Source organism: Centroberyx affinis, unplaced genomic scaffold (assembly GCF_046629955.1).
Source record: "Centroberyx affinis isolate AG114_WGS23_722 - 3 ecotype Tasmania unplaced genomic scaffold, CSIRO-AGI_Caff_v1 ptg002093l_1, whole genome shotgun sequence".
NCBI classification, from domain to species: Eukaryota; Metazoa; Chordata; class Actinopteri; order Beryciformes; family Berycidae; genus Centroberyx; species Centroberyx affinis.
In genome coordinates this window covers 1-139,553 of record NW_027280419.1, presented here as the reverse complement: position 1 = coordinate 139,553, position 139,553 = coordinate 1, and the positions used below count along the sequence as shown (strand labels likewise).

Here is a 139,553-nt window from a genome sequence, read left to right as displayed (position 1 = left end):
CACATTAATGCATCAATAATTATAGTTCAATAACATGATATATATGATTCTGAAATGGGCCATTCTGCATAATGACTACTTTTACTTTTGCTACTGTATTTTGATGCTAATACTTTTGTATTGTGACTTCAGTAAGATTTTGAATGCAGGACTTTTACTTGTAACAAAGTATTTTTACACTGTGGTATTGCTACTTTTACTTAAGTCAAATATCTGAATACTTCTTCCACCACTGACTTTATTGAATTGTTAATTATTTTTGGAGGTTTATCACCCTGGGCGGTTTGGATGGTTAACCACACCTGCCATCATAGAGCTTGTCAGCCTATGGGTGTGCATGATGTATAAATATGGGTGTGGTTTCCATTTTTCAAACATTTTGACCTGACGAAGATCCAAGCAGGATCGAAACGTTGTCACTATTAAACCTTTGTGGCATGGAGCAAGTGTGCAGGCGTTACTCCTTCTGTCACTGACACAGTTTTCCGATAGACTTGCACCTACGTGATGTGTGTATAACTACTCTCCTTCAATTTTAAATGTTTCATCACACAAAAAAAAAACATCCCAGCTGGCAGAAAAAAGGGGGTAAATCAATATTCGGTTTAGTTCACACAGACGTAATCAGCGCATACGCGTAATAAATCCGACACACATGCGACATTTGCATCGGGACACGATGCACGATTATTTTGAGGTGAGATTTTCTACGCCGCCTGGAGTTTCTCAGATTAGTAATTTGCATTTCTTGTTTCTGTTTCTTTTTATATCAGTGTGTTTTATCACTGTGTTGTTGTTGTTTTTTTATGTTTTATCACTGCATGGAAAAACAAACAAATGAACCTCTGGCTGGTCTCCACCGTCACTGTCTTGACTTCACTGCTGCTGGGAATCAGTTTATTAACAGAAGACGTCGTTGTTTTTGGTTTAGGTTCAACAGACTGCATCTGCTTCGCAACTGTAGGTGCCAACGACCCCGTGACCTCTGCCCTGCACATCATAGTGGGTGAGTCACACACACACACACACACACACATACACACACTTTAAACACTTGCTGATACACTGTCCTTTAGAGATGAAAAAAGCATAGTGGCTCATGTGCAGATGGGATTAATATTACAGGACAACACAGCTGATGTCATCATTTGCATTGCATGCCACTGATTTTAATGAAATATAAATGAGATAAAAATTACACTATTTTTCCCCTAAATTACTGAGCGGGAATTGTATTTTCAGTCACACTCTAATACACACAGTACATCTGCCTACACAAAAAAATCAAAATGTGCAACTCACATGGAAGTTACCTTGTTGAGGAGTATGAAAAGGAGGTATTTATAAAAAAGAAAAAGTGTATATTTGTGATTTGCATCAAACACAGATTGTTATATAAAAAAAAATCTCACCTTTTTAAAGATATATTTATATAAAATAGCCAAGATGACAAGGGCAGAGAACTTGATGGAAACAAAATTCTTTTTTGCCTATGGTGAAAATAAATGGGATTTTTTTGGTTGTTTTGTTCTTAAAATGGGTGAAATAATGTTAGAAGAAATTACATATGACAAAGTTATTACACACATTACTGAATTTTAAAAAACTATTTTGCTAATCTAATAAAGAAATGCAGAACAGAGGAACCTGAAAGCAGAAATAGTCAATATTAGTGTTGGCTGCGTTTAAAGGCGTTAACATCATTTTACTCTTCTATTCATTTTCACATTAGACTGAAAGGGGGCGGGGCCAGAAAACCTTATTTGGGCTGAAGTATGATGTCACACGTAAGAGGATGATAAAACTCGACAAGGAGGAAATCAGTTTAACAACATGCATAAATAAAATCTCCATTGCTACAGCTTGGCAGGCCTCTCTCTCTCTCTCTCTCTCTCTCTCTCTCTCTCTCTCTCACTCTCTCTCTCTCTCACACACACACACTCACACTCACTCACACACACACACACACACACACACACACACACACACACACACACTGAATCCCTGGATCATCGCTGCCTTGTCTCGTCTCTGCAGGAGACTCCCAGCCGATGGACGTGTGCTCGGTTCACCACAACAACACCTTCCTGCGTTACTCCATCTCCCTGCTGGGATACGGTTTCTATGGCGACGTGCTGACTGACAGTGAGAGGAAGCGATGGATGGGCCCGGCCAGATACGACTTTTCAGGTAAATAAATGAACTGTCAGTTTACTTATGACCAAGTAAACAATGACAAAAAAAGCTAGTCGAAACATTGCAACTTTTTATTTAATTTAATTTCTTCTAAATTACATAGAATTTCTAGGCTATTGATGTTACTATTCAAGCATTCCCGACCATTATAATTATTTTTGGGTTTTTTTCTGTCCTACCACTAGTAGATTATAGGTTTAACATTTAAATACGATATCGCAATATTTCATGAATATCGCAATATTTGATGATATCGAATTTCGGCCCAAGCTTAGTGCTCAGCAGAATTACCTGCACAAATAAAGATTAAAGAACAAGCTCCTCTGTGTGGTAACGCGCTGCGACCCCCTTGCAGGTCTGAAGACCTTTCTGACCCATCACTACTATGAAGGGACGGTGTCCTACCTGCCGGCCAGCGGCGTCCTGGGAACCCCGAGGGACCGGACCAAGTGTAGAGCCGGGTAAGAGCTGCTGAACCAAACCCCCCCTCAGCCCCGAGTGTATCGTGTCTGAATAAAAGCGATTCTGAGTTGGTGCCGCACCATCAGGCCCAGCGCGGCACAGCACAGAGCTTGGAAGAACTCTTACATGATGTGACGATGTGTCGGTGTGTTGTCTTTTAAATTTAAAATAACATAAGTCCATCTGAAACTTCCAGCTGCTTGATATGCCAGCACAACGGACAGCTGTATCTGGAAGAGAAAGCTGAGAAGTACAAGACAGACGAGGCGTCAGACAGCGGTGAGTTCACCAGGTCTTCAGCCTCCCAGGATTCTCGTTCCTGAAGGTCTTTTTCTGTCCAGTGTTCCTCCAATCCCAGCTACTTGTCTCTCTCAACAGAAAGTTACATTGTTGAGTTCTCTTTTGACTACATTTCCCATCAAACCTCTGAAGACTCATGCAATCTGTCACTCAGTCAAACGCTGTAGCCCATCTCTTATCCGTACAACTGTTTTTTACAGAACTTTTCTTAAGGCGAGGCACCACAGGTGAATAAGACAAAAAAAATCCTTTCATCCTATCAGAATGAAACTTTACATTATGAATAAGAACACAAATACAAACACTTTTTGTATTATGACTTTTATATATTTTGTTATTACCATATGAAATTTTGACAATATTTCCTTTAAAAATGTGCAAATTTATACATTAGTTAAAACCGTTTATGGCGGCTAAAGTTTTTCACTTTGTAAAAACATGTGATGTCTATTAATGTGACAAATATTTAGATATAAATACATTTTCCTGTCATGAATAACATCTAAGAAAACACTTAATACAATGAATATCTTATTTACAGATGACAAAATATGATATTATCTCAAAATTTACCAATTCAGCTAGGGCTGGGCGATAATTCAATATTATCGTTTATCATCTTTCAGTGGAATCATATCGTGATGATATGAAGATATTTTAATATCGTGACACACATTTCTGCTGTCTAAATTGATGATGACAAGCAAATTTTACTTAAAAACTCTCATTAAATGAGGTATAGTAGGAATATTATTTGAATATTTCTGTTTTCTTTGACATCACACCTAACATTACCATTCGGTTCAATGAGATGAACATTAATTTGATTATTTAACGTGATTTTGCATACATGAACCATATTGTGATATATATTGATATTGAGAAAAATCCTTGATTATCGTGATATTGATTTCAACTATATTGCCCAGCCCTAAACTCGCCCTTTTCATATGTGGTGCCTGACCTTGCATTTTTCATGATTTAGGCTTAATGAACTTAGTGATGCTGAAGGCTCTTTTGAGCTTTGATGACTGTATGTCTGAAAGTGTCGCGGTACAGGAAGGGAAGACGAAGGTTTAGCGGAGACACGAACCTCTGACTGGTGCTCCGTCTTCCTCTCAGAGAGCGACGGTGAATGGAGGACGCTCCGGGGGAAGTTCCTGGCTATCAACGCTGCCAGTATGAGCTGCGCCTGTCCTCGCAGCCCCAAAGGTCTTTCCCCGGCCGCTCACCTGGCGGACGGCACCACCGACCTCATCCTGGTCCGCAAGTGCTCCCGCCTCGACTTCCTCAGACACCTGCTCCGCCACACCAGCAAAGACGACCAGGTACCCCAACGTTTTATTTATTTATTTATTTATTATCCAAACTTGTAGGTGAATAGTAATACTTGTAGTCAGGCCACCGCAGCCTTATATGTTCTGAAACCAGACAGTGTGAAGAGAGGGCAGAACACAAACTGTTACCAGGATCATTAAAATTAACTGGTAACACTTTACAATAAGGGTCACTAAGTTAAGGGTTAGTTAATGCTTAATAACCATTAACTAACTCTTAATTAACAGTTAACTAATGTGTCTGGTAATCATTTACTAATGGTGTTCATGTTAAATAAGGTATTCATTTATACATTATTTAATAGTCATCTTTATAAACCATTAAATAATGTATAAATTAATATTTTAGTTAACATGAACACCATTATTAAATTAGTTCGCTGTTAATTAATGGTTAGTTAGCATTAACTAACCCTTGTTAAGCATTAACTAACCCTTAACTAAGTGACCCTTATTGTAAAGTGTTACCAATTAACTTAATATAAATTTTTTTTTTTAAAAACAGTCATAAGAAGCTCATTCCACTAACTGGCATGCTTGGAATGTGGTTTTTGCACATTGGACTTGTTTCGTCTCTCACCTTGTTCCTCTGCACTACACTCCTCCGACATAGCTTCGTCTCACACACAGATCTGTTTGATCTGAAGCATTTTTAAGACATTTTTAAGAACATAAAGAATTTTTTAAGAACATAAAGAAATTTTGAGTCCAACCTACTGTCTACTGTTTTGTACTAACCCTCCTGCAACATGGTGGCGTGTCCCTCATAACTATTCTTAGCCACTTTCCAAATATTCAGCCCTCTATTAAGGTCGTTCCCTGAAGAAGAGATTTACCCTTTTTTTGGGGGGGGGGGGGCACTAGTGATACTTCAAATTTTGATACCTATTTTTTATTTTTTCTATACTTGTCTTTGTTTTTTGTTTATTTGTTTGTTTTTTTCTCCTTTCAAATATTTTTTTTTTGAGCCAAAGAATCTTATACATACAGTATATTATTGTGTCAATGCTCATTTTCATTTATATGAAAAAAATTATAAATTATATTTACGTATCTTCACAGATACAAAACATATGATACAAAAATATAGGATTGTTTCTTGAGATTTGGAACAATATCAAAAACAAACAAACCAAAAAGAGACAGGGAAAAGTACTTGTCTTTGTTGAATGAAGGTATGTATCAATAGAGTAAATACTTTTTTGTTAGAAAAGTAGATATCGTGCAAATGCTCTAACTGGAATCAGAAGATTTCTTCAGTAAAATGCCATTAGACGAGAGGAAAACCTGAGTTCTTATTGTATGAATCCAACACTCTGAATCTTTGATACCTTTTTGATGTCTTCAAATCGATGCAGATAACCAAAAGAATTGGTATGATAACAATGACGAAGAATTACTTTTCATAAATCGAGCCTCCCTCTGGCAGGCATCGTATTTCACTCTGTTCCCCTGTCGCACTTCCCTCACCCTCCTCCTCCTCCTCCTCCTTCGCTCTCCGACCAGTTCGACCTGACCTTCGTGGAGGTGCACCGGGTGCGGCGCTTCCGCTTCACGCCGCGCCACTGCCAGAGCGACTCGGACCTGCAGCTGGACCTGCGGGAGAACGGCAAGCGGCTCTTCAGCCAGATCTGCCGCGACCACCCGGCCTGCGGCTGCACGCCCGCCTACAGCAGCTGGAACTGTGACGGCGAGATCCTGACCCACACCGCCATCGAGGTCGGGTAGGTAGAGCGGAAGAAGACAGTTTGACAGTTTATTCAGTCTGCAGGTTGGGAGCCAAGGAACTCAAAATCCGGATGATTACACAGTTTATAGCATTGAATATTCATGATTATACCATGGTCTGGGTGAATACTCGATTCTGATTGGCTGCAGGGTGTCCATTAATTCCTGATAATGGACACCTACTAAGTAGATCTAGTGAAACTGTCTGTTCACCGTTCTAAATTAATGCGCTGGCTACATAGCATCAGCCTGTATCTAAAATGAGTAACCATAGCAACAGGGACGCAGTCAAAGCCTCTATTTACTCCGTTCATTTCTTCGTGAAAATCTTGATATTGATTTGGGGACAATGACATGGCTGATAGCTAGCTAGTCTTGTTGTTAAACATACTGTCAAATTATATTTACTGTTATGTTATTGACTTTGAATGTTGCTAGCATAACGTTAGCTTTCTGGCTCATAGCTGAGCCAAAGGGTTCTATGAGCTGAGCGGACTAGAAATATCTCCCGTTGCGGGTGATATCTCAACGTTTCCATTGCATAAGACTTTATGGGATGGTAATGATTGTTCCAGGTATTAGTCAAACCCTCAGGTGTTACCAGGGAAACTGAGTTATGGCTTGTGAAAAACTTTAGATTTTGATTACAAAACGCATGAAAATATAAATTAATTAATTGGTCTTCATTTTTTTTTCTTTGGCAAGTGACCATGGTATAAGCGGGATAATGCCCTTCGACGCGCAGTCCATTAATTCCTGATAATGGACACCTTGTCAGGCATTATCCCTTACTTAATGTTAATACAGATAGAATATATAAAGCTGTTGGTCAAAACAAGAACAAGACTGAACAACCAATGATAATTATCGTTGTAGCACTTTAAGGAGATGAAGAAGAGGTGACCGCCTTCTTCTACAAGACAAGTTATTATTTTGTCATTGTTTTCTATGAAATTTGGGCGTTTACACATTCCAGGCTCACAGTTCAGTGAGAAACACACAAGATGTTACTTTAGAGTTTAATTTTATATCTGTGAAGCAGATTCAGTATTCTGGAGTTTTAGGCTCTTAAGGTATAAATATGGGTCAAAAGTTACATATTAAGTGAGCAAATAGGAGGTACTTTTCCATTTCTTCCTCAACAGTAGCGATGAGTTGAACTTTGCACGTTTTCAAATCTATATTAGTCCATTCGCTTTGGTCCGAATTGTTATTTTCATGCATTTACGCATCGGTTCAGTTACGTTTCACACAATTTATCAGCGAAAGTCACATGAGAGTCGTCACTGGTTGGAAACTTGGTGCTTGGACTTCTTGGGTAAACAAACATGGAACAACATCAACATAAGCTTTGTTTGTTGGTCCTCTCAGCTTTTATTTCATTTTCTTGCACTTTTATCATATGTGATCATTCTAAAGTCATGAGAGTATATTTTGTTACATCTGCTGTGACGTTGACCCTTGACTTCCTTACAATTTTTTTTGTTTTTGCGATCTAGGAATTCAAGCGTATTTTACTATAAGTCAGTCTGGATAAAAGTGTCAGCTAAATGCCTAAAATTTTAATGTAAATTCACTTTGAATTTGTCTTTAAAAAGAGTCTCCTTTTGTTTTTTTTTATTTTCCCAGAGTGCACTGCCAGTTGATCAAGCTGTTTGCACGAGGGATTGAAGAGCCGGCGGTGTTCGAAGATCTCACCAACCCATGTGCAATATAGACCCCCCCGCCCCCCTCACCCCCTCACCCCCCCCCCCCCCCCCTGTCAGACACTGGAACCGTCTCACTGCATTTCCAAAGTCACCAGGAGACTCAACGTGACTTTGTGGGATCGTGTCCCATAGAGAAGACATGGGAGTTGAACAGTAACAGTATGCAGAGGAAAAGCCCCTCATTCCTTTTAACTTTTCTGTTTTGTGCCGAAGAGTTGGGTTTTGTTTTGACTGCCGTAGCTGATGTATTGGTTTGGTTGGTGAGGTTGAATGGCTGCCTGGTGTCTGGTATCCCACTTATTTTCAATACTGAATTAACAACTAAAACAAGCAAATAAAGAGTGTAGGACTTACACTCAGTGAATCCACAGATGTGGAACTTTATTTATGTAAAGGCTGGCTGTTGGTTTGCAGCTCCGCAGGTCAGGTAAAGCCAAACCTGCCTAGTTATGAAGAATATTGTGAATGCTGCTGAACAGGCTTGGGTCAGATAGGATTTGCAAATAATTTGTTTATTTTTAATCTGCTTGGGTACCAGGTGGGTGGAGTTAGGACAACACAGTGAGTACCTGAAAGTTGAGGCTATTTGTTTTGTTTTGTTTTTTTGACTGGCAGCTTATATGACACAATGTGATTTGCCCTGATGCAGTAAACTCCACCCATGTGGTACTCCAACTAGGGTAAAACAAACGCTAAATTATATTAAATACTATTTGACCAAGGTCTGGTGCTGAAAGCAGTAATAGTCTTCCTGCTTCCTTATTGCTTTTTTGTTATTTAGAAAGTAAATCCTGTTACAGTTGAGGTGTGTAGCTTGTTAGTATTTACTGCCATGTTAGCAGTTTAGCACGATGAGACTGAGCAGCTGCTCAGGTTTCTAGGTTTGTGGACCAGTCGCTTTGGCAGTCATCGTTCAGAGTCCAATTCTGAAAAATCACATTTCACTGGTTAAATAGTTAACCCAACAACTTCTGTGGATGGAAAAGTTGAATGCAACAACGTGGTCACAGTTGCCTGTCAGCGTTGCCCAAAACGTTGCCCTGTGTATCTCTGCCTGTAGACAAGAATAGGAGTATTTTATTTATTTAATATAGTAGATGAGTAGATTTTTAATAAATGTCATTAAAGGAATGTTGCTACAATAGTTTATTTGCACTTTTGTTAGAGAAATGTAGATTTTTTTTTTCTTGCATGCATTTGCAATGATCTGTTACATGTTTTAATGGACAAAACCAAACCTCTGATAAAGGGATACCAGACACCTGCCAATCATTCCATGGTCATGTGACCACAGCGGGGTCAGGGGTCACTTCACTTTCAGTTCGGTAACTCGAGCTCATTGGTCCTCTATGGAGAAGTGATTTCAGATTATTTAGTGGATATGACGACCTCACTCAGGTCAAAACACACTTCCTGTATTGGAACCTGATCTGATGCTGTCAGTCTTCCCAGAGGAGATTCACAGTGAAAGACCAGTACAGAAAATGGGACGTCTCTTACACAGCAGCGGACAACAAATTCACCAGTCAAATAGCCTGAAAAGAGGAAATAAAAATACATTTGGCCCCATTCTAAACAATGGGTCACATGTTTTTTTGGGGTTCTGACAGCTAAACTGACTGAAATGACTGAACTGGAAGTGAATCAGCCCACCTGCAGGGTGCAGACGGGTGGGAGCGGTGGCACATGTTAATCAACAAGAAGATGTATGGTCGTACTTTATTTGGACAGTCCAATGTTGATGCTCAACTTCCTATCAAGCGACTAAGAATGTGTCACTAAAACGTCTGCTGAGTGTCAAGTAAAGCTCATAATTCTGTGAAAAGTCTCTCTAGATATTCAATGTGTTTGGGGTTACAGTCTGTGGAGATGCAGCGAATAGGCAAGTGACTCTTTGTTGAACATCTACTCCCTGTCACCTGATAGTTGAACATCAACATTGGACTAACCAAAGTAAACCAGCTGTGTGCAGCCTGGACAGACTGACAGGTGGAAACGTAACCAGCCACTTCTCGCTCTAGTTTTGCTGCGATATCATTCCATAGTGATATTTTTATGTCTGAAGTAGCTGTCAAGAAGAAAAATAATAATAGCGGGGCAACGATTTACTTTACCACGGCCTTATTTATGCATGTGAACCCGCGTATCGACCTGTGGAAAAGTCATGCAAGTACACAATAATACTGTGTTAAGGATATTTCCGTTAAAGAGTAACTAAACCCCAAATCCAAATCTGTGTAAAGTCTGACATCTAAAGGTAAAAAGCATGCTACTAAAATTGCCATCTGCTATTGGCTGATCTTGGGTGCCAGGTGATGATGTCACCTTCTATAGAGTACAACAGGTTGTGACATCACCTTTAGATGTCAGGCTTTACACAGATTTGGGGTTTAGTTACTCTTTAAGTGTTAACATATATAATGTACTTACATGGGTGTGACAACTGTGTTTTTACTTTTCTGTTGTGTTGTTACACCCATTTAAAGTGCATTATGTATTCACTTCACACACAGCATTAGTGTGAACCTACAGTCACTTTTCCAGAGGTTAACGCTGTAAAAAAAAACATCCATGTTAACAAGTCATTTAGTCTCATATTCAGCCTTCACACATTATTTCTCTTAAAACGAGAAAAAGTCTGCCAATGAGGTGAGATAATGCAGTTTCACTCGTTTCAGGAATTTTCTAGAAATATCTTGAAACCAGTCAGAATAAGGCAGATCACTGCACTACTATCAAGAAAATGACACTTGATTCTACAAAATTCTTGAAAGAAAGTTGATTTGCATTGGAAACAAGTGAAATTATCAAACCCCACTGGCAGATTTCTTCACTTATTTTAAGAAAACGATAATAGACTAAATGACTTGTTAAGGAGATTGGAGACTTTTTGCGGTGAGCACACTGGAGTGAGGCCGCGGTGAAGGAAGCTGTTCCCACGTAGTTCTGTGTGTTTGTTGCACTATAGCGTTGCTCTGCATCGCTGTCGGTCCAAACCTTTTCACTCGCTGACCAGACTGAAGCCAGAGTTCCCCCCCCCCCCCGGTGTCGTCAGCTGGTCCTCACACACCGGAGGGAGCGGTAGCAGCTACACCAGATACCTGAGATCTGGATCTGATGCTGTTGCTGTGGCTCTGTGCTGATGTCCGAGTGCTGTACCTGTCTGTCTGTCTGCCTGTCTGTCTAACAAGTAAACTATAGCAGGTAGGCCAGCCAGGTAGCATTACACACCAAGACCCTATATATTGTGTGGCACCAGTATACAATCATTCAGAGTATGAATGTATGAATATAACTGTGTAGAAGCGTTTTGATGTTGAGCTATGAAGAAACGGAGGAGCAGAGAAACAGACCTGATAAAGAGAAGCATGATCTGTGCAGAGGTTGACTGATTATGGATTGGTTTAAAGGCCGATACCGGTATTTATTTAGGAGAGAATTAAATTGTATTTAATTAGATTTAGCCAGTGCTAATTAATGAAATGTATTTGTGTTTTAATACTGTCATAGGCTTACGGCAGCGCTGAGTGAAATGTAAAACATCCTAGTTGAAGAATGTGTGCTAAGTAAAGCCAAAATTAGGCCAAAATAATACAGATTATAATTGAATAGCTAGAATTACTAATAGACTTACCAGAATCATGATAGAGTATTTGTAGTTTTGTGTGAGATCAAGACAAACCTGCAGAGTAAGGCTTCCTTCCCAGTTTAAACCTCTGATACTGCAGACCCACTCCTGCTAACAGTGAATATTGTTATTATTTTCAACACCATAGTAATCTGCCATAATCTTCACTCACATCTGCAAATTACAGATCATGAAAACTAACCGGTCTAACCAATAAATCGGTCGACGTCTAGTTCTGTATTTAAGCTGTAATTTATCTTTACCTCTCTGCTGGAGCTGTACAACAGTTTAAATCAAGCGACAAAAACAATTCAACAACAAGACAATCAACAATTAGAAAATATTCAAATGGGCCTCATGAGCAAATCACTGCTTTATTGGGCAAAACAGGGCTGGCAGTTTATTTGTGCCATTTAAAATAAGCATAGATGATTTCACTGCAGCTTATAAATTTAAATGGGGTCGTAAGTGATTTATGGGTAACACTTTACAATAAGGGTCACTACGTTAAGGGTTAGTTAATGCTTAATAAGCATTAACTAACACTTAATTAACAGTTAACTAATGTGTAATTTACTAATGGTGTTCATGTTAACTAAGGTATTAATTTATACATTATTTAATATTTTATAAAGATAAATTAATACCTTAGTTAACATGAACACCATTAGTAAATGATTACCAGACACGTTAGTTAACTGTTAATTAATTAACTTAGTGACCCTTATTGTAAAGTGTTACCGATTTATGAATATGTAGTGCACAATATTAGCGGCCTTTAGACAAATTCTGACACCCATCTTGTCACAGTTTATAGTAAGAAGATCCAGTCCGGCTCATTGTGTTCAGAAAAGTGCAGTTGAGGGGTTTCATTTAAAAATGCTGTAGCTCCATTTTGGAAAACTGTCCTGAACAGCAACAGACTTCAGATAACGCAGAACTTCAGCAGTAACTCTTAATGTCCTTTTTACTTTCATGCCAGCAATCTTCCTGTAAGAGGTGTCAGTTTATTTTGTGGAATGCAATTTCAAAACTCAACCTCATCACGTCACGATGCATGCTGGGACATAAACGTGTCTCTGAAACAGCGTAGCTTCTCTAAGACTGAAGTGAACCGACAGTCTGAACCTTGTAGCAAAAACTCTCAAGTAACGCTTTAAAGTCAACATTTTAACCCAAAGCTTATAAATCCAGAGCATCCAGTCTGTTAAATTTTTGTCACTCGAGGACTTAGCTGCCTACTATCATTTAAAAATTGTTTCATTTGTTGTCATTTTGTAAGAGTCTGTGTCGCTTTTTTTTCAGACGGTATCTCAGGATATCTCATTAAGAAATGAAACTCTTGAAGGAAAAATCCACCCTGTGAAGTCTTATAATTTACTGTTTTGGTGAACCCGCTTTCCCTCAACCTGCCTCGTCTGCTTCTACTGCAGTTAGTGATTTCCTACATTTCCCAGAATGCCTTTCAACAACAACCCCCTGAGAAGGGGTGTGAACTGTGAGCTTTCAATCAAAGGTGGGCGTATGGGCAGATTAAATTTAGCTGGTCTCTCTCCTGCTCCTGTGGTTGGAGAAATTGGTCTCTCTCCTCTTCTACGATGGATGCATCTCTTGGTGCAAAATGGCGGCTCTAGAAAGAAGCCCTCGCTCTTTGATTCTGAGGGACTGACACCAAAATCTGACGTTTACCGCTGATGTTTTACATCCTGAAATATTTTCTCAAATCAAACTCCATTGTAGCTGCTGGAAATATCTGGACAATTGGCCAGAAGAAAAATACAGAAAACTACTAAATGGACCCAGGAATGCAAAGCACATCACCAATAGCTGTTTTTTAAACCGTGTTAAAGAGTTTTAGGGTGGATTTTTCCTTGAAGTTTTCAATCTGACCAGCAGTCCAGAGTCTTTGCCTGTAAATCAGGCCGATCCCCGTCTATCAATCACTTCTGAGCTGTTTTTCAATGCAATCTTTGGTCTTTGTGGGATACAGTGTATGATAACATTTGAGCAGTTCTGACACCAGTATCAGATCAGACGCCAAGAGAATCCTCTGCCTCCTCTGCTGGCTCCGGTCCAGGATGTGTGTCAGGAGGAGGCCGGAGGTTTCTCGGCTGCCCGTTCCTGTCGTTTCATCAGAAAACGGTGCGATCGAACTTTCATTCCCTCTGATTTGTTTCTGTAACGTTTGTCTGTCTGTATACTCAATATCTCAGAAATAAATTACAGAAATTATAAATGGGCATTACAGGAATCAATTTATTCTTTTTGTTTTCTATGGATTCTTTTCTTTCACATTATGAAAAACAAACTGGACCGCAGTTCATTCTGGATTGGGATTGATTCGCTGCGAGCCAGTCACTTCCTGGTTCTCTGGAAAAAGACTTTGTACCACACTTTGGTTTTATTTTGTACTAAATTTTTAAGTGTCTCTTTCTCCAAATGCTGAGCATCTACTGTAAGAGGAAACTTGATCGATGCCTGTGGGGACATTGGGCCGTTGCAGCTGCAAATGTTAATAGGATGCAGCAAAGAAAAACAGAATGTAAACAAGAAAATAATAAATGGACAATGTGGACACACATTTGGTTGAGAGAATGAAAAAAAGTATGGATTACAGCTTTGAGATACTGTGCAAAGTAGCAGCAGCAGTAGAACTTATTGGGACAAAAAGAATGTAAAATCTGTACGGTACCAAATATATTCAAATATAACAGCAGTGGTGGAAGAAGTACTGAGATCTTCTACTTAAGTAAAAGTAGCAATACAACAATGTAAAGATACTCCATTACAAGTAAAAGTCCTGCATTCAAAATCTTACTTAAGTAAAATTACATGTATTACAAGTATTGGCAGCAAAATAGAGTATCAAAGTAAACGTACTCATTATGCAAACTGTCCCCATTTAGAGAGTTATATTTTTCATAAATTATTGGAATATTAATACTGATTTATTGACATACATGTACATGTAAGCAGCATTTTAAAGTTGTCAACGTGAAGCTAATCTTAACAATTTAGCTATACTTTTGGGTAGTCTACCCAAAAGTATAGCTAAATTGTTAAGATTAGCTTCACGTTGACAACTTTAAAATATAACAATGCTATTTTATAGTTATTTTATAAAGATGATCAAATGTTTTAAATAGAAAATATTGATCTGAAAAGTAACTAGTAACTATAGCTGTGAAATAAATGTAATGGAGTAAAAAGTACAATATTTCCCTTTAAAATGTAGTGGAGTATAAGTACAAAGTAGCATAAAATGGAAATACTCAAGTAAAGTACAAGTACCTCAAAATTGTACTTAAGTACAGTACTTGAGTAAATGTACTTAGTTACTTTCCACCGCTGTATAACAGTAACAATGTTTCTCACTTTTGGAAAGACAAAGCTGCCATGCCTCTGTGTCGGTGTTGGCTGGTTGTGAGGATGAGTGTGAGCTCAGCTATAGAAATATGTTTTGTTTTATGAGGCAGCAGCTTCTTCCCAATGGAAACATACAGTAAGTTCAATAGAAAACCTCTCAGGTGAAAGAAGTTCTGTGTGTCCGTTACTTTTAGGCTTTGGGAGGCTGTTTGCTGTTGATGAAGTCTCAAGCTGGTAAACTACCAGTGAAAAGTTTGGACACACTACATTTTTCTTTATTTTTACTATTTTCCACATTTTAGAATAACAGTAAAGACATCAAAATTATGAAATAACACAAATGGAATTATACAGTGACCAAAGAATTGTTTCATCAAAACTATCTTATATTTTAGATTCTTGGAAAGAAATTCATACATAGGATCAACTTCACTATTTATATTTGTCTAAGACACTTATTTCAAGCATTTAAGCAGAAGCCTTAGAAACATAGAACATTCAGTCAGGTGGGTCCAAACTTTTGACTGGCAGTGTAACTATTTGAAAACTGAAATTGAATACCCAGAAATCCTGTAAGGTGACGTCAGTAAATAGCCACAGCCCCGGCCGGTCCGATCTGCAGTGTCTTCTCTGCTGCAGACACACTAACTTACGGAGCCCGGGAGTGGCCATTGGGAGAGAAAAAAAGTTATAACGATTTACTGTACGTGCGTCACGTTTGAGTTCATTCGTGCACACGAGATACAATTCGTTCCCTCGATTTCGTTGAACTGTGCAATTTAGGAAAAAATGCAACTTAAAAGGAACCTTTTAGGTATTGCAGATAGGCCTAGTAAGGATTTGGTATGTTAATATCCATTGTCTGTTTACACTGAATAGGCAAATCCCCCAAATATTGCAACATATTTAGCCACTTAACCTTCAGGCCATGTAAACACAATCAGGTGCTGCAACACACCCAGGACAGGCCACATTTAAACATAATCACCAATATGTGCACTGACTCTTTATAAACTCGTGAAGAGCGCGTGTATTATATATCCAGAGCACCATATCACTATTTTGAGGACATGTTTTGGCAATTTGTGCGCATGTAAAGAGGAAATCGAGGGAACGAATTGGATCTCGTGCGCACGTTACAGTAAATCGTGGCCACGACATAAATTATTTTTCTCCCGATGGCCACTCCCGGGCTCCGTACTAACTGCTTTAGAAGACGACTGCAGTAAAATCTGAACTACAGCAACTGTGAGAGTGTAGAGCTTCTGTGTGTGCTGCTTTAATAAGATCAGAACCGGGAACTCTATCTGAAAATACTCCCAACCAATGGCCAACAAGGGACAACACTGACCTCCTTGCTGGAGACACTCTGACAGCCTTCCTGCCTGTCTGCTGAATTAAAGTCTCTACTCCAGCATCCTCCGTTGCGAGACTCTTTGACAACATCTGTAATCCCCTCCAGCCCCGATGAACCTTCCATTACAGCTGGACCGGATTCTCCCATCCATCCCTAAGATGCAGAAACACACAGAAACACAACACCAGGCACCCGGCCCCGATTCCTGAAGTCGGAGTCGACGGCACAGTGTGATGCCAGGCAGTCAGCCGGTCAGCCGGGCCCGTCCCGTCTGAACCGGGAGGCGCTCATGCACTCGCTGCTGAGCTTTCTTTAAGCTGCGGGGGGGGGGGGGGTTTCCAGGCGCTGATGCCTCCCCGCTTTCTAGTGTGGGAGAGTTCAGATAAAGTTGCTGACGGCAGCAGAGGCAAAATGCTCCCCGATGGTTTCAGTGTGTTTTGTTTCTGTCAAAGGGGCAATTTTTCCAGAAGGAGAGGAGGAGGGGGTGGGGGGGGTGGGGTGAGGGGATGAGGGGGGGGGTTCTGCAGTCGCCCCCTGCGGAGTCGAGGGATGTGTGTTTTTCATGTGATGTTAGCGCAGTGTAAACCCCAGCCGCAGCATGGCGGTGCTTCACGGCTTAATGAGGCGTGATGCTGCACTGGTCAACATTCAGAGTGAAGTTCACAGTTTTGGTTCTCTGTGTGTGTTTTTCCCTCATTAGGTTGCGGCTCAACTTCTCCCGTGACATCACCGTTAACACCGGTTCCTAACACGCAGCGGAGCGGCAAGAAGAATGAAACGGCAGCCAGAAGTTTGAGTGAAGCTTCTGCGGGTCGTGGCCTCAGAAATCCTCTGTGTTGTTTCAGCGACATTTCCCAGGCGAACTCCGCCTCCAGATTGTGGCTCTTGGTGGAAAACTGGACTTTTTTCTTTCTGTATTTTGTTTGTACAGGGAGAGTTGTAAAGGGTTCACGGAAGAAGAAGAAGAAGAAGAAGAAGAAGAAGAAGAGGAAGTAGAAGACGACATGGACGAGAAAATAAAGCTTTACAAACAACCCAAAGTCTTACCATCACAACTCTGGGCATCCAGCAAGCAGAACATTTACTTTTGTATTTTCATGAGACTCAAACTGACAACCTCCCTTCATCTGGCCAGATTCAAGAAGCTCATAACTTCATAACTCATAACTGCAATAGTAACATAATGTGCTTGATATTCATGCCGGCCATCAGTGTCAGTTTTACAAATAGATATATCTCATTTTGGAAATTAAACTCTTCATTAATATAACATAATATGGTTTCAGTCCATAATCCCTGTAAGCCACGTCAGGAGGAAACATCAGTACAGAGGAAAAGGACGCAGCGTTATGACAGTGAGCACGTTTACATGGACTGCAATATTCCGATATTAACCCGATTAAGACAATACTCTGAATAAGACACTGCCATGTAAACAGCATGTTCTGATTACCTTAACCTGAATAAGGTCATAGTCGGAGTAAGCAATAGTCGAATTAAGACATGTGGAGTATTCTGATCTTAGTCTCATTATTGAAGTGCGTTGTAGACATGTAAACACCTTAATCCCTCTGTGACGTCCTATTGGAGTTTTATTCCAGTGAGTGTTGCGCAACTTGTTTACAGAGGAAAAGACGACTGCCACCGGTAAAAACAAGTCCCGACATTTTGTCCCGACCACGGCAGCAACATGACAGAAAGGGTGTCAGGTTCAATTCCGGAGGGAAACTCGGACGTAATGTGGGCGTCATTAATGGGACTATGCTCTCTAGCATGTAAACGGGAATATGAATGGAATATTCTAGCAACTCATTTAGCAACTCATGTAAACACCTTAATTGAAATATTGTCTTATTTACAATATGGTCAACAGTCGGATTATTGCAGTCCATGTAAACCTAGTCTGTGTCTAAACCTGCTGAAGTCCAGGTCAGCTGGACTGCAGTCCTGTAGCAGCTGAGGTGTCTCTTTTCTTTAGCTAGCTGTCGTTCCTTGTGGATTAAGCGTCCGTGCGGTCAGTCAGCCGAGAGGGTTGAGGACCCCGAGGCCTCGCCGGGGGCAGGGTCCTGCGACCGGGACGTCCCGTCGGACTGGAAATTGAATTCGGCCTCGGTGGAGAAGTGCCTTATGTGCAAGATCGGCACACATCTTGCGCCGCATGTACTGAGTCAGGGCTTCACTTTAATGCAATCTACAGAAAAGTCTGAAGGAAAATGTTGGACCAACAGTCATCAGTGGTTCAGAGTTTGAAGAGTTGAAATTAATGTTCGACAGCACAGCGGTCTATCAATAAGAGGTTTTGATACTGAACTCCACAGACAGCAAAACTGCATCTGGTGCGTTTTGTTCCAACATGAAATACCCACAGTGTGAAAAAAGACTCACCTACTCTAACAGAATGACTGACAGCACAAGAGTAGAACTAATCAGTAGGCAGCTTAAGATGATATCACTCTGATATCATCTAAGAATAGGACAAAAAACAAATAGAAATGATGTCTGTAACACTTTACAATGAGGGTGCATTAATTAAGGGTTAGTTAATGTTTAATAAGCATTAACTAACCCTTAATTAACAGTTCACTTATGTGTCTGGTAATCATTTACTAATGGTTCATGTTAACTAAGGTATTAATTTATATATAATTTAATAGTTTATAAAGATGACTATTAAATAATGTATAAACTAATACCTTAGTTAACATGAACACCATTAACTAACAGCATTAACTAACCCTTAATTAATGTACTTTATTATTAATGTACCCTTATTGTAAAGTGTTACCATGATGTCTGTAACATTCATATTGCAGGTAATGACAGAAATTAGTTGCAGCTGTCAATCACAGAAAGCTTCAGAAGATGTCTTGATGTCATGAAGAAAATGTTTGTTTGTTTTTTAAATCACAACTCTGTCTTGGATTCGGCTGCAACCTCACAGTGTGTGTATGAACCTTCTATAATCAATACTGATATTATAACGGTGACATAAACCCACAGTGTACCACCTCTCATCTTAAAGGACCTTCAACGACACAAAATGGCGACACGTTGCCCCATTTTGTTGACAAACACGTTTGGCGAGGCGGCAGACAAATGAGACGCCACAGGTTTAATGGCCTCATTACATAAAAATGACAGTCGGGAGAAAAATAAAGCTGCGCAAACACTTTTATGCCCCTGCCTCTGGCATGGTGGTGAACCCCCCCCACCTAACACACACACACACACACACACACACACACACACACACACACACACACTCTCTCTCTCTCTTTGCTCACTGTTATAATATGGGCCATACATTACAGCGCTATCTGGACCAGCATGACAATGAAGCAGGGTCATTTTCACTGTCGCATCTGCAGAGTGTCCCATTTCACCTCACACACACACACACACACACACACACACACACACACACACACACACAGATATTTCATCATACTTGAATGTTATTTATTGACTTGTAAAGCAGTTTGCAGGTTATGAAGACAGCCATGAAGAGGCTTCTCAAGGACAGCAGCAGCAGCAGCGGACCATCAGCTCATCATCTGCACATTTAGCTTCTCAGATCGCTGCCTGCAGGGAGCTTCAGGGTCGACTTCAAGATCTCCAAACGGCCCGGCACCAAAATACATTTCTGTTTTCAATATATGAGCCGACTAGAACCTCCTTCCCACCTGCGTTCACCTGCGTTAACCTGGCTGAGCGGACTGTAATTGGATAGCAAAAACCACATCAAATCCAGGAGGGAACGCTCAAGACTCTGAAGATCCCGTCTTCCAAAGCAGCTCTGGAGGTCAGAGACAGCAACCAGCGCTGGGTAAGTCACTTTTGAAATGAACTAGTTACTTCACGTTATTACTTGCCCTAAATAGTAACTAGTTACTTTACTAATGCTGACCTCACACTAGACGATATTTGAAGCGATTTCACAGTTTTAGACACATTTTCAAAGTTGGAGTAAAATCACAGAGATCACTGGAGATAGGGCTGGACGATAATTCAATATTATCGTCTTTCAGTGGGATTATATTGTGATGATATGGTGATTTTGGGATATCGAGACGCACAATTCACACCAAATATTACCATTCGGTCCAATGTGATGAACATTCATTTGATTATTTAACGTGATTTCGCTTATGTGAGCCATATCGTCATATATATCGATATCGAAAAAAATCTTTATGATTATCGTGATATTGATTTCAACCATATCGGCCAGCCCTAACTGGAGATCTCTGAAACTTCCTGCTAGAGTCGTATAATGTGTGATGCTGCATGATTCTCAGTCTTAACAGAATCTTAAGATGTGAGAAACTTCCGGACTAAAAACTCAGACAGATTGTTGTTAAAGTGAGAGTTTGTCAGACTAAATGTCTTCTAATGTCTGGTAGGCAGGTAACTCAGAGTACTTTCAAGGGACCCATTTAAAAACATGCCTCTAAAGTCTGTCTACTGGTGATGTCATCACTCTTACTGTATAGAAATCATCACTGAGTTCACAATCTACTGTTATCTAAAGCAGGGGTTCTCAACGTGGGGTCCGGGGACCACCAGGGGTCCTTCAGAGGGTTCCAGGGGGTCCGCAGCAAATTTATGAATTTTTAAACTTCACCATTATTTCATTTACAATAAGTTAAGACACTTAGAAAATGTAGAAGAATGACTGTTTTGATCATAGTTTCTCTGTTATCTCTCTATCTACAATACAGATAGTCATGGAGTTCTGGACAAAATCATATCTAACAATAAAAGTATTCTCAGATTTGAGTTTGAGAGACAAAATCTCATCAAATGGGGGTCCACTGAGAGTCACTGATCTAAAGAAAACATTAAGGTAGTTTCATTTGTCTGGTTCCACTGATATACAGTGAACGAGTCAGGTCACAGAGTCTGAACTGATTCAGTCTACTCCCAAAACAAACAGCAGGTGGCGCTCACAACACAAGTGCTTTCAATTCAGCTAGGGATTGGGGGCAACCAGTCGCTCAACTGATGGCAGCCAAAAACCCACAGCAGGAGGCTCTGGGATCCAGTCCAGATGTCACAGACAGACTCCCTGATGGAAACAACACACACATCCTTCCACGATCTGTCACTGCCAACACACACATGAAAACACACACACACACACACACACACACACACACCCAATTGCGGCGGTGCTGAAATGTTCTCAGAGTTCGGCCAAATGACTGTTGAAGTCTCATGTCGGGGCGCCGCCGTGACATCACTAACCTGCTGTTTAGTCCCAGCCCACAGGAGGCGGGGCTCCAGCCTCCTGGAGGCCGTCAGCCCCCACATTAGCTGGCAAGCTAATTAGAAAACACCGGGTAAATTATGAAAGGCAATCATGACCATGGTGCCAACTGATCCCAGAACAGATCATTTGTTGCCTAATAATATTGAATGAAAACTAGTTTAACTCTGAGTCTTATAGCCTACTGTAAATAAATCTGCCCCCAGAACAAGCATGAGTCTCTACTGTGCTCGGGGCTGATAGGGATAGAGACTTCTTACACTAGAGAAAAGCAAGGTGAAGATGTTTCTTTCAACGTGATCTCACACAAATACATGCTGTGGACACGTATTATGGGAAAATAATGTTTATCTGCCACAAATTGAATTATGTCCCCAAGGTCGGTTAACGGTTAAATTCAGGCAAGTAAAAGGACTTTGTGACTTTGGGCATCGAAAGCAAACGTATACAGCCATCCACCACCCCGCCCACAACACCCTTACTGGCCACCATTTTATTTCAATGTCACCCTACTTCCTGTTTATAGTCGTGTCTCCTTCATGTAACCGTTTTGTGCTGGGAAAACGTAAATTTAACACTTTACGTTCCACCAACACGTAATTTGCTGTTAACAAGTCGTATGCATTTCACGTTTTTCTGTGAGATCAGTCTGGTTTATTTCTGCCTAAAACAAGTTCAATAAAACTAACTATGCTATGTAGCCAGCTAACATTAGCTAGCACACAAGCCGTGACCAAAGAATGTAGCTGGCTGTCTAACTGATCTCTACGGCTGTGACCATACCAGCTAACGTTAGCAACTACTAGCAAACAGCTAACCTGTTTACATAGCCAACATGTCTCTTTCTATTTAATAGGAATTGTGAATGAAATACCTACAAATAAAAAAACATTGTGTTAGCTAACCTCTGTTTCTGACAATACCAGCTCTGCCCGTCACGGTCCCGGTCCCGCTTGACATTTCAAATTGGCCCGCCTCTTCTCTTTTTTAATTGGTCGCCTGATTGAACCAATCACAACAGTTTCACTGCAGAGAGTTTCTGAATGAAGTCAAAACTGTTTTCAAACAATAGTGTAGGGCTGAACGATTTTGAAAAAATATCTAATTGCGATTATTTTGACTGATATTGCAATTGCGATATGATTTGCGATATTAGAGGGAATGATAATTTTTATATCATTATTCTCATTTTCATTGAAAAACTTTTTTTTTGCGGGGATCTGTACCAAACAAAGATGTTTTCTTAAGTCTGTAGAATATGATGTGTAGGCCAGGACATCTCTGCAGCACCACAATATTTCATTTAAAATGGTATTTTGACACATTTCACCTTTAACAAATATTGCGCCTCCTGCAATTTGAAAATTGTAGTAGGCCATATTGTGATTTTGATAAAACTTTGATTAATTGTTCAGCCCTACTATAGTGCAGCTGTAACTTTTTTCCCTTAAATCACAAGATATCAGTGCTACTATTTGCATGTATGTTTGTGGTTCTGGAAGTTTATGTGTTTATTATATTTTTACATTTTAGCTGACTCATCTAGAGTGACACACAGGTTCAGTGTCAAGGAACTGCTGCAGAGATCGAACCTGTGAGCCTCCAGTCACAGGACGGTCTCTCTCACCACTAGACCCCCCCCCCCATGCCCATGTCATGTGGTTAGATATATGAGCCTGGAAAAGAAGAGCTCTGATTCACCAACGCTGGAAAAGCCTCCATTTTCCAACACGGTTGGTAAATCTCAAAAGTGGAGCTAGCACAGAATTCCATAAAGAACAATTTGTCGCTGTCACTGACAAACTGCAGTAGAAACACAGTGCGCTCTTCTACAGTAAAAAAAGAAAAAAGTTTTAGTCCCTGTCACAAAAAAAAAATATTTGCCAACAATGCTTTGTGCCAAATTGTTTATTTTAATGAAAGTACATACCGCAGATAAAAATGGATCACGGCTTGAAACTGTGTAATCCGTTATAACCAGTTGGCTTACATATTCATTTAAGGGGAGAGCGTGTTGAAAATTAGGCCGGTGCTTAGTGTGAGTGCTCAAAAATATCTCTCTGCTGTCGGGGAAAAACACACGCCTGCGATCGTGGTGTTTTTCCTTTTTCTTACTTGCACACTGCTTGCTCACTTGGGCCCTCGAAACCTGTCAGACTCCCAGCGTATGATTTCACAAAATACTGAAGAAATATACTGAGAAACTAAAGGATGCTCAGATCCTCCTCCACTGACAGATCTTATCAGTTGTGATGTTCCCTCAGCCATGCCTCGCCTACTTCTACTTCAGTTAGGGATTTCCTACATTTCCCAGAATGCCTAATGATATTGTGGCATAGTGTTAGCCTTAGTAACGGCTAGAGAGCGAGAGAAAAAGTGAGAGTATCCCCTTATTTAAACCCCAACATGTGTTGTTGCTGCAGGGTTAGGTGTGGGGTTTGGGTTACCATCTAAAAGTGGGAGTATTTGTTGTGTTCTTTTACATCTTTATTTTTTACTTGATTTGATTCATTTAATGTAATGCAATTTTCTTGTTCTTTTATATGAATTTTATCTTTTTATCTTTTATCTGTCTTTTATTGATGTAAAGCACTTTGAGCTGCATGTTGTGTATGAAAGGTGCTACAAATAAAGGTTATTATTAATATTATTATTATTACCTAACCCTAACCCTAACCCTACATTCTATGCAGTATATTTCCTGCTACTGTGGGTGGAGAAATGAAGTATCTCTGCCTCTTCTATGATGGATTTCTTCATCGATCTAAAACATCAACAGTAAACATCAGGTTTTGGTGTCAGTCCCTCACAATCAAAGAGCGAGGGTTTCTTTCTAGAGCCGCCATTTTGCACCAAAAGGCGTTTTCTGCTATCAAACTGCATTGTAGCTGCTGGGAGTATCTGGACGTGACGTCACCTCGTCTACGATTGGCCAGTTATCCACGAAGAAGAAAAATACACCAAACTAAATGGACCCAGGAATGCAAAGTACATCACCAATAGTTGTTAAAGTGGTGGATTGATGATGATGAGGATTTAGCTTCATTGTTGAGATACTGTTCGCAAACATGTGGTTCTTGTCCAACAACAGAAATCTATAGTATCAATATACAACTCTGATTCTGAGCCACACACCTACAGAAAAATTGGTATCACCATCTGTTGGAGGCTTTTATCCAGAAAGCCTTATTACAGCACCATAGATTTACATCAAAGGGGAATTGAACCCCCACCCTGGCAGTATTAGTGCCTTGCTCCACCCACTGAGCTACAGATGAGCCAATACCTGTCAATCCATTTGATGAGCAGGAAGGTTCGTTCATGATTAATGCTGCTGCTGTCAGGTTTTTTTTATTCCAGGGAGAAAGAAAAAGATGCTAATTTCTAATTGACACCCACCTAAAGTGCAATCATCCAATATGTTTTTATCTGAGGGCCAAGAGCCTGACGGAAACTTCCAACTCACCTGAGAAAACACTGAGGCTGCAGTTATGTGTTTAGCAGATATCAACCAATGAAGAGTGAGTTTGTAGCCAAACCTTATCTAAAGACAGCAGTCACATAGAATCATACAGTAGTACAACAGTAACACTTATGTGCACTTTTGTTTTCTTGAAATGTATTCTCTTAAAATATAGTTAAACTATTGGTACAGCTTCTATATGTACTTATTTATAAAAAATAATGATAATGATGATGATGATGGTGATGATGATGATGATAATAATAATAATAATAATAATGATAATAAGCTAACCTGAGTAAACTCTTAACTGTTATACTAAATAGTTACACATCTATGAATGTTTCTATGCAACTAAAAACATTCCTAAATAGCTTTATTCGTATGTACCATATTTCTACTTTGGAAGGCAATTTTCAATTCATTCAGTTTTAGTGAAACTGGTCTGATAGTGTAGAGCAGTATTAACAAAGATAACTTACAGTTTGTTGTAACCTCTGTTGCACCAGATGGGAGGGGTTTCCAATACACAACAATAGGAGTAAAAGAAAGTTTAGGCAGTAAAATATCTGAATGTCAATTTACAAACACTTTTACTGACCCTGTTCGCGTTGTCCCTCCATCTCATCGTCTAAGCAGGTTCAGTAAGACAAGATGAGATGAACTTTATTGTTCCTACAGGGAAACTCATCTCTTTTTCACACTACAGGATTTCTCATTTTGGACCAAAACTCTTAAAATGCATCTTAGTGTTTGTTTGTCGCAGCACCAAGAACATAAAACCAGTAAAAGATGAAGCTTGCAGCAAACGGCAGCAGGAGACGGAGACATCACACACATCATCACCATGGGCTGAGATGTTTCTGTCCCGCAGGACGGATGCTGATGTTTTACTGCTTTTATGTCCTTGGTGCTGCGGCACACAAACACTAAGAAGTATTTTGAGTTGAGATGTCGTGTAGCGTGAAAAAGAGACATCTACTCTGACAAAATAAATAGGCCTATACACAGAATTAAAACACATCCTGGTACTTTTTAAAGGATAGCAAGTAAAAGCCTTGAAGTTTGACTGATAACATGATAACACATTTATAGACTAGAGTTTACAAATTACATCCGAGATATTAAATGAAGAACATCAGGTAATGATTTTTTTCTAGTAGCTTCATTTGTAAATACCGTTTGATCCAGGTCTGATAGTCTATCAATAGTATTTAGTATTTATCTGGCTCCTTGCCCTGCATCATGTGTATGTGTGTGTCAGACTCACTGAGTGTCCTACATGGTACTGAAGAGGTGAATATCACCTAAATGCAACACACCATTTGTATGATATCTAAATAGAAAGTTATGCAGCCTTGATTCATACGATACGGACACACGACCAGCAGCAGAACCTGTCGCTAAAACAACTCAGGTTAAGGTAAGGGTTAAAGGAATAGTTCACCCAAAAATGAAAATTCTGTCATCATCTCCTCCCCCTCATGCCAGTTGAAACACAGGTGAAGTTTGTCCATATAACACACAGGGAGGCTGCAGCTCAACTCCATAGCAGCCTTCTCCAAAACAACTGAAGTCAGTGGGGACCAGTTCTTCAGAGTTCCAAAAAGACCTACAGTATATTTACACCATCATTTAGTGCAAATCTTAACTACAGCTGATTGATCTGCAACAAATAATGGTGTATAGGTCTTTCTATTCACAGTGTGATTGTTTGGCTGTTTTTGTTTTGGAGCTCTAAAGAACAGGTCCCCATTGACTTCAGTTGTTTTGGAGAAGGCTGCTACCAAGTTGTGCTGCAACCTCCCTGTGTGTTATATGGACTAACACATTTCACCTGTGTTTCATTTGGCATGAGGGTGAGTAGATGATGACAGAATTTTCATTTTTGGGTGAACTATTCCTTTAAGATTAGGCAGCTAAAACAGTTTGGTTAAAGTTAGGTTCAGGTTTTGCTCATGGTTGAATAAATGAAAACGGGACTTCACCCTAACCCTAACATCATACTTTGGGTAATAATAGAAATAAGTGTCATCTTTTGATATGATATAAAAAGGCTGGCATCAAGATCTCTTTAAGTAAGTAAGTAAGTAAGTAACTTTATTTATATATCACCTTTCGAGAGCAGAGACGTCACAAAGCTTCACAGAGGAAATAAAGCATAAACACACATACAGACATAAGACACAATAAAAACAGACAAAAAAAAAAACCTATATCAACCTACATCACAACTTCTGCTTAGATTTGTGAGCTGAAACACTGTGCTTACTAACCTTTACAGACTGAGGTCCTAGTAGCTTTTCCAGGTGTTCATTCATGTGGACACACTGCCACCCAGTGGTCAGGTGATGTATGGTCACTCTGGTCACTCTGGATGTTTGACTCTGGGATGCAGATTCCAGTCCCTGTAATGTTACCTAAACATGATGGACTGGTCTGTCTCTTCTTCTCTGGTGTTCATACCAGTTAAGAACATGTGAAGAAATAGCTGAATATGAACATCAGTCCTGTGCTGCTGGGCCTTCATGAGGAACTGTTCCATCTGTCTCTTTCTACCCATAATCCCTTGCGTTTTTGGTTTCCTTTAGTTGGATTGCATTCTCGCTTCTAACGAACCACACCGCAGTTCTCTTATTAGAGGACTGAGACTCATTTTCAGGTGTCTCATGCCGTTATTTGGTGCCACCAGAGTTCAAATGGCATCGTTCTCACCTGGACAAACAAACAACCTCCTCATCATGTTCTGATCGGTTTATCTGAACTCTGCAGTCTTTCCTCCTTTAGTTAAACTGATCAGAACATGATGGGGGGGGGGGGGTGCGTGCATCCTAAATGTTTAACTTAATTCTAATAAAAGGAGGAGCAAATACATAAAGAAATATATTTAAATTCTCAGAGAAACAGCTCAAGTACAGGAACCGGTTAGTGTCAGGCTGTGGCGAGTGGCTGGGGAAGAAGTAAGACCAAGGGATGAATTAGAGAAGTGCGGCGCTGTGGATTGGCTAATGACGTCCCTCTGGAGCCCGGTGATTAATGGACAATTCGCTTCCCCTCCAGATGGCAAACCAGAGACAGTGACGCCAACAACATATAGTAAAGCTCCAACACAACAGCGCACCTCCATGTCAGCCACATGCTCACCGCTTCACATCGCGGCTTTTTAGCTTTTTGTCCCCGGCTCTTATTTCTTCACACAGCTGCTGTCTGGGTGCTGTGGCTGACTGTTGCTCTGGACACTATCGGTTGCTTGTAATATTGACCATCTAGGAATTTGGAGCAAAGGCCCTCACACATCTCTACGAGCCAGTAATCCCTTAAAATAACCTTACATTTACATTAATTCACGCCTTAATTCATGAAAAATGAGTTAAAGGATAAGGCCGGTGTTTTTTAATGCTTTGCTTACCGTCAACAAATCCTATGAAAATAACAAAATCAACAATGCGTTTGCTCTACTCCTGTTACTTTCCGACTTCCCACGTTCCCTTTTTAGCCTTCAAACTGTAAGTCATTGGCTCCAACTGTAAGCTAAAAACCTTGAAATACAGCTCACAAAGACATAGTTTCTATTTTAAAAATCGCTAACTGTTACCACGAAAAGTCAGGCTGTTGTGGTTATTACCAAATCAAATTCAAATGGGAACAAATTCTTCATTACGCCGGGGACTATTTTCTGTGCTATGGAACTACTTTCCTGAGATCGCAAAGTGTTTACAGCCGGCTTATTAAGTTGTTTGAGGAAAAAGTCGGCCGGCCCGGTGCATCGCGATGATGAAATATTTTAATCGTTTTTTTTAATACAATGGAGTTCTCTATGGCTGCACTGGGCACCGGCTACATGGACGAGACTTGTTGGCAAAACAAATTCATTGCTGATTTCGTTATTTTCATTTGTTGACGGTAAGCAATGCATTAAAAAACACCAGCCTTATCCTTTAAGGGAGTTATTAATGGAGGAGACCCCATCAAAAACACCTTAAACACCCCCTTCATATTTGACTCCTTACTTTCTAATTTAATGTAAAATTCAGGGAGCCAAGAACTTGCCATTAATAATCATTAATAACCCTGTAAACCTGCACAAAAGGGATAAAAAAAAGAATTCCCTTAATTACTAGTGTCTCCACGAATCAACCCATGAATAAATCCCTTATAAAGCCATGACAATAACCTTACTTTTTTAAAGCTATGTTATTTTTAATGGATAATTAATGTTTATGTAATGAGAAATTAAGGACAGTTCAGGGATAAAATTAAGGGGTTTGGCTTCGTATTGCATTGCTATTTAGAAAACAAAAGTCAAAAAACGAAAATCACGTCAGTCAAACATCGGAATACAAATCTAATTAGTAAATCTAAGCTCTTCTTGTGTTCAATGTTTAAGATTTGAGGCTTAAACCTTAATTATTAACTACTAACTAATATCTTAAACCTTCCAGAGCACTATGACTCTGACCCTTGCGCTCCTTCATTTTGGTTGCTTGTTACGTTGGTGACAGGAATTTAAGCTTGAGAAAAGCCATGAAAAACATGGGATAAAAAAATGGGATAGCAGCACTCCAAAAATCCCCCAAAACAGCAAGACCTGGTCTCAGTTTACCATTTTATTTTGGAGAGCCGCTGTCCAATGTTTTTCATGTCTTTTCTCATGTTTTAATTATAGCAGAGCACAAAGCCAGACGGGCTACAAGAGGAAGCACACCTGCCGTACATTTCAAGGAATTTAAGCTTATTCTACTTTTTCACCCATTGTGAGTCGCTCTGGATAAGAGCGTCATCTACAGTAAATGCTGAAAACGTAAAATCTAGACAAAATGACCCTAGGAATGGAGAAACTTAACTGAAAGATATTGGTAACACTTTACAATAAGGGTACATTAATTAAGGGTTAGTTAATGCTTAATAAGCATTAACTAACCCTTAATTAACAGTTAACTAATTGTCTTAATAGTCATCTTTACAAACTATTAAATAATGTATAAATTAATACCTTAGTTAACATGAACACCATTAGTAAATTACATTAGTTAACTGTTAATTAAGGGTTAGTTAATGCTTATTAAGCATTAACTAACCCTTATTAAGCATTAACTAACCCTTGACTTAGTGACCTTTATTGTAAAGTGTTACCAAGATATTTCAATCACAATTGAGAGCAAGGAAACTGTACCAAGACAGGAGAGCTGCAGTGAAATATTCTAACATGAAAAAGGTGATAATTAAATAGCTGTGCTTGGTCATAATTTAGTTTAACTTCTTCAGCTATCAGAGTTGCTCACATGTACAGAACAAATCTCAAATGGAGAAAGTGTTAGTTGTCAGAGGTTTTCAGACTCCTAACCCTAACAGGGCAGCATTATAACCACAAGAGACACTTGTGACATTATGTAACAATTTGCACATATACTGTACAACGTGCTGCTTTGCACATATATGTTGTACATACATAGTTTATTTTTGCATTGGTATTTATTCTTTATTTTTTATTCTCTTAATTATGTACCTGGATTTGTGCTTTTTTGTCTATGTGTGTCTTAAGTGTCTTGCTGCAGTAACAATTTGAGTTTCCCTCTGGGATTCTTATCTATCTGTCTATCTATCTATCTATCTATCTATCTCTCAAATCTATCTAGCAATTTCACACGGTGGCAGGAGGGAGGTTAGCTGAATAAATATAACATAAAACGTAAATCATCAAAACATCCACAGCCATTACTGGAGTGATTTCGAGGGAAAAAAAATACTGTGATGCTCCCTCCACAAGCTGTCAGAGATGAAAAAACATACATGCACACGGTACGTTTGTGTGATGTGGATGAATAGAAATCAGAGTCTGAAAGCAGCCGGCGCCTCCCTCCCCTGTGCTTTGATTAAAGCTGGCATTTCACTTGCAGGAAGTGATGTTCCACCTCCAGGAACTGACAGAGGGCACGCATTGTTTTGTTGTGCAGAGCAGCATGGAGAACCAAAGGGACCGGGGAGGAGCTGATGCATGCTGTGACGCCTGACAACACAGGCTGATAGGTGAGACAAATTTGCTATTCTGGAGCACCTAACTCAGACTGGGAGCTCATCAACGTTGAGGACGATCCCATGAGCCGAAATGGAGGCAAACGACACCTCAAGGACAGATGTGTTTGCACTATCAAGGGAGCGATGTTGACAGGAAGGGGTCTTTGGGGCAAAATGAAAAGTTTAAGCCAAAATGGGTCCCTTGGGAAGCAACAGAAGGATGTCCTGAAACAAGCAAGGAGAGGTGGCGGATGGGAAACAGCCTTTGGGCCAAAGGAAAAGTTTGAGGCTTAATGGCTCCCTGGCTGCACAGCTTAAATAAACTCCTCAGGGAGTTCCTCCGTGAAAAAGTTGGCAGGTTGTTTTGTGTTTGCAGGTTCTCTTGGGAAGACAAATGCTGGCGGTTGGCAGATTGAGTGAGAAATTGTTCCAGACAATATAAAAGAAAGGGAAAGAAAAAAAAATATCCCCTTAAACAATTCTTACCCACCGAAACCCTGCAGCAGAGACATTATTGTCTCACAAGGCAGAGCTTAAAACATGCAGAGGAAACAAAGGCAAACACTGAGCAGCATCTTAGTGTGTATACAACAACCAAAGTTGAACATGGCATTAAACCCAATTAGCCTTCCTCCAGACAGCCAGAGCCCTGATATTACCGGCCGGCTTTCTCCTCGGGTGAGAACACTGGACAGCTCTCAAAGTGACCTGAACTTTACGAATATATTACACTGCAATTAGCAGCAACAGCTGGCAAAGCAAGGAAGGATTCCAGGCGTAATTGGCTGAAAATGTCAGTTTCTAATGCCATAGGGATATTCCCTTAAGCCAAACTGCCTGTTGCAATTACACTGGCTGGGTAATGGTTGGTGCCACATTATGGTAGATGTGGCATTAATATCTGACCCACATCAAAGTGAAACTCAACAAAGACCTGAATAAATTCTGTTGAATGAGAGGAGTAAGTGAAATAGACACAATTTGAAATCATAACTGACATTACGGTGGGCCCAATGTATTATTGTGGTATCATAAATAGCGCACAGTTAGAAACCTCTCGTAGTTTCAAAGAGCCCCTTTGAATTCATGTGTTATGATGTCAGTGAACTTAGCAACACTTTTAAAACGGCAACACCAGTTCTGTAGTTTTACTTCCAGGATAATTAAAGCCTCATGAGACCGGAGTAGTTCAAAAGGCTGGAAGCTTCGTCTATCTAGGTTCAAGATAACAGGGTCTCTCCTACATTCTGGGCATTTAGCTGACACTCTTTTCCAGAACAACTTGTATTGAGTGAGCAGGTAGGGCTTCAGCATCTTGTTCAAGGACACTTTGACAGTATACATGCTGTTTGAGCTGTAGTTGGACTGAATCTGTGATCTTTTGGGTTATTTTGTTTATGTGACAGCCTCTCTAGGCCAACCTGCCATGCTGAAAGTTTCCTAAACCATTAACAGGGAAAAGTGCTCGCTTTCTCACAGGAACTTCTGCTGTAGATACACTGAGGTTTTAGCACCAAATCACTGGATAGATTTTACTCAGTGTCTTGGAAACCTTGAGGTAACCTTGGGAGTTTTTCTTTTTGAATGGTCAAAGATGGCTGAGGGGTTCAAGGGACGTGGGCTGGGGAAGTGAAATGGACGCATTGTGAGCAACTACACCAGTACCAATCTCTGAACCCATCGTCGAAGAGGAAGTCTTGGCCCGGATGTCCTCTGGCTACACCGGACGTCGTCAGACCAATAGACGATGGGTTCCGAGATTGCACCAGTACAGCTGCTCAGTGGCCACCAGTAGAAGACTGTGGTTGTACTGGGCAGCTCCCAGTCTGACTGTGTGTGACTGTATGAATATGATGCAGGGCGAAGCTGAGTGAACGTGGTAAAGGAGAACTCTGCGTATGAGGCTGGCTGCTCACCTTTCTAAGCAGCAACTGTTGGCTATCGATTCTCTGAGGTTGGTAACCCACTGAGGATTGGCAGTTTCTCAGCATCTCCAATCCAATCCAAACCTTTATTTAATCTCAGTGAACACTGAGGGGGAACCTCATTTACAATGCTGCCGAGAGCACATCAAATAAAAAGGGTTGTTACAATTCAAATGGTTATCTAAAACTAAAAAATAAGTAAACAGAGTCAAAAAACCCATATATATATACACCGCATGTATATAAACACATATACACATAAACTCAGATAAAAAGAGAAATACGAGAATAAGTAGAAATGTAAGAGAAAAGAAATTTCCAGTCACTAAAATCAATTAAAACTGCTCCCTGGAAACCTTCTCTGGGTGAAGAGAGGAAGCTGTGGCTGGACAGTCTGTGGTTTTCTACTGACACCAAGTGGCTGAACCAGCAACAGCAGAAAATACAAAGTGGAGGGGAAGAAAGGAACCATCAGTACTTTTAAATTTGTTTACTTAAATTAAAAAAAAATGTTTTACAACACATTTTACAATAGACAGTCATTCTCTTTAAAAACTTTACAGCAATTTGTACAATTACACAATTGTATAAAATCCGTGAGTAAGACACAGCAGGTCACAGAGAAATGTTCACAGCTATAATGTGAACGAGACAACACAGATCCGAAAACCACAAACGTACTGATTACCAAGTCTAATGGAAAAATACAACGACATGAACCTTCTGAGTGGAAAAGAAAGTCTGTTAGGACAGTGACAGGCAGTGCAGCGGCAGTCAGGAAACACAAATCCAATACAAAACCTTAGAAGAGGCAACATGTTTTCCAACAACTGGCATCAATTTGGCAGAAATGAGAGAGCAAAGCTAAGCTAGAGTCCCAGCCTGACAGTCTTACAGACAAATATACTGGCTGGGAAGTTTAATAGGAGTGAGCCTGGTTCAGATGACGTGACATCATTCAGTCCTGGATCAGCGAACCCTGAGGCAGCCATGTTGGACTGATGTGTGAGCATCTAGATCCTGAACACAACGTCCAGCTGTCACTCTCCACAAATAACTACATCATGAAATAAGGAACGCTCAAAACAAAAAACACAAATCGGTAACACTTGACAATAAGGTTACATTAATTAAGGGTTAGTTAATGCTTAATAAGCATTAACTAACCCTTAATTAACAGTTAACTAATTGTCTTAACAGTCATCTTTATAAACTATTAAATAATGTATAAATTAATACCTTAGTTAACATGAACACCATTAGTAAATGATTACCAGACACATTAGTTAACTGTTAATTAAGGGTTAGTTAATGCTTATTAAGCATTAACTAACCCTTAATTAATGTACCCTTATTGTAAAGTGTTACCCAAAAATCTGCAGTGAAATTGCATCAACCAAATTATATTTTTTTCCTCAATGTCTTTAAAGAAAAAGCCTTTAAGAATGAATAATAATGTTTGTTTATCATTAGTTTCTTCATTGTTGTTTGCGAAATGGAGCAGATTTTTGGTCTTTTTGTTCAGTTCACTGTTTAATTCACCTTGGGAGAACTGGGAGGTTGTAACAAAATTTGTTTAGTCCCACAGTGCAACGCAGTCCCAGTGTTTCCGGTGCGGTTGTCTTGTTCCAAACTGGGAACACTGGCTGCATGTTGGACTGGATGAACTGGGAGGACTGAATGATGTCGGTCCAGGAGGCTGAGCTGCTCTGAATACAAGGCCCGTTTCATGGCTTCCAATCCCCACATCCACAGAAATCCACTTTTTTTTGTTAAAAATTATAACATGAGATAAATATCAAATGAACATGCACAAAGACAAACCCAGGATCATGTTTAACTGGTAGGATAACACAAAAAAAAAAGGATTTTGTACATTTCTGCCAATCAAAGAAGATTCTGGGCAAATATGAAACTTGCATCTAAGGCCGAGGATGTGCTGAAACTGATGTCTGAAATCATGAGACATAACAGAATTTAGCAGGTTGTCAAAATCAGGAAAAATTCAGTCCTCAGGAGGAGACGGGCCACTTTTCATGCCCTAAACTGGCTTCAAACAGTAAACTTTAACCAGAGAAACTGTAATCACTACAGTTTTTAATAGGGAACAAAATGACAAACTGGACAAAAGGAAAAAGCTAAAGATTTGGCAATATAAGACTATCACACAGTTAGTACATTCTGCACCTCTGCCTCTGCATCAAATCAGCTTCAAATGGCAAATGAGAGTAATAGGCCAGCGTTAGTTGGCAGATTAAAAGTTAAAAGTACAGCTAGCTAACTAGCTAATTTACTTGTTTATCTCAGTCTGCATCCTAAAAAGTAGTTTCTCCATTTAGTGTCAAACTAAAAGAGAAGCTAAACCAAGATTAGACAAAACATCTCAGTGTTTCAGGTCGGTGTGTTGCTTCTGTTTGTGCCCCCACTTAAAATAAAATAAATGCGTACTTGGAGGGACGCAAAACCATTATATGACATTCATATAGAGTACAAACACAGCTAATACCACCACATAGAATGTAATTATAATCTGAGGAATCTGAGTAGTACCATAGCCTATAATGTCGAGTGTCGTAAAAAACAATGACATACTGTAATGTCCGCTGACTATAAGGCTTTGTGAGTCCTATGTAGCTGTTATGTCTTCTATGTAATTTATTATAACTCCTTTAAGACACAGTTAATGTAAATCAATGCAAGGTTTACACGTGTTCATGTACAAATAACACTGTAAAAAAAAATCTCCATTCAACCTAGTAATTTAATCCTGTATTAAGTGTTAAAGTCCTTTTCATCCCTCAAGACAAGTGAAAATATCTGCCAAGAATAGATAAGACAATTTCAGTTAATACAATTCAGGTTGTTTCATGATTTTTTTAAAAACAGGTTGCAAAATGTTGAATAATTTGAATAATTCCATGTTAAAAGATATTGTTGCTCGTTTCAAGAAAACTGTTGAAAAAGCACAATTGTGAAAAAGTGAAATTATCCAACACCACCGGAAGATATTTTGAACGCTTGTTTTAAAAGAATTAAGACTTTAAGACTTTAACAAGTTAAAATCACTTGTTACGATTTTCATTTCAGTGAAGAAATCACATGCAGATGACAGCTATAATCTTGGTGCAGTCTCCACATCTCCAATTCATGTTTGGCTCTGATCATTCATCGAGCCATTTGGCAAGAAATTCAGCTTCACTCAGCATGGTTATGGTACAGTACTGTCACTGCTAACTGCGTACTTATTAGTAAAATAGATTGGACTGGAGAGAAGGGTTCGTTCTAAAACACTATACAGCCATTTTGAAAAACAGCCAGATGTTCATTGGTCAATATTTAAAAACACAGATGATTACATCCTGTAAAAAGTTATTTTGTAAGTAATCATAGTTAATAATTTCAATAATATGCAACAATGAGTCATTTTGTCAGTAGTAGGTGTCACATTTTACAAACAGTGGAAAGTCGTTTTTTTCCGACAGCACGATTAGGTGGAATTTTATTAAAAATATCAGTATGAGTCATGTCCGTATCAATTTTGAGCTCAAACGCCTGATCAATCTATCAATCAATCAATGTATTTATGTTGCCACAAACTGACACAAAGTGCTACGCAAAGATTAGGTGGGAGAAAATTGTGCATTTTCACAAACAGGTATGTGAATTATTGAATTTGGCAGTAATCCCTCCTGTTACATTAGAATCTAATCTGCTTTTAAACCAATCTTTATACCCCCACAAAGCTTAAAAAACATGATAATTAATGGTGACAGAATGGCTGGAGGGTTTTCATGAATGCAAGTACAACGGCTCGGTGCCTGGTACATTTAAAGTTTAGGCCTTTAGCTGACTCTCTCCAGAGTGAGCAGGGATCATACCTGTGACCTTTCTGTTACGGGACAGTCTCACCCTTCCATCTGAGAGGAAACGAATCATATTCCTGGTAAATATAGTGACTCGAATACGCCGAAAAACAAAAAGCATCAGGCACACGACTGCATGACGGACACAGTGAGCAACAGGAGGCCAAGAGAGGAACGGAGAGCCAGCCTCCATCCTGAAAATACACCACAGTGTTGAAGATAACACCACTACCATCCTCTCCCAACACACACACACACACACACACACACACACACACACACACACACACACACACAAAACAACTGCTTTCCCCAGAGCAGATAAACATCAAACATGTTAACATCAAAAGTGTTGCTTCTACGTTCTTCTCTGTTGGAAAGCACTAAGGCCAGCGTCTGACCCTCCCTCACCGCCAGAGGAGAGAAGAATAAAAAAGCCTCCATGTTGCTCGTTGGGTGGGCTAGCTCTCTGTGTGAGGGGGAAGTCGATGGCGAAGACGGCCGCCGCTTCGGTGCACTGGAAGAGGTTATCGTTGAATAAAGCGACCGAACCGGTGCACTTGGGAAAGTCACAGATAAAAGGCAGTCATATAACGGTGCACTTCAAGTCTGTCGTGAAGGCAGCCACCTTGGCGGTACTAGGTCTCCGGCTTGGCGGCTGTAGCCACGGTGACAATCTTCATGTACTGTGTGAAGATGGCGTCAAAGGCCTCGTCTCTGTGGATCATGGCACCAAACACCAAAGGCTGAGAGGAGAGAGGAGGAGAACGAGAGGGGGAGAGAGACAACAGGAAAGAGAGAGAGAGAATAGAGAAAAGATAGGGACGTGAAAAAGAGGAAGCAGAGAAAAAGTGAGTAGGTATGTAGGAGACGACAGAAAGCAAACCAGAAAGAGGGAGGGAAGGAGAGGAACGGGGAGGAGGGTGTAGGATCTCTTTAGACCTGCCAATCAGTAGCTCCTGCTGATGCTGTGCAACTATTAACTATGACACTGTGTGGAGCGCAGTGCTGTTGTGCTGAAAGGCTGTCAGCCCTGTCTGAAGCATGGAGTACTGCGCTCTTCCAATTGAAAAAAGAAAAAGAAGAAGCCAGCACTGTAAAGAGAAGTTCCTGGTGGAGCAGCAACACTGATCTGTCAGAAAACAGACAGACTTTTTGATGGATAGATTTCTGTCTGTTGGGTTGTTTTGGACGAGAACATGGTGGGTGAGGCAGACAGTAAGTACAGTAAGGAGAAAACATGGCTGCCAAGAAGGCTTTGCTCATAGTGGTACTACTTCATACAACCAAGCACAGATCCTGTACAGACCCATGGCACATGTGGTCAGTTCATTTCAATTCTATGCATTGAAGCACTGCGACACAGTTATTTGTTAAATTACCAAATTCCACTAACATTACTTAATACCACAAGGTAATAATGGTACCTACCGTTAAAGTTTGTAGGGCAGCAGAAGACGAGTTATCGTTTACAAATTCTGTTACTAACACAGGCGAGTTTGGAGCAAATTGGGGAATGTTAAGTTTCTCTTCACACCGGGAGACTCTGTGGATTGAGTTCAATGCTGCTGGTCTGTTGCCTGTACATCTCCAAATTACAAACATGACGTGGTACGCACATCAGGCGCAACAGAGATCGATTTATATCAATTTCCATACATTGACCAACTTTAGATTTTGTGCCTCTGTATGAGATAGGGCAGTAATAGGCCTATAGCAGTAGATTTTTTTTCCTAAATTATAAAGTCAAAAGCTCTTGGAGTAATTTTATGGTAATTTTGCCCTCTTTGGAACTCTACAGAATAAAGCCCCGGCAGAAGGCTGGCACGGCGCTGAGTTAGCTAACTCACTGTGTGTTATGTGGACATACAAACGTCACCAGTGTTAACACTGACATGAGGGTGAGTAGATAATAAGCAAATGTAAATTTTTGGGTGAACTATTCCTCGATAATCCTCAATTCTAAATTATATCATTTTATTATTTTGGTTGTTTTGGGTTGGCGTCATTCATCGGTTCTCCTTATCGGCCTTTAGAAAGAAATATTGAGATTCTCCGATCTCATATTTAGAGTGAATATTGTCCGATTTAGATCGCAGGCCGATGATTGGTTGATGATTGGTTTCTGTCTGTCAAAACGGATGTAAATCTGACCGAGTCGTGTCATCAGACCTGTCCAGACAACGGGCTCCTCTCATTGAAAATAAATTGAAAATTACGTATATGGACAGACACAATGATCAGTGTGGCCGCCCCGTACAAAGTTAAATCTTTCTGGTTGAGCTCATACCTTCTGGGTGGATGGGGTGGCTATGGAGATGCCCATTCCAGATCCAGGCAACACCGATAAGACTTTGTACTGTGGCATTATGGGATGAAAAGAGAAGACATTGTTATGATGTGTAGTCAAGTAATTGGACAAAAAGAGAAGGGAATGAAAATTATGCTCTGTACCTTCTGGATATCGGTGATGTCGTCCAGTTTGATGACTTTGTTCTTCTTGGAGGAGCTAGATCTGGAGCTGGAGCTTTCAAAGCACAGGTAACTGAGGATGTAGAGGAAATGCAAAACACTTTGTTAGTACAGAGAATTTCCGTATAGCTCAATGAGTATGGCACCAACACTGCCATGGTGAGGGGTTCAATCCCCAATGAATCTCAGTGGGAACAGCATGGCAACGACCGTTCACAATTTGTGGTTCAACGTTGACCTCCATCGTTCAGCGATGCCATTACAACAACAAATCAAGGCTTGGCCCCTTCTCCACTGTCACAAAGGCTAACATTGAGCACAATAACAAAATAATGAATTAGAAATGAAAAAGCCTAGAAAAAGACATTTTTCTAGAGGAAAGACACAGCCAGCATCATGTGTCTGGAATGTTTTTTATGTAGAACTTAACAGGTGATCATCATAATTGAATCACTCCCAGCCCCACACCTCACACACCCTCTTTTAGCTTGAAAATGGAGCTAGAAGAGGTGTGAGCATCATGAGAGGGAAGTGAAACTGAAGGCTCGACAACCAGTAAGCACTGGTTCATCGCATTACGCCTGTCTTGACCACCACTGTCGACATGTAAGTATTAATTGTTTCACAAATTATTGCCTTCTTAATCTCCATTTACACTGCACAACATTTTTGTAAAATGAAAGTGAGAGGACAAGATGTTTTATACATCTTAAGGAGAAGGCTACTTACTTTTCAGTGACGTAGAGCACTCCGTTACGGATGTAGTCGGTTGGCATCTTCCTGTCTCGGTTGATCAAGCAACAGCGCCAGCCGTTCTCACAAACTGCATTAGAGCGATGCCAACAGATTAATAGACAACAAGACAAAAAAAAACCTGGTCAACATAAATTTTACACTGCCTATTGTTACACCTCATTATGGTAACTGTAATGTAGACTCGAAACTTGAAACTTGAGAAAACAGTGAAATTCAACCTTTTTTTTTCCAGACTTTTTTCTAAATGCTGCGTGCTCGGAAGTCCCATTCGGGTAAAATGAGTAAATCACAAGTGAAACAGGCAAAAAAGCAGCTGTTGCTTTTGAATCCCAACCCTGTACTTCCTCCCCTACCTGCTAGGGGTCGCTCATTCTCCGACAGGTTGAAGACTTCGTGAAAAGCCCCTTTCTTGGTGCTGTAGGCCCGTCCGCTGTCCTCTTCTCGACTGATGCCCATAGGCAAGCCCGTGGCGAAGCTACCGCGGGCCACGGCTGAAGGAACCTGCAGGAAATGGACACGAAACACAGGGGAGGCGGGGCATTAGGACTTTGGGACATTTGACCATGTTGGATTAGCCAATCAGCTGAAAGGGAGAGCTACTGCGGTGGTGAAGAAGCTGTGCGTCTTCAGTGTCACTCCTGGAGAAAAGCGAGTGGCTGGTGAGCGGTGCAGCGGGTTCAGCTGCTCGCTGGCTGCCAGTGGAGCTGGGCAGGTGTGCAAAGCGTGAAGTAACACTGCCAATCTTCTCAAGAACAACCCCCCATCTCTCAGTCTCTTATGGTTCAGACCTGGGTCAAAGACTATTTGCAAATCATTTATGTGCCGTTCTTTTAAAAGGAATAGTTCATCTAAAAATGGAAAATACGGTCATTATCTACTCACCCTCATGTCAGTCAAAACACGTTGTATGTCCACATAACACACAGCAAGTTAGCTAACACAGCTCCGTATCTGTATACTTGGTTTCTAAAATAGTCACCAAACACCTTTTATTTCAGGGTCCATCTTGTTATTTCTGACTAAAAAGTACTTGAATACACAATGAGCTCTGTAGGAGATAATGAGGTGAATATTGGACATTTGGACCCACAGTGCAATTGTTTGGCCTCAGAACACTCAAATTATGCTGTACGACCTGTTTGGATTTATTTTATGGTCATTTTTTGACCTTTTTGGAACTCCAAAGTATGAAAGCCCATTTCCGCCAGTGTGATGAAAAAAAAAAGATCCTTTAAGTCATTATAATGAGAAACTTTCTCAAAATAATGAGTTAGTATCTCAAAATAAATGAGTTAGTATCTCAAAATAATGACTTGGTATCTCAAAATAATGACTTAGTATCTCAAAATAATGAGAATACTAACTCATTATTTTGAGAAAGTTTCTCAATATTTTGAGAAAGTTTCTCATTATTTTGAGACACTAAGTCATTATTTTGAGAAAGTATCTCAAAATAATGAGTTAGTATCTCAAAATAATGAGAAACTAACTCATTATTTTGAGATTATCTCGTTATAATGACTTCCCAGACCGTTTTTTCATCACACTGGCAGAAATGGGCTTCCATACCAAAGAACCAGGACCGGGACACTTTAGCTCTTTTGGTTTCGACTGACATGAAGGTGAGTAGATAATGAGTAGTGAACTATTCCTTTAATTTAGTTGGAGCACCAAATGGGTGCGTTTTACCTACATATACACATAGAAATAGATGCAGCCTCTGTTCGTTTCCACAGCACAGCCTGAGGACAAGTCAATACTTCCACATTCTGTGCTCATTTTGGAACAAAACTACTGAGCCTGTTAGCACTAAATACATCATTTCAGCTGGAGCGTTTGTTGCCTAATGTGAATCTTAATGTCTAGCATTGTAAAGGCCAAGCTCACACCAAATTGGCCAATATAATATTGCATGTATTTTGAAACAGAATTGTAGCCACAGCTTATTATTACATATATTGAATTCAGTATCTGTTTAGTGAAGTTGGGGGGGCTTGACCGCTCCAATGTTATGCATGGCTCTGCTTTTAGGCCAAACTCACAACACTACATCACTAACTACACTACAAGCTACTGACTTTTAAATCACCTTCAGTAACTCCAACACACACAAGACACATTCAAACACACACACACACACACACACACCACAACAGCCGCGTGTCTCCATGAAAGTGGACCAAAACAATTGCCACACAAAACCAAGATGAGGCTGACTCTCATTGTGAATTATATTTTGAATATGCATGTCAAACTGAGTAAAATTTTGTTTGCAATGATGCAAAAATTTACAGGCAAATTTTGATCACTTTGATTCACAAAGACACTTGGTCATCACACCTTGCACATGCGCACTCACACACACACACACACACCCACCCACACACACACTGTCAAACCAAAGTGCACACCAGGAGGATCCTACCTTTTCATAGCCAGAGAGCTGAGAGAGAGAAACACAACAACTCAGATGACTGAAACCAGAGGAGAGACACCAGTCCAGCTGCTGGGACCAGTTTGTCTAACTGGAGTACAGAGTTCATTTCCGAAACGCTACGCTATCCATTTTCATCAACTCCGTGTTTACTTTCTATCTGTTGTTGGGTGCCGGACTGAAACGGAAGCAATACGTCAGAAACTTTCCGAAGCAAAAAATGTATGTCTATCTGGCCCGAGAGCTTCACCAGCAAGACGGCGTTGTTGAAAAAACCGAGATTGCGTGACTGGAGACCAATGAACTGGCCCAAGTGTCGGATGTTTGGCCACACTGTGTTCTTCTCCTTGTAAACTGGAACTTCCCAGGCGACAGTGAACGTTGCGGCGTGTGAACTCACCCGTCTGGACAGCGTGGCGTTCGCGCCGCGCTCCTTCAGCTGGGGGTCGGTGGGTAAGTTGGTCCAGACGATGTGCGGAGTGTCGTATTTGTCCCTCAGCTTGGGGCAGCTCTTGAAGATGAAGTCGATGATGAAGAACTTGATCCCCGCGTACAGACCTGAGGAGGAAGAGGAGGACTCAGAGAGGAAGGAACCAGCCCGTTTCTGACTGAACATAGATGATGAAAGTTGTGAAACAATAAATGGGCAGAATAAGAGAAAGGACAGCAGGAAAAATTAATAGTTAACTGTGTTTAGTGAAGCTGATGGGATGCAGAATGTACTACTAACCAGGGGCCGGATTCGCAAAACCCTCTTAAGAAAAAAAGTCTTCTCAAGTGCCATTTTTTTCTTAACTTTAGTCTTAAGAAAAAAAAATAGAAAAAATGTATATATTTTCTTAACTTTCTTCTTATGTTTCTTCCTAAGAAAAAACTTACGAATAAATGGTATTCTTGAAATGAAAGTTCTCAAATTTGTTCTTGATTTTTTTCTTAACTTTAAGACGGCCTGTCTTAAAACTCCTACAGTGAAAAGGTAAGCCTCTAATATCATATATTTAAACACATTTTAGACAAGTAGGTTATAGTTCAAAGTCTTCATAGGTTCCCCTACACCTAACATTAAGATGAACATTTATTGTAAAGCTTTATTTGGTGTAGGGCCAGGTAGGCCTCTGTCTCATGTCTGTTGACAATAAGCTGCAAATTTTACAGTTACCAACAGCAACCAATGTTTAAATCTTTGCTCTAGTTGCTCTAAATAGGTTTTTCCCCAATTGTTTTGTAGATGGAAGCACTTTGGGTTGCCTCCTAGCCTTGTCTCCTAGCCTCCTAGCCTTGTCTCCTAGCCTCAATGGCAGTAAGCCTAAAGTCTATTAACCAGAATTAATTCAGGCCCTATTTTGAGAAGTTCTTCAGTAGGAAAATTAAAGAAATTCATAAGAAATGAGACTGTTACTAAGAAAATATTGAGGAATTGCACTTAAGAGCCTTCTTAAGAACCTCCTAAGAATTTCCTAAAATTTCCTCTTATGTCATTTCTTAAGATCTATCTTAAGAACACATTGGTGAATCCGGCCCCTGTTCTGGATTCATTTAAGAAACCTGTCATTAAATGATGATAAAATAATGTGCTTTCCCCATACACACTAGCTGTTGGGACGGCTGAGCGGTCTGAGGCACCAGGGCTTCGTCGCAGGTTTGAACCCCACTAATAATTAGCAGTTTTGAAATTTGTTTAGTTTCCCTTTGATTTCAGACTTTACCGGACACCCTGTAGTGTGGAATCTAAAAATATTTCTCTTAAAATCTGCTATTGGGGTGAGATAATACTTTAATACTTTAACACCTGAGAGAGAGCATTATGGGTATGACGGTGATGCAATGGCGTCAGCAGCACTAAGCTACCTGTAGTCACAGTAAAAAACACTCCTCAATGGCTACTATGGGTTTTACACAAGGCTTACAAACACCTGTGAACTGACTGAGCAGCTCCCTTCAATGTAGTGTACATGCATAATAATAAACAAAGAGGAAAAAACAAGAAAGATTAAAAACTAGTGCTCTGGTGGAGAGCTGCTTTCAATGTAGTTTTACTTTTCAGAAATGAAAAGTAATGTCCATAAGCATTATGAAGCTCATGAGTATGTATGGTATAGAGTGGAGTGTATCTACCTATTATGAAGCCCAGTAGTTTGTATGGCAGCAGGCAGGAGGAGATGAAAGCCACCCACAGGCCGATGTAGAGCTTCTGGGTAATCTCTGGCTGCACCCACGTGAACAGGCTGGAGCACACACACACACACACACAAAAACACATACACACACACACACACACATCCACACACAACAGTATAAACACAAGAAAAGAGGCTAAACAGCAGGTCGGGACAAACGGAGTGTGAGTGGACTGGTGGTTTTTCCATCAGGCCTCCTGACTTTGGAAGGACCGGACTGAGGAGCTGAGACTGGATTCATCTGTTCCATCTTTTAAAGCACAGGTTCTCAACGTGGGGTCCGGGGACCACCAGGGGTCCTTGAGGGAGTTCCAGGGGGTCCCCAGAGAATTGATAAATTGTTAAACTTCACCATTGTTTCATTTACAAGAAGTTAACACAATTAGAGAATGTAGAAGAATGACTGTTTTGATCATAGTTTCTCTGTTATCTCTCTACCTACAATACAGATAGTCATGGAATTCTGTTCAGAATCATATCTGACAATACAAATATTCTCAGATTTGGGTCAGAGAGAAAAAATCTCATCAAATAGGGGTCCGTGGCTCTAATGTGGAATAAATTAGGGTCCTTGATATGAAAAAGGTTGAGAATCACAGTTTTAAAGCACTTCTTAAAATTCACTTTTATGTACTTACCTTTATGTAATCACCTTTAGTTAATTGTTTTTGACCTTCCATTTTTTTATTAACTTAAAAGCTTTCAATGCTTTTGCTGTAAATTTTATGTTTGTGGTTTTTTTTACTCCTTTGAAGAGCTCTTTGTAACTGTATTGTTTAAAGAGCTATTCAAAGATTATTATTATTGTTATTATTATTATTATTATTATTATTATTGTCATCAACACTATTATTAATTAGTATTAATGCAGGCATCCAACTACATATGGAGCAGATCCAGATGTTAATTTTAAAACAAACTTACATTGACTTCAATGGATCTCCAATCATGACAAAGTAGTGTGAACACATGCAGGCGCATGCATGTGCACACACACACACACACACACACACACACACACAGAAGAGGCTAAGTGTGTACACATTAATGCATGCACGGGCAAGTGCGCACACATATTTAATATCTAATCAACTATTGTACTGCACATTCAAAAAGGAAATCAGGACTCACTTCTTTATTTTCTCCAGGATGTCGGCCATCTTTCCAAACAGATTCTGTGAGAAGGAAACAACAGAAACTCAGCTGTGAAGACAGAGAAGAGCCAGCAGAACCATCATCACACACTCCTTCACATCTCACCTGGGCTTTCTGTGCGACATCCAGAACCAGCTGGAACTTCTCTGAAACAGTCAGGTCTTCTTTTGGAGGTTCCTGGTACAGGGAGGAAGTGCTATGACATCACAGCTGCCTGATGTCAGCTGGACAGCATCCTAAATCCAATACTGACTCACACTTAAGGCCCATTTACACCTGGCTTTATGATCAATATATAATGATCAATCCAATCATGCCCTTTGCATTTACACCTGGTATTAATTTGTGTTCTGGTTGTCTGCGTTCTGGCGCACTGTGATCAGATCTTAATTCTCGTGCCACAGTGCAGAGCAGGCAGCAGGTGGAGACGAGGCATCATCAACAAAAGCCAACATGGCGGGTGTGGGGTCATCAGAGTGATACTGTACAGCCTGGATTTACTTTCATTTGAGGAGGAAAGGCTCGTCTTTTACCACTCTTTAGTAGGAGGAAGCAGAAATGACTGTGAAGCTGCTAGCTGCTGACTTAGTAACTTGTTTGGACGACTACCGTATTACCTCTAATATTGGTCTGGGCCTTTATTTACCTCAACTGCAGAGGGTACCAGGCCTTTATTGGAAGCAGGCTTATATTAGAGACAGGCCTTTATTTCTAATTCCCTCTGTTTGATAAGTATATTTGCTCATATTTTAGTACGAAGCCTCCTTGTTTTCTGATCTGCTTCTGTTGGGGTTTGTTAGGTAGCCGTTTTTTTGTTACTGCAATGCATTACGATAATTACGGTAATCGACAACGGCACGCTCCAGAGACTTCCGCCGGCCGAGCCGTCTTGTGGCATACTGCCATCTTGTGGCGCTTGTACATTACTACAAACTACAGTTACATTATATAACAGGCACCAGGAGTTTACCGGTATCCACCGTTGTTTTTTCCTTTCCCCGGCCTGTATTTGGGGCCGGCCTTTATTTGCTCGTGTCGACCACGGCCCCCGGACATTATCGGAGATCCGGCTTTTAATTGACTACCGGCCACTATTAGAGGAAATACGGTAAGTATGTTTTCACCTTGCCTTTCAGCGCTTCCGTATGCAAGATATATTGCCAGGTAAAGAATAAATAGCCAGGGTAAAAAAGATAGCAGAAATTTGGCTCTCCAGGTTTCAGTAGAGCTAAAACAGGAATGTGTAGTCTTACCACCGGCTCTGAGACCTCCGGCACGATGCTCCACTGGATCCGCCACCCTCTGAGAAACAGCAGGAAGACAACGCCATGAAATCAACACCGGGAAAGCACAGCAACAGTGCATCATGGGAACATCCATGTATGTATTTTGTGCTGTCAATCATTATGTAAGAGCAGGTATCACTTTTTCAAATAGTCAATCTCTCATTTTGGGATGAAAAGTCTCCATATTGATGAAAATTGTACCAAAGCTTGTTTTTCAAAACCTGTTCATGTTCATATTCCACTGCAAACATTTGTACAGGAGACAAAATGTAGCATAACTGCACACAGTAATTGAATATTGAATGTATAAACTGGAGGTAGACTGATATGTTTAGTCTGCTGTGTGTCAGTATGGACTGTACTACTCTGTCAGTTGCCTGTCAGTCTGTCTGTCTACCACTGCCAACGATTAACATTCATTGACATGTATTGAACTTGGTGTGTATGATAATAAAGTGAATTCTGATGATTGGCTGATGCCGGCTGACCTCGCTATGAGGTAATTCAAGGAGAGCCTGAGGATGGCGAGGAACAGGAACATGGGGACGGCCCATCCATGCCAGGCCGCGTTCATATAGATCTGTGAAAAACAGAGAGGGTCAGCCACACACACACACACACACACACACACACACACACACACACACACACACACACACACACCAACAGTGTGACCTGTTTCTGAACTGAACTACATCTGTACATGTGATGAAGGGATGTCACTAGTAATGCTGTGATGAATACTGAATACCAACACTGGGTAGACTTGTCAATGCAACTCAGTCTAGGTCAATTCAATGCATTTTGCTTGTTCTTTTATATTAATTTTATCTTTTTATCTGTCTTTTATCTGCCTTCTATTGATGTAAAGCACTTTGAGCTGCATGTTGTGTATGAAAGGTGCTATACAAATAAAGGTTATCATTATTATTATTGTTAATCCTATTCTGAATGTCCCATAGGAGAAACACAGCGAACCAAAGACACACAGCTGATAAGACCAGAGAGGGAGTCAGCAGGTCAATACAGTGGAGTAATAAAAAAAAATAATAATAATAATTAATCAGTGCAAAATACAAAGTTCAAAAAGGCTACATAAGAATATTTGATCTTTTCTCATATTGCTGCTATCAGCAATATGAGGGAGTTACCTCATAGCGAGGTAATTCCAAGCAAAGTTTTATACATATATTATTTATTATTATATTTTTTAATTTTATAAGTTACTATAACTTATCAAATAAATGTTGCTATTTTTGTACTTTGTACTGTTTTATTGTAAACTAAACAGTTGCTCTGAGATTAAAAGTTTGAGGATCAGTTATCTAAAACTCTCTGAGCTCTAAGCATCATTCTGCTGACGGAAAATTAAAGCACCCTCTCTGATTTCAGATGCCACCTTTGTGTGTGTGTGTGTGTGTGTGTGTGTGTGTGTGTGTGCGTGTGTGTGTGTGTGTGCGTGTGTGTGTGTGTGTGTCTACTCACGATGAAGGCGATGGCAGACGTGTAAACAGAGTGCCAGCTGGATAAGGCAGAAAGGTTCCTCATGAAGTTGGTGACAGGTTTGGCGCCTCGTTCTGGACGGGGGACAGAGCTCATTCAGAATAAACCAACCACTTGTTTCTGTTTTATTTTATTCCATTTATCATGATGCAAATAAAATCCATCTGGACCAAACAACTCATTTGACAAAGTGCTGCTTTGTCAGGTTCCTTCAGGAAAAACAAGTGTGATAAATGAACTACAAATAATAAAGTTATGTTATATAGCACTTATCGAAAAGTGCTTTACAGGAAGAGATAAAAGCAAGGAGTGGTCAAATACATAAAAAGGAGATAAAAATTGGCAAATCCATTCAAAAGGAAAAATGTTTGAAAATAAAAAAAAAGGTACCTGTGACCCACAGTGGGTCTTGTGATCAAGTACAAGCTTTTCATTATTTTATACACTTTACTACTTTTCTACTTGTCACAGTAGAGTATATGATAAAACATTTTAACAGAGCATATAGATGGACAGTAGTGTTTCATGTCTCTGCACCAATGTCAATTACTGAATTAGCAGGCCAACTGACCTGGCCTTTTTATGTTCTTGTTGTTATGGTAAATTCAAAGTTTGAGGTGTGGGTTAAAATAAATGTGGATCAAGTGTCAATACTCACTGAGCCGTCGCATGTTTTCTGTCAACCTGTGGATGAGAGAGGAGATATTTAAATAACCGACAGAAATTCAGCACTCATCACCTTAAAGAATAAATCTGGTTATTTTTAGAGCTATTTTTAGAAGTGCCTAAAGCTCTATAGTGAAGTAAGTGATGGGATTTTGATTTCAGTGTCTTAACCCAACTCAATTAACCAAGTTCACACAATAAGTAAGGGATAATGCCCGACGAGGTGTCCATTAGCAGGAATTAATGGAAGACAGGGAGGCACCATAGAGCAAATCAGAGTTTCTGGCCCCGTCCACACTTAGAGCAGACAGACCCTTCAACCAAGTCACTTACAGTGCGAACTCGGGAAGACTCGACAGCAGACTGAATCACTTGTAAAAAGGGACTTGTCTTTGCACCGCGGCGCTGCCTCACCTCTTCGCACTTAGCGGCTCCTCTGTCTCTACTGTGTTCTCCTCCGGCTGGAAGCGGAAGTCCTCGATGTACGCCCCGAAGCGCTCGTAAAGCCACTTCTGCAACCTGCTGCACAGAGTCTCCTTCTGCTTCTCTGTGTGGACAAAGAGACAGGACGCCATGGAGTTAATTAACATACAGGTGTGATGATGTTTTCACATCAATTTACAAAGCTTGTAAATACAAGCTGCGGATTGGGTAAAAAAGTTCATGTGAGCCTCCTAGTGGTACTTACAAGTAAGACATGCTTAACTTTTTTTTAGGCTTAAACTTTCACATTATTAGCTCCATTTTGTATGCAGCAGCAGGACGGCCTAGTGGGTGGTGAGGCCGATCCCCCTGTCAAAGTATCTTTGAGCAGTTCACCTAGATTTTATGTGTTGTTGCTCAATTACAATCTGATCACCCAGGACACTGTTGATGCCAGGAGGAAAAGGCATTACCTTTACACACACTGACATGTGGGAGCTGACCAGTGCACCCACAGTCTGGTACTGGTGGCCACTGGGACCTGACCAGTACAACCACAGTCTTCTACTATTCTACAACTACTGGACAGTAAGTGCCTTGCTCGAGGGCACTTTGACTTCAATAAGTGTTATTCCTTACAGTACAATAAGTGTATACTTTATTAGTATGCATGGCAGCAGTGAGAACTGATCCCTAACACTGGCAGTGTTGGCAGTGCATGAGGTAAAGGGTGAGACAGCAGTCACCCCTCATGTCCTGTTGTCGACTGAAACCTCAGGTCGCTCTCCTGTCACTCAATGATTTCCTCTCTCTACTCAAACTTCTATCTCTCTCCTGAACTTCATTTCCTCTGCTGGCTCTTCACTCTTGGGCCTGGTACATAGCTACCACAAGGCAGACGTGCCCTCTGCTGACATAGTACAGGCACATCTACCGGCTTCTTTGAGCCTGTCTGAGGATATAAACCTCTCATCCACAAGGGGGCAGCAAAGCCACCGGTCTGTAGCCAGTGATCCTACGTATTTAAAACTGGCTACTGTGGAGGAATGTCTACTTTTATACATTCTCAGTCACTGCTAAAAGAAGTACAGATCCTGTACAGACCCACAGTGCGTGTGTTCAATTCAATTCAATGCACTGAAGCGTTACGTCACGGTTATCAGTTAAATAATTCCACTAATGTCACTTAGGTACTACAGGCAATAACGTCACCTGACGTTAAAGTTTATAGGGCAACGGAAGACGTGGAGCTGGGAGCTACAGCTGATGCTACCACACTGATGATGCTGACACGACCTGTGTGTGTGCAGTCGACCTCATCAGCAGCCTACCCTGCCAGGACCTGGTTACCATCTACACTGCTGTGGTCAGGCCGTGTCTGGAGTATGGCAGTGTCCTTCTGGTGTGGTGCAACAAAAGCCAGGCTGCACTACTGGAGAGGGTGCAAAAAAAAAAAGGGACCCTCAGGATCATCTCCAGAGGCTGCACCCCACCACCGCAACTCCCATCTCTTCTCTTCAGCTGGTCAAAGAGATGACACACGCACAACATCCACTCCATGACCTGCTCCCACAGACAAGAGCAGACAATACAAACAGACTGCTATGGAACAGCAACAGTTTTACACACGTCCAGTACAGAACAAACAGGCTGAAAGCAGCAACCCTGCCTACAGCAGTCAGACTGTACAATACAGAACTGAACGGAACAAAAGATGGATAGCTGAAGTCTTTGGGGTGTTTGTTTTGTGTTTTGTGTTGTATACTGTTGTTTTTTTATGGCATTTTAAAAGTGTATGGTTGTATTTTGTAAATGCGTATGTATGAGTATGAATGTATGGTTGCATGTGTGTGTATAGATATGTATAGTTTTACATTTTTATGATGTACAATCATGTATAGATATATTTCTATTTTTATTAATGTAAATTCTGCTTCTATTCGGTTGTTAACTGTGAGCATGAATACTAATAAACAGAAGTAAAAAGTGCAGAAGTAAAAGTGTGTAAGTGGGGTTTCCAGCTCACCTGTACCGTTGACAGGAGGAGGCGGAGCTTTGGGCGGCTGAGGAGGCGAGTCTTCAGGTCTGTAAGAGCAACAGAGACAGAGATGAAAACCATCAGTCCCGCTCTCTGTACATGAACTACAGCAGGAGAATTCATCTGTGCCTCACCAAAGATGGAGACTAGCTTTTCCTGTTGATCACTAACCCCTGTCCACTACTATAACATTCAAAACATTTTTACATCAGAGTTTTTGTCTCTGAGAAATCAACACCAGCCTCCTGTTAGCGTTTGTTAGCAATGCTAGTGCAAGTCAATAGCCCAAGTTTATACCCCATAACTAATAATAATAGGAGGTGGTTGCCGATTTCACAGAAACGCAAGCTCTAATGTAAAAACGTTTGGCCCGCTGCATGTAAGCCTTCACCGATATTTTTTCCATTATTGGTTCAGTTCGTATTATACACCAAAGTTTGCCGGCTGGGTGGTGTTTGGGCACAAATCAGGGGTAATCACAGTGCTTATTAAAAATGGAGAACTTAGAAGAACAAAACCCACCGCCAAGATCTGTTGCAGGACTGCCTGCCCCACACAAACCTCTACTTTGTTCTCCTGCACTAAAATGAAGTGAAACCAAGTGTGGAGAGAGATCTGTCTGATGCTTCTAACATCTAAACACTAGCAGATCCACCAGAATCACATTCAAACAAACCTGAACCACATTCAAACTAATGGAGTTCAGAGCTGGAGGAGGATCAGCTGTCTGAGTTCACACTAACAGATTCAGTGTTTCTCTTCTGTCAGGGACTGATGGCATAAACACACACACACACACACACACACACTGCAGATGGTCAGTTTTGAGGTTTCAGCAGGAGTCTCCAGAGTGGATGGAAAACTCCCAGCAGCCTCCTCTCCTACCTGGTTCTCAGGACTTCTCCCAGCCTCTGCTCCAGGTCGAGCCGTTTGGAGCGCTCCCGGTCCAGCTCCTGCCTCAGCGTGTCCACGTTCGACTCCTCACGAAGCTTCCTCAGCTCCTCCTCTGAAACAGATCGGTGGAGCAGGTTTATAGTGGAGGTATGTCACACAGGGGCTTGCATTTCATTTCAATTCCAATTTAATTCCTATTCAAATGCAGTTCTAATTCTAATTCATATCATTTCCAATGCCAAGTTCAAAGAGATTACATTCCTTTACATTCCAATTTGAAATCAGTGTTCAATTTATTCAATTCTTTGTTGTCCTGTAAGGGAAATTTAGTTTGCAAGTTTTAAAACACAGATCAAATTACCACATCACATACAATATAGATAAACACAGAGAATAGTGCAACTTGATAAGACCAGAGAGGCACTAAGAAGCTTGTCAGTGCAAAAAACACAAAGTTGAAAATCTCTGCCTACAGCAAAATGTCAGATTGTCCTTTACATAATGGAACAATATGCAACTGAAGGCCAAGTTTTGGCTATTTATTCTCTTGAATACTAGGGCTGAACAATTAATCGAAATCGCATTATCGCAATATGGCCTACTGCAATTTTCAAATCGCAGGAGGCGCAATATTTGTTAAAGGTGAAATGTGTGTCAAAATACCATTTTAAATGAAATATTGTGGTGCTGCAGAGATGTCCTGGCCTACACATCATATTCTACAGACTTAAGAAAACATCTTTGTTTGGTACAGATCCCTGCAAAAATCACACCATAATCATTTTAAAACGTTTTTCAATGAAAATTAGAATAATGATATAAAAATTATCATTCCCTCTAATATCGCAAATCATATCGCAATTGCAATATCAGTCAAAATAATCACAATTAGATATTTTTTCAAAATCGTTCAGCCCTATTGAATACTAATTTGAATTATAGTTTAAGGCTATTGACACCAGCCTTAACAGTGAATAACCTGCCGCTCTAAGTACTAAGTATCCATCTACAGTACTTCTATCAGAGGTCATTGATTATCATTCTATACAAGCACAGGGGGCAGAAAGTCTAACTTCCCCTGTAACTGCTGCTACACTAATAACCACAAACACAAATTGTTTACTGACAGGAAACTTTTGTAGAATTTGGAAATACACTAAATAACCCCTCAGTCACACATGCTCACATGTGCCTCTATAAATTTGACCCAACTTTGGTGTATTTGCTGAGATTTTAGAAACATTTCACCAACAGTGGCAAAATAATCCCATTGGATGGAAAGATACAGCTACAAGGAACGGAAAAATTACATTTCCTATAAAATTGCAAATTACAATTCCCATCAAAAGTCATATTTAACAGCTAGCTCCTGCTAAAGGCAACAGCCAGTACACTCATGTTTCTTAATGACCTTCTCTGTACTGCCGATGGAAGCGGAGAGAGAAAGAGGAGGACAAAGGGAAGATAAATCCGAGGCCTTCGAGCCTGTCTCGTTTAGCACCTGTTAGCGCTCATTAAAAATGAATGGCCTGGCATGGAACACCTCGACCTACTTCATCACTGTAATTGAACTTGGGCCAGAGAGGAGATGAAGAGGAGAAAAGGGACGACGTTTTCCTGAGAAATGAAACACCCTGCGCCCCGGGAATAAAGGCTGGAGAAGACTGAGAAACGACCTGCTAGTCTGAGTTTAGCTTATTCGCACATATAAATGATAAAGCAAAGAAAGAAGAGAAAAAATACAAACTGTGCAGGGGAGATAAAGAAACCCCACGGGGCACTAAAAAAAAAAAAAAAAAAAAAAAATTAAGATGACACACAAGGGTGAAACTAAATGAGAACACGATAAATCTGATCTGAAAATGTATGCTGCAAAAATGCCCAAAATATGAAATGTAATGTCATTTAATTTAGTAAAGACTATCTAAAATCTGCTCGTAGATGGGGTGAAATAATTATGCCTTCTGGTTTCACTATAAGGAATATTCCTGAAAACAAGTGACAACATTTTGAAATATGACAGATAAGGCTAATATCCCCCCCCCAAAAAAACAATTTAATTCTCAAGCCAAGTTGATTTGCCTTGGTGACAAGTTAAATTATCTCACCCCCTCAGCAGTTTTTTCACTCGTTTTAAAGGAAAATACTATATTAAGGCTCAGAAATTGATTAAATGACTTGATCGGATCATTTTTTACAGTGTACAATCCACAGAGGGAATCAAAGGGGTCGGCTGGGACAACCCTGCCCTCTCCCACCGAAACGTCTCACTCACAGAGCAGATTTGGGTCAGGGCAGCTGTGTGGCATGGGATTAGAGGCTAGACTGGTTTCCTTCCAGTTTGCCTCGGTACTGGCCAACGGTCCCACTAAACCCTAAGATTCAAAACGCCGACCAGAAGCCGATTCCGGAAAGCTCTGCAGCTCCTGACACAGTTGGCAGAAGACAAGAGAATTAGACGGGGGGGGAAATGTAGCTTGAAAAGGGAAAAAAAAGGAAGAAAGGAAAGGGAAAAAAAAAGGGAGAGGGAGAAAGAAGCATTGCAAAGGCGAGGAGGAGAGAGCAGAGGGAGAGACGCTGAGGAGAAATGAAGAAATGCAGGCTATATGAGAAAGAGAATGAATGGGAGGAGGGAGCAACAGGGATGTGATCAGGAACACAAAAAAGCAGGAATAAAACAGGAGGAAAAAAGCAGACTTCCATTTTGAAATTCAAGAGAGTTGAACTGTATGTTCAAAACGTCAACAAACCTTTAGGCATTTAGCTGCTGCTCTTATCCAGGGAGACTTACAACATCACCAGGGGAATAAGCTTAAATCCCCCAAACTACAAAATTACAAGCAACCACACACTCACTAAGGGAAAGGATAAACATAAAAAATAGATGTACTGTATATCTGTCAAATGGGCAAACTTGTGGAATAGTTGTGACAACGAATTCAAAATGTGTAGTTCAATTTGCAAATTTAAAAAAATGTTTAAAAATAAGGTGGTAAACAAATATAAAACTGAGGTATGATCATTATTGTGTATGAAACGTTTGGAACTTTTTGTTTTTGTTTGTTTTTGTTTTTGCTTCTGTTTTGTTTTGTCTTAGAATGTCAGATGTAAAAAGGGAAGGCATAATAAGCTAAAGCTTCAGCCTACACCTTTTCGGTCAATTTTTTTTGGTTTCCATTTCATTTAATGCCTTATTGTTATTTATTTATTTCTATGTACATACATTTTGGAAAATTGTTAAAAAGGACCAAAATAAATTACTACTACTACTCCTCTGTCCAAAATTCGACCACTAACATAATCTTAACACATGCAACCAAACTGTTTATTTGTGCTTGATATATAAGGTTATGTGTCCTTGGTTAATGTTAAGTGGTCATGACAAAGACATCCAGAACACAGTCAACTTTGCATTGAAAGTCACATTATCAACCGAATGGCACTTAATGACAGTTATAAATATTCATAAACATCAATTTATGTTCAGGTCAGATGTCATGTCATGGTTATGACAGTGTTATGTCAGTCTTTTGCACGCTCCACCAGTACACACTCATAGGCATGAGTGTGTTTGTGTAGTACGGTATATGATGTATGTATGTGTAAAATGATGTATGCATATGACGATGTATAGTATGATGTATAGTATGTATGTGAAGTAAGTAAGTAAGTAAGTAACCTATATGACATAGGATGTATATGATGTGTATATGTAGTATGTATATATGATGTAGTATGTACAGTATATGACATGTACTGTATATGATGCTATGTAAAAGCCCTTTGAGACATGCTTGTGATTAAGGGCTATAAAAATAAACAAGACTAGACTAGACTAGACTCCAAGGAGGCTGAAACAAATGCTAAGAATTATTTTCAAATACCATGTGACCCATGTCTGGGATGGTTTTAAATTAACAGTGAGCTTCCAGGTGCGGCATTTTACATGAGGAGAAAAGTAGATGGCCAAGGCCAAGTGTCCAGCAGACATGTATAATCTGCTGCTAATTAGACAGTTAGAGCTCAACTCTTAACAAAAACATGTCTTTTAAATTTTAAGAGTAATTTCTGCACAATCACCCTGAAGCAAATAAACTGCAGCTCATTTCAGGTCGGAGTTCCTTGGGAGCTGGCAAGGAAGAAAATTCAGTTTTGTTCCTAAATTAAATGTCCATCATTTGTAAAAAAAAAAAAAAAAAAAAAAGCAACACCTCCGCTGGTGAAATGATTGATAGCACAAAATGAGAAACACATTATGGCTCTTTTTCAATGCAGAGTTTGTACCCAGTCCTTGGGCTGACAACACTTTTACAGATTGGATCCTTTAGGTTTCAAAAATACTGAGGAATGAACTGGAGGTGTTTTCCCCCAAAAATTGATATATTACATTTTGAAATTAAGTCTTAAAGTGTACCAGCATTTTCCCCCTGAAGCATTTTCCTTGGCAGGGTGGAAAGAACTAAGAGGATTTGAATATGTGACACTCAAACACTCCATTGAAACCAACAGAGTCACTTCTTTGAGGTGGGATGGGTACTTTCTCAAGGCAGGGTGACACATCCCACCGTTTCAATCACAGAGAAGACACTGACATCTACCATTTATTTCAAATGAAGAAGTACATTGCATTTACATTTTAGGCATTTTAGTGACTCTAATCCAGATCGACTCACAGGTAGCGGTATTCTGGGGCCCAATCCCAGTGTCCCCCCCTAAGGACTGGGCCCTGAGCCCTCACAGACTTAATTGACGTCACCTGTGTGCTCAGCTGTAGAGCCTGAGTGTGAGAAGTCATGAGGCTCGAAATGGTCCAGGAGGAATAGGACGGCACTTTGTGGCATCACGTGTTGCCATGACGACGTCAGACATTACTATCTCCCGTCAATTAATCAATTTGTAATTTACTCTTTGTTTGCACTTTTGTCTAAACAGCATTATTAAGCTAAAATGAAAAAAATGTTGATGGATAATGTTAAATAGCCCTAGGTATATGTTTTGCAACATTGCAAAGTTTATACTGTGCTAATGGATACAGAAAATACTCTTAATTCTACTGTACATATTGTTTACATATTGTAATGATGCACTACAGCATTACAATATGTAAAATATGTTAATAAAAAGAAACAGTAGGAGGTACGTTGAAAGCAAACGGTACTTTTAATAAAGCTTAATGAGCACAAATAAGCACATAAGAAAGGCTATATTACATGCTGCTTATATTAGCAGCATCTAACATCCTTCTTAAACATTTAGGAAAACTTTCTTTTTTCTCAAATGAGCTGTTTATTCTGTTTTAATGTTGCAATGTTTTCTCTTTTAACTGTATCTTGCATGTAGTTTGATCCTTTCATGCCTGTTTCTCTCTAAGTTCTTGTTAATTGTTTTTTTGTGGTTATTTTTAACCACCTTAATTATGGGTTTTTTTTTCTTTTGTATCGGGTGTATTGGCAGAAAGTTTCCACATACATGAATATTAACGTCACAAACGCTATGAACTGTGGGTAATTCCCTCAAGCAAAGTCTACAGAAATGTGGACTTGCTGAAAGTCTGCATAAAGGGCTCATAAAGTCCGCCAGTGAGCCCTCGCTCACTTACCGATTTCACAGTGGGACGTCCTGAAGCCTCGCGGACTTGTCGGGAACGCGCCTCAAAGTCTGTGAGTCTGTGAGTGCGGACATTGGGATTGGGCCCATGTCTTGCTCCGGGACATTTCGACAGGACACTGGCTATCAAGGGGAATAAACCTGTGACCATTTGGTTGCTGGACGGTCTCACCTGCCACTAGTGTCCACTGTTGCCCTGCCAAGCTGGGCTGCAGCCTGGAGGGGGCGCTACGTTAGGAGCATCTAACAAATGGAAGGAAATGATCCCCCGCCCTGAACGTGGAGGTGACCGGACTGATTTAGCTGAGGCTGTACCAGGAGCTTTGTGTTACAGATTTACCACAAGGTTACCTGGGACAACAGCAGCCCGGTCGATAATTCAATACAGGTGGAACTTCCTGTGATGAGGTCCGCCAGCTGCACCGGTCTGGCTCAGTTTGGGAAACAATACAGCAGGAGGGGAAGGCTAACAAAATGGTGGCTCCTCTCTAGCACAGAACGTTGTGTAGCTGAAACGTCACAGGTTTGATCCCTGCAACTGCGTAGAGCTGAACAATGAATTGCGCAATATGAACTTTCCAATTTCCAAATGGCAGAGGCTGCAATTAATTGCTTAAGAGAGAGGAGCGTCCAAAACTGATTTCTGAACAAGGTGTTTTAGAGCTGCAGGTAATCTTTGGTCCATGAATCAATACAATATATTGGTGAAAACCTTTCATCAGACTCACTTCTTTAACAAAAGCACTTTTCTTTAAACAATTTAAAGTTAAAAAAAAAATTACAAGACAAGAAAAACTTGTGATGATATGAATCACAGTTTAAATCGCAATTGCAATATTCTGTCAAATAATCGCAATTAGATTTTTTTGTCATTATCTTTCAGCCTTACCAATCTGTCCTTTCAACATGACACCAACCTGCCTGAGTGTCCTTGAGCAAGACACTGGACCCCCCCTCCCCCCTGCCCCCTCCCCCCTCCCCCCTCCTCCCTCCCCCCTCCTCCCTCCTCCCTCAGTGTAAGCTTCTCTGGATGTTTGAGAAGTCAAAGATTTGCATTCCTCCCAGCAGTGCTAGCTCAGGCTAAAGCAAAGCAAAGTTATAACCTTTTAATGTTACTGCAATATTCATTATTCTGCATAATGTGAGGTCATCCTCTTAAGATTTAGGATTTTTAAAGCGCACTGACAGCAGATACTTCCCCTCATTAACCTTCTAATAAACAGATATGGAGTTACAACAGAACTCTTTAAATGACTTTCAAAGTGCATATCCATAATCTGGTCAGTTTGCTCCGCACAGGAAACAGGGCATCTGTGGCAATCACACACAAGGCCAGTAACATTGACCTAATTGGAAAGTGTATCGCCATGACAGCACACAACCTGTGACACCCCAGGCTGGATGTTAGCAGGTTATAAATATTCAACAAGGCCCCCAGTCCCAGAATCCCTCCTGACTCGCATAAATAATGAGGTATATGTCAGATTCTAGCAGAACCGTCTGCTCGCTTTTCTTTTCCTTTCTCTTTCTTTTTTTTTTTTTTATTCATGATGTCACTGCACCTCTTTCGACATGATGTCATTACCTTTGTAGTCACCATGGCGCCTTCACCGGTCCTGATCTGATACATTACTGCTAATGTTGGAACACATAAAAAGGCTGAGTACAACACACCGGATAATAACTGCTCACAGAGACATTTTATGACCATGTCTGCTCATGATACTAAAACAAGACAGAGAAGAAACTACCATTTCCCCCTATAATTAGTCTGTTTATGAGAGATTCTTGTTTCTAAGAAGCATTCTTGTCATGTTGAAAATGAATCCCCAATTAGGGAAGCCAAAAATCTATGAAAATAATATCCAACAACAAGAAACAGAGGCCCGACAGCAACATACAACAATATCATTATTAAGTCATAGTATTAGGGAGATTTGTGTATACTCTTCAACCGAAAACAACCAAAGTTTGCAGCAACTTCCACCTGTAAGCCAGTTCAAAGCATCAGCTACAGAAGCCTAGGAGGTCCAGACAGTGGGAGCTGGATCTCAGTTTCTCCAGCAGGACGGGGCGACTCATGATAAAGCAGCAAACGAGCGTTCAGTCATAACGTGTGTGGCGTGTGTTCGGCTGCCTCCTGTGCTTCCTGCAGGCTGGCGGGCTGTGAAGCCTGTGAAACCACATCCTGCCGTGCACACACTGCGCATTGCTGCTGTCACCTACATGCAACTGCAATTTTCTTCCTCGAATTGAAAGATGAAAGGGTGATTTATGGGCTGAGTGAGTATTATGACTCTTGAAACCGAGATCCCCACTGTGTAAATTCAAAAACGCAGGGAAAAAATTAATTCGGAAAAGCCTGCTTTTTCCAAAAACTATAATATCCTGCTTTAATGTACCAAAACACAAATAAAATGCCTAATAAAATGACAAATAAAAAATAAAAAAATGCCATGCCATAGAAATGTCTTGATATTGTCTTTATGGTGCAAAAAATTTGGTTATAGAATTTTCTTGCCAATGAGATCAATCTTCAACTATCATTTAAGTTTTGTACCAATTTAACACGTACAGATGCAGCCAACTGCCCCTTTATGATTTTATCCTGCATCTATCTGATGTAAGTCTTACACACAATTTGTTCTGTAATGTTACAAACTAGAAGCAAATCAGTATATTGCAATACAACACTGTAGTGTCTCTTAACTGACTGAGTAACAAGACCCTTGCTGGTCCCTGATAGCTGGAATTAGAGCAAAACTTACACTACCAGTCACAAGTTTGGACACGCCACATTTTTCTTTATTTTTACTATGTTCCACATTTTAGAATAACAGTAAAGACATCAAAACTATGAAATAACACAAATGGAATTATGCAGAGACCAAAAAAGTGTTAAACAAATCAAAACTATCTTATATTTTAGATTCTTTAAAGTAGCCACCCTTTGCTTTGATGGAAAGTCAAAGACTTTGGAAAGAAATTCATACATAGGATCAACTTCACTATTTATATTTGTCTAAGAAACACATTTCAAGCATTTAAGCAGAAGCCTTTAGATCAGAACGGCTTTAAGAGAATGAAAAACATAGAACACTCAGTCAGGTGGGTCCAGACTTTTGACTGGTAGTGTATATATACAAGTGGTAGTGTAATTGTTCCTACTCCTCTTAGGGATGGAGTGAAAGAGCAGCAGCAGTAGGAGAGCATCAAGTAAAACATGGGACTTCTACAATGGCTGGATTTTCTAGTGGGAAGATCTGAAGAAAGTAGGGATGAGGTCTGGACATCAGCATGCAGTATGTGTCTGAGAAATTGCTTGATGCATCGTCAACCTAGCCCCCAGACTGGACATATGATCTATAGCACTCGATCCCTGGGAGCCAAGAGCTCTTTGTTCAAAGCCTCCATTTCTAACCCAGAGAAACAGCTCCGGTCTCCACAGAGAAAGCCTCAGGAGCAGCGCCGTGGATTCTCGTATGACCGATTGCGTTTTCTGAATAGCCGACATGCCGCACTGTGTACTTTAACCTGCCGGACATCAGCCTCTAAAAAGAAGGATCGTGCGGGGAGCGCAGCACAACGTATGCCCCAGATACTTATGTAAGTGCATAGCATTTGCATAGAGGCCAGTATTTAACGGAGCATATTGCCCTCATCACACGCTTGGCTTCCCTAGCCTGTGGCCATGACAAGAGGATTGTGGGACAGTTGGCCTATTCAGTCCCTCTGTGGTAGAGTTCAGAGAGGCAGAGGAGCGCTGTGGCTGTCACACAAGTGAAGGCTTGTAATTGGTTTCTGTGTAGAGGAAACAAAAATAGCATTTGAAATTTGGCAAATTGGCAAAGTCTCAAGATGTTTGCATGCTTTCCAGGAAGTCTAATACCAGTTATCTGTGCTTTGCATTCATGCCTACATGGAGAGAAGTGGAGAGAGTCTCCTGCTTCACGTTCCTCGGTGTGTTCATCAGTGATGACCTCTCCTGGTCCAGGCAATCGGACGCGGTAGTAAAATCTGCCCAAATGGACTACCAGACTCACAAACAGTTTTTTCCCCCAGGGGTCCTTGAGGGGGTCCCAGGGGGTTCCAGGGGGTTCCAGGGGGTTCCAGGGGGTTCCAGGGGGTTCCAGGGGGTTCCAGGGGGTCCCCAGCGAAAAGGGGAATCATTTATTTTCACTATAATTCCATCCATAAGTAACATAATGACAGAATGTATGACTATTTTGGTCATGGGTTTCATATACTTTCTGTAAAAAAACATCTAAAAGCAAAAATCGTATCAGATGGGGGTCCGTGGTCTAATTTGTGTCAGTTTAGGGGTCCTTGATGTGAAAAAGTTTGAGAAGCATTGCTCTAGACACTTCCTATGTACATTAAATGTACAACACCATAAATTATTGTACATATCCATCGGCACTCCTATACTTTATATTCATAATATTTATTACTCTTATTCTTACTGTCCAGATTGTCCATCTTTATTGGCCCTGGAACTGCTGTTAATGTTCTACTACTATGTATATTTTTGCTATTCTTGCCCTTATTTGTGACTCTTTTTAACAATTTAATATTTGATATATATATATATATATATATATTTATGCCTACTACGTAGTTGTTGCTTGCCTTGTCCTAAGAATTTCACTGTTCAGAATGACCTCGTGTTATATTGTGCATTTGATAAATAAAAACACTTTGACTTTGACACTTCACATGTACCACGATGCTAAAGCTCGTCCTTTTCTGCTCACTGGAGTCAGATGGCTGATATTGTCGGCTCAGAGCGCCTGTAAACCTGTTATATTCCAAACTGAGATATCTGCCGTTTCAAGGAAGAATCCCCCTAAAACCCTTTAACTCTAGAAAAACAGCTATTGGGGATGTACTTTGTATTCCTGGGTTCATTTAGTTGTTCTTCTTCATGTGGGTAACTGGGAATTAACGTTGACAAGGCTACAATATTTGCATCCCGATTTCAGTGCAGCAGCTTGCAGAGCTAGCTGCACCCCTTCATTTGATTGACAGCCTAAGTTGCAGGCAGCTCAGTTCAATACATTGCGTCTCCTCCATGCTCGTACGTCCTCGTGCACATGCTTGAAAACCACCTGAGTGTTTTTTGTTGTTGTACGCTACTAGTGGCTGAAAACTCTGTTTTTCTTCTTTAAGCTCTCTTTACTCTGGTCACGTACAACCTACAACTAACACTCCTTTTCCACCATATTAGCTCTGGTTCTTGAAACGGTTCAGTTCAGGATTCTTGGAACCTTGGTGCTATCTAGCGAACCGGCCCACGTTTCCACCGGTTTTGAGCAGAGCCATTGTAATCAAGGATGCGTCATCAACAGAGGGCGTTGCACGATGCACACCGGAAGTAAACAGTAGTGGCAAGATGGCGGATCGCATTGATTACCTGCAAGCTTTTGTTCTGTTATTACAGATATTTGTTTTTATCCAAAAAACAAGCATGGACCAACTATTAATGATAAGCAGACGTAGACGACTATTTCCATCCTCTCTTTCCAACCTGTAGAATATGACACGCCCACTGATTGGCACTTGAAAACCTGCTATTTTTTGGTTCCAGCTGGGAACCAAGTTTTCAGGTTCCGAACCAATTTATTTTTGGTCGAAATGCTCCGAACGGTTCAAAATTAGATGCGCGAACCGCAACGGAACCCGTTCCATGTTGGTGGAAAAGGGGTTTATGTGGAACAAGTTGACACCCCTTCTGTGGGGATTATTGAAAGGCATTCTGGGAAATGTAGGAAACCACTAACTGAAGCATAAAGTAGACAAGGCAGGTTGAGGGAAAGTGGTGATAACAAAAAAGTAAAGACAACACTAGGGTTGGGGTGGTGTTGAGCAGTGGTGGAAGAAGTACTGAGATCTTTTACTTCAGTAAAAGTAGCAATACAACAATGTAAAGATACTCCATTACAAGTAAAAGTCCTGCATTCAAAATCTTACTTAAGTAAAAGTACATAAGTATTGGCAGCAAAATGTACTTAGAGTATCAAAGTAAATGTACTCATTATGCAAACTGTGCCCATTTAGAGAGTTATATTTTTCATAAATTATTGGAATATTAATACTGAATTATTGACATACATGTACATGTAAGCAGCATTTTAAAGTTGTCAACGTGAAGCTAATCTTAACAATTTAGCTATACTTTTGGGTAGTCTGATCTATAACAATGCTATTTTATAGTTATTTTATAAAGATGATCAAATGTTTTAAATATAAAATATTGATCTGAAAAGTAACTAGTAACTATAACTGTGAAATAAATGTAATGGAGTAAAAAGTACAATATTTCCCTCTAAAATGTAGTGGAGTATAGTATAAGTACAAAGTAGCATAAAATGGAAATACTCAAGTACAAGTACCTCAAAATTGTACGCAAGTACAGTACTTGAGTTAATGTACTTAGTTACTTTCCGCCATTGGTGTTGAGGAGGTGTGTGTGTGCGTGTGTGTGCGTGTGTGTGTGTGTGTGTGCAGGGTAAAAAATGTGACTCCTACACTTACAAGTACGATGATCTAGTCGGCTGCATTCTGTAATACTGAGCAGTGAGGATCAGGAGGAATGTGTTTCTTGGTATAAAACCTTTCATGTTGTGAATTCCAGGCGCTCAAACCCGGCCGGCGGAGCGGAGACGGAGCTCAGTCAGGCCTGCAGTGGGCGAGAGACGCCAACGCCCCGCTATACAGATTAATCACTTCTCTGTTCCGCTTCACATCATCTGAATGCATACAGCACACCAAGTTTGGAGAGGTTAGTTGGACTCTCTTACTCAAAGCACGTCACATCTTTTTGTCGTCTCTTTATCGGCTTTTTATCATCTTTTTATCGTCTTTCTATTGTCCTTTTACGTCTTTTATCTTTTATCTTAACTCTATCTTAATTTTATCTTACTTTTATTCTACTATTTTATTTATTTTGGTTTTCATCCTACAATTATACCACTATTTACTTGAACGTTTGCACTTTTCCACCTCTGTAATTTTGTGCAATAATTCAACTGTGCAATAATTATTTAACTATTTATTTACACTGTTGTATATATTGGAGTATGATGCACATATTTGTACATAATTCTTATTTCTCTTATTTCTATATTATTATTATTATTATTATCATTGTTATATATTGTTATATATTGTAGTATAATGCACATATTTTACATATTTCTTATTATTTCTATTTTCTTATAAGTTCTCTATGCTTATGTATATTTCTCTTCTAGAATGTGAGCAACTGCAACGTAACCCAATTTCCCCTCGGGGATCAATAAAGTATTTCTGATTCTGATTCTGTCCTCCTATGAATTTAATCCCTGTTTATTATTGTTTTATTGTCTTTTAAATTCAAAATGTGAGTATTCTGCTTTTATTTTGTCTGTCAAAGCAGTAAACTCTGTTTTTAAAAGGTGCTATTTAAATAAAGTTATTATTATTATTACTACATTACTATGTAACGTGCTTTGAGTAAGATCCTTGATTGTTCAATTTTCCACATTTAAAATGACTCTTTCCCCTGTGGAAGCCTCAGAGTAGACAGAAAAGGCCAGATGTTTTTGTTTTTTTCAGTTAATATTTTATCTTTTATATTTTGTTTTATCTCAGCGAGGCGTTGGTGCTCCACCGGCTCACCACCTCAGTGTGCGACTGTTAGAAATCCTGTTAGGAACGACTGCCAAGTAGGACAGGAGTTCACAGCCCCGGCCCGGTGTGTTTTAACCGGTCGGGTGTGTTTGTGTGTGTGTGTGTGTGTGTGTGTGTGTGTGTGTGTGTCGACCTCGCCTTACTGTCAGTATGAATGGGTGTGTGTGTGTGTGTGTGTGTCTGTCTGTCTGAACATGCATGTGTGTGTCTGTGTGCGTGCATTTATTTGTATGTGCATACAAGGAGCTAGTCTATATTTATCCACTGGGTGATGGTCGTGTGTGTGTGTGTGTGTGTGTGTGTGTAAGGGGGTTGGGGGTTATGTATGAAATGGGTGCTGTGACTGTGAATGTGTGTGTGTGTGTGTGTTTATTTGTGTCCAGAGGCGGCCTGGCTGGTCGGACAGGAAAGTCAGATGAGGACCTTCATCTGCTCTGAGCTCTAAATAACAACAGAGAGATTATTAATAGCCTGATATTACATAAAGCCTGCAGAGTGAGAAGGCAGCCAGGTATTGATGGAGCAGCAGGCCGCTCTGCTCTGGGACTCTCAACATCACAGCGGGACAGACAGGAGATGAAGCCCAGCGCAGGTTTAATCCACAATGCTGTCTATCCATTTGGGATAAAGGGGCTTAGAAAAAGTCATCTATCAGTCCATCTTCCAGTCCACAAAGGCTGTGTGAAGCACGCCGGTCAGTATAGCGTCCCTGGGCATCTGGATTATTATGATTCTTAATAAAAAAAATATATTGATTAATGGAGATGTTGCCCAGTGTCTCATATCAAAGCTTTGGATTAAGAAGTCCTGAAGTTTTATGTGGATTTTAGTGCTGTAACGATCTGTATTTTGTCACATTTTTATAAAGGTGCATATCTCAGTTTGGAACCAAACACCTTAATGTGAATACAGCTATAATTGAGATGGTTGAATAAATTCCAGTTTGTGTGTTTATGGTTGGCATCATGTACGATTCATTTAGCTTCATGAGAAGTTCTATTTTAACTAGGGTTGGGCGATAATTCAATATTATCGTTTATTGTCTTTCAGTGGAATCATATCGTGATGATATGAAGATATTTTAATATCGTGACACATTTCTGCTGTCTAAATTGATGATGACAAGCAAATTTTACTTAAACTCTGGTAAAATGAGGTATGGTAGGAATATTATTTGAAAATTTCAGTTTTGTTTGACACCACATCTAACATTACCATGCGGTTCAATGAGATGAACATTAATTTGATTAACGTGATTTTGCATACATGAACCATATCGTGATATATATTGATATCGAGAAAAATCCTTATGATTATCATGATATTGATTTCAACCATATCGCCCAGCCCTAATCTTAACTCTTAAAGGATAAGGCTGGTGTTTTTTAATGCATTGCTTACCATCAACAAATCCTATGAAAATATCAAAATCAGCAATGATTTTGTTTTGCCAACAAGTCTCGTCCATGTAGCCGGTGCCCAATGCAGCCATGTCCCAGCAGCCATAGAACTCCACTGTATTAAAAAAACGTTTAAAAACACGTCAAAGAGCCATGGCGTTTCTCTGGGCAGCATATTTCATCATCACGATGCACCGGGCCGGCCGACTTTTTCCTCAAACAACTTAATAAGCCGGCTGTAAGCACTTCCCGGCGTAATGAAGAATTTGTTCCCATTTGAATTTGATTTGGTAATAACTACAACAGCCTGACTTTTCATGGTAACAGTTAGCGATTTTTAAAATTGAAACTATGTCTTTGTGAGCTGAATTTAAAGGTTTTTAGCTTACAATTGGAGCCAATGACTTCCGGGTTGACGGCTAAAAAGGGAATGTGGGAAAGTCGGAAAGTAACGGGAGTAGAGCAAACGCATTGTTGATTTTGTTATTTTTATAGGATTTGTTGACGATAATTTATAATGTAATGATAATGTATTTAAAAACACCAGCCTTATCCTTTAACTCCCTGTGTCCTCGGGGCTAAATGAGGAGTCACCTGGACTCTCCTGTCCTGGATGTTGGGGTTTGGACAGGTTGAGGAATCTCCTCTACTGCTACACTAATCTCTGACAGTGTGTTCAGCCACTGAATTAGATGAAGTGAGCTCCATGGTCGCTTTCTCTCCCTTTGCAGACTCTCCCGTTTCATACTTTTTCGTTGAGGAGTTTATCACCACTGGCCATTTCAGGTCTCTCCCTCTCTCTCTCTCTCTCTCTCTCTCTCTCTCTCTCTCTCTCTCTCTCTGTGTTTCTGTGTCTCAGTGCATAAATTTGCTTGTTCACGATGATGGATTCACTCAAGCTATTAATTCTCGGTGTAATATTATCCCCTTGTGCCTCAAAGCTTGTTCTCTTCTCTCACATCCTCTGTCTTTCGGTTTCGTTTTTCTCTCCCACTCCACATTGAGCATATGAATGTATAATGGCTACATAATCATTTTAGGGATAATATTTTCCACTTGTTCCTCTCTCTCTCTCTCACTCTTTTTTCTGCTCTCTCTATCTCTTCCACTCCATCTCTCATTGCATGACTTCACATGCGTATACCAACAGCTTCACTTCAGAAAATGTACAGCCCTGCAGCAAACAACGCCATAACAAGGTACTTAACCATTAATCAGCAGCAGATTAATGGTTAAGTACCGATTAACAGGCTTGTAGTTCATGAAATAGTTTCTGCTTTCCAGTTCAGCTTTGCTTCTGGCATTGATTCTTTTTTATCTTTCACTGTTTTCTGTGTCCTTTCTATGTTTTATGATATGTGGAAACAAAGTCTAAGGGTTTAACGGCATTAACAGCCAGAGTAAGAGGCTCAATTCCCACTGGGGCTATTCATGTTAGAAATGTGTGCAGTCATGGTCTGTAGGGCATTATGAAACTGTCCAAATGGCAGATGTGATGCTGGATGGTTCTGGTTCATCATCATGGACTATCTGGGCTGATGAGGTCATAACATGGAGAGTGCAATCTGCTCAGCGAAGCCATCGATCGGAGCCGATCGACTGATATTGATCAGACAAACCGCACATAACTGTGTGGACAGAGGGACTTTTCTAACCCTTATTTATACAGGGAATGTTAGCTGCTCGCTCTTTTTGCACCACCATCCTCCATATAATACAGGTACACAGTTTCACACTGGGAGCTGACTAGTACAACCACAGTCTTCTACTGGGAGCCAAGCAGCAGCTGGGGTGAAGTTTTTGGTAGATTGTCCTGTCTGTTAACTTCCCTGTAATGAGAACACTAACACCAGAATACTCCATGCAGGGAACCAAAGCCAAATTCAAATGTCTCATATATCCACTTTCCAGTGTTTTATTTTGTGTCTTGAGGTCCATTCAAAGCTGTGTGTGTGGTGTCATGTAACAAAAACACTCTCAATCCATTTCTCCACGTTCATTTTCCAGCATCTCTCTGAGCTTTACCAAGAACAGGCTGTTTCTGTTGCTGTGTCTTTAAGGCTCATTAATATTAACGACCCCTCTGTTCCGATTGGCTAACCGTTTCAAGAGTGAAACGTGAGACGCCGCGGCCCGGCAGCTACAGGTAGGGAAAACTCTCCGGTAATAAAAAATAACAACCGCTCAACCGCTTTGAAAAAAACACTTTGTTAGTCAGAAGTCCAAACGGCTCGTTTAGAGGCTCGCTTTTCTAATATGGATTGTGTGAATTTAGTTGGCGACCGTGCATTTTGATACTTTTGATATTTTCATACTTTTTGAGACCATCCAACTCCTTTAGAATCAAAGAGGCAAGGGGAGTCCTGCTTTACACCAGATGGGACCTTTACGACCTTGTGCATGTTGCTCCTACATCTCAATCTGTATATGAAGAGTTTGGTATAAAAACTCAAAAACACATCATTCCCTGTGTGTCTGTCTCATTCGTATAGAACACATGGTCAACTTTCTGTTTTCACAGCGGAGAAATCTTTACTAAAGTCTGTTCTGACCATTGATATGAATGGGTTTCACAGTGAATCTTCTGGCAAAAACACACAGTGACTCAATACTGAATGTGTATTTGTATATATGTAAATATGTATGTGGTATGTACAGCCAATTGTATGTCCTGCACTGTTATGTGTTGTCCTGTCCCATGTGTGTCAGTCTGTACTACTGTGTTAGTTGCTGATAGATCTCTGAGCCAAACCTCAGTACATTTAACTACATGGTGAATAAATACATAAAGATTCTGATTCTACCATCTTTTCTCGCAGCAATTAAGAAAACTTTCAGTCATGAGATTTGCTCATGTAGAAAATCCCAGAATCTGTTCTGGTCCTGCACCGGTCCTGTGTGACTCAGCTGGTGCAGCAAGGCACCAACACTGCCGGTTTCATTCCCACTGGAGCTACTCATGCTACAAATGCATGCACTCATAGTGCTGCATGGCCAAATGCCAGATGTTATTTGGATGAAAATGGATCCATGATTTTGGATATCATGGGACTGCTGAACATGTATACAACCAAGTCAGCCACCATGTTACCCAGGGTGCTTTGAGTGTTTTTTGTTGTGCAGCACTTGCAGCACACTACAGGCTATGCTAAACTGATCTGAGGTCTGGTCACTTGGAGAAGCAGGTTTGCTTACACAGTGTAATGTAAAACCTCCATGCATCTCGCTGACTCATCAGTCCAGACTTTAAGGACAGAGGTCGCTTCTCCTTAACAGAGAAGACTGAATTAGGGCTGGGCGATATGGACCAAAAATCATATCTCGGTATTTTTAGGCTGAATGACGATACACGATATATATCTCGGTATTTTCTACAAAGTGGGCTAAATGTTCAGTTGTAAGTAGGGCTGGGCGATATGGACAAAATCAAATATCACAATATTTTTGACCAAATACCTTGATATCGATATTGCGACAATATTGTAGGGATGACTATTGGCGCTTTCACAAAATATTTACAGATTTACAGAGATTTTTGATAAATAATCATCAGTAATGTGGATATAATGACTAAGTGGGTAAAGGCAAATAATAGAACAGCTAGAGCAGTCTGGTAAATTCAGAAAATGACATCACTTTACTGTAATGCAGCCTTTAAAACCAGGAAGAGACACTTATGCCATATCACGATATTACAATATCCAAAATCTAAGACGATATCTAGTCTCATATCACAATATCGATATAATATCGATATATTGCCCAGCCCTAGACTGAATACTTTGCAATACTTCACATCAAACTATTTTTTGATACCTCTTCGTTGAATGAAAGCACATTTCATTATGATAGAAGAGTTAGAGGTTCACATGGATCACAACTCATTTTAAGAACTTTTTTGATACCATTTGATTTCCTTCACAAACAACTGAGAATCTTTTTTCTTTTCTCTGTTTCTTCTCTCTGTTCAAACTAACAGACTGATTTCAGGTTGTTTCGTTATCTTTCTGGTGGATAACCGGCTCTAGCAGGTGTTCATACTGAACATATGACCAGTATATCGACATCGCACTTCATCCATCATCGTCCTGACAGCGTGTTATCTCCGGTTGCGTGCTGATATGTCAGAAGATCATCCATGGTAGAAGTTCACCTTCAGACATTTGTTCTGCATCTATCCTGCAGCCTCTACACATTCACAGTCTGCATGATGAGATAACTAGTGCCCAGACGAACCTTTAACATCATTTCTTGCACAGAGAGATTTAACCGGTTAGGTAACAGCGAAGGCCTTCATGCCTCAGGACTATTAGACATCGAGTATCTGCCGACCCCAAGGACGGATCCGATAGTTTTGTAATTAACTGAAAAATGCAGCAGACATGACTACTACCCAGCTGCTTTCAAACCAGATGCCGCATAAGTGGATCGGATGGTGGAAACCAGCTAAAGAAATAAATGAATCAGAGGAAGGGAATTAAATAAAAAAAAATGGATCTGAGGTTGATGGAACAACCTGTAGCGAACACCGATCACCATCAAAATTCAGCAGGATCGGATCAGATTCCGATACTGATACGTGATCGATCGGTGCATCTCTACTCAGTTTATAGCAACATGGGAAAGCAGTCAGATCCGGACACTGCAGCCTCTGTGCACAGGAGCGAGCCACAGCTGATCTGATACTGCGGTCTGGACTGGACGCTCCACATCACCAGACGGGCCGAGGAGCCGGGCCAAATCTGATCTAATGTCTGAGCAAAGGCAGCAAGGCCCAACAAATTCAATTCTCACATCACAATGAGAAACGCTGGCAGAGGAGAACGACTTTCAACACACGAGGCTTTCACATTTATGAGCTTATTTCACTTTATGCTTTCAGGATGAAGATATGATTATCCAAATCCATCTGGAGCAAGTTTCTGGTGAAAACGAATGGCAAACTGAATCTGTGTGTAAAATACATTTTACAAGGATGTTTAAGGAAATATATCTGCAATCTGACAATAGTATCATTACATGAAACACTAAAAAAAATAGAGTACAGGGTCTGAAAACTCTAGTATAGCAATGTTTCAGTACAGCAGTATAACAGTGAGGTCAGGCTACTCACGCAAGAAGTGCTTCTCTAGTAAGGCAATTTCCAGGTGACCTTTGACCTCATTGAGGCGATCAGCCTCCGTCCTCTGGAAGTCTTGGATGGCTGCAGCCATAGCGAGCGACCCTGCACCAGCCTGAGAGACACACACACACACACACACACACACACACACACACACACATTACAAGTAAGTAAGGGAAATGAATGAAAATGTCTCTGATGTAGGTGATGAGGATGCTATAGGAAATATTAGAGTGTGGTAGGGTTAGGGAAGGTGTGTATGTTCATTAACACAAAATAATTTCACAATAGTCAAACTTTAAAAACACACATAGGTAATGCAAAGTGCAGAATGATGTAACGAATGCTCCCAAGACCCTTCGTCATGTATAGCAGAGGAACCAGAGAGAAAATGTTTTTAGGTTTTTATTCCTCACTCCAAATCTCAACTGTACAGCCCAAATTTACTAAAACCTTTAGCGGGACGAAGACCTGCAATGACCAAAGTCACCACTAACACACTGGTGTTACATGTGCTAAAGGTTTTTGTGTCCATGAATGAGTAAATCAGGGCCTATGAGTGCGTTTACACTCTCATATGAATATTCTGAATATGAGCCTTATCCCGGGTCTTAGTCAGGATCTGGTGTTTGTTCATCTACCTGTATACATGGAGACAGTCTGACACTCGGTACGTTTCCTGTTGCGTTCATCGTGTCTCCATGGAAACAGCACTGTGCTGTTCACCAAACCCAACAACAAACAGAATCTGGTGTTTACCTGCCAGAACACACCGGTTAATATCAGCGTATACCAGCTAGCATAGTCGGGTTTTTTCTTAGTCGGGATATGGTTTTCTCAAGGTCACTGTAAACAGGATATGGCATTTACATACATCAACTCATACACAAAATATTTGAATATTCCGAATATAAACAGGATATTGTCAGGTACAGTGTGTCTGTGCCAGTCTCTCTGCATTTTGAACTATCAAATAAAGGCGAAAATGCGAAAACATCCCATGACGCCAGTGTGTCGGGGCTCTATGGCTCTGACCCTTGACCTCCTTCCTGTTGGTTGTGTAAAATGTTGCTGATATAGGAATTTAAAGTTGCTCTGCATAGGGGCATCAGCAAAATGGTTAAAATATATAACTGTTACTTCCCCTTTAGTTCTGCACCAAGTGAAAGCGGCGTGCATCAGACAGCAGAGCAGAGCAGAGCTGCTCGACCTGCAGTGACCTCTGTGCATCAGAGGGGAAGAGGCAGATCACAAGCCAGGCTCACGGTCACAAAGTCTTCTTCCTAATCAGCAAACACTCGATCCGAGATGAGTCCAGTTCCTCCTGAGGCGCGATTATGATGATGCAAATTTTACTTAAACCATATTCTGCTCAATAAAGAACAGGAGTCGCCAACATGACTTTACCACACCGTGATGAAGTTTCATGGCACCACAGAGGAGTGACGTGCACTAGAGTTGAACAATTCATAAAAAAAAATCAAAATCAAAATCGCATTATCGCAATTTCCAAATCGCAGAAGTTGAAATGTATTGCTTAAGAGAGACTTTGGTCCAAACTGGATTTGTGTGGAGTTTTAGAGCTGCAGGTAATCTTTGACCCATCAGACTCAAACTCAGTAAATCCTGCACACTGACATCTAGTTTTTTGTTTTTGTTTTTTTCTTAACAAAATCATTTTCTTTAAACAAACAAAAAATGAATGACAAGAATGTCACTGTCTTTCAGCCCCAACATGCCCGCAGGCTTAGACTCCGCCCACAACATCCTGCAAGTGCAGCACTGTCTGGTAAATCCTAATGATGACAGGACTGTAAGACAGGTTCTGTAGACTGCATACACACTACATGCTTATCATTCCAAGACGAGACGATAACACGCGCACACACACACACACACTAACTGGTCCACACCCAACAGGCCCGGCTGTAGATTGACTCACACAACTACAGTACATTCCACTGTCTCATACACCGTGTTAACAAGCTGTAAGATTAAGATACTGTAACATAAAGTAAAGTAGTAATTGGTTATAACTCAACACAAGTGTTTTCAGCATAACCTGTTATCACTGGATTCAGAGCTCAAGTCCTTTAATAAGTCCAACTGCTAAGTAAACCCTAATAAGTCATACTTTTGCTTCTCATTCATACCTTTTACTATACACTTCTAGTCAAAAGTTTGGACACACAGCATTTTCTTTATTTTTACTATTTTCCACATTTTAGAATAACAGTAAAGACATCAAAATTATGAAATGACACAAATGGAATTATGCAGTGACCCAAAAAAAAGTGTTAAACAAATCAAAACTATCTTATATTTCAGATTCTTTAAAGTAGCCGCCCTTTGCCTTGATGGAAAGGCAAAGGCTTTGGAAAGAAATTCATACATAGGATCAACTTCACTATTTATATTTGTCTAAGAAACTCATTTCAAGCATTTAAGCAGAAGCCTTTAGATCAAAATGGCTTTAAGAGAATGAAAAACATGGAACATTGAATCAGGTGGGTCCAGACTGCTGACTGGTAGCGTATATATTTTCTATATTCTTGTTAATTTTCTATTTTCTTCTGTTTTTATTCCATTTTTCTTTGCTGCAGCCGATTACTATTTGCCACTGCAGTGACCCAGTTACCCCACAGGGATCATTACACTTTCTTTTTATCTAACAGGCTGGTGATGAAAGGAAATACTGATGTTTATCACACTGTCTAACTGTCTTCATCACTCCACTCTGTTATTCTTCATGAGCCATTTTGGGCCGAGTGTGTGGAACAGAGTCTGGTTAGAGTCTCTGGATGTCCGATGCCGAAATTTGAAGATGATGAGAAGTTAGTTTTTCACTTTGAACCAATCATAAAGAAATATCAAGTCGCCCACTCTTTGTCTTTTCTTTTAGTTTCACGCCACCAAACGTTTTCGGCTGCATGGCCTTCGTCAGGGTGATGAAGACATGTAGCCAAAAACGTTTGGCAGGATAAATAAAGCAAAAACTAACAGAAAAGAGAAGAGTGTGCGACTTGAAATTTCTTTATAAGTGGAAGTATTGCAAAAAAGCCTCATGTCTGCACCTCGCCGGGTGTGTGTTCATTTTACTCAACTCTGAACCAATCGCCAATCAGTTTGTTCCGAGCAGGGATGGATCATGTTGGTCATTACCATAATTGCGGTTCTGTATTCTGCAGAGATACAGGGTGTCATAATGATAAGTAACAGTAACAGCACATTTTTTTTCTGATGACATCTCCTAAAAGATGGGGCTTCCGGGGCGTCCTGACAGAAGAGGTTTATTATGTGAAGCCGGCAGCAGAATTACTGATATGCTTTCACACACACGGATCCACAGAAACATGGAATTTCAATTGGAAATGTGTCTGAAAGTTATCGGTAGGGATGCACTGATACCAATTCAATGCCATTACCAATTACGAGTATGAAAATTTAAGTATCGGCCGATATCCTTTACTGAACAGTGCAGGCTTACTTCCTTAGTTTGGGGTCAATGGACAAAATTATTGAGATAAAATCCTTGTTTTTCCACCATTTGAGAAATACAGGCTTCTATGTGCCACCAATGCATAAAATCAAGACAGTTTGCTTTCATTTCTTACATGTTACTCATGTCTTTGGGTATCGGATTTTTGTTTTCGGTAAAATCTCCGAAACTGATATTCCATTTTAGCCGGGTATCGGCACCGATACCGGTATCGGTATTGGAACATTCCTAGCTATCGGTGGTCAAGTTAAGCACTTTCTGCACAGGAGTACAAGTTCAAGTTCAATTTATTTATATAGCACACTTAAAAACCTTTTGGTTGACCAAGATGCTGCACAAATCTTAACAGAGCAGATCAAAGAAGAGACAGAACCAGCAAAACAAACACCAACATACACACACACACAGAGACGCAAACAAAATAAAGTAAAATAAATAAGAGAAAATAGATAAATAATCAAAAAAGTTTCATGCAGAATCAAAGGCTAAAGAGTAGAGATGGGAGTCAGCGATTTCCCATGATTCCAGTCTGTCTGGACTTCAGCTCTGATGCATCACGCAGAGAAAGGAAGGAAGTGATGTCAGTATTCAGCTAACGGACGGCCTGTGCCGTCCATCATGTGGCAAATCTCCCCATTAATCACCTATATTCATCACCTCTATAAATAACATTGCCCCATTACTTAAATTACATGTGATGATTAATTTCAGCATCAACAGGTAACACAGGACCAGCCGCACGGCGTCACCTGTCTCATTTCTATGGGAACGAGTGACCACCCCACCCCCCTCCCCCACCCCCCCCTCTCACCCCCTGGTCTAGATGTTTTAAATCTCTCTAATCTTCTGATCAAACAAGCAGCTTGATGAGGTAAGAAGTCAGCAAATAGTAAGTGGTAGTGGATTGGCTGCTGTATATCTGCTGAATAAATATGCCAACTCAACAAAACTCAAGCTGTCCTACTTTTACGTCCTGAGACAGACACTTTGGTAACTAAAGAGGGACATTAAGGGCGTTTTCACACCTATAGTTAGTTTGCTCTGGTCCGAATCAGTTGATGAGTTTGTAAACTTGGAGCGTTTTCCCCTTGGTTCGGTTTCTTTTCACACAGAGAAAAATCCAAGCGAACCAAAATGCATCACTACAAACCAGGTGAGAACGTTCACTCCGCTTATTGGTCAGATGTGTCTGGGGCGGGAGCAAGAAAGTAAATACAGGAAGAAGGTCCTGTGTTCTGGACTAGTGCACATTGCTACGTGACATGGAGCAACGGCAGAGTTGGCATTTGCTCATAACTGTTGTAATTATCTGGGCAATATACCAGGCAACACTGTACCAGCAGAATGCAGAATGCACTTCAAGGAAACGTCTTGAAAATGCTATACTGGCTACACCTGCTCTACCTGCTCTACCTGCTGTACCTGCTATACCTGTTATACCTGCTGTACCTGCTGTACCTGCTATACCTGCTGTACCTGCTATACCTGCTGTAAATTGAGTACACCTGGTAGTTGGGTGGGATCGAGGTCGGATCACGTTCCCACCACAAACGATCCGCTCCAGAGTTCGTTTGGGACCGGACCGAGACCGCCTCCTATAAAGGGTCTCGGGGCAGTTGTTTTGGTCCACACCCGAGTGCGATTACTGTGTTCACACCTGCCCAAACGAATCGCACCAAGGGGGAAAACGAACCAGAGTCCGATTTAACCGGACTAAAAGTGCAGGCATGAAAACACTGAACGTCTACTGAACGGCCCAAATACAGTTCAGTCAGATTTACATCTAAGTGGATCTAAGTGGAACTCCACATTTAGGCTACATGCAGGCGGCAACTGAATTATCTCTACATTTCCTGACTGAAACAGTCATTTGCATTAATCACGTATAATCATCACCTCTATAAATAGCATTGCCCCATTACTTACATTACGTGTACTAATTGATTTCAGCATATGTAAAATAAATTACAAAATCCCAAAGAAGAAGACAAAGATGGAGGTGGAGAAGAAGGAAAATTCATTGCTCCGTAGGAAAAATTATTTTCTCTTGCCCCCCCTACAGGGAGGTCAGAGGTCAGGGTCTGGTTGGGATTCAGTGTCTTGCTCAAGGACACTTCAGCAGGGTGGGGGGGGATTGAACCCGGGTCTTCTGGTTAAAAGGCAGAATGGGCCGACTGTAGTAGAACAAAGAACTCCCGCACACTGTCTACTTCACTTGCAATTAGAAAAGATTTATTGGGAACAACGTTTCAGTACACAGACCTTCATCAGGTTATTTTACAAGACAAAAGGAGAGACCATCTTTAATAGGTTGGTTGACCCACATGGACCAATCAGGTCATACTACAGACTGACATCACTCATTGAATAAAGCATCATACATAATCACATCATGGCACCATAGGCCGACAATATAAATAGACAGAAATATACAAAATGTACATTATACGTAGTTTAAAATGCACATATTCATTTTCTTTGATGTTTCTGACCGTCTATTTTAGACTCATTTTGAAGGACCCACTTTATTATAAGCTATGGTTTTTGTTTTTGCTGCATTTCATCTTCATTTGCTTCTTCATACTGTATATATACATGTTTTCTTTTTTTTTTTCTTGTCTGGGGACAGATTCTAGGAGACGGTTTTTTCAAGCTCCAACCAGATATTGAAAATATTGTTAATATTTATCTAGGTATGGTAGCTTTTCTTTATGAATATATGCATTTTAAACTACATATAATGTGCATTTTGTATATTTCTGTCTATTTATATTGTCGGCCTATGGTGCCATGATGTGATTATGTATGATGTCAGTCTGTAGTGTGACCTGATTGGTCCATGTGGGTCAACCAACCTATTTAAGATGGTCTCTCCTTTTGTCTCATAAAATAACCTGATGAAGGTCTGTGTACCGAAACGTTGTTCCCAATAAATCTTTTCTAATCGCAAGTGAAGTAGACAGTGTGCGAGAGTTCTTTGATCTACTACTAAACTGTTACTGACACCTACAACAGTGTTTCTCAGCCCAGTCCTCAAGTTCCCCCTGTCCTGCAATCAATGTGTCATGAGAAAATGTGGCCCTTAATTGAATCAGGTGTGTAAGAGTAGAGTTGCAGGACAGGGGGTCCTCGAGGACTGGGCTGAGAAACACTGATCTACATTTAAGGCAATTATCAACTTACAATGAGAGCAACAGTAGATCAAGTTTCACTTCCCAGATCACCAGCATTACAAGCAAAAAATAGTAATGAGGTCAATGGTCAGAGCCACACAGCGTCCTGAGAACATTCCTGTGAGTGAAATGCCAGAAAAAGAAAAAAAGAACTAAGGAGAGCAAATCAGAGTGAATCGGGGGGAAAGTATGGTGTAACCCGTGATTCAACATGATGACGATTAAAAGGTCATACAGCGACTCGGTGAAAGATTAGTGCAAAGTCACTCAATCTACCACCAAGCTGCATTTCAGGCTACTGCAGATTTAACTCTGGGACATTGGATCTTCCACTCGGGACACAAGAGAAATGCGGACAGACAGGCTTGGTCAGCTTGCAGCGACGGCACTAACAAGACTTATCACGACAAGGGAAAAGATCAAACAGCTGCAGCTTAAGTATTTTGTCTGGGGTTTAAACTTCAAACACCACCAAGCTGTTCGGACCCCCCACCCCCTCCACCCCCACACACTCGAACACAAGAACATCAAACAACAAAATGAGGAAAATGATAAAATCTGAATATTATCTGAGAGTAAATTAGTCTGGGAGTCTTGTAAGCATTGGTTATGGCCACCTGTAAGTTAGGTCCGCCAACTTAACGCAAGCCATGAAAAGAATTGCAACATTTGCATTTCATTCCATTCAATTTATTACGGTCAATACCAAATAAATCCCTGCAGAATGGAGAAAGTGTCAGTGACTGTGTTGTTGGCATGGGTCTGAGTCTTCAGTCGGTCTTTTGCTGGTGACGCAGACAGCAGCTGGAGGGCTTTCACTCCATCTGATCTTGTCAAAGGACAAGATCAACAGGAAAGGGACTGAATAAACAGGAACGCTGTGTCTCTGGAGGGGAAACCTCTTGGCCAAAGGGCCTCTAGAAAACTGCCGAGCTGCACCTCAACATGGAGAGTGAGTGGACTTAATGAGGCGGACTGCAAGAGTCCTCGCTCTGTTGGAAGGGAAATGTTCCTGAAGCATGACTGGGTTTGTTAGAAAACTGAAAGACGGCAAAGTGTTGAGGATTATCAGAGATATTACTACTAATCATCTCATTCTGAGGCCAAGGAGTGATTATTTAAGCATTCAGGATTATTTTCTTCTGAACATATTATTTATTCTTGTATAACTTGTTGAAAAAGGTTGAAAGACCAAAACATTGACACAATAAACTGGAGCTGAAGTAACTTTGTGTGCAGATTAGAATATTGTTTTTCATCTTTTGGGTGATCTGAAGTTAGGGTTCAGACTGTTAACAGCACCACTCTGAAGAAGAAAGCATATCGCCCTGATGCATGTCTTCTCTCTGTATAAGAGAACATGATGCCAAACTGCATGCCAACACTGGCCAGTAGGGCTGGGCGATATGGTTGAAATCAATATTATGATAATCATAAGGATTTTTCTTGATATCAATATAAATCACGATATGGTTAATGTATGCAAAATCACATTAAATAATCAAATTAATGTTCATCTCACTGAACCGAATGGTAATGTTAGGTGTGATGTCAAACAAAACTGAAATGTTCAAATAATATTCCTACCATACCTCATTTTATGAGAGTTTTTAAGTAAAATTTGCTTGTCATCATCAATTCAGACAGCAGAAATGTGTGTCACGATATTAAAATATCTTCATATCATCACGATATGATTCCACTGAAAGACGATAAACGATAATATTGAATTATGGCCCAGCCCTACTGGCAAGTGGAGCGTTTTCACCAATTGGTGAATTTGGTAGAAGAAGACCAAGGTGTAACAAGCAATTTTTTTTGTATTTTTTGCCATTTCTGCTTCACTGGATAGTTTGCAGAGAGACAGGAAAGATGTGAGACAGAGAGAGGTAAGACCTTGATGAATAAAGATTTCTTCAGCTATCTGCAGCTACGCCATTTTATCAGAGTCAACCACAAAGGCCGGTGGAATTTACCTACCATGACACCTGTGGAACAATTGTGCCATGCTGACCAACCATTATTTAAAACTATCTCTAGAGTGTATGATGCTCTTATGTCGAGTTTATTAATACCTGATCTGGACAGATCCAGACTTAGATGGGAGAAAGACCTGGGAATAAGTCTGGATGGGGAACTATGTGTGCAGAGATGGTGTCACCTCTACTTTAAACTCTAGATATAGACTGATACAATTTAACTTCCTGCATCAGCTCTATATCACCCCATATAAACTGCACAAATACAACTCCAATATATCGCCCCTTTGTTTTAGATGTGGCCTAGATGAGGGAACATTCCTACATTCCACTTGGCAATGCCTTAAACTTCAGAGGTTTTGGCAGGGGGTGTGTGACACCCTATCCAGTATTCATGGTGTTGTCTTTCCATTGGATCCGGAGATTTGTTTACTGGGTAACTTTACTAACTCCAACCTTAAAAATAGCCACGCTATAAGGCTCACAGAAATTTTCACACAAATGGCCATTGCTAAAAAATGTATTGCGTTAAAATGGAAATCAGATGCCCCCCCTCTCAATTGGAATGTGGCTCTCTGAAATCAATAGCTGTATACCCCTAGAGAAAATAACTTACTGGTTGAGGAATAAGAGTAAAATGTTTTACAAGATATGGCAACCCTTTGTGGATTATATGGAAAACCTCCCATCGCACCAGATTGATTGAGCCTCTGTATAATCTTCCTGTATTGAGGATGTGCTTGACCATATGATTCTTGAGGTGAGATGTTGCCCTGTGTCTCTCAATGTTTTGTTTATTTACATTATTTTGTTGTTATTGTGGAAGGTGTCTATTTGATTTTAACTTTGATTTGTTTATTGTTTGGTGTCTTCTTTGACTTTGTACTGTCATGTGTTGGTTATATGCTGTTTGTTATTGTGTTTGGCTTTGAAAAAGCAAAATAAAATATTCAAAAAAAAAAAAAAGAGAGAGGTAAGACATGCGACAAACTTAGGTCCAAGGCCGGTTTCAAATCGCAGATACACAGTATGCAGCTTAGTCTGACCAAGCTGCCAGGATGCCCTCAAAGCTCTTTGGATTAGTTCTTTTAAAGATTATTTTTTGGGGGCAGTTTCACTTTTATTTGACAGTTGAAAGTAGAGACAGACAGGAAAGATTGGGAGAAAGTGGGGGATGAAATGCAACAAAGGTCCCGGGTCGGACTCGAACCCAGGACGACACATTTACATGGTACACGCCTTAGACCTCTGACCCACCGGGACGCCCCTGGATTATCTCTATGCTGAGTTTGAATGGAACCCAACAGTTTGGATAAAGTGAGTCATGGTCTAGAGAGTTAAGTGATAAATAAACAACAATAAACAAGGCAATATTAGCCTGCAAAATTAATTCACTCTGATGTGACGTTCTCACCCATATGACTAGAGCCACAGAAAACAGCACATATTGGGGGGTAGAAAGTGTAGAGATGCACACATTATCCTTGTCAAGTACTTCTACCTTATCCGGGATCCTGTCTGCTCAATTAGAACTGATGAACCCCAAATCTAACCATGTTTCCACAGCAGCACATCAGCAGAGGAACACAGCATGCAACACAGACCATCACAACCATCTGAAGCAGAGAGGTCGGTTCCTACCTGAAGCTCCGTCTGGTCGCCCGCCGGGTCCCGCAGCTCCTCCAGGTCTTTGATGGAGGCCCGAGGCTTCATCAGGATCTCGTCGCTACATTCGTTGTCGGACGTGTTGGGCGACTCCGCCAGGTCCAGGAACTCGTCCCGTCTCTGGCCCCGAAAGCGGATCTTGTCCAGCCGCTTCAGCATGGTCAACACAGTGGACTCGGCCTTTATCTTAACATGGCATATGGCATTCCTGCAGAGAGAGGAGGAACAGAAAAATTAACCACACATCCACCACCTGAAAAACATCTACTCATCTGCTGTTACTAAAATGAAAGCTTGCATGAAGATATACTTCTTTTCTATAGTGAGCTTAAGTCAGTAACTGCCTTTAGACCAGTGGTTCTCAACGTGGGGTCCGGGGACCACCAGGGGTCCTTGAGGGGTGCCCCAGCAAATTGATGAATTGTTAAACTTCACCATTATTTAATTTACAAGAAGTTAGCACAAGTAGAGAATGTAGAAGAATGACTGTTCTGATCATAGTTTCTCTGTTATCTCTCTACCTACAATACAGATAGTCATGGAATTCTGGACAAAATCATATCTGACAATAAAAGTATTCTCAGATTTGGGTCCGAGAGACAAAATCTCATCAAATGGGGGTCCGTGGCCCTAATGTGGACTAAATTAGGGGTATGATATGAAAAAGGTTGAGAATCACTGCTTTAGACATTTGCTTACAACAAGAGAAATTTGGATTTGTGGCTGTTAGGAATGAAATCCTTTGAATGAAACGGTTTACAAATTATAGCCATTTCCATTCTGGCAGTTGTCTTGTTAGAGAAAAACACTGTTTAAACTGTTAAAAAGTTCACTGGCCTGAATGTGTCTCAACTACAAAAAAGCGATTCAACACCAAAGGAAACACCATCAATCCAAAACTTGACAAGTTCGTTGGAAATCATGTCTCGTGTCGCAGCGACAGCCCACAGTGGAGCTTTGTAATAGTGAGAATTATGGCACAGACATGATGTGTATACAAGAAAGGCTGAAACATCCACACTGAAACAATAAAGGCTGTTAGAGAGAGGGAACTACATTTCATAAAGGGTTCAAGTTCCGCTTTATTGTCATCTCAGCTGCACAAATCTACATATATACATCCAAATATACTCAGGGTTCCTACACATTTTCAATTAAAAAATTCCATACTTTTTCCAGACCTTGATTTGTTTTGAAGATTTTGTCTGGTGTTCAGTATGATTTACGCAGATAGACATCTTGCCCCTGCTAACTAGGTCATATCACTGTATAGATGAAGATTGTTCTTCACAGTGATAAATATCAGAATATGTGAGATAATTGGCAGGGTTCCTACACAGTTTCCATTTTAAAATTCCATATTCTTCCCAGACCCTATGTTCTTGACCGGATTTGATGTTGGTCTGTATTTGATATAATGCATGCTGACAGCGGCTGGGTAATAAGAGCGTCCCTCTATCTGAACATTATTCTTCACATCAACAAAAACTGTGGACTCAAAGTGGCTCTACAACAACATAAAAGCTAGAATTATGTGTGTATCGGACCTGAACCGCAACATTTTCCATACTTTTCCAGACATTTTTTCAAATTCCCAAACTATTCAAGACCTGGAAATGATCCAATTCATTTTTAATACTTTTCCAGACTTTCCAGACCTGCATAGGAACCCTGTATACTGTACATAGACTGTACACAATCCAATCACCATATCACATACAGTGTAACAAGGATTTTCTTTCTTATATATACCTAAGAAAAATGAACTCTGATACAGCTAAGACTTCAGTGTTTTGCACAAGATAAGACAAGGTAAGGATGGACCAAGGCTGGGCGATATATCGTATAATATTGATATACTAATGATCATTCCTTATTTTCAAAATGTTCTTGTGTGTAAATATCTTATGAAAGCACGAATACTCATCCCCAAAAATATCGTCACATTATAGATATCGAGGTATTCCGTCTAAAATATTGTGATATTTGATTTTGTTAATAGCGCCCAGCAATAGAAAGAACGCTTTAACATCTCATCTAAGAAGTGACACATGAAATCGGAACTGACTACCAGAAAATGAACTCATAGTAAGCGATGAGACAATTAAGCTGCAACTGCAAACTGTAAGGTGATGAAATACAAAAAGGATGAAAAAATGAGTGAAGAAGAAGAAGAAGAAGAAGAAGAAGAAGACAACTCTGCCACATCATCTTCAAATGTCTTACCTGACACAGAGTCCCTTGTCACTAAATAATCATCGGCACAGGCCTTTTTAAGCTTTATTTATCCAGGGAGGGTTTGCTGAGTGCCTATATGCTCTTTTTCAGCTCCGCCTCGATTCACATTTCATATTGTTCAACACACACACACCTAGCAGCAGCGAGCCAATCAGCAGCTCCACTGGCATTTATCATGGCCTTTATGGTATTTGTTCAGGGAGGGGAGAGCATCATTTTCTTTCCCTGCCCAGATATTTCCTAATCTGGTCCAGGGATTCACTTGCATAACAAAAAGTGCTGATTAAACACAATAAAAAAAAAAAAAGGAAACTAGATTATGCAACTAGATGGCACTCAGTGGAGCTCATACCTCCACTAACACTATGCAATTGTCAATATATGCCAGTTCCACATTTCACCAAAAGTTAATCATTTCTTCCATGCCACATCACCAACTTGTTTCACATTTTCCTGACTGGACCTGAATGGGACATGAGATCTGTCTGTTCACATTCTACACACTGTTAATCATTTTATCCGATTGTCTCAACACCACATGACCAATCAGCTCTCTATCTATTCAGTTTTCATTAGTGCTGCTCTTCCACCACTGGAGCAAGTTCTGGAAAAATAAGCAGGGTTAAGTCTAAACTGGAAATAAGCTCTCCAGTGCGTCCATGTTGTTTGATTGGGCCAATAATGGAGGGTTTGTCTCTTCTTCTGTCTGCTGATTGGCCACAAAGTTTGATGGTGTTACGTGAATCTGTTCGGAAGTTATATGCCTTTTTGTGAGAAGCCACGCCCACTGCCACACCCCCCTGTGGCCAAGTTAATCAGTTCTTCCTCGCCCCATGACCAATCTTTCCCCAAAGTTTCGTGCAAATCCATTGATAACTTTTTGAGAAATCCTGCTAACAGACAAACAAACAAACAAGCAAAGAGACAAACAGACATTACCCCCGTCCAACTCCATTGGCGGAGGTGATTACTAATTAATATATTAGAACAGAAACAAATAGCACTAAAAGGCAAAGGAGGAAGGAGACGTGAGTTTGTGACTTTAATGCCGCAATCATGTTGTGTTGACTTAACTGTAAATCGATCTAATTAGTGGATTATAAAATTTATGGTGATGATAACAAGAAGCAGCAGATCGCCATGTTGGTTGTGGGTATGCCAACAGGTTAAACACGTGAACACTTCCAAGCTGTAGCCACAAGATCCTGTTCTTCTGCTTCTTCAGATGTGACGTGAACGCAGCATTAGGGTTCGACCCCCCCCCCACCCCTCCACCCCCCATGTTCCTGCACTGTATGTGCGGCAAACAATGAACCGGATGAACCAACCAGACTGTGACCAGAGGAGGACGGAGAGAAGAAGAAGAAGACTGACAATGAGAAAGCGGATGTTGGGGAGGTAGAGATCAGAGGAGAAAGAGATGAAGAAGAGGAGGACTTTCATTTCAAGCCGAGCATGAAATGAAAGTGAAAGTCAAAGGAAGACAAAAAGAAAAGGAAGGTGGAGGGGAGAGGGCTTCAGCCAGCCAGGCTCAGAGAAAAGACAACTCAGATTACTCATGGGAAGATGAGTGGATCTCTCCTTTAACTCAGGAGTGAATGGACTCTGGCTGGGCCTGCATGCTGTCGTCTATTTGCCAATGCAACTGTAAGAGTGAAAGAAGAGAAGAAAAGAAAATGTGTAGGTGAGACGAGGAAACCAAGAGGAGCTCAGAAATATATCTCAACCCAGAGGAGAATAAAAAGACATTAAAGGTCCATATTCTCCACTGTCCAGTGTTTTATTTTGTGTCTTGAGGTCCATTCAAAGCTGTGTGTGTGGTGTCATGAACCAAAAACACTCTCAATCCATTTTGATCATTTTCCAGCATCTCTCTGAGCCTTACCAAGAACAGGCTGTTTCTGTCGCTGTGTCTTTAAGGCTCATTAATATTAACGACCCCTCTGTTCCGATTGGCTAACCGTTTCAAGAGTGAAACGTGAGACGCCGCGGCCCGGCAGCTACAGGTAGGGAAAACTCTCCGGTAATAAACAATGACAACCGCTCAACCGCTTTGAAAAAAACACTTTGTTAGTCTATTATTTCTTACAAAAATGATAATGAGCGAACCTTTGTGACGCCACAAAGTTACGGAAGTCCAAACGGCTCGTTTAGAGGCTCGCTTTTCTAATATGGATTGTAGCTATTGGAGTGTATGGATGTTGATACTTTCACCATGTTTAGATAGCACATCCAACTCCTTTATAATCAAAGAGACAAGGGGAATCCTGTTTTACATGATATGGGACCTTTAAATTCAGAATGCCAGCTCTTCTTAGTGGAGCCTTGGCAAATATGTGGGAGAACGTCAAAAAGAAAAGAAAGTATAGTAAATAAACCTAGTATAGCTGAAGTCACAATGACACTGCTGCTCAGATCACAGCATCTAAATCTCAGGCAATCACTGCAGTGCCAGCTGCTCTTGTCTTCCTCATGTCAGTCACACTGTTAACATCATGTACGCTCATTAGCTCATTAGCAGTCACTTTAGGGCTGTAAAGTTACGGCAGCTTCCTGTATCCTGTATCTGGCTTTGTATTGCTTTGCGTACTTCTGCTATTGTCAGACCGAATGCCATGTACCAGGTGTTCATGTTGATATGTTTGTTTGATAATTGTTGTTGTGCTTTTTTCGTTTTTGTTCTCTTTTGTGTTTTTGTGTTAAACAATAATATTACTAATAATAATAATATGTTTAAAAAAGCTTTGGGAAATTTTGAGGCAACTTTGAGGTAAATCTGGGAATCTACGTAAAATGGGAATTGATACAGTTGATTTTATTTTGTAAATTTACAATTATTTTTCGATATTATTTCGATATTGACCTTTTATTGAACTGGGAGCTGGACTAGTCTGATATGATGATATGATGCAGTTTGACTGATTATATTTGGATCAGATTCCAAACAATTATGTATGAATATGTTTTATTACTATTGTTGTTATTATCATCATCATGGGTTTTCAATGGAGAGTTTTAGTGTCACATGGTATAAATACTGACTTCTGCACACTGCCAAAAAAAAATTCTGAGGAAAACACTGACTACCTAGAAGGGTCAAATTTAAAGAAATTGAATATTAACAGCTATTAATATAAACAGCTTCAATCCAAAATTATTGGTGTCAGCCATCAAAACCCCCTAACAGTTGAACCCTGCTTTGTTATGCTGTGCTGTGACCTCTGACCTTTGACCTCCTTACTACTGTTTGCTGATAATGTTGGTGATGTAGGAAGTGAAACTTGTTCTCCAGTTGCTTTCATCATAAGTCTCCCTGGATAAGAGCATCAGCTAAAATGTAAATGTCTGTTTTTCAGTCCTGGCCATGAGAGCAGTGCTGCAGATAAACAACACAGACAGGCTGTGAGTTTAGAGTGAAGTCCTTCACTCACACACTGTGTTGTAATGTACTGTAGAGCAGTGGTTCTCAGCTGGGGGTCGGGATGTTTGTACGATACACATCTATCATAATTTTTCTCAATTTTTGTGAAATACTGAATAGTTTTAAGCCTCAAGGCCTTCTCCTCTGACAATTAATTAAATTAAACAACCTGATATGGGAAAATCATTCTTTGTTTGAACTGTGTAGATGCATAAGCAGCCAAAAAGGTTGAGAACCACTTATTTAGAGCAGTGATTCTCAACCTTTTCCATATCAAGGACCCATAATTTAGTCCACATTAAAGCCACATACCCACATTTGATGAGATTTTGTCTCTCGGACCCAAATCTGAGAATATTTTTATTGTTAGATATGATTTAGTCCAGAATTCCATGACTGTCTGTATTGTAGGTAGAGAGATAATAGTGAAGCTACGATCAAAACAGTCACTCTGCTACATTCTCTAATTGTTTTAACTTCTAGTGAATGAAATAATGCTGATATGAAGTTTAACAATTGATCAATTTGCTGGGGACCCCCTGGAACCCCCTCAAGGACCCCTGGTGGTCCCCGGACCCCACGTTGAGAACCACTGATTTAGAGGATGACTTTGGCCGCTGGACTGGTTTGTGTTTTGTTCTGAAAGGGAGAGTGAGTTTCACTCTCAAATCCCAAAAGACTTTCTGTACTCAGCTCTGCTGGGTTTGACTTGGGTTCTCTCTGATAAGGGAAATACTTGCTTTCTTAACACAACACTAAACATTATTTTGCCACTGGCTTGCTGTTCTACAGGTTTTTTATGCTTTAGATTTGTGGTGGTATCAGGGTTTTTATGTGGATCCCAGCAGCCTGATCCCAGGAACCACAGACCTGAGTTTTGAGTCTTCTACCAGCGGCTTCATACTGAACCGGGCTGCAGCATCACAGCCTCATCGCTCCTGTCGCTCCTGCTCCCTGATCCAGATCTTCATCAGCTCCAAACCCTCTGACCTGCTGGCTGTGCTCACTGCGCTTCACATCAACCATCAGCAGAAAAGAGTCCGGCTCCAAAAAGACTCCAAATCGCCCAACTCCATGCAAGTCAATGGACCACAACCCAACTTCTGCTAAAAATATAAAGTCAATACATTTTTTCCACACATTTTTATGGCCTCAGCAACTAATTTCACTTCTTCTAATGTGTGTCCTTTTATGCTGATTTTCAAAATAATTGTGTCATTAACAGGATATAACGGTTGTTTCTGGTTGTGTTTGCCTAGCGATTGACGGGTCGCCCATGCAGCGCCGATTATGGACCAATAGTAGGCAGCACTGCAGCTCTGCACACGACCCAAGCCCCGCCCCCTCCACCTTTGCTATCCTTTGCCTCGCTTTGGCTGCTCAAAAAAAACATCAACTGTAAACCCAATCTCCAGGCTTCAAACCGGCCCTTCAGAGGCCTACAGGTGATGTCACACTCACTATGCCCATCTGTTTTATATCGTGATGATATGAAGATATTTTAATATTGTGACACACATTTCTGCTGTCTAAATTGATGATGACAAGCAAATTTTACTTAAAAACTCTGATAAAATGAGATATGGTAGGAATATTATTTGAATATTTCTGTTTTGTTTGACATCACACCTAACATTACCATTCGGTTCAATGAGATGAACATTAATTTGATTATTTAACATGATTTTTCATACATGAACCATATCTGATATATATTGATATCAAGAAAAATCCTTATGATTATCATGATATTGATTTCAACCATATCGCCCAGCCCTAGTTCAAACCATCAGGTCAGCAGACGGACAGAGACTTCCTGCAGAACATCAGCAGCTCACTCAGCTCCAGTCTGAAGAAGGGCTGGGCGATATGGTTGAAATCAATATCACGATAATCATATGGATTTTTTTCTGATATCGATATATATAATACGATACGCCTCACGTATGCAAAATCATTAATCGTTAAATAATCAAATTAATGTTCATCCCACGGAACCGAATGGTAATGTTAGGTGTGATGCCAAACAAAACTGAAATTTTCAAATAATATTCCTTAAAACAGTGATTCTCAACCTTTTTCATATCAAGGACCCTAATTTAGTCCACATTAGAGCCACGGACCCCCATTTGATGAGATTTTGTCTCTCTGACCCAAATCTGAGAATATTTTTATTGTCAGATATGATTTTGTCCAGAATCCCATGACTATCTGTACTGTAGGTAGAGAGATAACAGAGAAACTATGATCAAAACAGTCATTCTTCTGCATTATCTAATTGTGTTAACTTCTTGTAAATGAAATAATGGTGAAGTTTAATAATTCATCAATTTGCTGGGGACCCCCTGGAACACCCTCAAGGACCCCTGGTGGTCCCCGGACCCCACGTTAAGAACCACTGCCTTAAAATGTTTCACACCTCATTTTCAAAATAAAATGTGCTTGTTATCATCAGTTCAGACAGTAGGATTGTGTCATCATGATATCCCAAAATCACCATATCATCACGATATGATTCAACTGAAAGACGATAAACGATAGTATTGAATTATCGCCCGGCTCCAGTCTGAAGTTCTCTCTCTCTTCAGGACCGCTCCTTCCCACCGATCCTCACTCTGGATCCTCACTCTGGATCCTCACTCTGGATCCTCACTCTGGATCCTCACTCTGGATCCTCACTCTGGATCCTCATCCACAGAACACCACAGGTTGCTTCAGTTTCATGAGCCTCCTTCTGTCCAACAGGTTTCCCAACAGTAGAGCCTGAAGTCCGGCGTTTTCTCTTCTCTGATGTTTTAACCTCCTGAGGACCGAGGCGGATCGGGCCTTTGGCTTCAGGGCTGCTGGGCTTTGGAACAGCATTAGCCTCTTTCAGATCAATTCTTAAAACTCATTTGTTTAAACTGCCGTTTTTATGTTTTATTCATTAATTTATTCATGCTCTGAATTGTTTTATCTCCTCCTGCTTGTTTTTATTCTCCTTTCCTTTTGTTCTCTTATTCTCTTTTTCCTCCGTTGCTTTGTTATTTCATTCCTTTGCTGTTCTTTTATCTGTAAAGCAGCTTTGTAAACTTGGTAAAGGTCTATGGCTGCAACAAACAACATGAATCAAGGCTGTAGCGGTTTTGGTTAAATCTGATCGTGGCGGGACAGGAAACAAGTTGTTTCTCTCTGCATAACTCAAATAAATATATCAGTCATGTACACTGGATTAAAATAGGAAGTTGTCAGTTTATACAATCATGTAAAGATCTTAATCAGACTGTTGCCTTACCCACAGTGTTGGCAGTAGTTGCATTATGTGATGTAAACGCAGCCACTGAAGAGTTAACTTCCAAAATACTTCATATGCATTTTGAGAGAAGAAAATACTTGCAGTTGATCGCTCACTATCTCTAAAATCTAAAAGGTTCCACTCACTATTTAATGTGCTAAGGTGCCAGAAGACCGAAGAACAGTGTTAAGGAAGAAGGTTCTGCACACTTTTATCCATGCAAGTTTCTTTAATAAATCAAGTGCCAAGCTTTTGGTCACAAGACCTTCATCAGGGCAAAAGCTTTTTTTTGCCCTGATGAAGGTCTTGGCATGGCACTCACATGGATCTAAGTGTGCAGAACCTTCTTCCTTAATACTGTCAATCAAGGATGTAAAAGATCTGTTCTCTGAAAAGTACCAGGCAGAATCTATTTAGATTTTGTGCCATCAATCATTTAACAGTAGCTGTCACTTTATTTCAAATAATGGATTTCTCATTTAGGAACAAAACTCATCAATTATACAACACAGACAGCAGCGAGCGGCCATTAGCCTCACAGAGCTGCTCCGTTACAGGAAGCCGGACCGGGTGTCAGGATGAAATGCAATCTGTACAGAGGAGAGAATTTCCCGTTGTGAAGTTCAGTGACCTCTGACCTCCCGCCGCATCACCGCCTCGCTCGCCAACGTCTCACATCAGACTGCCTCTGGTCTGAAAGGTCGCCTCCTCCTGTCAGCTCCTGCTCGCCTGCAGCAGGACGAGCCGAACCACAGCAGCACCCCCCGCCCCGCTGCCCCCCCGCCCCGCCACCCCCCCCGCCCCCCCGCATGTTCACACCGCAGGGACGATTAACATCAACTACAGAGGCAGCAGCAGCAGCTCAGGGCTTTGCAGTTCCATGTAGAGATTAGGGCTGCAACTAACGATTATTTTCATTGTCGATTAATCTGTCGATTATATTCTTGATTAATTGATTAGTTGTTTGGTCTATAAAATGTCAGAAAATGGTGAAAAATGTGGATCAGTGTTTCCCAAAGCCCAAGATGACGTCCTCAAATGTCTTGTTTTGTCCACAACCCAAAGATATTCAGTTTACTGTCATAGAGGAGGAAAGAAACCAGAAAATATTCACATTTAAGAAGCTGGAATCAGAGAATTTTGGCTTATTTTTCTTAAAAAATTACTCAAACCGATTAATCGATTATCAAAATAGTTGGCGATTAATTTAATAGTTGACAACTAATCGATTAATCGATTAATCGATTAATCGTTGCAGCTCTAGTAGAGATTAGTCGATTAATCGATTAGTCGATCAACAGAAAACAGATTATAATTTTGATAATCGATTCATTGTTTTAATCATTTAGATTTGCTGCTTTTCTCAGTTTCATATCATTATAAGATGAATACTTTGGAGGGTTTTTCCTGCTGATCAGGCTGAGTAAGACATTTTAAGAATCACTTTGACCTCTGGGAACTTGTGACGGGCATTTGTCATCAATTGATCATGAAAATAATCGTTAGCTGCAGCCCTAGTTCAATGTGTTTCCATGTAGGAAACACAAACTGAGGATACAGCCAGCTGGATCAGAGAGAGGACAAACCCCAGTCTGACTGAATGACTGACTGACTGACTGTCTAGCAGCTGGTTTCACTAGCTGGTTCCTGTCTGGATGAAGGATGAAGGAGTGTTAACTGGTTTCACTAGCTGGTTCCAGTCCAGATGAAGGAGAGTTAGCTGGTTTCACTGACTGGTTCCAGTCCAGATGAAGGAGTGTTAACTGGTTTCACTAGCTGGTTCCAGTCCAGATGAAGGAGTGTTAACTGGTTTCACTAGCTGGTTCCAGTCCAGATGAAGGAGTGATGCTGGTTTCACTGACTGGTTCCAGTCCAGATGAAGGAGTGTTGCTGGTTTCACTGACTGGTTCCAGTCTATGTGAAGGAGTGTTACTGGTTTCACTGACTGGTTCTGATCTGGATGAAGGAGTGTTAACTGGTTTCACTGACTGGTTCCAGTCCAGATGAAGGAGCGCTAACTGGTTTCACTAGCTGGTTCCGGTCTGGATGAAGGAGTGTTAACTGGTTTCACTGACTGGTTCCGGTCTGGATGAAGGAGTGTTAACTGGTTTCACTGACTGGTTCCTGTCTGGATGAAGTAGAGTTAACTGGTTTCACTAGCTGGTTCCAGTCCAGATGAAGGAGTGCTAACAGCTGGACTGTTTACAGACTCTGGACCAGCATGCACCCTGGCTGTCCATCCCTGCTCTGCTCTGTATCTGCAGTGGAAACAGGGAAACTGACCAGCCTCTAACTTCTAGTGAATGAAAGTGAATCAGTTGTTGTTTATCTCTGGACCTGCTGGACCCCTCGGGGACCCCCGGAGGTCCCTGCAGCCCAGTTCGGGCACCCTGCGGCGGGCGGAGGCATCCTGTCCGCCCGCCGGAGGGAAACAGACGATGAAAGGAAACAACGGAGGCGGTGAAGTTTCTTACCGTGAACCGAAGCTGTAGCAAAGTTTCATCCACGCAGCTGTCGGTTGTTCCTCCTCCCTCCTCTCGTGCCAGGCGGACACTCCCGCTGCAGGACCCGCTCCAGGACCCGCTCCAGGACCGTCCAGTACTCGCTCCAGGACCCGCTCCCTCTCTCTCCTGACGGGGAAACCGGATTTGACAGCGAAAGCGAGGTGTTTTCTCGTCCTGCTGGCCGAGGCTCAGATGTGGACGAGCAGCGGCCAAACCAGGAAATGATGTCATCACGTCGAGCTCTTAAAGGGGCCGTCAGACGACTCGGGCTCAGACTACTGTACAGGTTATGAGAAACTAACGGGAGCGTATCTTTGATATGTCTGATTGGGTGTATTTTTTTTACCTTTCCAATAAACTTAAATAATAATAAATAATAGTAACAATAATATATCATAATAGTAATAAAAGTCACGTGTCAATAAACATTCAAACGTTCATATTATTTTCCCGCTCATTCCTGTGTGTGTGTGTGTGTGTGTGTGTGTGTGTGTGTGTGTGGAGAGGAGGGGGGGTGCAGGGACACACCCTGGCACAGAAAGGACCACCACAACCCTCTATAATTATGTTTTTAACTGTATGTATTATCATTATTAGTAATATTATTTGTAGTAGTAGGCTATTATTAGGCAAATAAAAAGGTGGGCGGTTTTGTATCAATACAATAATAACATGGCGACCACAGTGTTGCTGGTTCAAATCCCCACATCATCTGTGACAGTCTTGATGGTGAAAGGTAAGTGAGAGAGAGTGACAGCTGTTGATGTGCTGCTAAGCAAGGCACTGAACCCCCCCCCAGCTGCGCAGTGCGGCTGCGCAGTGTCCACCAGTAAACACCACGGGTTAAACTGGGCAGCTCCCAGTGGAAGGGTACAGGAACATGAAATAGAAAGCCTTTATTATCATTGTACAGAATACAACGAAATTAGGAGCGCTACTCCTGATCAATTAAAAGACACAGGGAAAGAAAAGAGAAACAAAACAAAACAACCTCAGCAAACAAACATCCACAGCCAACAACACAGGTTCTAAAATAATAAGTAAAATGAATAAATAAATAAATACAATGTAATTTTGCACTAGAATAAGTGTACTTGTTGCACTAGAATAAATGTAATAATTGCACTAGTATGAATGTAATTATTGCACTAGTATGAAGTAATTATTGCACTAGAATAACTGAACAGGAACAGGAACAGAACAGGAAATAGAATATGGGTCAACAGCTACAGTATGATGATGTTTATGTAAAGTCATGACGCTTCACACTCCGGCACAGCAGGTGGCGGCGTGCAGCTTTCATGTCTTCACGAGGTTTACAGTAATTCAGAGAAGAAGAAGACAAGCTCAGTCTTCCGTGTTCCTATAACAACATCCGGTCTGAAGTTTGACACAAAGTGAGTCTGGATAGAACAGGTTAGCATGCTGTGCTATTAATAAACCAGTATTCCTATCTGAGGGACAGCCATGGTTTCAACGGTCTGGAACACCGACGTGAAGCAGGTAAGACTCACCTGGGCAAAGTGACGACAACACAAACCTGACAGATACTCAGTGGAGACATTACATTAAACACTCTAACTCAGCTGTTAAATAGATACTGAAATATAGTGTATTATGTACTATATTTTTCGATGATAGAATATCTATGGACAGACAGGTGCATTTAACTCCGATACGCGCCCTTGTCTTGCATGGGGAGGTTGTTCCGCCAAGCCTCGTTAAGAATTTGGTAATTTAAGTTGTCTTTGATTATTGGAAAACATACTTTCCTGATAGAACATAGCTTAAGATCTTGCACGAATTGTTAGGGTCTTCTGGTAAATTCGGCATATAGATAATCCACCAAGCAGCACTTCACACAATAAAAGTTCAGCTTTTTCACTGCTTACCACCGCCCACCACGGTGTATTTTGATGGGGAAAAAATATGTGGGAATAAAGGAGGAACCAATCATAAAAGTTTAAATTATATCAAAATACGTGCTGCATGGTGTATGTAATGTATGCCGAATTGAAGGGCGGACGCTACAGATTCAAGGAAAGTCTTAAGTCTTGTTTTACCAGGTGTGTATGTTTACCGAGAAGCAAGGCAACACTAAATTGCCAGATTTTTCAATTGAGTTTTGGACAAGAACGTATCGAGGTTAAGCTACGGAAGTGGTTTCAGGGATCCCCCAGCAAAATAAGGGATACTTTTATTTCACACTTTTATTGCACAATGAGAGCGTGTATGAGGAAGTTTGATCTCCTACAGTCATTTTGTATGAAGGCATATCTAACAGTAAAATCTTCATCAGATCTTATCATATGGGGTCTGGGGTCTGATGTGAAGCTTCAAGTGAACAGGTTTGGGAGACCTGAATGAAGCAGCCTCTGTGTCTCCTCTGCAGAAAGATGCAGATCATGCAGTGGTTGTTGCAGTAGCTTCCCATGCAGTGTTTGAGTGCGGAGCGGAGGATTTACACAGTACTGAACCTTATGAGAGGGGCGTGGCCTTCCCTCTCATCCAGGTGAGACTCCAGGCCAAACACTAGACCACTAAGTGACAAATATTACACCAAAATATCAGCAGATTTGTAGAACTACACAGAATTAGTCTCTCAACACATTTCACATAAACACAGGAATACTAAGATAAAAAGTGCATATAAAAGAAAAGTTAATACACACACATATACATACATACATAATAAAACAATGTACATACATGAGACTCATACTGCACATATGATGCATACAAAATCGTTTATGAATACATACACAAATACAAAGGTCTAGAATATCCTCATATATATATACGCATGCATGTGCTCCTTACTTGCACATGCATGTTGGGCCAGCCAAACCGGTTAGTGTTGTGTGAAATAACAAGAAAAAACATGTATAGTATTGTATGTACCATTCAAATACTAATACATGGATTAAAATGCTACTCTTAAATTCCATATTTTGGTGCAAAAGTTTGGATAATCTTGAAAATACCACACACACACACACACACACACACACACACACACAGCAGTGCCTCTGTGTGTCCTGCTGTCCTCAGGCGATCCAGAAGGTGAATGACAGTCTGCTGGAGGAGGATCCTGCTGAGGCTCTGCTGTTTGACGTAATCCTGCTCACCTCACAGAGCCAGGACCAGCACTCCCGCATCATCGCCAGCACCAAGCACTATGGTACTGGAGCTTTTATCACACAAAGTGGTCAGCCGCTGTTTTTCTTAGCTGAATTGAATGTTTGCACGGTCACTTATGTGTTGAGTGAGTTTTGTGGTTGTTAAAACCCCATTTTACAATTTCAAAAATGTGTGGCCATCAGTAACAAAGCAAGAATTCTTCATTCCTGAAAAACCTGCAGACAACAGTGACATTTATATAAGTGTAAATCTTATCAGCACAGTGAAAATAATGTATAAGCAGCAGAGGTTGATTTGATGCAAAAAGAGAAGACCTGAGACTTGACTTGACTTGGGTTCTGGTGACTTGGGACTTGACCCTGACTTGTACTTTGATGACTTGAAAAGGTTTCTAAAGTCTTGACTTGAGATCTTGTGTTTGTGTAAATGACTCATATTGAAAGTGATGAGATTTGTTCCAGCAGACGACTGAATTTAAATTCTGTTTTCTGAATTTGTATGGAATGAGTGAATTTATTGAAGTTGAAAGTGATTATAGAAATCAAACTCATGATGCTCTTACCAAGTTTTTATCCTATTAAAACCATATTGCATTGAAAAGTCCTAGATATTTAGTTTTCTTTAAGATATTAAATTGATACTCAGAGTTCTATATTTAGTCGAAGCCTTAGACTGGTCTTAGATTCTCAGGCTGGACTAGTATAATTAAGACTGTCTGTTACTTAAATATTACAACTGACTTATTTTGAGGTAGGAAAGTTAGCCACCTTCCCCCCGGCTAATCTTGAGTTAAGAACTTTGTTGTTATGGCAACGAGTCGGCCTAACTGTGAGTGGGACGTTTAAATACTGAAGCTGTTTCATACAAGATGGCAAATATTTGTTTTTTGGGAAGTCTGAAGAAGAGAACGAGTCTTTAGAGACAGAAACAACCCATTAGAGATCTACAACAACCAAGAAGTAGTAGGAACAGGTAAATATAAATGTCTATAGCAAGACATTTATGACTTAAAGTCACATTTAAGTCTAAGACCAGGTCTATCTTTATGCAACTGGCCCCAGGTCACACCTCTGTTAAGCACCCCCAAAATCATTAATGTCTGCCCTTATTCTGCTAAACAGTAGATCACAACCAGAAATAAGCAGCAGCCATCAGCCAAACACTGTGAAGTTTGTCTGCTCTACCAGCCTGTTTTTGCAGATTACTTTCTATTCTAAAAATGTAGCTTGCTGGTAAAATAGAGGAAGTGACTGGTGAACGTTGGGGACTGGTAGTCATATAACAAAGTTTAGTTTCCTGCCATGATCACGTGGATATGTGGGCTGACGGCGTCTCTGTCGACCTCTCACCACAGGTCTGGACGTCGGCAGATTCTGTCTCTGCACCGAGGAGGATTTCATAGAGACTTTACTGTCCAATCAAGTCAAGCTGTTCCTGTCGACCGACACACATGACGCGTCCAAGGCCTCACACAGAGGTGAGCTGGAGTCTGCAGCTCAGATCAGATCAGATCAGTAGAGTGGACTGTATGTGTGGCTGATGGAGAGGAACACAGATGAATCTAAATAAACTGTGGAGAGTGTTGATGTTTTGATGAAGCTGATTGGTTTAGGATGGAGCTGCTCTTTCTACTCTCTCTTTCCCTCTGTCTCTTTCTACTCTCTCTTTTCCTCTGTCTCTTTCTACTTTCTTTCCCTTTATCTCTGTCTCCTCTATCTCTTTCTACTCTCTCTTTCCCTCTATCTCTTTCTACTCTCTCTTTTCCTCTGTCTCTTTCTAATCTCTTTCCCTTTATCTCTGTCTCCTCTATCTCTTTCTACTCTCTCTTTCCCTCTATCTCTTTCTACTCTCTTTCCCTTTATCTCTGTCTCCTCTATCTCTTTCTACTCTCTCTTTTCCTCTGTCTCTTTCTACTTTCTTCCCCTTTATCTCTGTCTCCTCTATCTCTTTCTACTCTCTTTCCCTTTATCTCTGTCTCCTCTATCTCTTTCTACTCTCTTTCTTTTCTGCCTCTTTCCACTCTCTTTCCCTCTATCTCTTTCTACTCTCTCTTTCCCTCTGTCCCTTTCTACTCTCTTTCCCTTTATCTGTCTCCTCTATCTCTTTCTACTCTCTCTTTCCCTCTATCTCTTTCTACTCTCTTCTCTTTCCCTTTATCTCTGTCTCCTCTATCTCTTTCTACTCTATTTCTTTTCTGCCTCTTTCCACTCTCTTTCCCTCTATCTCTTTCTACTCTTTCTTTTCTGCCTCTTTCCACTCTCTCTTTCCCTTTATCTCTGTCTCCTCTATCTCTTTCTACTCTCTCTTTCCCTCTATCTCTTTCTCCTCTCTTTCTTCTCTGCCTCTTTCCACTCTCTCTTTCCCTTTATCTCTGTCTCCTCTATCTCTTTCTACTCTCTCTTTCTACTGTCTTTCTTCTCTGCCTCTTTCTGCTCTCTCTTTCCCTCTATCTCTTTCTCCTCTCTTTCTCCTCTGTCTCTTTCCACTCTCTCATTGCTCCGTTGCGGCATTTTAAAAATGACCCTGATTGGACAAAGGGGGGCGCTATAACGTTTGTTTACTTGTTTGTCCATGTGTTGTTTTCCAGGAAGGAAAAGTGATGGGATTTTGACATAAAAATATGAGATGTAGTAAATGTTTTGTCATTGATTGTTAAAGCAATATTCCACTTAGTTTTAACATGGGGGTTATTTGGCACTTGACCACCATGAAAACCAGAATATAAACTACTCACCAAGAGCGGATGCAGCTGGACGAGTTTATAGCGTTCTGATTTTCATTTAAAATGAAGTGGAATATTTCTTTATCCAGATGTAGGTGAGGATGAAGTCCTGTTTGTTTGGTTGTGGCAGGTGTCGCCTCTGCGCTGCTGTACCGGCAGACGGCGTCTCATCCGGCAGAGCAGCAGCAGCTCAGAGTTTTGTTCTCCGGAGACGCTCTGGACCCGCCGGGCACCGGACGGCCCGGTCTGAGCCACGAGCCGCAGGTTGGTGCACACTCTGACTCGGTTACAGTGACACACTTTCAAAGTTTCTCAGCATCAACTCCCAGTGAGATACTGCATCAGGCTCACTGGCCTCATTTAGCTCATGCTCCAGTGTGCAGAGCCTGATGATGGACCGGGAAAGACAACATGATGGATGATGCAGGTGACAGTTAACATCCTCTGGTTAAAACTGAGGCTTTGTATTCTGGGCAAAGCCTCAGTTTTAACCAGAGGAAGTTTGGAAAAGCTTGCCTCTGGAAATATGATTAGAAAATTCAGTATCTTCACAAGGCACAACAAGAAACTTATTGTTAATTTGCTTTGAACAGGTTGTGCTGTAGTTGTATTCATTTACTTGTTGGGAGCTGAATCTGGTTTCTCAGTGTTGCGAAGTATCCCTTAGCACATTCTGGGCGTCAGCAGTGCAAGGCTAATTGTTGTACGTTTGATTTCTTTCGTTTATGTTACTTCACTTTGTAAGTTTATTAAGAAGACTACTAGACAAATATTGTTATTGCTGTTCTGGTGTTCAGTCATGTTCATATGAGATATTGTTGGTTGATCTTCTCATTTGAAGATCGATTTACTACAGTGTTGATGATAGCATATTGATACACTCTTCATTTTGTATTCCTAAAAAGTCAAAAGACATGAATATGTTTTTTTTTAAAACAATCATGATTTGAAAAGTCAATGTAGAATTGCACCCCCACCCCCACCCCCAGGCCTCCATCCAGCAGGTTGCCAGTCTGCTGGGTGAGATGAGGAAGAGGTTTTCCCTGTTTGGCAGCCCTCTCAGCCTCAGCCTGGTGACGGTGCAGGGCTGCAGGGAAACCTGCGGCCGGGCGCTGCGGACGCTGCGGTCCTGGGGCGTCGGGCTGGACGAGGCCTACAGCCTGGCCGGGGCCCCGAGGGGCCCCATCCTCTCCCTGCTCAAACCACACATCGTGTTCACCGACGGCTCCGGAGGCAGCGGCCAGGAGTCCTGACCGCAGGAGTCCTGACAGCAGGACTCCTCACAGCAGGAGTCCCGACAGCAGGAGTCCTGACAGCAGGAGTCCGGACAGCAGGAGTCCCGACAGCAGGAGACTCACATCCTCTCTGCTCTTTACAGTGGGTTATCATACTATAAAGCAAGGAATCTCTGTCTGTATGTGTGTCTTTCACATATCTCGAGAACCGTTCGTCCGATCTACTTCACACTTGGTGGGTGTGTTGCTGGGGACCCGAGGACGTGCAGTGTCGGACTGGAGACACGACACGTTCAATATTCATAAACTTTGAATAAACAAGCGAACGGCGCTCTGTGCAGCAGCGGGGCTCAAAGCGAGCGACTGGAAGCGCAGTGTGGAGTGTGAAGTCGTTTGGATGAGCGGTTCTCGAGAAATCTGCAAGCAGCAATGCAGGAGGCCAAGCAGTCGGCTCGTTCCGAACAGGCATGTGAACGGGCACTGCACTAGTGTTATTAACTATCTGCTCCAAAACAATCTTCATACAAGCATGTCGTCTCTTTACCATGAACTGCCCACATTAGGATTCCTCACTCTGTACCTTATTCAGTCCAGCTGCCATTCAGTAGATGGTAAACCCTGTTTAAGCTGAGCTTGTTCTGTTCTTTTTATCCGTGTTCCTCTTACTTTGCCTTTGGAGATCCACATGTGCCTTCACTAAAATAAAATCACCTCGACCTGCTGATCTCTGACTCACTGAGTTTATCTGACCGCTCTGCACACATTCACTGTCTACATTTCTCTGGTACAGCACTGGGCTCAGTATGCACTGATCTGCCAACGAGTGGATCAAACACCAAATCAGTTGAAAGAAATGGTCAGACTCAACTTGATGCTGAAATATTGTTTTTAACCCAACCAATTAGGCTGATTGTTTAAACATTTTTAATAACCCAACATAACCTGACTTCATCAGGCTTGATGCTGAAGGCCCAGTCTGGTAATATAATCACCTGTTCTTTAATTGTCCAGAAGATGGCGCTATACAACCATCCTGGATTGTCTTCACAGTACAAATCAGCAGCATGGGTCCTGAGGAGTTGGAGTATTTGGTTGAAAATAAACTCTAAGCTTTTTTGGGGACCATTCATAAACTTTAGCCATTTTTTTTACAAACATTGTAATTGCAATTACATTGTCCATAAACCATTTATAGCTGTGAAATAAATGAAGCTCTCAGATTTTCATTTTATGTCAAAGCTTTGAAAGTTGCTCAAAAGAGACTAATTTGTAAGACAAGGTGATAATTTGGCAAAACGGTTCAATAATAATCAAAGTTGAATTTGACCAGCAACCACTTTGTCAGACTGGGAATATCTTTATTCATTCTCATTATAAAATTCTAGTTTGGTTTCTTACCTCAAGAAAATAAAAAGTTACAGGTATATTCTGAGAGGAAAGAGGGAAAGTCAACGGTTTGACCAAAATCAACACTAAACCCTGTGAATGCTGCATGTGGCGTGAAGCACCAAATAAAACACGGATACACTGATATCAGTCATTTTGCATGTATTAAGATCCTTCTGTCTTCTATTCTTTACCCAACATGATGCCCCTCGTGAAAACTATAGTGATCCTAGAGCAAAGCAATAAGTCCCAGTTGGAATATTATGGGAAGATCAAAAAGAATTTGCACAATATAAAGGTAAAAAAAGAAAAAAAAAGAAAAAGAGAACTGATGAAAAATGCTAACAATGTATTTACATGGTGATAAGGTGAAAAAAAGGTGCAAATAAAAGTGCACAAACAATATTAAGTGATACCATAGGAGATTAAAAAAAAACCCACAAAGTATGATAAGCTATGATTCCCATTTTATTAGTTTTTTTTTGTTAGGGGTTTTCTGAAAATAAAACAAGAAGACTACAAGTGTAATTGTTTGTTTGTTTGTTTGTATATACACTGCCAGTCAAAAGTTTGACACACCTGACAGAATGTTCCATGTTTTTCATTCTCTTAAAGCCATTCTGATCTAAAGGCTTCTGCTTAAATGCTTGAAATTAGTTTCTTGGATAAATATAAATAGTGAAGTTGACCCTATGTATGAATTTCTTTCCAAAGCCTTTGCCTTTCCATCAAGGCAAAGGGCTAATCTAAAAATATAAGATAGTTTTGATTTGTTTAACACTTTTTTTGTCACTGCATCATTCCATTTGTGTTATTTCATAGTTTTGATGTCTTTACTATTATTCTAAAATGTGGAAAATAGTAAAAATAAAGAAAAATGCATGTGTCCAAACTTTTGACTGGTAGGTTATATACAGTATATCCATTCTCGGTTTAGAGTGAACTTTTTGGCATCTGAAACTAATCCAAAGCCCAGTGCAGTGAGCCAGTCAGGGTTCAGTGCCTTGCTCAGGGGCACGGCGGCAGGACACATGGCTGTTGTCACACATACTGTCTGCTGAGGGGATCAAACATGTGAACTTTCAGTTACAGGACAGTATCCCTAACCGTTCATAATACCTTACTTTAGACTCTGTCCTTTAGTGTTAAAGCTACAGAACCAGATCCAGAGCTGCAGGTTACTCAGCTAAACTCAGAGTTAAGAAAGTTTTTGATTATGAATTTGGCTTTATTTGAATGTAGTTGCTTTGACTGATGTTTTTCATTCTCATTTCATTTTTTTTTTTTTTTTTTTGCTCTTGTAACTCGGTATTGTCATAAATAAGGGTCTGACCTTCAAGGTGTTCTCCAACATTTAAATAACGGTTCTACTTGACAACCAATAGTACCATACAGATAGTAGTGAGAGACTGGCAGGTAAAACCTCCGCTATGAACAAAAGTCTCCAAAACCACATCAGTGAAAACCACAGGATGACGGGACAGTGGCATTCAAGGAATTTTGTGGAAAGCAAGCTGGATTTCAGCTCCTGTGTCATGATACAGTTGAAGTTGCCTGATGTGAGGTGCCATCGCTCCTTTTTCATGGATTTTTTTGTGACCACACCAATGTTTTGAATTAACACTCCCTGTTAGAATATAGCCAAACAGTTACCAAAATAATTCTCACTGGCAAATGGTATCTATCTGAACTTATTAACAAGCTTTATTCTCCATAAGCTGATCATAAAAACATTACACCCCCATTTTAGTAAAAAAATCATTACCAGAGGTTCATCATTCAGTATCTTTTATTAAATCTTGAATCAAAGAATGGTAAGCATGTTAATTTGCCAACTGTCCTTTAAAAATGACACTAATTTTGTGCTAGCAATTACTTTGTCATTGTTTCTAAAATGGTATATATCTGATTTTGAAAACGAAAGTAACAGAATGGAAACCTAAAGCATGATGTTGGAGAAAAGATTATACTACAAAAACAGTACAATACAACACAATACAATACAATACAAGACAATATAATACAATACAATACAATACAATACAATACAATACAATACAATACAATGCAATACAATACAATACAATACAGCATTGTCTTTGGTCTTGTAGGCCAATGAATTAAATATTCAATCATACAATTACACAAAACAATTGCACAGCCAAAAACAGTTCACAAACCAACAGTATGTAAATACTGTAAAATATTTATTATATGCACACTGTGAATGGTGTGTAAAAGTTTCAGGTTCAGGGTTCAAACTTAACCAGCTCTCCTCTTCAGTATCCAATGTGTGTGTACATACCATTTCTGAATATACTTGTGTCTGGACAAACTATGATTTTTCAGCATCATACTGACTGTGGAGACACGAAGTGGGTAAAATAAACCCCCTGAAACTCAGTAAAGTGCTAAATGCTCAAAAAACAATAGTTAAACATTTTTCAAGTGGGGCACCGCAGGCCTCATGTCAGACCTCCAACAGAGAGCGTTTGATGTTGCGTTCATTGTTAACCCTTTCAAAGAGGCTTTGTGTGACGCTGCTCTGAGAGAAACACCCGTGCTGAGGTCTTTTGAGGCACTGGTCCCTGGAAATGTGCACCAACTCTCCGTGCTCTACGGCCTTCTATGTATTGTTGCTGGCTCAGGACATTTGGGACAAAAGAGCCTCTGCTGGTCAGGTACTATAAAAGGGAAGGCTTTCGCCAGGTAGGAAGGCAGTTCACCATCAGCAGCAACAGAAGCAGTAGTACCTGCATCAGCAGCAGAAACAGCCAAAATGTCCTCCACCGACATGAACATGATGAGCAGGGTAAGTCCCAACATCCATCACATTGTTTCATAAAGGACCCCATCACAGACCATAAAACAGCCCTCTAAACATAGATTGTCAACATTAAGACTAAGAATTATTGCTGCCTTTCTACAGTTAGTGAGAGGTTCTGATGAGAAAGACTCTCCTCTTGTTTTCAGATCGTCTTCTACGAGGACAGGAACTTCCAGGGTCGTTCCTATGAGTGCAGCGGCGACTTCGCTGACATGTCCTCCTACCTGAGCAGGTGCCACTCCTGCAGGGTGGAGAGAGGCTGCTTCATGGTCTACGACCGCACCAACTACATGGGAAACCAGTACTTCATGAGGAGGGGCGAGTACTCCGACTACATGAGCATGATGGGAATGAACGACTGCATCAGGTCCTGCCGCATGATCCCCATGGTACGCTCCACAAATTACATGTTAATCTCCTGGCCCAGAATCTAAAGTATGATGCACTGTAAAGGATGCCATCATGATTATTAATCATTTGTTAAATTTTTACATTACAGTACAGAGGAAACTACAGGATGAGGATCTACGAGAGGGAGAACTTCGGTGGCCAGATGTACGAGATGATGGACGACTGCGACAGCATCATGGACCGTTACCGCATGTCCAACTGCATGTCCTGCAACGTGATGGACGGACACTGGCTGATGTACGAGCAGCCCCACTACAGAGGCAGGATGATGTACTTCAGGCCTGGAGAGTACAAGAACTTCATGAACATGGGCTGGAGCGGCATGAGGTTCATGAGCATGAGGCGCATCATGGACTCCTGCTACTAGACTCTTCACTGATGTGCATGTAACAACAGCAGAAAGTCAATAAAGTACTGTACATGTAACTGAATCTCACTGTCAACCTGGTCTGTTTCTCATATGAACTGGAACACACAGTACACATGCAGCAATGACGAGCTTAGTACAGTGAATTCCCTGACAACATACATACAAATGTATGATGAGGTCATGAGGTTTTCTCTGGGGTAGTTTGTGGAAGCTGGTGAGTAGAATGGGAGAGATGTTGCAACCAATGATATGTTTGGCTTATTAGATTTTACATTTACAATTACAGGCATAAAACTGGTCAGACTGCTCTTGATTGCAAACCTGTAGATTTTGGTGTACTTGTAAACTCAAAGAGCTTCACTTGAGTAGTTGACAGTCCTGTGCTACCAATTCATTCAATTCAAACAGGACCCTGGGACCTTTTACAATCTGACAGAAGTCTTAAGTCATGTGCTACAAGACATTTGTCTGCATGTGAGCAAGTTAGGGTTAGGGTTAGGGTTTAGGGTTAGGGTTAGGGTTAGGGTTAGGGCAGCATGGATCATTTTGTTTCCTCAGATGAGCTCCAGTGATCTGATCTGCGCTCAGTTGCTCCTACAGTCTACAGTTCAGTCTCCTAAGTCTACAGTTCAGTCTCCTAACACTACAGTCTTCAGTCTCCTAACACTACAGTCTACATGACTCATTGAAGCAGCCCCTTACCCGACAGAGGGCTCACAGGTGATGAAACCTTCTTGTGGCCATGATGGAGGTCCTTAGCTCTGTGAACAGCTGATTGTGTTTCTAAACAACTTTCTGTACAACTTGTCTGTCTCAACAGAACTGACGTCATTCATTTCTGTGCTGTGAACTGATCATTTCATCACTTCCATCAGACAGATTTTTTGTTTAGATAATATCAGCTTGTTAGCTAGCTAACCATTGGACAGCTATAACCATCACTGTCTTATTGTTAACACAAATGATTAGCACACTAGCTAACATATGTATTTGAAGCTAGCATTAGCATGTTAACATTAACATCAGTTGATCTTCTAAATGAGCCTGCTAGCTAGCTAGCTAACAGTTTGTTCAGGTTAAGTGAGCTCACTCCTCTCTAGTTACAACTTGGAAGACTAGGGCTAAAAGCAAGACAGTTTACTGTGTCACAACCACATTTGGAAACAAATCCACCTTATCAGACTATTCACTTTTACATAGAATGCTACTGAGTAGATCTACACATGATCTCGCTTAAGGTACCACCAATGCCAGCTACCACCACTGGACGTGAATGTTGTCACTTACTGTGAAAGAAACATTATAAAATAGATAAAAGAGGCACATAACTACATCATTTCACATTGAAATTGAGGATATTTTGTAATACTGTTATGCCAATTTTCTCACTCTCTATTGTCATTTATTTATTAGTGGTCAGGCCTACCAGAATGGTATCATCAGCAAACATGATAATGTGGTAGAGCTCTGTCTAGGTGACCAGTACAGAAGCCTGAGAACACAGACTTTAAAATCTGCTGCCATTGTTTGGTTTAAGTATTTAAAGTGATTTATGACCACAAAAAGTAATTAAAAATATATATATATTTTTAGACTCTCAAAATGTTCAAGCCCCTTAATAATTTCCTGTATTCCTAGTGTCACATAATGCATCAAATATTAAGATAGCATTTGCACACCCTGCATACTGTACTTGTAACGGACTGTAAATTTGTAGGTCTGTAAACTGTAAACATCTGTTAGCCTGTAAATCTGTCAATAGTCTATAGCCTATTCTTTGAAGCCAACAGGAGTCTGTGTTAGCATGAAGAAGATGTTGTATCTTAAATCTTCAAAATGTTCTTTCTTTGTATATCCTATTGTTAGCTGCTGTAATAATCAAATTTCCCAATGGGGATCATTATGTTATTTGTGACATGAATATGGAATTGTGTGCAACTTCATTAGTCAAGGATGTCAAAATAAAAGTTCACCTTTTAAAATTCCCTGAGAGAGAATTCAGTGTTGTATAACTTGATGTTGTTACTCATCAACCACAAAATAGATAAATATATTCCATGTAGTACAGTCAACGGCTGGCAAATTACTAAATGTTAGAGTTTTATACTATTAGGTAATTGCTCCTGCAGTTAGCTATATTCAATAAAAATCATATTCAATTAAAATGCAAATAGTAATGTCTGTCACATTTATTTTGATATTCCCTTCTGTTCATTTGTGTCATGAATGATTACTCAGGTGTTCCGAATGAGATGAAAACCCCTCGTTCAAATAAAGTGGTATTCAGACACACACTATGAGCAGCCTACATAGATAATCAGAGATGTAGCAGGGGAGACAGGGTGATCAAAACTAAACCATGTAATTTCACAACATGAATTCCCAAGTTTGTGTATTTTACAGGTGCAAAGTCATATTTACAGCATAGTAAATTAATACATAAAATGTGTAGGGCACTAAAAGTCTCACAGTGAAGTAAATGAGACAACTGTAAGAAAATTAACAACAAAATGGAAATATAAGCATCATAGTTATTTGGTCAAAGCTGCAACACAGTATCTGTTTAATGTGATGTTAAAGCTCAACAACAGTCCAGGAGACAAACTGGAGTTTGACTGATTGATACTAATAACAGCTCAGTGGTTTCAGTGCCACTAACGCTGTTGGGGTGGCGAGGTAAAGCATACAGCACTTGGATATTTTAAAGGTAGTTAATATTCTTTAGGAGTAATACTGGATGATATTGTTATCACAAGTTTTACTCATGACATTACCGTTATTGATTATAAGTGAATATAAACTCATTCTTTTTAAGATTCAAATGGCATGTTGAATTGATGAGGGAAGTAACTATCAGGTAACAATGCAAAGGCACAGACTCAAAGTGGCAAGATGACCGTCATCCCTTTGAAGAAGGCATCCAACTTCAAGGTGACCAGTGTTCACCTTGAGAAAAAAGGTCAGAGAGCCTTTCCCGTAATGGGAAGTTCACACGTTTGATCCCTGCAACATCCAATGTGCCCATCAACAGCCACATGTCACAACACTGACAGCCACATGTCACAACACCTGCTGACTCATATAATAACAGTGTCAGCTACATGTCAGTATCAGGCTTCTACAAGGCAACAGTAAACATATCGTCCCCCATAAATGATGCAGGCATCCATTTTGACTTTTGATTATAGAGTCGCCATCAGGTCAATCAGTGGGGGAGAGCAGGGCATGTTGTCACACTTTTTACTCATTGGTGTATTTCTCATCAGTGCCTTACTACTGAGATACAATATATACAGTATTTTTCTAGCTAGATTAAGGTCTTCTCTAAAAAATGGCATTTTTACATCTTGAATAATTTACTGGAAGAAACAGTTATTAGGCCTACTGATTAAATACCACTTGACAACTTGTGACAGCTTACCCCATGTCAGGGCATGTTGTCACACATGATGGGGCATGTTGTCACATAAACAAGTGCGCTGTGTTTGTGCACACAATTCCATTTCCTCTGAAGTATAAATCCTATAATAACATGAAAAACATACTCTTGTATTGAAAACAACATACTTCATCTCAGAAATCAACACCCACCACACACCAGGTAAAATAACCTGTCCCTCACCTATCCTGGGATGCTCAGACAAACATAAGTTCTGATATAATTTCTAACAATATGATATATTAATGTACATGTAATATATACACATTTAATTTGATGTTTTATTATATAAAATGGTTCTTAGTCACTTAAAGAAAACAGTAATAATAGTAATCTGCCTTTGCAGACTACCCTCTGTGACTGTATGTGAGGCTTGACCAGCAGTGAGATCACTTGCTACACAAGCAAAGGTTTGTGGGTGTAACAAGTCCAACCAAAATCATATTTATTCAGAAAAGAATGAATGTAAAGATATTTCTAATCATAAAAAGGATTTGGATAGTTATGACAACATCCCCTGAAATCAATGTGACAACATGGCCCAACCCAGGCATTCCTGACAAAGGTCCCTTACCTGAGCATAGAGCTTCACTAAACCATTCAAATTGATGATCAGGTTATAGCTGAACCTTGCTTTTATGTGTCACAATATAGAATTTTGATTCCTTTATAAGAAAAAAATGAGAAGAAAAACACTAAGATTTTCATTATTTACTTTCATGTATACAAATTGCTTGATTGAGTGTTTGAGTTGGACTTTTGACTCTAAAATATTTAGTCTCAGAAATAAAAACAATTTATTATATTATACAATTACATTATTTAAAAACATTATATACATTTGTATTTTAGAGTGGGTTTTTTTTCCAGAATCCATAAATCATGTTAAGACATGATTGAGAACCAATGAAAGACAAGACCAAATGCTTTTTTGTAAGAGAAAAGCCTATTCTGTGGCCTTTTGAGGGAAATGTGGACAAACCCTCACTGCTCTATGGGCCTTTATGGCACGTTGCTGGCTCAGGCTGTTTGGACAATGGGCCTTTGGGCTGTCAGGTACTATAAAGAGCAAGGCCAGGTTCAGGTAGACAGTCAGTGGACCCACAGCAGCAGCAGCAGCACCTGAGGCACCAGAGGAACCAACTCTCAGCCAAAATGACCTCCAGCGGCATGAACATGATGAGCAGGGTAAACTCACACTTCACATATGGATTAACAAATACATTTCATCTGTGACTTTCACAGGCTGGCCCTGTCTGAGGAATTCCTTCGCAACAAAAGGGTTTCTTGACTGTTGTGACTGACACATTTTGAACTAGTAGGGCAGTTATGTGTTCAGGAAATCAAAATTAGACAGGATTCTCCTCTTGTAGGGTTCCAAAACACTATGGATTCATTTTGTGAATACAAAAATGATTTCCTTTGCTCAATATCAAAAAACGCAGATGGTAACATCCTCTAAAATTGTTCACCTTTGTAAGATGATAACACAAGACAGCTAATAACATCAACAACATTCAGTAGTGAGTTTTTTTTCTTTCATTACAGCGATCACTTTGTTAGAGTAGACGTCATATGTTTCACAGGGTGGCCGTCTCATTTCGGAAGGAAACTCTCCTCTTGTTTTCAGATCGTCTTCTACGAGGACAGGAACTTCCAGGGTCGTTCCTATGAGTGCAGCGGCGACTTCGCTGACATGTCCTCCTACCTGAGCAGGTGCCACTCCTGCAGGGTGGAGAGAGGCTGCTTCATGGTCTACGACCGCACCAACTACATGGGAAACCAGTACTTCATGAGGAGGGGCGAGTACTCCGACTACATGAGCATGATGGGAATGAACGACTGCATCAGGTCCTGCCGCATGATCCCCATGGTACGCTCCACAAATTACATGTTAATCTCTAAAGTATGACGCACTGTAAAGGATGCTTATTAACATCATGATTATTGATCATTTATTACATTTTTCTCTGCCATTACAGTACAGAGGAAACTACAGGATGAGGATCTACGAGAGGGAGAACTTCGGTGGCCAGATGTACGAGATGATGGACGACTGCGACAACATCATGGACCGTTACCGCATGTCCAACTGCATGTCCTGCAACGTGATGGACGGACACTGGCTGATGTACGAGCAGCCCAACTACAGAGGCAGGATGATGTACTTCAGGCCTGGAGAGTACAGGAACTTCATGAACATGGGCTGGAGCGGCATGAGGTTCATGAGCATGAGGCGCATCATGGACTCCTGCTACTAGACTCTTCACTGATGTGCATGTAACAACAGCAGAAAGTCAATAAAGTACTGTACATGTAACTGAATCTCACTGTCAACCTGGTCTGTTTCTCATATGAACTGGAAGACACAGTACACATGGAGCAATGAAGAGCTTAGTACAGTGAATTCCCTGACAACAGAAGTAGTAGCAGTACACAAATTCTTTACTCAAGTAAAAGTGCAAATACTCATCTAAAAAAATACTCAGGTAAAAGTTGAATTTCATTGCCATTTCAAATCCTTTACTCAAGTCAAAGTATAAAAGTACATGGTCTTAAATTCACTTAAAGTCTAAAAGTAAAAGTAAAATTCATTAGTCATTTCTAATGTTCTAAACTGGTTTTCTGTTGAGCGTTCCTCTGAATCCCAGATGAGAAAGAGTCTGCAGCTCAGATCACTAACGTTAATTCTCTCTCTCTCTCTCTCGTTGCTTCTCTCTTCTTCTTGTTGCTTCTTCCTCTCTGTCTCTTTCTCTCCTTTTTGTTGTCGCTTTGGTGAACAAACAGCCAATCACATTTGGCCCCTGATCAGCTGCTTCCGGGATGGAAGCTGTCTGATACGGGAAATGAAAAAAAAAAAAAACAGTTGATGATTTCCCAAGAGTAATGGGTCCGTTTTGAAAATATAGTGAGTAGAAGGTACAGATTTTTCTTTTGAAACAGTCTTAAGTGAAAGAAAAACAGTAAGAAAGTATTTTTACTTCGTTACTTCCCTGCCTGACAATATAGATCAACTCTGGTGGAGAAGGTTGTGAATGTGGTGGAAGATGGAGAGACAACTGGGTGGGACTTTACAGTTTATGATATTTTGCATTCACTTTTCCATTTTAGGCTCCTAGCTGACTTTCAGTGAGTGCAACAATAAAACAATCTTACATTCCTACAGCATGAACATTACAAGCAACAAATAACAGAGGGTCAAAGCCATAGCAAGAGGGCGGAGGGGGTGGTTGGGTCTAATCTGATCTAATCTAATTCACCTGGACATCAATGATGAGAGGAGAGGTCCAATTTGACATATCTGATGACACAGATCAGCTGGAGTCTCTCACAGACAGTAAACAGTACTCAGCGTTATCTTTTTATTCTCAAAGTCTTTTTATTCTTTTTATTCTCAAAAGTCTCTTCCTGTTCTTTTCATTTCTTTTATGACTCGATCCCTCCGATTGGGAGAAAATAATTCTGACATCAGCAACCGGATCCAGCAGTGACACGCTCAAATACAAACGTGGTTTATTTTACAATTGCAAAGTTTTGATTTCCAGTGTTTTTTTTCACAAAAAATAAATACAAATGTTACATTGATGAATCCAGCGACTAAGAAAACACAAAACACTTCATAGTGATGAGACTCATTGTAAACTCTGAAATATACATCAGCATGATGGTGATAGTTCACATGGCCAAAAAAACGTGTAAAAATGAAAACAGAAATTCACCTGAGTTAGGGTTAGCAATTCAAGCATTTTAATGGGAAAAATCCAGCGTTTTGGTCTTTGTGAGAAATTAAATGAATACTGTGTTTTTTTTATATGAATAACACACTCTGTTCTTTTGTTCTTTGTTCTCAGAGTAGAGTGTCTTTTTTTCTCTACATACCATGGTGAGGTAATCAGTGCATGTATGTGTGCACGTGTGCTATATATGGTTATGAAATGGTTTTGAGTGTTCTTATAGGTGGACAATAGTTTATGCTATCCATATGTGTTTCCATATTAGGTTAAGTTGGTTGGCTTTGTCTCAAGAAATCTGAACCTGTGGGTTTGGCTCTGCATCCAGATTTATGATTTAATTTACTCTAATCTATATAAGTGGACCGTCTCCACTCCTTTCTTTGTCACTTCTTTGTTGCTTATCTGGAACACTGAACTGAACCATGCATATCTGAATAAAGAATCCACAGAAGACTCTTGAACCTTTGCTCATTCATTTTGACCCACAAGGGTGAGACTCATTTTTCCCCTACATCTTGTAAACGTCAAATGGTAAAACCACCAGGACACAAGACTAAAACGCTGTACATTTTCTCAGTAAAATGTTTTAATAACCGTGTGTGGGAGTTTGTTCACATGAACCAATACATGTGGTGAATGATAATGAATGCTCCAGTGTCCGTTGTATGAAAGGAAAGGCATGGTCTTAAAGGTAACTGAACGAATACTGTCGTCTTTTCTTGACAATAACACTGAATTGTCTCGAGTTTCCCTGTTAAACCTGCAGTGTAGCCTATTGTACAGATGACAAAGCCAAATGGAAAAAAGGAACCCAATTCTTAAGAAAGTCTTACAAAACATAGAATCACCCATGACAGCATAATTCTGCAGTAAACATTAAAATGGGAAGAACAGGAAAGTAGCTAGCTAGTAAACTTTTATTGTGTATGCAAACATTTTGACGCTTCCTTGTTTGTAGCGCTTTGTTCTACCCATCATATAAAATCTCGAAAATCACCATTTTAGGGTGTGGATTTTAGTGCATTTCATCATTTCCTCAGCTGCTGTTTGAATTACATTATAATGTGGCGACACCCTTCATTTAAATACACCAGATACAAATGGGGGTAAAAAAAAAATTCCTGCTGGTCAAATATGGCTCTTTCTGTTTGAATGGACGGTTCATGTGGGACTAGAGTTCACTGCTCTTAAAGCTGCTCTGTGTATCATTTTACCATCAATAAATCATCAGCACATTCATGTAGAGACATCAGTATAATTACAGTAATCAGCCTCTACTCTGCATCCTCCATTGTTTCTCCACCTGGTGGATCTGGAGGGAAATCTGCTGGATCGCTTTACGGCACAAAACAGGAAGAGGTTCTGTTCTTCCAGAGCAAACGGAGCTAAAGCTGAAAGAGTTTCTGGCAGCAGATGGTGGAAGGAGGGAAAGGAAGATGGAGAAATCACTTCCAGCATGTTGATCCTCTTCAGGGAGGAGGGAGGGGGAGGGGGGGCAGGAAGCAACGGGGCTGATGGGAAATGTAGTCTTAATGTGGGGAAACACTAGAACTAACAATACTACTGATGTGAGATAGAGGAGATCAATCATCTCCACCATGTTGTCATTGGTTTACAGCCATTCTACCAAGGCAGCAATGATACACTGATGGTTAAAATGCTGCACATAGCATCTTTGATAAGAACAATATACTTTAACCACAAGTACAAAAGATGAACGCAAGATGAATAAAAATTTTGCGGAAAATCTGCAAGAACCATAAATTAAGCTGTCAGCAGATTTCCACTGTGAGCAAAACATCTGTACAAGCTTCCAACTGGAAAACAAAGAAAGAATCACAACATGAAATGACAAACCTGATGATTAAAACTACTACTTACATATTACAATCCATGCTACTTACAGTATAAAAATTAGTTATCTCCTATACACACATACAAAAAAGCCAAAATATATCTACAAATTTGTTACAAAGGCAAAAAGGCATTTTTTTGTGAAAAGACATTTATGCCTCTTAAGACAGTAATTCATAAATATCCGTTGATGTTGGGCACTTTCAGCCTTTCAGTCATGGCACATCTTGTTCTGTGAGGTTTTAAGTCTGAATGTCAAAATAAAAGTTAATTTCCTTAAGCCACACTGTCCACACAGAGGTGAGGGGGTTTAGGAAATCGACGAGAGCAGTTACCGCGGTTACAAGGGACTGGCCGCCATCTTGGAAGACTGTACTGGTAAAACTACCTGCAGACATCAGGCACAAATTAGACCGCTTCCTTGTTTTTTCCCGTAGGAAGATGAGGAGGCAATTAAGAAATCTCGGAACCCATCGTCTATCAGTCTGACGATGATCAGACTCTGGGGGCGACGGCCAATATTTGGGGGTTTCCGGTGTAGCCAGCGGACATCCGGGCCAAGACTTCCTCTTCCGTGCTCCGGTCATTGTTTACAGTCCGATTAGCATCTTGAGACGCGAGAGTCGAACGTTTCTCCACACAAAACACAAACATCGATACTTTTTGTAGGTGTTTTAGGTCCGGACGACATTTCGGCTAATCTCTATAAACAGATATCTGCATATGAGACGTCGTCTCTCATCTCCGACTCCATTCTCGCATCTCAAGTTGCTAATCGGACTGTAAACAATGACCGGCACACGGAAGAGGAAGTCTTGGCCCGGATGTCCGCTGGCTACACCGGAAACCCCCAAATATTGGCCATCGCCCCCAGAGTCTAATCGTCGTCAGACCGATAGACGATGGGTTCAGAGATTGGCAATGAAGAAACAATCTCTGTATCCCTTGTAACCAGAGGTAACATCTCTCCATACATTACACTGGCCAAACCACAGCCAGGACAGGGTGTGTGTGTGTGTGTGTGTGTGTGTGTGTGTGTGTACACGAGTCTTTCATCAGCTGTGTCAACTGACCAATCCAACAACAAGCGGACGTCCTGTAAAGCTGCTGAGCTTATTCTCCCGTTGTATTGGATTTACCATAAATACGAGCTGCTGACTAGGAAACATCGTTCACATCGCCTCCTAGTGGTGACTGCAGGTTTTACATGTGGGATTTTTTCCCACTTGGTCATGAATTGCAGAAATGTGTCGACACATGGCAGCGAATCCGCCGCTGTCAGCAGTCCAAGGTAACAAAAATCAAAATTATCCGATATATTCACACAAATACAATCAACTGTACGAATCAAATGTGAGCAGTATCTGCTGCAGTTGATTTTAAAGTACCACAACAGCTGACCTGATGACCGCCATCTTGGATGTGGGCGACCGAATGAGTTACACATGTGAAGTTGTGGCAACGAGACGCCGTCCTGTGCTTCTGCTTCTTCCAGTATGACATGATGATGACACGCAGCGTCAAGCAGAAGGTGTTTTTCTTTTTTGAAGACTTCCTGTGTCAACCGCCGACCTTTGACCTCTAGCTTGCCACCGAGTGGACCCATTCCAAACATTACAGCTGTTGTTGGTCATGCTGGGATGCCACATGCTATCACATGCTCTCGTGTAGTTTGGTGTTCGGTTTCATCTCTTCTTCCCTCCTTGTCTCCGGCTGTAGTGTGGAGGCGGAGCAGGGGGAAGCCATCTTGGATCCTGGCGGTCAGGCAGCTGGAGTCGCTGCAGGTGAAGCTCGGGTCAGATGGACGTTTCATTGCTGCCACTTGGAAAGAAGAGGAAGGTGTTTTATTAAATACAGCTGCATCTAACATGACAGAAAGGGCAACAGCTCAGTATTACAAACTAAATCTATATGGTGTGGACATAAATCATAATACACTGATATATACAGTACTGTGCAAAAGTCTGAGGCATATGTCAAAGAAATCCATAAAGTGAAGATGCTTTCAAAACTAATGAAATGAAAAGTTTCTGAATATCAAAAATTTACAATGAACAGCAGTCTACTGACACACTAATGCAGAAAACAAACATCTAAGACTTCTAAGAAATGTATATAAAAAATCTAGGGTGCCTAAGACTTTTGCACAGTACTATATACTGTATATATAAAGAATGTACAAGTATGCTCAAATAATTAAAAATATATACTTTGGCTATTAACCACTATTTTTCATATGAACATAGTCAATAAATCAATTGTATTCAAATCAATTGTCTTTTGTCTATATTTACACACATGTATTATTAATACTACTGTTTATCATCATGAAAATTAGCAAAACAAATGTAAATATTTTCCCTTAATATATTCATTAAAGTCATATATAATTTTCATCCATCCTAAGAAGTAGGTGTAGTGCCGATTCTTAAAATATTATTTAAAGCTGGAATCCAGGACTTTTTTCCAGTAATAAATAGTTATAGTCGAGTCAGGTTACACATTACCAACTGGCAGTTTTGCCGTGGTTGGAGAAGCTCTCCATAGACCACTGTTGACATTTTTGACCAGGTACAAAGATCTGCTAACTGTGCAGCTAACTTTAGCCAACACAGGTTACCTGCGCCAGGTAGCCGAGTGCCACAAACTTGTTAGCATACTAGCTAGCTAGCATAGCCTACTAGCTAGTTAGCATACTAATAATAATGTTTGGCCAACCTGACTGATATGTTAGCAGCACACACTGTATTTACACCATCATAAGCCATGTTGTTGCCTAATTTCATTACAAAAGCTACAGTCATTAAAAGTCAAATTAGCTGGTCTGGGGAAGCCATTTTTACTGGAGTGGGAGCTGTTTACTGGTGAGCACACTGACTGGCTGATACACTTTCTCTGATAATATAATGAATAATATAATACTGCCATGGTTGTTTGGTTGTAGTCTGAACATCATGTTAAATAATTTTCACCGCCAGAGGGGGAGACAAAGCGGGGAAATCAGAGAAATCCTGTATGGGTTCGGGGTTTAGTTATTCTTTAAATGAAACAAAGTGAGATAATTTCACTTGTTTCCAATGCAAATCATTTTGAACCAAATGACACAATCCTGACACTGCTGGAGGGATTTGCCTCGTTTTGAGACTAATTGGCTTTCTTTGGGAATATCTGTCAGTATATTATATTTCTGTACAGGAACACTCACTCTGACTCTGAGTCGTGTCCGTCTTCAGTCCCGTTGACGGTGGTGGTCGTCAGCATCGCGGTTACCATGGTGACTCCGTTGTGCTGTTGCCGCGGGGACAGGGGCGGGTGTGGCAGAAGCTTGATCAGAACCCCGTTTCCCCCGGCGACCGGACGAAGGCCTCTATTGGTCGGAGGGGAAGGGGTGGGGGGGCGGGGGAAGTCGCTCAGTTTCTCCCGAAGGCGATTCTTCATGTTCTTGTCGGCCAGAGGAGGAGGAGAGGTCACCCTGTTCTTCAGAATCCCTGAGAATAAACACAGATAGACAATATTACACAGAACACCCCACCCACCGTACTCGCTCTCTGACCGTCAGCCAATCAAATCAGAGACAGAGCCATGAATCTGTATCAAACAGGCTCCTGATTGGCTGTCTGTTCAACTTCATTCTCATGTGGAGACACACAGCAGGTCTGAGGCTTCAGGGAGACAAACTGAAGATCAAGATAAAAAAAAAAGATCTGTTGTATACGTGTGTAATTAAAACTCTAAATCTGCTCTAAATGTTTCACACAGATTCCGAACAGAACATACCATTGAAAACAGGTAGAGTGACATATTTCTATGAAACATGTATACCGTATTTCCTCTAATAGTGGCCGGTAGTCAATTAAAAGCCAGGTCTCCGATAATGGCCGGAGCCATTTGTTCAACACAAACAAATAAAGGCCGGCCCCAAATACAGGCCGGGGAAAAAAACAAAGGAAAAAACAACGGTGGATACCGGTAAACTCCTGGTGCCTGTTATATAATGTAACTGTAGTTTGTAGTAACGTACAAGTGCCACAAGATGGCGGTATGCCACAAGACGGCTCGGCCGGCGGAAGTCTCCGGAGCGTGTCGTCGTCGATTACCGTAATTATCGTAATGCATTCCAGTAACAAAAAAACGCTACCTAACGAACCCCAACAGAAGAAGATCAGAAAACAAGGAGGCTTCGTACTAAAATATGAGCAAATATACTTATCAAACAGAGGGAATTAGAAATCAAGGCCTGTCTCTAATATAAGCCTGCTTCCAATAAAGGCCTGGTACCCTCTGCAGTTGAGGTAAATAAAGGCCCGGGCCAATATTAGAGGAAATACGGTATTAGTGGTCTGTTGTCTCTCACCTCTTCTTGGTTGGTTGTAGCTGTCGGGCGAGCCGGGCGAGCTGGGCGGAGCTCCGCCTCTGACCCCGCCCTCCTTCTCAGACGGGGCGTGGCCGTTCAGCTCCACGCTCACCTTGGTCTCCACGCGAAGCGTTTCCCCCCCGCCGGGCTCCTCGCTCTCACTGGCTGTCGGCAGCTCCACCGGCCAGTAAGGCCTCACGTGATTGGCTGCTGTCTCCGCTGTCACAGGACAACAAGTTGATTTAATGTGAAAAAGAGCTGAAGCCTGGCTGAGACTGAGACAATGAATCCGTCAGGTGTGTGTGTGTGTGTGTGTGTGTGGATGCTGTGTAATATTTAGGTATTAAGACTTTAGCACTGGTTAGATCAATATATCTCAGGTCGATATTGACTTTTTATCAGAAAACAGATATCAGCCTGTCAGTGTTGTCGTTCTGATCTTCAACTCAAAGTTTCATCAGTCTGGTTTTAATGGAGAGTTTTAGAGGTTTTTGCATCCTGACAGGAATAAAATTCTGGAGGAAACACTGAATACTTGGAATTTTTGGGAATTACTTAGAATGAGAACAGTAAAATCTAAAGATCAGCACACAATTTCAGCAAACAGCAGCTTCCAAACTACTGGATCAGCCTGTCAGCCTTCTAAAACCCACATGGGTCAAACCCTGTGCGGGACCAGGATGTTCCTCTGTGTGTGTGTGTGTGTGAGCTCCTTACCCAGCGGCGTGCCGTGCGGCGGCTCTCTCTCGTTGTTCCACCTCTGCTTCCGTCGGCTGCGCTCGTCCTCGCTGTCGGACGAGCGGGACGAGGCGTACGAGCTGCTGTTCTCCTCCAGAGACAGCTCGCTGTCCGAGTCCGAGTCTGCAGCCCAGAAACACTTCATCACATTTACATCCAACTTCAACTTCTACTTCTACTTCAACTTTATTATTATCCCGAAGGAAATTTGGTCTGCAGCGGGCATCGAAACACATCAGGTTACATAAAAAACATAAAAACATCGACAACAACAAACATCAGAAATATAGAACACAGAAATTCCCAGCTCAAGTACAGCTCAAGTAAAAAAAAACAAAGACTCTCCTACCACACTGAACCAGAAACTGAAAAACCAAAACTGGGAAACAATACCAGATCCAATATTATGCACTGCAAGTGAAGTGCAAAAAGTGCAAAATGAAGTACAAAATCAAATCGAGTAAAGTGCTGTGCAGTGGCAATAAGTAAAATATAATAAATAATATTAAATAATATAAGGGTGTGCAAGTCTAAAGTTAAAAGTAAAAAAAGTAAAAAGTTAGGCTAACAAATGAAGCCTGTCAATGACAACAGGAATAAAGGAAGCTCTGGCACGCCATGTCTCCTTGTCATTGGCATTCTGAAACGGAGGCCAGAGGGAAGGAGGTCAAACTCCTTATAAAGTGGGTGGTCAGGACAGTTAAGAATTAGTTGAGCCTTATTGATAACACGCTTACTGTAAATGTCCTTGCCAGCCTGTTTTTACTGGACAGACTGAGGCAACCAAACCAAGCCACAATGCAGCAGGTAAAAACAGGTTCAGTAAAACAGGTTCCAGACTGTAATCACAGGCTCCGTTCACACTGCAGTCAGTTCTGAACTGCTGCTCAGATCTCTTCATATCATCATGTGTAACCCACATCCCATAATAATCTCATTGTTGAATTCTGAACTAAGATGTTTGACTAGCAAATAAACCCACCAACAGCCAAAGAAGAAAAAGTTTCACTTATCGACTTTTCCACAAAGGGCCAAAATTAAAATAAAACACATTACCTTCTCTTTTGGAGCGTTTGCGGAGGAAGATGGAGGAGTCGCCGTCGCCATAGTAACTCTTTTTAGCAGAGGAGGGGGTGGTGCGCTTCTGTCCTGAGTCCTCCCTTTGCAAAGAACAGGTCATGAGTTATTACATTTCATGTAGCCTGTTAATTAAAGGGAGGCGACACTGCAAACACACATACATCTGATTTCGCAGATCCACAGAGTGTCTGCGCTCTGTATTATTACATTTTCATCATTAAAAAAGTGCAACTCCTGCATTTTGTAATAACCACCGCAATATGTAATAATTTATTACAAAATGCGGGGAAATTTATTACATATTGCGTTCAGGCTGTGTATTACAAAATGCGGCAGATTATTACAAAATGCGGGTGTTATTACATAATGAAGTGAAAATGTATTACATTTTGTCGAGTTATTACATAATGCGGTGTTACAGGTGTCTGACATATTGTGAATGATGTACAGATAATTTAAGTCCCACTGAAACAGAAGTTAGAGCGTCTTTAGCTTCTGTACTGTGACGTATTTCCCCGTGAAACGGAATATTTGAGCGGTGTACAGTTACAAGAGGGATTTAAATCAAATCCTTCGCATTTGATTGGACCGCTAAACAGAGGGCGGGGCTTAGAGTTTAGCGTGATGCGGAGCTACAGAGAGAAACAGAGCTACAGAGGACTGTTGGCTCCACACACACCAGGCTGAAGAATGATTGATGGGTGGATGTCATGATATTATTGGTTGAAATTGTTTGGTTCATGCTTACGTAAGCACACGGCATATTTTGTTTTACAGGAAGAAAACATGATTGGATTTTGATATAAGAATACAAAGAAATAGATTTTTTGTATTTTTTTGGCATATATTGTTAAATAGATGCACAGTATGACGAGGATGTGATCTAAAAGGGTTAAAAATGCATTTTTCATTTCATCTCAACTTTAAACAAATGTTGTGGAATGGAGCAATGAGACGCATCACTCCCTGAAGTTTCATCAAAATATGATCAGTGGTGTCAGAGATGGACTGATGAACCGGGGGCAACCCATAGTCTCTCCCTCGATTTCACTGTACTAACTAGTGTGTGTACTAAACACAGAAGCAGGTTTGTTGAAGCCTCTTTCAGTCTAGCAGCTGGTTACCTTGCAGCCTGGCTGCTGCTGCGGCTCCTGCGGTCCAGAGAGGCGGTGGACTCTCCGATGGCGGTGCGATACAGACCGTCGTCTTCACAGAACGAGTGTTTCCCGTTCAGAGAGCGCTGCGGAGGAGGAGAGGAGGAGAGGAGGAGAGGAGAGGACAGTCAGCAAGGCACAGGGTGTGGAGCGATGAATCTCCTGTCCGTTCACAGCGTCAAACAGCGATATCTTTTCCACTTATTGCATGTCATTCTGAATAAGACTGCCGGCTAAAAGCGTAAAATGTGAATGTAAAAACGTTATCTAGCTTTGATGTGAGAAGACAGGAAGTGGGCGTACGGTGAGCTTGGCGGTGCGGGCGGAGGTGGATTCCTCTGTGATCGTCTTCCTGCCGGTGAAGACTTCCTTCAGGTTCGTCCTCACCTCTTTATTGAAGACGCAGTGGAAGAAGAAAATGCAAACACCCTGCAGAGAGGAGAGCCGAAGACTTACAGGCCACTAATGCACTTATGCTATATACATTACAATATACATTTTATTCACCGATTAAGTTACTGTCTAAGTTTTAGATACAAGGACTGACAGTTTGTGGAGGTTAAACTTCGCCTATGTTTGTCATGTCTGTAAACACTGGAGTCCAAGAAAAATGCGTGTGATTTCAAGTGATTTATAAAAGCTCCAGTGTTTATTATTAAGTTTATTGGTAACACTTTACAATAAGGGTCACTAAGTTAAGGATTAGTTAATGCTTAATAAGCATTAACTAACTAACCCTTAATTAACAGTTAACTAATGTGTCTGGTAATCATTTACTAATGGAGTCCATGTTAACTAAGGTATTCATTTATACATTATTTAATAGTCATCTTTATAAACTATTAAATAATGTATAAATTAATACCTTAGTTAACATGAACACCATTAGTAAATTACACATTATTTAACTGTTACTTAAGCATTAACTAACCCTTAACTTAATGACCCTTATTGTAAAGTGTTACCAGTTTATTTTCCATGTCCGAGTCAAACTTACAGGACAAATAAATCCTGAACTATAGAGACTCCGCTTTTCATATCTTCCAAATAAAAAATCTACTAATCTACTAACTAAGTAATATAAAACTCTTTTTTATATATTACTATATTGCATTTTATAGATGACAGAAGAGCAAGCATCATTTTTGTGAAATGAGAGCAAAAAACAGGAGCTGGAGAAATCCACAGTGATCATTAGCAACTTTTTAACCATCACATGCTGAAAAACAGGGAACCATGAAAAATCAGATGTTAAAGATTTATCAGTTTGCTTAATAAAACACCTCATGTCTGCAGAAATGCCTCCAAAATGTGCAGAAATATGCAGCCAAGCTATTGAATTAAGTTGGGTATTATGGAAATAATAAACGAGGGGCAGTGATACAAGAGGTACAAACGTTTTCTCCAAAGTAATATACATAATTAGCTGTGCTTTAGGAGAATTATGGTCGGCATTCTCTAATTTCTTATGTACCTGTAAGTGTCAAAGTGTTCAGAGCGTCTTGTTTACCTGAAGGCAGCTGAAGACGGCGAACAGGTAGTGGAAGGAGATGATGTCACTGTTGACCGCCATCAGACCCAACAGCCAGGTGGCGCTGAGGAGCAGCAGGAGCAGGAAGGCCAACCTGAGAGCCGAGCTGGAGGAGGAGAGGAGAGGAGGAGAGGAGGAGATGAGGGGAGAGGAGAGGAGAGGAGAGGTGGAAAGGAAAGCAGGGGAAAGTAGACGAGAGGAGAGGAGTCGAGAGGAAGGTAGGAAGAGGACAGGAGAAAAAGAAGGAAGGAGAGAGGTGAGCCATAACACAATGAACTGTTAAACGGCCTAAAAGGTCTGGAAAACAAATGGAGTCCAGCCTGCTTCACTGTGATTGGTCAGAATACTCACATGGCTCCTGACTTCTCGAAGGTCCAGTGTGTCTGACCACAAGACGCTCTGGCTGCCAGGAAGAAGATGGCAATGTTGACCTGAGAGAGAAGAGAGAGAGTAGAGAGAGAGAGAGAGAGAGAGAGAGAGAGAGAGAGGCAAACCTGAACCTCATCACATCAACTTCATTATCACCAAGTGACAAACTCTACTGCTAAATTTAAAATGTAATATTGTAAGTCACTCTGGATAAAAGCATCCACTAATGTTAGATGTTAAATACAGTTAGCTTGAAGTCCTGCATGTAAAAAGCTCATTTTGCTTCTCTGTCAGTTTCACACCTGTTCTACTAAAGCTGTTTAAAACACAAGTGAGAACATTACTGTGGAACAGACTGACAGCCAGTATCAAGACAGTTTAGCTGCTGCCATGTTCTAGATATTCTTGGACCTTCTGACTGTGTTTTGTTGTGTGTTGTGTGTTGTGTTATTCGGGGCGTCCTGGTGGCTCAGTCCAGGGTTCAGATCTGGACCGGGACCTTTGACTCATGCCGTCTTTCTCTACTTTGAACTATCTAATGAAGGCAAAAATTCCCCCCAAAAAATAATGTCTGTAAATGTTTTAAATGACACTTTCTTATGCTTTCCTCTGGGGTCAAATACATGAATTATGTTTTAGCATGTATTATTCTATTTTCCAAATGCAGTCCAAATCACAAACACACACACACACACACACACACACACACACACACACACCATCACGACTACAGCGATGGGTCCTGCGATGCTCCAGATCAGCGTGTCGTGGACAGAGAGCCAGCAGAAGTCTGAGTTCCCATAACCCTGAGGATCCAGACCCACCGCCAGACCTGCAGGACCAAACACAATCAATCAATCAATCAATCAATCAATCAGTCAATCAATCAATCAATCAATCAATCAATCAATCAATCAATCAGTGAGCACTCTGGCTAGCCCTGCTCATGCTAACTATCCAGTTTTTCTTCCATTTATTCCAAACAAACCAGGATTTTGTGGAAAAGCTTTATGAACTGAGGTGAACTTTCATGTGAGCAGAACATTTAATTAGATATAAAATGTAGCAGATTATTACTTTAACCAATCACTGTGCTTATCACATGAACATGAAGTGTAGCAGAAAGCAGCTGTTAGCCCAGAGAATCCCAACCATGTCCTCTGCTCTACAACTGCTGCAAATAATGTGTGTGTGTGTGTGGGGGGGTGAGGGTGTGTGTGTGTGTGTGTGTGTGTGTGTGTGTGTGCATCACAAAAACACACAGAACGCAAAGGAACAAAGGAAGCTGGTTCACAGAACATGTAGCTAGTATTCTGTGAATGGGCATGTGACTCGTGTGTGTGTGTGTGTGTGTGTATGACCAAATATGTGTGCTGTGTGAGCACTGTGTTTGCATTGTGTGTGTGTGTGTGTGTGTGTGTGTGAACAAAGTGATGTTTTTTGCATCCATATACACTCTCTTTGTGTGTGTGTGTGTGTGTGTGTGTGTGAACAAAGTGGGTTTTTACTGTACAGTGTCTTTGTGTGTGAACATGTGTGCATGTAAAAGCATATGTTGTTTTAACATGTAACTACATTGTGTGTGTGTATGTGTGTTTGTGTGTGTGTGTGTGTGTGTGTGTGTGTGTGTGTGTGTGTGTGCGTCTCACCGGTGATGACAGCGGGGACGCCCCAGCCAATAGCGTAGTAGAACCTCATGTGCCCGTGGTTGATGTTGCGGATCTCGGTCAGCATGCGGTAGATGTGCAGACTCTCCACCAGCATCCAGGCGAAGGTGCACATGTAGGAGTAATGCAGCAAGATGGCCGCCAGCGTGCAGACGAACTGAGGAAGAGGAGCAGGAGGAGGAAACAGACAGACTGACAGACTGAGCCTACAACCTCAAAGTTTCAAAAAAATTATTATCAAACATTAACATTTACTTGTTTTCACCATAAAGCACCTTTTTAGAAATGGTGGGGTTATATTTGACCTTTTGGTTGCCACCTGCGTAAATGCTAATTGTTTTTCTTTGCCTTTTAGCGTCTTAACCTTGTGATGATGAACATGATTTTATCTGGTTTGAATCTGTCTTACCGCGTTCTCAGTCCGGTTGATCCCGAAGAGGAAGACGAGCTCGGAGAGGAAGATGGAGGCCACCAGGTTCTTGTGGATGCTGTGCAGGTTGGTGCGCAGTTTCCGGAGGATGGCCAGCAGGAGGAAGGTGATGAGGAGGGCCACCAACGAGGAAGACACGGTGCTGTAGGTGATGATCTTCAGAGGCAGGACCTCTCCGTGCTGAGGAGGAAACATCTGCAGTGTTTACATCTTCCATCCACAGCCTTCAGAGGGTTTATGACACAGGAGTGCTCAATAACTAGAGATGAGATGATACGCTTATCTCACCATACGATTCAATACACGATATGAGGTTTATGATTCAATAAAACCACAACACCATGTAATAAATAAAAGGTCAGTGACAACAGTCTGACTGTGCAGAATTATGTTTATTTCTGAGACAGATCTAGAAATTGCACTGGCTTGCTAGAATGTAAACAACTATTTAAAAATGCTATAAGCAAAAGGACAATCCAGGCACTCCAAATATAAAAATATAACCACGAGGAAGGAAATATTTAAAAAGCCTTTATTGTAGTGGCTAAATCATCAAGCCAACATGTTTCGACCACTGTAGGTCTTCTTCAGGGCTTTAAACACTGACTATAGGTGAGGACACACCCATGTTGTCAGTGTTTAAAGCCCTGAAGAAGACCTACAGTGGTCGAAACATGTTGGCTTTTTAAAATATTTTCTTCCTCGTGGTTATACTGTATTTTTATATAAAATTTTCCAAGAGCACCCGATACATTTTTGATCCCAGTTTGACAATATAGGGCAACCAGTCATTTCCTTTTTTCTAACAATTTAAAAATGTCATAACAAAGTGACAATAATATAATTTGGATGGAGAGCTTGTGAAACTGTGATGGTCAAGAGTCTCGTTAGTGATTACTACAGCAGAATAACATGGAGCTGATATCACCATTCATGTTCCTGACAGCAGAATAACATGGAGCTGATATCACCATTCATGTTTCTGACCCATGATACGTATTGCCACATTTTCGTATTGCAATATATAGAATTTTAATATATTGTCCCGTCCCTATCAATAACCTATTGAAAGTAAAGCGTGTGTCCTCAGCCTGTCTCCACACAGTGCCTCTCAGCCTCTCAGCCTCTCAGTCAGTCAGTCAGTCAGTCAGTCAGTCAGTCAGTCAGTCAGTCAGTCAGTCAGTCAGTCAGTCAGTCAGTCTCTCAGTCAGTCAGTCAGTCAGTCAGTCAGTCAGTCAGTCAGTCTCTCAGTCAGTCAGTCAGTCAGTCAGTCAGTCAGTCAGTCAGTCAGTCAGTCAGTCAGTCAGTCAGTCAGTCAGTCAGTCTCTCAGTCAGTAAGTCAGTCAGTCAGTCAGTCAGTCAGTCAGTCACTCAGTCTTGGTCTGGACCCTCCTACCTCTCTCCTGGACACGTCCATCAGCACGGCGGCGCTGCAGGCCGCAGCACAGCGGCAGCTGATGTGACTTCGAGTTCTGCTGAGCAACTCACAGCCTCTGGCTGACCAGCCGCCCGACCCGTTCACCCTGCAACACAACAGACAGACAACAGACAGAGTCAACTACAGACCAGCCACCTGACCCGTTCACCCTGAAACACAACAGACAGACAACAGACAGAGTCAACTGCAGACCGCACAATTAACCCTGTCAATATGTAGAATATAATAGAATATAGTGGCATAAAGAAAAACAGAAAAGAATAGAATAGAATAGAATAGAACAGAATAGAATAGAATAGAATAGAAAAGAAAAGAAAAGAAAAGAAAAGAAAAGAAAAGAAAAGAAAAGAAAAGAAAAGAAAAGAAAAGAACAGAACAGAACAGAATAGAATAGAATAGAACAGAATAGAATAGAACAGAGCAAAAACAGAATAATCACCACACTACTTATCTAGCTTACTCCTCTCTATTGTGAAAATGTGAGTTTATCGTTTGTGTCAGTTACTGGCCACTGTGATTCATGGAGTGTATTTGTGTCTGTGTGTGTGTGTGTGTGGTGGTTGGGTGTGTGTGTGTGTGTGTGTGTGTGTGGTGGTTGGGTGTGTGTGTGTGTGTGTGTGTGTGTGTGTGTGTGTGTCCTCACAGTAAGGAATGGTTCCAGAAGACGCAGAGCGGCCGCGCTCTCTCCTCCGTCTCCAGCAGGGGGAGCTGCAGGGTGGGGGGGGGCGGGGGGGCGCCCTCGCTGTACAGTACCGTGCTGACCACAGGGGTGTTTATGACGGGACGGCTGGGCAGTCTGCACACACACACACACACACACACACACACACACACACACAGGACGAGAGCATGGTTACTGCAGCACATGGTGAGTTCACTGTCTGTCTGTTCTAACATTATCACTTCTAGCACACACACACACACTACAATATTTGAATATTTTCAATTTTCAATAACATAATGTATTGGGTAACAATTTACAATAAGGGTACATTAATTAACAGTTAACTAATGTGTCTGGTAATCATTTACTAATGGTGTTCATGTTAACTAAGGTATTAATTTATACATTATTTAATAGTCATCTTTATAAATTATTAAATAATGTATAAATTAATATCTTAGTTAACATGAACACATTAGTAAATTACACATTAGTTAACTGTTAATTAAGGGTTAGTTAATGCTTGTTAAGCATTAACTAACCCTTATTAAGCATTAACTAACCCTTATTAGGCATTAACTAACCCTTAACTTAGTGACCCTTATTGTAAAGTGTTACCATTTATTGTATATACTGAATAATAAACCAACGCCTGCCCTTCCCCCAGTCGTACCTGAGGCTCCTGCGGTCGTGGTCGTAGCTCTGGGGCAGAAGCTCTCCCAGGGTTCGGTAGACGATCACCACGGCGACCGGCGGGGGGCGGGGCGCCGCGGCCTCACGCTTCCTCCTCACAGACGCGGTCGGAGATGCGGTCGGAGACTCGGTGCGCCCGGCGGCGGTGACATCATCAGTCTGCACCGCCGGCACTTCAGTCGTCGTCTCAGTGGACACTGACGCCGACCAGGAAGAAAGATTTTGTGTTTGACTGTTTATCGTGTAATTTTATTTATTTATTTATTTTTTATTTATTTATCCTTTATTTAACCAGGAAGGTCCCATTGAGATACAATATCTCTTCTGCCAGGGAGTCCTGGTCAAGGTGGGCAGCAAAATGAGATAAAAAAAAAAAGGTGTCATATAAAAATACAAACGGGGACAGGTTACACCACAAAAACATACCAAAACACAACAAACAGGCACAAAACATACAGGGATGAGGGGCTAAAAAGAATCATGGGAAATAATGGCACATGTTAAAAACAATGACATTGTTCTGTAAGAACTGATTTTTTTATATTTTTAAACATGTCAAGAGAGGGTAAAGATTCCAGGTTATTCCAAGTATGCCTTGCAGCTCATTCCAAGTTTGCGGTGCATGAAAGGAAAAGGCAGATTTACCCGGCTCTGTTCGGATGGTTGGGACCATGAGGAGAATTTTTTCTGATGATCTAGTGTTATAGCTACTGTGGCAAAATGTCAGCAAACTAGATATGTACTGCAGTAATTTACCCAGTAAAGCTTTTCCAATAAAAATTAACATATGGGTTTTTCTCCTTAGACACAGAGAAGTCCATTGAACCGTTTCATATAATTTACAATGATGTGTTACAATTCAGTGGTGAAACATCTGGACCGGGACTGCAGAATGAACCTAAAAACTTTCTTAAACAGAATCCCTGTCCTACAAATCAAGCTGCATATCAGAGAAAAGCATTAGCATCTTCTTTTCCCCCCCATCACATTATTATTTGAAACATTTTAAAAGCTAAATACGTACAAAAGCATCTGCTTTTTTTTGTCAAGTGGCACTGGACTAGTAATCTTTTTTTTTGTGAATACTCCACATATAACTTCCAGCAAATATAACTTCCAAATACCAGCAAATATCTTCTGGACTGCCTCTTTACCTGGTGCGGTTCTGATGTCATCAGCATGTGAAGGGGATTCTGGGAAGAGTACGGCGGCCTTCAGGTGGTCTGGGAGGTCAGTCTGGAGGTCAGAGAGGCGAGGCATCTTCCTGCTGAGCTCCAGGTAGTCCACCGAGAAAACTGACACACACACACACACACACACACACACACACACACACAGGCATGCTTCACTTGGTGCAAAATGGATTGTGCAGTGCGTCATGTTACATCTATTATCTCTCTCTCTCTCTCTCTCTCTCTCTCTCTCTCTCTCTCTCTTTTCCTCTCTCTCTTCTTTCTCTCTCTCTCTCTCTTCTTTCTCTCTTCCTCTCTCTCTTCCTCTCTCTCTTTCTCTCACTTCCTCTCTCTCTCTCTTCTCTCTCTCTCTCTGTCTCTCTCTCTCTCTTCCTCTCTCTCTGTGTCTCTCCCTCTGTCTCTCTCTCTCCCTCTCTCTCTCTTTCTCAATTCAATTCAATTCAATTCAAAGGGGCTTTATTGGCATGGGAAACATATGTTTACATTGCCAAAGCAAGTGTGAAATAAAAACAAAAAATGTACGTACAATTAAAGATATACTAGAATAAAGAAATGTGTAAACAGAGCTGTGTAACATTGCAACATTGCAATCAAATATATAATATCTCTCTCTCTCTCTCTCTCTCTTTCTCTCTCTCTCTTTCTCTTCCTCTCTCTCTTTCTTCTCTCTCTTCTCTCTCCACTGACACTGAAAATGCTTCTGTCTTGTTTATTTTCAAATCTCTTCTTCCTGGCTCTTATTGATTTATCTAACACTCCTCTATCATACATACATGATCCTTCTAGATACACAGGAATATCTGTTGCATCTGTTATGTCTTGTTGCCACTTTGGCTTTGACCACTGAACTGCTTCCTGTTGGTTGCTGTTTATGTTTGCAGTCTAAGAATTTAAAGTTTGAGTTTCTCTTTTCTCTGTCTGTTCAGCCATGGTGGCTATCACTATCCATGCTAACGACCCAGTTCTTCTTCTGCTGTTTATTCCAAACAAACCGGAAACATAAAACGCAACTGGATATAGGTTGGATCACCGTTGAGTTAGAGCAGAGAGAGAGGAGCAGGATTGACATTTTAAATGGAAATTTTATAAATTATTACTTTCAACTAATTTGACTGTTACACTCATTCAAAGTGGATCAGATATAAAATCTAAACTGTGAAATCTATCCATGTTTCCTGTGAGCGGACTCACTCATGTTGTCTGTGAGGATGGTGAAGGGCTTCAGGTAGGTCTTCCTCACGTTCTGGGCGAGGTTCTGGGCGTAAAGCTGGAAGCTCCGCAGCAGCCGGGCCGCACCGCCCTCCGCCCGCTGGATCTGATCCCAGTGCAGCCGGGTGTCCGGGGCCAGGATGGAGCTGCCCGCCCGCACCAGGCTCTGAGACACACACAGGGCTGATCGTCATTCAATATCAATAACAACAACAACAACAACAACAATAATAATGATATCAAGTCAGTGATGAACAGTAGCAACATTGCACAGATGATATAGAGGCAATGTTTATTTATTTATTTATTTATTTTATATTTTAGTTTTTGTGGTTTAGTGATGAGTTTTAGTGATTGGAACTTTGAGTTACTTTTATTATGTTTGTCTACTGTTTGTGTTGTTTCTAAATGTGTGTCAAGATGGATGACTCCCTACTGCAAACCAAATCTACCTACGGGTACAAATAAAGTAACCTGAACCTGAACCTGAACCTGAACCTGAACCTGAACCTGATGATGATAAATCAGTGATGCAGTGGTAAATGAAAAGGGGGGTGAACATGATAAGGCAAACAGCCACCAATATGAAAAAAAATCAATATAATATTTACGATGAATTTACATCATTACATTTACATCAAAGATTTACATCAGTGTAAAAAGGTGGTAAACTGAGTTGAGGTGGGTTTATTAATTTAAAAACAACAACAAAACGACAGCAATAATAATAACAACGAAGAAGAAAAAGATGAAGAATATGAAGAAGGAGGTGTAGATGAAGAAAAAGAACAAAGAGATAACAGGAAGTGAGATATGACCTCACACAGTCTGATGCTCCACTGAGTTTAAATAAAGTCATGGAGGCTAATCGCTGCATTAGCTACACTTAATTCCACAACAGAAGAAGAGCATAAGTAAATCTCTGACTCCATTAGCGGAATAGTTTTCATGTGTTCCCAGAAAAATAAGACTTTAAGACTGAACAAGATGTGAAGTGACTTGTTGAGATGAATATTTCTGTGACTAAAAGAGGGCGGGCGGTTTCAGTGAGCTGAACCTCGTGGAAGTGCGGGTCCTGCATGGCGGCCATGTTGAAGCCGTGCTGCTGGCTCTCGTAGCGCAGCAGGCGGCTCAGCAGGCTGCAGGCCGTGCGCACGTCGCTGCCGCGCAGAGCCGCCGTCTGATCGGTGGCGATCCGCAGCATGCCGGCGAGCCGCCTCGACCGCTCGCCGTCCATCCGGGACGCGTTCCGCTGGAGCTCCTCCTCCTGCGGGACGGGGACAGGAGGGAGTGAGGTCAAAGGTCAGAGAGCAGGGTGACACAAGTGGAAGCTTTCTATTGGATGCTTTTTTAAACCGTTATTTATGTAGAGAATGTTTTTTTCAGCAACAACCTGCTTCACTTTAACCAAATTACACACACACTGGGAGCTGACCAGTTCAACCACAGTCTTCTACTGGTTTCTACTGAACAGCTGATAAATCAAATGTTCCTTTTCACTTGATCCAGTGGTTGGTCCCATGTTCCATTTCAGGAACAGCCATGTGCCTGAGTGAATGTGTGAATCTCCAAGTGAAAATCTTACATGTGGAACTGGCAGATCTTGACAGGTGGAGGTGTAAGATCTGCTGAGGGACAGCTAGTTACCAAAGACATTCATCGTTTGACAATAACCATAAATGATTTTAAGCTAAACTAATGATTACAAGCTAAAGTAACTTAAAAGCTTCTGCCAAAAAGCCTAGTCCAGCAGGACTGCCTGCAGTAACCAAGGAGGAGCACGTTTTTGCCACCAGGTGGCGCCAGTTAACTTGATTAGAAATCAACAAAATGGACCAGAGGCTAATTGGGTCTCTTGTTATTGCTCTAGACCAGTGGTTCTCAACCATTTTCATATTAAGGACCCCTAATTTGGTCCACATTAGAGCCACGAACCCCATTTGATGAGGTTTTATCTCTCAGACCCAAATCTGAGAATATTTTTATTGTTAGATATGATTTTGTCCAGAATGCCTTGACTATCTGTATTGTAGGTAGAGAGATAACAGAGAAACTATGATCAAAACAGTCATTCTTCTACATTCTCTAATTGTGTTAACTTTTTGAAAATGAAATAATGCTGAAGCTTAACACTTCATTAATTTGCTGGGGACCCCCTGGAACCCCCTCAAGGACCCCTGGTGGTCCCCGGACCCCACGTTGAGAACCACTGCTCTAGGCCAAACTAAACCAAACCAAGCCAAACCAAACGCACCTCCTTCCTGAGCGGGGCGAAGGGCAGGGAGGTGCAGTTGAAGAGGTCGGGGGGGAGCCAGCCATGTTGGTCGCTACAGTGACGGACTGCAGTGCCTGAGGGACAGAGAGCAACTGTAACACACATCTACACACAGCTAACACTAGAGACACATGTGCTGTTCTGTCTATATATTCTGTCAGGGCTCCCTTGAAAAAGAGATTTCGATCTCAATGGGACTCACCTGGTCAAATAAAGGATAAATAAATATATAAAATATTAACCATCAGACTGTTCAAATCTCATTTCCCAGCTAAAGACAGAGCTTACAGAGAAAATCCTTTTTTTCTGACTGTTCAGACTGGAGATTATCTTACTACTGTGACAGTGACAAGTATCATAAATAATATGATATAATAAAACACTGATGATGATGATGACAATGATGATGATGAACCCAGAAGAGTTTCGCAAGGCAAATGTACACACATTTCCATTGCATGCTGACAAATAGCCTACATGTAAAAGTACAGTATATGTGTATGTAGCACTCTCCTCACCTGTGGAGCCTTTGGGACATTTCATGGCTGCAGGTTGGCCGAACTGAGTCTTCGGCCACCAGATCCCTGCTTCAAAAGCCCTGGGGCAACCTTCATACACAACTGGAGGAGGGAGGGAAGGAAGGAGGGAAGGAGGGGAGGAGGGAAGGACGGAAGGAGCCAGGGAAAAGGAAATTAAAGACCTATCTATCTTTTTAATCTGGCTTTTAATTTGGAGTAATGTTATAGCCTTAGTTTTTAAGTTCTAATCATTGGTTTTTACTTTATTTTTATCCCTGCTGTTTATTTTATTGTATTTTTATTTTATTTCATTGACTCTTATTTATTGATTTTTTAACATTTTATTGTTTTATTGTTGTAATTTTGCTATGTGAAGCACTTTGGGCTGCATGCTTGTATGAAAGGTGCTGTATAAATAAAGCTGAGTTGAGTTGAGGGAAGCAACTGTGAAAACAACTGAGCTCATTCTTTTGGTCGAGAGGAAGTAAAATAGTATTAGTATTTGTAAAAAAAATAGTATCCATATTTTGGCCTAATGGATGGTTTTGAATAAAAATTGGCAGAACAAGTGAGGAAATATCATCACCGGTTCGACTCCTCAGAGGGATTTTAAAGACAAAAAAGGCAAAAAACTATGAACTCCTGAGGGAAACTGCAGCAGCATCAATGTAGTTTTCATAAGAAGCCTGTTGACACTTGTCTTATAACTACAGAACAGCCTTTAGTGTATTATACCTGCTGTCCCAACAACACAGAGAGTATATAGAGTGTCAGAGAGCGTTCTCCATCAGCGTACCCACACAGCCGGCGGCGGTGACCTCGGCGTACGGGTTGTCGCAGCGGTTGCACTGGCGCCCGATGACGCCCGTCCTGCACTGGCACTGTCCCGTCCGGGCGTCACAGGAGCGAGACGCGGCGCCCAGCTGGAAACACTCACAGGGGAAGCAGGCGTCGCTGCCCTCCGGACGGAAATAGTTATCCTGGAAAACAGAAGAGGAGTTGAGCTGTGAGCGGACGGACCGACTAGCTGCCTGAGAGAAACCGAAATGAAATGATTTTGCTGTAGAGAGAAAGAGAGAGAGGGGATCTTTCTCGAGGGAAAGTCCTGTCATTTAGGAAGTTAGTGTTTTTTGTACCACACAGCAATTAGGTTTGCCACAAATACCCCCTATACAACACATCACTGTGACTTATACACTTCTGTTAATTGGCCATCGTTACACATTCGACGAGAGATTCATTGGCTTACACTCGTTTACAAAACCCTCCTTGGTCTGACTCCTCCTTATTTATACACTTATATACACTTGGATCAGTTGGAATGAGCTGCAAAAGACTTTGAATCTGGACAAATTGATCTCCCTCACTGCTTTTAAGGACTCTATTGCAGAGTTGTTCACACACACCTGCAGCTGTCCCCCAGCCTTTTAACTGACAAAGAACTGTGTCTGTTCTGCTTCATGACTTGCATGACTTGTAATTTTATTTGGTTGTTTGTTTGGTGTGTGTTTTGATTATTTCCCCGTTCCTATACTGTGTTGGGTTTCTCTGTCTCTGCGATGTATGTAACATTTGTGTCTGATAGTCTTATCTGGATTGTTCTTTGTTTAGTTTCTTTTGTATGTTTTTTTTTTTTTTTTGTCCCCTTTTCCCTTTACCCTTCGAGAGGTCCTTTTGTCCTCTTGCTAGGCCGTCATTGTAAATAAGAATTTGTTCTTGATTGACCTGCCTGGTTAAATAAAGGTTAATAAAGGTTGGACCAAAAAATGCAAGAAAAACCCCAAAACAAAACAAAACAAAAACCGTTTCAATGATAGCTATATGCTGTGTTTCCATTTCTGAAGTCATTTCCTGAAATTCATCACTCAATGTCCCAAAAATACAGAAGATCCAGTCTGTAAAAGTTTTCTCATTTTGTCAGCTGGGGACATAAGGCACCCTTTGTCTTTTAAAGTACCTACTATGTACTTACTTAAAGTACCTATACTGTGATTTCAAATGCTGCATAATCTTACTTGGAAACAAAAGCCTTTGAAATCTATCACACACATTTCCTCTAGAGGTTTAGCCGTTGAATGTAAAACTGAAGGTATTTTGCTGATGCTCTTATCCAGAGGAAACAGCTTCAGCTCACATGGCTCCTGTGATGTTGGTCAGCTAGGAAATTAATTCTACTGCTGCCTCAGTGTGAAAGTCACTCGAGGCATCATACGACCATCAGCTAAATAATTACAGTGTAACATGTAATGTGAATGCAATCAGCTAAAGCTCCATATGATTCAGTTTCCAACTCTCCTCTGTCTCAGGATCAGAATAATGTTCTCCATGATGTTCTGCAGATAAATGCAGTTTAGTTGAATTATATGAGTTAAACTGAGAGAATGTGAAGACAAAGTCGTCACAATACTGGACTCTGATTGGCCGACAGCAGCGGTTCCTCTCATTCAAATGAGGTAAACCTGCTGAGTGGAGGCTGTCCAGTTCAAATGCTGCAAACTGGATCCTGATTGGACGGATTTCAGTCATTGTTTAGTGAGGGAGCCAATCAGGACAGAGTCCAGTTGTAATGTGTTTCCTGGAGAGGTGTGACCAAGTCAGCTTTGCTCAAGTCCCAAGTCAGTCTCAAGTCTAAATGTAGAACATCAAGTCAAGTCAGAACAAATCAACAACAAATCAATTGAATATCTTAAAGAAAAGTAAATATCTAGGACTTTTCAATGCAATATGGTTTTAATAGGATAAAAACCTGAGCATCATGAGTTTGATTTCTATATTCAGTTTCAACTTCAGTAAATTCAATCATTCCATACAAATTCAGAAAACAGAATTTAAATTCAGTCGTCTGCTGGAACAAATCTCATCACTTTCAATCTAAGTCATTTACACAAACACAAGATCTCAAGTCAAGACTTTAGAAACCTTTTCAAGTCATCAGAGTACAAGTCAGAGTCAAGTCCCGAGTCACCAGAACCCAAGTCAAGTCAAGTCTCAAGTCTTCTCTTCATGCATCAAGTCAAGTCTCAAACCATTCAACTGTGACTCGAGTCCAAGTCATGTGACTCGAGTCAGCCGAGCCGAGAGCCGAGTTACATTTTAACAACGTCTTCATTAAAACAGGGAGGGGAACGTTCCGGCAGGCTGCTTCAGTGTGTGTGTGTGTGTGTGTGTGTGTGTGTGTGTGTGTGTGTGGTGTTCGTACCTTGCAGCGGCACTCTCCGGTGGTCTGGTTGCAGTCCCGGTTGAAGCCTTTGGTGACGTCACAGTTACAGGGTCCGCACACCGCCCCGCCCCACCAGCCCCGAGCACAGGGCAGGCTGGCTCTGAAACCAGGACCAGCAGGTCAGTACTCATATTGATCATGATGCTCATATTCATGTCAAATGTGGAAGTGACGAGTTACATTTCCTCTTGACATTGAATAGCGTTTTGTGTATTGTCACTTTTTTGTCAGTATTTTTCACTAATTTATTGTTACTTCAGTATGTTTTGACTGAAGCACAACCGTTACAAAGTACATATCTTAGGTTTAAGTCACAATGAAAAGAAAAATGACTTTTCCACACCATAATATGCACCAATAATGTAACAATAATTATAATAAATAAAAATTACAAATTTCTTATTTTCTTGTATTTTTATATCAAAATTACATTACTTTGATGGTGACCTCATGCTGACCCAGGAGGCGTAAATAAAATTTCACCCAATAAAACCCACCGCTCCGCCGCTCTCATCCAATAAAACTGCCTTTCTCTCCCTAACTGATCTCCCATTGGTTTACCCTTTTGAATGATCCCTCTCTGCCTTATGTCCCGCCTCAACTTCCTGTTTCAACAGGAAATATGTCAAATTACAAAAGCAAGATGCTCTCAAAATGGCATTTCAAAAAGAGATTATTTTTCACATTCCCAAAGTGGAAGTGAGCAGGACCAAAAACATCAAACAGAGTTCAAACTGAAACAAACACAATCTGAAACCAAAGCCAAGAAAAAAAGATTTGCATTCAGAAGATTAACCCCGAGGAGTGTGTGTGTGTGTGTGTGTGTGTGTGTGTGTGTGTGTGTGTGTGTGTGTGTGTGTGTGTGTTTAGGGTCACTGAGGTAAAGCCAGGAAACAATGTGGAGGAACGTCCAGCAGCATGAGGGGGATTTGATGTGACCTCATCTGACCCAACAAACACTCTCACTGCACTCATTCATTCAATTGCTTTTCCTACTTATTCCTATTCAGGCTGGGTATTGGGGGCTAGAGCTATCCCAGCATGCACTGGGTGGAAGGCAGGGGGACACCCTGGCCAGCTCTCCAGTCCAGACAGACAGACAGACTGAACTGACACTGAGCTTCATCACATCAGCAGACAACAGTTTCTAACAACTTCTGGTTTCCTGCCAAACAAGCTGGTAGGAAGATAAAGGTTTCAGAGTTTGGCACAAGAGCAAAGTTAGTTAGTTTAACACTAGAAAGACCAGGCAGAGAAACTCACTCTGATCTATTATCATTATAATTGTGATTATCATGATTATTATTGGTATTATATGGTTATTTTATTTGCTCTATGATGTTCAAAGGCTTTTCCACACTGCCAAGAAGAAACTTCTGAGGGGAAACACTGAATACCTTAATAATAATAATAATGATAATACAATTTTTGGGCATTTTGTGCCATAAAATGGTCAAATTTAAAGATATTGAATATTGGCGCAAAATATCGTCAATCAGCAGCTTCAAACCCAAACTGTTGGTCTGATATCGGCCTTACAAAGCCTGATAATGATATATTTACCTTCAGCTGTGTGTGTGTGTGTGTGTGTGTGTGTGTGTGTGTGTGTGTCGGGGCTAACCCACCTGTGCTGGCAGTAGTCTCCATGGTAACCGTTGCCACAGTGACAGCGGTAGCCGTGGGGGGGGCGGGGCTGGTGGACGCAGGACGAGGTGTGCTGACAGGGGTTCAGCTGACAGGCGTCCACACAGCCGCTCCCAAAGAACCCTGGGAAATAGAGCGATGCCGTGTTACAGGTTACAGGTGACAGCTGGAGGGGTGGAGCATGCTGCTAATCAATCAGTCAATCAATCAATCAATCAATCAATCAATCAATCAATCAATCAAACAGTCAATATGTTCACCCAGTGCTAAGGGTATGAGAAG

At 40.8% G+C, this 139,553-nt stretch overlaps 6 protein-coding genes across 6 annotated transcripts; 4 read left to right on the top strand and 2 right to left on the bottom strand.

Moving 5' to 3' along the window:
* Nucleotides 1–931: 931 nt before the first annotated feature.
* On the top strand, nucleotides 932–7,740 carry LOC139654465 (ceramide kinase-like; the record flags this gene model as incomplete). The annotated part of the gene is made up of 7 exons (XM_071531539.1): nucleotides 932–1,006; nucleotides 2,038–2,190; nucleotides 2,552–2,657; nucleotides 2,855–2,937; nucleotides 4,081–4,286; nucleotides 5,802–6,019; nucleotides 7,653–7,740. Coding segments are annotated over 7 exons (929 nt in total), but the record flags the coding sequence as incomplete, so codon positions are not given.
* A 25,127-nt stretch (nucleotides 7,741–32,867) lies between these two features.
* Nucleotides 32,868–94,144, bottom strand: LOC139654464 (GRAM domain-containing protein 4-like). The gene is made up of 19 exons (XM_071531538.1): nucleotides 93,946–94,144; nucleotides 82,515–82,746; nucleotides 72,214–72,334; nucleotides 52,414–52,534; nucleotides 51,517–51,575; nucleotides 49,482–49,614; nucleotides 49,060–49,085; nucleotides 48,384–48,475; nucleotides 47,387–47,478; nucleotides 46,866–46,914; nucleotides 45,718–45,789; nucleotides 45,589–45,632; nucleotides 44,396–44,505; nucleotides 42,681–42,838; nucleotides 40,200–40,347; nucleotides 39,820–39,913; nucleotides 39,073–39,163; nucleotides 38,909–38,977; nucleotides 32,868–37,364 (listed from the first exon to the last, which is right to left on the bottom strand). The coding sequence occupies exons 1-19, from the start codon at nucleotides 93,972–93,974 to the stop codon at nucleotides 37,257–37,259; spliced, it is 1,848 nt and encodes a 615-aa protein (XP_071387639.1). The 5' UTR covers nucleotides 93,975–94,144; the 3' UTR covers nucleotides 32,868–37,256.
* A 1,202-nt stretch (nucleotides 94,145–95,346) lies between these two features.
* Nucleotides 95,347–101,788, top strand: LOC139654467 (cytosolic 5'-nucleotidase 1A). Its single transcript, XM_071531540.1, has 6 exons — nucleotides 95,347–95,478; nucleotides 96,368–96,487; nucleotides 97,027–97,156; nucleotides 98,471–98,593; nucleotides 99,969–100,102; nucleotides 100,828–101,788. The coding sequence occupies exons 1-6, from the start codon at nucleotides 95,443–95,445 to the stop codon at nucleotides 101,089–101,091; spliced, it is 807 nt and encodes a 268-aa protein (XP_071387641.1). The 5' UTR covers nucleotides 95,347–95,442; the 3' UTR covers nucleotides 101,092–101,788.
* Nucleotides 101,789–105,238: 3,450 nt separating this feature from the next.
* On the top strand, nucleotides 105,239–106,064 carry LOC139654463 (gamma-crystallin M3-like). The gene is made up of 3 exons (XM_071531537.1): nucleotides 105,239–105,271; nucleotides 105,433–105,675; nucleotides 105,786–106,064. Exons 1-3 carry the CDS (start codon nucleotides 105,239–105,241, stop codon nucleotides 106,062–106,064), a joined length of 555 nt encoding a protein of 184 aa, XP_071387638.1.
* Nucleotides 106,065–110,661: 4,597 nt separating this feature from the next.
* Nucleotides 110,662–111,767, top strand: LOC139654462 (gamma-crystallin M3-like). The gene is made up of 3 exons (XM_071531536.1): nucleotides 110,662–110,694; nucleotides 111,137–111,379; nucleotides 111,489–111,767. Exons 1-3 carry the CDS (start codon nucleotides 110,662–110,664, stop codon nucleotides 111,765–111,767), a joined length of 555 nt encoding a protein of 184 aa, XP_071387637.1.
* A 5,030-nt stretch (nucleotides 111,768–116,797) lies between these two features.
* On the bottom strand, nucleotides 116,798–139,394 carry LOC139654461 (cadherin EGF LAG seven-pass G-type receptor 1-like; the record flags this gene model as incomplete). Its single annotated transcript, XM_071531535.1, has 22 exons — nucleotides 116,798–116,915; nucleotides 118,300–118,582; nucleotides 119,449–119,667; nucleotides 120,166–120,309; nucleotides 121,243–121,346; nucleotides 122,391–122,506; nucleotides 122,724–122,849; nucleotides 123,931–124,057; nucleotides 124,303–124,382; nucleotides 125,040–125,152; nucleotides 125,970–126,144; nucleotides 126,397–126,597; nucleotides 127,814–127,940; nucleotides 128,499–128,651; nucleotides 129,193–129,409; nucleotides 131,597–131,780; nucleotides 132,672–132,881; nucleotides 133,869–133,963; nucleotides 134,408–134,509; nucleotides 135,204–135,387; nucleotides 137,607–137,727; nucleotides 139,253–139,394. Coding segments are annotated over 22 exons (3,248 nt in total), but the record flags the coding sequence as incomplete, so codon positions are not given.
* Between the last annotated feature and the right edge of the window lie 159 nt (nucleotides 139,395–139,553).

Coding starts and splice junctions, on each gene's coding strand:
- LOC139654464 (XM_071531538.1), bottom strand. CDS start 93,974: ATGAAACTTTGCTACAGCTTCGGTTCACG. Junction 39,914..40,199: donor GAATGAGCGACCCCTAGCAG/GTAGGGGAGGAA, acceptor GCTCTAATGCAG/TTTGTGAGAACGGCTGGCGC. Junction 39,164..39,819: donor GTGCTCTACGTCACTGAAAA/GTAAGTAGCCTT, acceptor CTACATCCTCAG/TTACCTGTGCTTTGAAAGCT.
- LOC139654467 (XM_071531540.1), top strand. CDS start 95,443: ATGGTTTCAACGGTCTGGAACACCGACGTGAAGCAG. Junction 95,479..96,367: donor GGAACACCGACGTGAAGCAG/GTAAGACTCACC, acceptor TCTCCTCTGCAG/AAAGATGCAGATCATGCAGT. Junction 96,488..97,026: donor TGGCCTTCCCTCTCATCCAG/GTGAGACTCCAG, acceptor TGCTGTCCTCAG/GCGATCCAGAAGGTGAATGA.
- LOC139654463 (XM_071531537.1), top strand. CDS start 105,239: ATGTCCTCCACCGACATGAACATGATGAGCAGG. Junction 105,272..105,432: donor ACATGAACATGATGAGCAGG/GTAAGTCCCAAC, acceptor TCTTGTTTTCAG/ATCGTCTTCTACGAGGACAG. Junction 105,676..105,785: donor CCTGCCGCATGATCCCCATG/GTACGCTCCACA, acceptor TTTACATTACAG/TACAGAGGAAACTACAGGAT.
- LOC139654462 (XM_071531536.1), top strand. CDS start 110,662: ATGACCTCCAGCGGCATGAACATGATGAGCAGG. Junction 110,695..111,136: donor GCATGAACATGATGAGCAGG/GTAAACTCACAC, acceptor TCTTGTTTTCAG/ATCGTCTTCTACGAGGACAG. Junction 111,380..111,488: donor CCTGCCGCATGATCCCCATG/GTACGCTCCACA, acceptor CTGCCATTACAG/TACAGAGGAAACTACAGGAT.